The following is a 144,179-nucleotide window of genomic DNA, read 5'->3' on the forward strand; positions in this document are numbered from 1 at the left end:
CAGCGGATGTTGCGCTAAACAACAGCAGCACGTTTAAGCTTGATCAGCTGTTGTTAGAATTTATTTAATATTAATTTCTAGTATCAGCTGATGTTTGCTGGAGCCACAGCTGTAAAGCTGCTGGTCATGATGTCGGTTTGGATATGTGGTGAGAGGGAAACATGAAGATGAAACCAGGAGATGTCCTTACTGAATCATCAGAGCTGTGATGGAGAAACAGGTTTACCTTTTAGGTGACATGAATGAGTTGAAGTTATGAACTGTTTCTGAGAGACAAATAACACCAGGATCCTTTTTTAGGTAGCTGACAGCTGGTAACTGTGCAGGGGCGGGTCTAGCAAAGTGTGGCCAGGGGGGCATGTAGGGCATTAACAGGGAGAGGGGGGCACAAAGAAATACTTTTCTTTCTTATTCTCATTTAAAATGTCTAGCTTTTAAAAAATAATTATCTGAATCTTACAACAAACAATTGATAGATTGATACATATATACCATCAGAACAGTGTACATCACTGTCACAACAGTGTTTATTTTCATTCAAAGGCTTTATGATTTTTCCTATAATGGTGGGCCGGTCTCTAGTAAAAATGCCCGGGCCGATTTTCTGTCCCAGTCCAGCCCTGTATGCAGCTCAGCTGCAGTCTGCTGTTACCTACATCTTCCTATTCAGAAGGCAGAATTTCCGAGTTCTGAGTACAATCAAAGCACCACGACTGCAGTTTTTGTGTTGGATGTAAAAAGCACACATGACGCTGTGACGTAGGCTAGAATCATGGCAGCAGTCCAGGCGTGGGATTTCTCTCGTGGAAATGTGCACATTATCTTTTCCTTTCTATTGGTAGGTGGCACAGTGCACTGTGGCAAGTAAGCAAGCTAGAAGACTGCAAAGTTATGGAAGCAACATATTAACAAGAGAAGTCTGAGTAAAGCCAAAGTTACTTTCCCTAGTAACTAGTTACTTTGAAAGTAACGAGTAACTTGAAGTACCTGAGTTATTTTTGAGAGAAGTAACTAGTAATGTAACTAAGTTACTATTTTAAAGTAACTTACCCAACACTGGCAATATCCCACCTGCCCTCCCATCATATTTCTTTTCAAGATTTTCTTATTTAATCACTAGTGTACATATATTTATATTTATAGATACATATATACACTCAACAAAAATATAAACGCAACACCTTTATTACTGCTCCCATTCCCCATGGGATGGACGTAGAGACCTAAAATTCATTCCAGATACACAATATAACCATCCCTCCCAAACAGTGGTCACAAATCAGTCCAAATGTGTGGTAGTGGGCACATCTGCCATATTGAGATAATCCATCCCACCTCACAGGTGTGCCACATCAGGATGCTGATCTGACATCATGAGTAGTGCACAGGTGTACCTCAGACTGCCCACAACAAAAGGCCACCCTGGAATGTGCAGTTTTTTGCGCTATTGGGGGTCTGGGGACCCAGAACCGGTCAGTATCTGGTGTGACCACCATTTGCCTCATGCAGTGCAACACATCATCGCATGGAGTCTATCAGATTGTCAATTGTGGCCTGTGGAATGTTGGTCCACTCCACTTCAATAGCTGTGCGAGGTTGTTGGATATTCGTGGGAACTGGTACACGCTGTCGTATACGCCGGTCAAGCACATCCCGAACATGCTCAATGGGTGACATGTCCGGTGAGTATGCTGGCCATGCAAGAACTGGGACATTCTCAGCTGCCATCTGCCCTGAACAATGTGAACCATGATTCATCCGTGAAGCGCACACCTCTCCAACGTGCCAGACGCCATCGAATGTGAGCATTTGCCCACACAAGTCTGTTACGGCGACGAGCTGGAGTCAGGTCAAGACCCCGATGAGGACGACGGGCATGCAGTTGAGCGTCCCTGAGACGGTTTCTGACAGTTGGTGCAGAAATTGTTTGGTTGTGCAAACCAATTGTTCCAGCAGCTGTCTGGGTGGCTGGACTCAGACGATCTTGGAGGTGAACCTGCTGGATGTGGAGGTCCTGGGCTGGTGTGGTTACACGAGGTCTGCGGTTGTGAGGCCGGTTGGATGTGCTGCCATATTCTCTGAAACGCCTGTGGAGACGGCTTATGGTTGAGAAATGAACATTCAATGCACGGGCGACAGATCTGGTTGACATTCCTGCTGTCAGCATGCCAATTGCACGCTCCCTCATTGCTTGTGGCATCTGTGGCATTTTGCTGTGAGACAAAACTGTACATTCCAGGGTGGCCTTTTGTTGTGGGCAGTCTGAGGTACACCTGTGCACTACTCATGATGTCAGATCAGCATCCTGATGTGGCACACCTGTGAGGTGGGATGGATTATCTCAATATAGCAGATGTGCCCACTACCACACATTTGGACTGATTTGTGACCACTGTTTGGGAGGGATGGTTATATTGTGTATCTGGAATGAATTTTAGGTCTCTACGTCCATCCCATGGGGAATGGGAGCAGTAACAAAGGTGTTGCGTTTATATTTTTGTTGAGTGTATTTAGTAGGGGTGCAACGATATTCGTATCGATATTGAACCGTTCGATACAGTGCTTTCGGTTCGGTACGCATATGTATCGAACAATACAAAATTTTTAATTTATTTTATCAACTTTCCTTCTGACGATGCTGTCTGTGTTGAGCGCTCAGTGAATCTGCGTTCGACTACTCCGCCTAGGCTCGACAGTGCAGCCTAGGCGGAGTAGTCGAGTCATGCACTAAAGTAAAACAGTATGTTGGATGTGCCATGCAATGCTCAATTACATGGGTGGGAACTAGTGTGTTAGCGCAGTTAGCTCGTTAACGTGTTGGCCGTCTAGCCCCATGCACAGGGCGATCGGCGGTAGCTCGTTAACGGAGATTTGCTGTGTTGTGGCGTTAAGGTCATTTCAACGAGATTAACCTGAAAGCACTAGTGGGAACACAACGAATATGACTGCACATTTACGCCGACATCATCCTAGTGCAAAGACAAAAACAACAAGCATGCTACTAACTTTAGCCGAGTCATTTAGACAGCTGTTAGCACATGATTCTCCTTATGCTGCTGAGAATATAGCCCAGAAGAAGCGGATAGTATAGCTTTTATTTTGGAAAGAGACATTTCTCTGTAATAAACTCTCTTTTCCAAAGATGAGTGATTCCTCAATCAGATACAGGGCTTGCAATATCGCTAGCCCGACGTCCTGGAGCTAGCGATTTTTTCAGTCGGGCTACCAAAATCTATCTCTGCCCTGCCCGTCGGGCTATCGTAGGAAGGAAAAATATATGTCAATGCTTTTGCATTCTTTCAGAAATGTAGCTGGGTAATTATGTCATTGGCATCGGTGAGCCACTGTCAATATGTGACATATTGAAATCGCGTTTGAATTTGCGCTTGTTTTTTTGCTTTCACTTTGCAATGACAGCACTGATCTGTGAGTGATGATAATTTGTGCATCAATTCCTCTGACATCGTCTTATTAATTGGTAGCTTACTATGCAAACATGACAAGTGAAATCTCCCGCAGCAAGCTTAAACATGTGAGAGGTTGATCGCGCAGAGAATCGCTGAGCTTATGTGAGTGCGTGTGTAAAAGCAGCAGGATATATATTTGACTACGATGACCTGGATGACTGAGAACCTTCACAGACAGAGATATATTTTAGTTCTGCTGAGCCAAATAAGACAGGTCAGGGTGAAGAAGTGACAGCCAAAGAAAAGCTTACCACAAAACGGAGAAGTTATGACAAATCAGACTATAAGGCAAAAAGAAAGTGCAGCTTTATGGTTTCATGGACAGAAGAATTTCTGTGGCTGCAATATGACGAGCTAAATAACCAGGGCTGCATATAAGTGGTCCGCAGGTGCGCATTCGCTGTCAAAATAAAAAACACGCACAAGGGTTAGGGTTAAATTTAAAAACTGTACTTTTGAGTTAAAATATATATTTATAATTTTAATAAATGACAAATTAAAAAGGCATGAACATTTTTTTTGTATCGAAAAAATATCGAACCGTGACACCAAAGTATCGAACCGAACCGAACCGTGAATTTTGTGTATCGTTGCACCCCTAATATTTAGTCATCTTTTCTCTTTTACCATGTCTCTGTAATATTTTGCTCCTTACAATGAGCTCACCCGAAACCCTGGCTTATTGTGACCCACACCCATTTTCACACCTTGGCTCATGTGATTAGGTAGAGGATCATCAGGGGGTCCTGTTGTACCTCTTTGTGGGGAAACTCCCACGGGATTTAAATCTGGGACTCTCCGCCATTTGACCCTAGAACTGAAGAAGCTTCTCGGATGAGAGGTGAAACGTCGTCAAGTAACTTAAAGAAGTCCAGACGCTTTTCTTTCCAAGCTCCTTAGAGATAATTGTAGAAAATCAGATTACATTTTTGACAAGGTGCCAAAATATTTTGTGTACAGTGCTTTGTGACCGCCTGTGTGAAATGTGCCTGTTCAACTCTACTCTAGGAGTTAAATGAGGCAATTCGCCTCCGTATTGATTTTGAAGAATTTGACTGAAACATTGTAAATCATTGAAGACATTCACACATTAACAGCAGGAGCTGACTGGGCTGAGGTCCTCATTAAACTGATTGCTGATTACCTGACAGGAAAACCACAATATGTGCGTCAACATTGTGTGTCTGACAAGGTAATCCGCAACACAAGGGCACCACAAGGGACCATACTCTCTCCCTTCCTCTTCACCCTCTACACCACAGACTTCTGCCACTGCACAGAGACCTGCCATCTCCAAAAGGTTTCTAATGACTCTGCGGTGGTTGGATGCATGAGCAGGGGTGATGAGTCAGAGTACCGGGCTGTGGTCGACTCCTTTGTCACGTGGTGCGAGCAGAATCACCTATAGCTCAGTGTGGCGAAGACCAAAGAACTGATTGTGGACTTTAGGAGGACCAGGAAACCTGTGACCCCTGTTTCAATCCAGGGGGTCGATGTGGACATTGTGGAGGACTATAAATACCTTGGAGTACACATAGACAATAAACTGGACTGGGTTAAAAACACTACTGCACTTTACAGGAAGGGCCAGAGTCGACTCTGAGGTCCGTCAACATCTGTCGGACAATGCTCAGGATTTTCTATGAGTCTGTTGTGGCCAGTACTATCCTCTACACTGTTGCATGCTGGGGCAGCAGGCTGAGGGTCACAGATGCCAACAGACTCAATAAACTGATCTGCAAGGCCAGTAATGTTGTGGGGATGGAGGTGGACTCCCTTAGGGTGGTGTCTGAGAGGTGGATGTTGTCCAAGATAAAGACAATGTTGGATAACACCTCCCACCCACTCCATGACGTGCTGGCTAGTCACAGGAGCATACTCAGTTAGAGACTGAGATTACCCATAATGCACCAGTGAATGAATCTCCCTGTACAACTCCTCCATCTAATGCACAGAACACACTGCAATAGTTACACATCCATGCCATCTGCACATCCTCTCAGAGGATGGTTGTTATGGTGCATATATATCTATAATCTCTGTGATATTCATTTTTCAGGATGAAAACCTCCTTGTTGTTTCACCTTAACAAAGGCGTGTCAACTAAGACAGTCCTACAACATTCAGAGTCTACAGGAGCTCAGGGTGGTTCTTGTCTACTATAGGGACCATAGGGACCATGACTACCTCAGGGACCTATCAGATGTCTCCGTTGTCCCACAGGCTAGGACCCAACAGGACTCCTTCTTCAGCTTAATGGTTCCCTTCGCCTCTGGTGTCCACCATCTGCTTTGGGAATTACCACCATGGCAGACACCAGCCACCTTGCAGCCACAACTCCTTGCAGTAGCCTCAGCTATTGAGGTGTGGAACATCCTCTACTCACACTCCCTCAGATTTTTGCCAAAGTTCTGCAGGAAGTGGGAGATGAAGATCTCCCAGACCAGGAACTCAGTGCCAGGGGATTCCCAGTTCCACTGTATCCCTTAAAACACGTTAGGTTTGCCCAGGATCCTCCCCCAGCAGCTGATCCAACCCACCACCAGGTGGTGATAGGTTGACAGCTCAGCTCCTCTCGTCATCCGAGTGTCCTTAACATATGGCTGCAGACCTGATGGCATTATTACAAAAGGTGCAGGGAAGAGTGACTTTTATTCATCAGTGAAACTCCAATGTACTGGCAGCAAGCAGATGGTACACAAGAATACCTAACCCTGCACGCTGCCTCTCACCGAAGACAATATCAGATTGGAGAAGAGTCCAGTACCTAAGGTGTCTCCTGTGGGTGGTCGGCCTACAGGAGTTCGGGACCATGTCTGCTCTTCGGGCCCCCTGGTGACAGGTTGGGGCCATGGTAAGTTTATACCAGGTAAGGTAAACTGAACGCTTGATTGATGAACATTTCTGGTGAAAATAACTAAATATTTTTAAACAATGAAAACTGAATCTGAAACTGAACTAACAATGGCAGCCCAATATTGTAAACAAAGCATGACGCTAGCATCGATTGTCCTGAAGTCAGGTTGTCTTTGCACACAAAACAGCAGACAGCTGAAATCAATAGGTGATGGCTCGGTGTGCATGTTCTGTTCGGCGTGGCATGTTTTCTGTCTCTCTGCTGTTGTTTAAACCCAACAAGAAAAAACTGAACAGAGGGAGTACAGATGGAGCATGGTCATCAGTCTGATGCTGCTTTATGTTTACATACAGGTGTCGACGCTCACACTTCCATTATCATCCTGTTTGACCCTCGTCCTCTTTGTCCTTGTTGTCCTCATCAGTCACAACGCTCTGTTTAGTATTCCCGCCACAATGTTCAGCTCGCACTCCATCACACAATCAGATACAGGCTGGAGGAGATAGGACGGATGATTTATCTTTTCTAATAGGCAAAACAGACAAGTCTCTCTCTCTCACACACACACTGCATCCACAACTGTAGTTTCATGTGCACACGTTGTGGTCATGCCATCCAATGTCAAGAGTAAGGGGAAGTCCCATTAGGATGAGTGTTTTCTTCATCGCCTTCCCGGTATGATAAACACTGGGGTGAGTGAGGGGTGGACCTGACTGACAAACTCCACCTCATTGTTACTCCATTTTAAAAATCTCTGCCATGTTTCAAAGAGCCCAAAAGTAAATAAGCGGCAGACAGAAATGAGGCAGGTCGAATTGTCTTGCGTTTCATGCATGCGCACGACTGGAACGTAAGCGTTTTCGGCCGTTTCAGTGTGGACGCACAACTCTGTGAAAACAGATGAAAACGATAGTGTGGACGCGGAGAGTTTTCAGATGAAAACGCAGTTTTCAAATCTATCCGGGCCAGTGTGGAAGTAGCCTGAAGGAAACCATCACACCCATACAGCAGCAACTAGTCAGTGTGTGTGCTGACCCACCTTAAATCCTTCCTGCTTTCTCTAATGGTACCCTAATTGCAAAAATGAACATTCAGTTCAATTCAAATTTTATTTATGTAGCACCAAATCACAACACCAGTCATCTCAGGGCACGCTATATTTTAAGTTAAAGACGGGAGAATAAAACAGACACAAGACCAACAATCAGATGAATCGAGATGAGCAAGCACTTGGCAACAGTGGGAAGGAAAAACTCTGTTTTAACAGGAGGAAACCTCTGGTAGAACCAGACTGAGGGAGAGGCAGTCATATTTTACTCAACTTGAAAATAGAGACATATAACATAAAGTAAAGTATCAACTGAGCTCAGACATCAAGAAGCTCATTTTAACTCTGACAAACTTGGAAAAAAACACTGAAGCGGGTGCCGTAATCAGCACATTCCAGAGGAAGACTGATCCAACATACTGTGCCAGAGCGTTCTCACTCCCGAGGCGTAACATGTCGACGTTTTGTCACGTCCCGCGGCGTTCCTGAGGAACGCGAAAGGAGACCTTCGGCGTTCTTATGGTACGCGGCGGGTTATTGCTGGAATCCAGTGCAATGACGCTCCCGCGGTAGTAGACGTTCCAGCCCTGTATTTCAGCCCTAAACCTAACCTTATCCCTAGCCCTGACCATAACCTTATTCCTGACCTTAACCAGGACTTTAATGATGTTAAATAGCGTGTTTCTAAGCGATTTGAAGAAAAAGAGCGAACATGTGTAGGTTCAGTCCAGACGGTTCTCATATTTCCTCTTTTTCCGAGGTCGTCATTTAGGAACGTGGTGGGTAGCCGAAAACGTAATATGGTGACGATTTGTCACCTAGCGTAAAATGTTACGCTTTGGGAGTGAGAACGGGTTGACTGTGCATGTTCAATGGTAGTTAGATAGCACTCCAAAACCACAAAAATCAAATCCAACTGGGAGAAGAGACAACAGCCAATGACAAACACTAAGATTGGGGCTTAAATACTGGGAGAAAATAAAACTTAAAACAGGAAGTAACACATCGCAGAAATGCTGAACAAAAGCTCAACATAGAGAAACTTGGAAAAGGAACGCTAGGGAAGGCTGGGAAAGTAACCAAAGCAACCAAACACAGAAAAACAAATTCCATTAATACTCAGACTTGATGTTAATAAAAGGCTCAAAAGTCAAACTGCATAAGTCAAAACCGAAAACTCAGCGCACAGACTAAACAGTATACAAAAGGACAAGACACCAAATCCTTCACCACCCAAAAACCAAGGACAATGGTGGTAGTAATAAGAATAAAATCAAAGGGTTGATGATGAGAAAAGTAGTTTTAAGTAGTGTTTGTGAATATGACATCAGTAGCTGTGAAGGTGCGAAGGCTGTTTGTCCACCCTTTGAATCCCCGGTGCTGAGTAGGGGTGGGTTTTTATCATCGATTTATCGATTAAAATTGATTCTGGCTTGGATAACGTGATATCGATTCATTAAAATCCTGAATCGATTTTTTAATATTAATTTATTTTGCCTGAAACGCCAGAATCTCAGGTTAAACCTCACAAAATTTCAACAACCACCAAACAGCTAAGACAGTAAATAAGAGCAGGAACACGGGTCCTGCACAAAGACGTAAACACAAAGTGCCTTTCTCATCCGACTGCACGGACACGGTCGGGGCTGAAAGCCGACAGCTCGCTGATTCTGATGTTTCGGCGGGTCGAGCTTTGTGTTTACGCCCTTTTTGCGCCAATTCTGAAGCTGCAGGTTTAATTTCTCTCCAAACAATATTGACCGAACCAGCAGCAAAAGAAGATCCAAACTACGCTTCACATAAACATCGTCATGATTTCACTCTGAATTTTGCTGTTTTGCTTCCACCACACTTCATGCACAGCTCCCTCTCTCTCTCTGTACTTCAAGAACAGTTTCCCGTCTAAAAATCTGTTTTCTGCATTATTCGCTTGCTTATTACGCACAAGTCTACTGTTGTTTACAGGCTGTCAGCCGCTGTTTTTTTTCCTTTTACTTACTTCCAAACAGAAAGCCTCATTTCTTCCGTTCAACAGGTTTCTGAACAAATGTAAACTTTTGGAAATTATGCAAAACGCTCAGCCGTGTCTCTAATAAAACCGCTGTAACTTCAGAGGTGATGTTCATATGTTGATTAATGGTTTTCTTTCATTTTTGATGTACTGCAGAATATTTTTATAAAATCCAGGCCAGGAAAATCACCTTCATGTTTTTCTGTGTTTTATCTTCAGCTACTTTGACACAAAGGCCTCTGCTGTGATGCTCACACCTTTGATAAAGTCTTGCGAGTGTCAGCTTCCTTTTTATAGATACAAAAATATGTAAATGTACAGATCTGAATTATAATATTTCTGACTGTCTGAAGCAAAATTTCCCAGATTTAAATCGAATTGAATCGAATCGATTCGGGACCTTGTGGATCGGAATCGAATCGATTCTAGAAATCAGTGACGATACCCAGCCCTAGTGCTGAGGAGAGACGAAAGCTTTAAGCTGTTTAGATGTTCCCTTTAGGCCAGGGTCTAACATAAATAACCATTCAATGAAATACATTAACTTGAGTTCTTAACACGACCGCAGCTGTTTCCAGCTGAGAAATAACTGTGGCTGTGAACCCGGAGAAACTACTAACCTACTAAGTTAACTGAGCAAAGGTGGAGAAATACGACTGATTTGTTCCTGTTGGTGTCACGGACCCGGTTCCGGGGACTCGGGGTTCGTGAACAGTGTGGACCGTAATTGTTATTGTTGTTATTATTATTGTTATTAGTGTATTGGATGTATGTTTGCTGCACTGTGCTCTTGTGTTCCATGCTGGTGTGTGTGTGTGTGTGTGTGTGTGTGTGGGTGTCTGCGGGTGTGACTGAAGGATGAAGGACAGCCACCTGCAGGCCTGATGGGCGTGGCCCTGCCGGCTGCCGGTCACGCCTAGGTTCTCACACACCTGTTTCTGATCGGGCTCGTCGGGGGAGCTACTTTACAGAGCGATGGAGCTTCCTCCGGCGCAGGATCGTTGAGTTAGACTCCATGTCAGTGTTTAAAGTGCTGTTCAGTGTATGCCTGCTGGAGTTGGTGCCATAACGGCTGTGTCTGTTGTTTTTCCTCAGGAGGACAGCGGAACACAGGACTGCAAGACACACGGGGTGTGCGAAGGCACAGGGGCAGAGAGCACGAAATACCAGCACTTAGGAGAAGACACGTCACGGGAGTCGAGGGAGCACTTTTGGAGATTTAATGTGTGGTGTACATTTACCTCACTGTAAATAAACCCACTGCTCATTCCACTAAGTCCAGCGTTTGGGTCCTTTCTCCAACATCCCCCACGGTCTGCCACCCAGACCGTGACAGTTGGTCTCTTTTACATAAAGGTGCATCCTTATTCTTGGATTCAGCATAGCACTGCAGGGGAAGAATAAAGGAGGTTAGAGATGAGGAATAGTGATGTGCCGGATCTTTGAAGTGAACGACGCAAGCCGGCTCCTTATTGGGAGCCATGGTTTGTTTTCTTTCTCTCGCCCTTTTTTCCCGCTTCACTCTGCACGCGAGCCTTGTGCTTGACCTGAGCAGAGGGGGGAGGGGCGGTAGTTACACTCGCAGTAGCACAGGAACAGAGCGGGAGGGACAAACTCCGAAACACGTAGAAACTCCACAACACGTACAAAACACAACAGAAGTGCTCCAGGATGCTAGGGCGCAGTGTTGAGCTTTTGTTACCGAGTGGCTACACAAGCCAGGAAGTACCACTGACCGGATTTGGTGTGTGGCAGTAACAGGTAAATGAACATTTTTTTTAAATTATTTGAATATATATGAGAGCTTTTGTATAAATAAACAAACCATACACATATGCTTTCAATTGTGTAATTTAAGTGATGTAGTAGCTCTGTTTTGAAGTTCAGTTAATGCTAGAAATGTGTTTTGGAGTTTGTACGCGCTTTGTCTCTAGGGGCCACCGCATATATTTATATATAAACATATATAAATAAAACCATGTTTTTTTTTACATTAGTAATTCTTTTTGTGCATAATTTTATATTGTTTGTTACGATCCAATGTTGTCAGTGTTTTGTGTTAGGCGTGACTGTTATGTGAGCATAGGGACCATTAGGGAGTTTTGTTTGTTATTTTTGGCACTGCTCACTGCTGAAGCAAATAAATGGCTGCTTAGCATTTTTAAAAGAGATTGTTGTTTGTGTTCTTGCTTGGGTGGAGTGTGGTGGGCCAATGTTTTGTTGCGTTCAGGACACGCCTAGACCTAGAACGTAACATAAATGGGGGCTCGTCCGTTGATAATACATTAATTAAAGCAACAAAACAACCTGAAGATCCAGTTGGGAGCCGAAAGAGCTGGCTCTCTAAAAAGAGCCGGAAATCCCATCAGTAATGAGGAAGAAGAGGAAGGTGTCGAGTTTAACATATAAAGAAGAAGAAAAGAAGAAAGAAGATGAGTATGAAGTATGAAGACACAGTAGAAACACATCGATGAGGAGAAGTCACACAGAAATGCAAATATTTAAATCTAATTGGAGAAAAACAGCCAAAGTGAGTCAGAAACAAAGGACAGACTGATAAGTGACTACAGCCAGCACTGCCATTTTAGGAGACTTACTCACTCGTCTTCTTTTCCTCTTTCCAATCATGATCTTTATAGCTCAGTCGCTGCCTTTGTCTTTAGATCTGCTGCCACATGATAACAACATGCAACACAGACACTTTAAATCGAACCACAAAAAGAGGATTTGGCATCAGGTCTCAGATCGGTGTGAATCACAGAGAAGCTCCCGCTAAATGTGAGATGATGGCAGGCAGATGAAGAACATGTTCTGACACAACCTTTTACCAACACTTGTGTTAACAAGAAGAGACCTCAAACAGAACCAGGATCAGACAGGGACAAATGTAGCTGCTAAAACTGGTGGATCTAAATCTTCACCACAAAGTCCATTCACATACAAGAAGAAGGGGACTGAGTGGGTCAGCGCTCAGGGCACAGAGACTAAATCAGCCTTAAACACACCATTTATTTCCATGGAAAAAGGCAAAACCAGAATTACAAATACAATTTCAAAATACCCTATACAATAAAAAGAACGTTCTCAATGCACTACAAACCCTGCCGGCAGAAATAAATATACACTATGCAAAAAAATGCTACAATGTTTCCCATACACTAAAATTTCCCCCACAGTCCCGTAATCCCACAGTCCAACCACACTCGGGTAAATCTGAAAAAAAAAGAAAAAAAACCCAGGAGAGGAATTCCTCTTCCGGGATGGAAATCACGCCAAAAAACCAAGGAGGAGGCTCCTGTCGCAGACCTGTCTCCTCCTGACAGCGCGTCACTGCACAGTCCAGCCACACACCTGAACACGGCCTCCCTCATAGCACCGCCAGATGCAGGCAGAGACACACCCCTGCCCTGCTGTGGATTTCACGTGTCACCTCCCACTGTCGCTATTCCTGCCGTCGGGACGCCGTGTTCCGCTGGCCGGTCCGTCGCCGAATGACTTGTGGCACCCCACAGTGCGAGAGCGAAGTGCTCTAATCCGGTTGTTCAGTGATGACGCGACGAATCCTACTTCCAAGCCTAAAGTAGTCTGTGTTTAATGTGCCTTTTGTGTTGTTAACATGTTTAATGTTTTGTATTTTCTTATATTTGATCTCAAAAAGCTCCTAAAACAGTCGGTGATCACTGTTGACCTCCCTCGGCTTTTATTACCGCTAATCATTTATTTAAGCTCAGTTTTTAAAACCTTAGGGTGTAGCCACAGCCCAGCCCATGCAGCAGTATATGAATGACTAACCTCGTATTGTGGATGGATTATCTCAGTTGTTCTCCTGGCTGAAGTTTGGTCCTTTTACAGCATCCTGCCATGCGATTACATTTGTTCCTGACCACCGAGAACACTCACGTTAACTTTTATCGAGTGGAAAAAAAGTTAGCTTGTTTATATTATGCTAACATAGCTGTGTCGCTAGCGGTCACGTAGCACATCATTATATACCAGCTAGCCCAACTTCAGTAACCCTACAAACGTCACTGCTGTTTAGTTTTCTGTCTTCATTTATGCTGGAAGTGATAACAGAGCTGTACGTTTGAATTTGTTTCCAAAACCCCGCAGTCAGGACATGCTATATTGTATTTAGATAGAAGCTAGCGAGCTAACTTCCTGCTAACTTCTAACTCCGTTAAATGTCATAAATTCCGTTTTCATGGGTGCCTGGATGTTAAACTCAATTGTTACACCTGGTAGAGCAGAACGCTGATCATTTTATTAAAGATGAAAGACTTTAGACAGTTTTTCAACTCTCAGTAATGCCACAGTGATCGTTTGATATATGGACCTGCAGCGGAGTTTAGGTCCAGACACGGCTAGTGACGTCAGACTGAACAACCGGATAGGGTGATATGGTACTACAAGGTCATTAAGATAAGATGGGGCCTGATTATTTAAGACCTTGTATATGAGGAGCAGGATTTTGAATTCTGGATTTAACAGGAAGCCAAAACAGGAGAAATCTGCTCTCTTTCTAGTCCCTGTCAGGACTCTTGCTGCAGCATTTTGGATTAACTGAAGGCTTTTCAGGGAGATTTTAGGACTTCCTGATAATAATGAATTTAGAGCAATAATGAGAATCATCAGTAAAAAGGAGCAGAGCTTCTCTGTTATGGTGCCATCCTGTGCTGTAATGCCCTTTTCTCTGCCTCTCTCATTTTCTCCATGAGTCTGTGTGTGTGTTTGTTCATGTGTGAAAGCATGACCCCTCCTTACTTTACAGTGGCCTCCGGGATCCCCGCCTTCCTGCCACACACACCTAGGATAATCACCCCCTGCTAATCATCTGGCAATCAACAGGCTCCTTTAAAATCTGGGGAAGCTCCTTCAGTCTTTGCCTGAGCGTTGAACCTGTTGTGGTAGTTAGTCACCCACATGCTCTAAGTCTGTTTACCTGTTGTCATGCTTGCCTTCTTTTTACTCCTCATCCCTTCTGCAGAGGTTTTTGTGTGAAAGCTGGAGTGGAAAATCAGTATGGTGGACTTTGGCATGTGGTGAACAGAGGACTTGATTACCTGACCAACCTCCTTCCTGCAGCTATGTGCTTGAGAGACGGTGGATTTGTCCCTTCTAAAAGAAATAAACTCAATGAACTTCATTTCTGAGACCCATTTTTGAGTGCCTTTAACTATGAGCTGTCTGGATACATCTTTAGCTGCTGAACCTGGCTGAATCTTTACAAAACTGGACCTACCGAACGCATACCATCCAGTGCGCATCAAAGATGGAGAGCACACTGATCTCCATCAGTGGAAGACAGCATTTAATGCTAAACTGGGACACTTTGAATACCTGTTCATGGGCTTTGGACTCACAAACTTAAAAGGCTTGTCTTTGTATATCTAGATGACATACCTATCTTTTCACGAGTCCCACATCCATCTGGTCCTGCAGCGCCTCCTGGAGAATACTTTTTTTGTAAGCGGAGAAAAGTGTGAGTTACACCCACTCTGTCTCTTTATTGGGCAGATCAGGGCAGTAAATGACTGGCCCACACCAACCAGAAGCAGCGCCGATGCGTCCTCACTCAAGGAACTGTTTGCAGAGGATTCTCTTCTCTTTACATTGAAGATCATTTCACTTTGAGTCATTACACGTTAGGTCTATGCCACGTGTGGCTTCTGGGTAACAGTGTTGATCTGTGGTACAGGTTACTTTATACCACATTTACTACTCACAGCTGAGACTTTTCTGATGTGGAAATCTTAGTATTTTATCTCTTATTTAATCAGATTCCTCCTGAATTGGACCTGTGGGAGCTGATCTGACCTCCACACATGTTGCACTGCAACTTTGTCTAGACACCCATTAAGTACTTCGACTGACTGTCAATCCAAGTCAGGTCTATTTCCGTAACCAACTCTCCTCTCTGTTTCTCTTTTCTATCAAACGTCTTCCTGTCTCACCCACGCTCTCACCACCTTCTCTCTCTCCGGAGGCAGAAACTGGAGGAGATAATGGAGGATCACAAATTAAAGCTGAGACCTAATGAACACACACACATATTAATTTGGTCCGAGTGAGTCACACTCAAAGCACTTAGCTTAGTTCAATCTAATCTGAGTTTAAGTGTGACGGACAGGAGAACGTTCTCCTCTATCCTTCCATGCTACATGTCGTCCATTTAAATAAATTAGATCTGAATCGTTAACATTTCTATCAGACAAGCTCACTGGTTTAAAAGAAATATAAAAATGTGTGTAGACCAAAGATTTCCTTACTTTCATGTTAAAGAATGAACCGAACCAATCGAAGTAGAAAAGTCTCCTTTGGTCATATCCATAATGCATGGTTATTTATTTGACATCTGAGCTGAATAGCAGACAGACTTTAAAGAACCGAGGAGTTCTTCATGGCAAACAGTAGTTTTATTAGGTATCAGTGGACTAGATTAAAGTATTCATCATATATAAATTATTAATGTGTACTTTATGGATTTTGTCAGCACAGGCTGCCTCATCCAAAAATGACCTTTTCATTTTCTCTGTGCTCTAGTTTCATAAAGCTCTGCATTGTCAGAATGAGATAAACTTAACACCTGCCAATGAAAATAATCTCATATCTGCTGACACTCTGTGCTTTCCTGAGGATTTTTGGATACATCAGCTCCTCACTGATAAATGGTCAGTCTGTGGGTCATCTCGAAGACGTGATATCAGTGATCCAGTGTGTCATTCTGTGCTGCACTGTGAGCTGCATTCAGACAGGATTAGTGTGTGTGTGGAGGTCAGATCATTTTATGTCTGCAGTGAAGATGATAATCCTGTCCACATCAGCCCTGGCTGTGTTTTATATCTATAACCCTCAAGATGTTTCCCACACCTGTGCAGACAGGGGTGTGTGTGTGTTAATGCATTACATTAAAATATGTGGAGACTGCTTCAGTCATATCTGACTTTGCTGGATGGGGGAAGGCAGAAAAAGACACTAAAGTATTTGGGATGACTTGTCTTAGGAAAAGGCACTAAAACATACAACATAAAACATCCTTCCACACAATAGGTACGTGCTGTGCCCGTAAAGACTTGTTATAAATATAATGAAATACAGGAATTAGTTGCTGAGCACAACATTTGAGCAAACAACGACAAATATTATCAGGTCCATGAGACAATTTAATTTGGAATTCAACTTTATTTATACAGCGCCAAATCACAACAACAGTAGCCTCAGGGCTCTTTATATTGTAAGGTAGACCCTACAATAATACATACAGAGAAAACCCCAACAATCATATGACCCCCTATGAGCAAGCACTTTGGCGACAGTGGGAAGGAAAAACTCCCTTTTAACAGGAAGAAACCTCCGGTTCAGGGAGGGGCGGGGCCATCTGCTGTGATTGGTTGGGGAGAGAGAAGGAAGACAGGATAAAGACATGCTGTGGAAGAGAGACAGAGATTAATAACAGATATGATTCAGTGCAGAGAGGTCTGTTAACACATAGTGAGTGAAGAAGAAACACCCAGTGCATCATGGGAGTCCCCCGGCAGCCTACGTCTATTGCAGCATAACTAAGGGAGGATTCAGGGTCACCTGGTCCAGCCCTAACTATATGCTTTAGCAAAAAGGAAAGTTTGAAGCCTCATCTTGAAAGTAGAGATAGTGTCTGTCTCCTGAATCCAAACTGGAAGCTGGTTCCACAGAAGAGGGGCCTGAAAACTGAAGGCTCTGCCTCCCATTCTACTTTTAAATACTCTAGGAACAACAAGTAGGCCTGCAGTGTGAGAGCAAAGTGCTCTAATAGGGTGATATGGTACTACAAGGTCATTAAGATAAGATGGGGCCTGATTATTTAAGACCTTGTATGTGAAGTGCAGGATTTTGAATTCTGGATTTAACAGGAAGCCAATGAAGGGAAGCCAAAACAGGAGAAATCTGCTCTCTCTTTCTAGTCCCTGTCAGTGGGGACAAAGAATAACATCCCCGAACCCCCACCCAGAATCATTGATGGGGATCCTGCCATCACTGGTCAACGGATTCTGGAGTCACGCTGTCAGGGCTGGAGGTTTCAGCATTTGGTGGAGTGGGCTAGTTCTGACCCTGAGGAACATTTCTGTGTGCCATCCCATTTCATCTTGGACCACTTACCATTTAGGAGTCAGTTGAGGAGACTGTCTTGAGACTTCCATCACTGTTGTCCCATACCATTAGTCATGGAGAGTGGGGTCAGGTCAGGTAGTAGCCAGGACACAACACCGGCATATCAATTTAGTAATCCAGGCATTTTGCTTCATTACTGACATAGGGCTGGATCAGGTGGACCCTAAGTCCTCCTTTAGTTATGCTGCAATTGGTCTAGGCTGCTGGGAGGATTCTCATGATGTTTGTGCGTTTGTTTTTCAGTTGGTGTTTATACACCACTCTGCATTTAATCATTAGTTATTATTCATCCCTGGCTCTCTTCTATAGTCTTTGTCCTGTCTTCCTCCCCTCACCCCAGCTGGACCATTGGGGTGAGGGGAGGAGCCTGAATCTGCTGGAGCCACCCCATATGGAAAAGATATATATAAATCTTATAAAGTTTTTATCTGTCTTGTATGAAACTTGTATGAAAAGCATACAAGAGTGAAAACACATATAAGATCCCTTGAAAAATTATATAATGAAACTTGTATGTTTTGTATACTTACTAAAAATATATATGAAAGTAATGAGAAAGTGGCCACTTTCATGAGTAAATCATATATGTTTTTACTATTTCATTTCCATATGGGACATGCTCATAGGGGTTGTATGAGCGTTCTTTTTTTTGTCCTGTTCTCTTTCTATTATTATAGGGCCTTTACCTTTCAATATAAGGCACACTAAGGCAAGTTAAAAAGTAGAATGGGAGGCAGAGCCTTCAGTTTTCAGGCCCCTCTTCTGTGGAACCAGCTTCCAGTTTGGATTCAGGAGACAGACACAACTGTTGTTGTCGTTTGGTACTATACATATAACATTGAATTGAGTAGAATTGAAGATTATATGACATGAAAGAGTCCTTTGAACTGTCTTGAACATATTACAGGCTAGATTATTAAAATCTTTATCCAATTAAACAAAACTGAGGTCATCATCTTTGGGTCTTCTACATCTAGGTCAGTTCGCCCCATATTTAAAAACTCATGCAAAAGACCTAGTTTTGTTTTGCTTTGACAAAAAAATTTGTTTTGTTGTCACAAATAGTTGATCTTTTTATGTTATTCATGAGCTCGAGAAAGTCATCCATGCCTTTATTACTTCACATCTGGATAACTGTAACTCCATCTACCTCCATCTCCTTGCAGATGGTGCAGATTGAGCCGACTGCTGTCTGCTGCACATCACTCCAGTGCTGTGCTCTCTGCACTGTCTTCTTGTCCATTTTAGAATTCATTTTAAAATTTTACTGATGGTTTTTCGAGGCTCGTCATAGGCCTGCCTGTAGATTGTGTTACAAATCTTATTCATTCACATTCGGGTCTCTCACATCCACTGGCAAATATCTCTTACATCTTTCAAGGTCACGCCTCAAATAAAAACCTGCTGCGCTGCGAGTCTGGAATCAGTTACCACTTGATGTAAAAAGAGTGCCCTCCTTCTTTGCCCTTACATGTGGGATCAAACCCACCTTTACTCTTTGGGCTTTCAGCCCACCAACCTCTCGTGTTGTTATAGCTATAACTCTGTTTGTCTCCTGATGTGTTTTTGTGTTTATGTATCTGCTTATTGTTGAAGGCCTCTTAATTCTGTGTTGTGTGTCCCCTTCTGATTTTTTTAATGTAATTACATGTTTGTGTATATATACACTGTAGGTATAGCTACTTTGTACAGTGAAAGCTGGGTTTTAAATCTGCTTTAGAATTGCATTTTATTAGTGCAGATTAGTGTGTACACACTTCATTTGACTTTACAGATGATAATGTGAAATCACAATAATTGATTACACAGCGGTGGAGAGTAGACTTTATCACAGTAGATGTCTTTCTGAAAGCGCTGTAACTAAGTTTAAGAATATAATCCACCCACTGTTATCATCTTCAATGTCCTGTACCAACACAGAGCAGAGCAGCTATCTGAACGCTACTCCAACAGAGGTCGATTATCTTGTTAATAATTTCACCTCCTCACTACGTACGACTCTGGATACTGTAGCTCCTGTGAAAACTAAGGTCTCTAATCAGAAGTACCTGACTCCATGGTATAATTCTCAAGCACGTACCCTAAAGCAGATGACTCGTAATCTGGAGAGGAAATGGCGTGTCACAAATTTAGAGGATCATCATTTAGCCTGGAGAAATAGTTTGCTGCTTTATAAGAAAGCCCTCCACAAAGCCAGAACATCTTACTATTCATCACTGATTGAAGTAAATAAGAACAACCCCAGGTTTCTCTTCAGCTCTGTAGCCAGGCTGACAAAAAGTCAGAGCTCTGTTGAGCCAACCATCCCTTTAACGTTAACTAGTAATGACTTCATGAACTTCTTCACAAATAAAATTTTTATCATTAGAGAAAAAATTACCAATAATCATCCCACAGATGTAATATTATCTACAGCTACTCTTAGTACCATTGATGTTAAGTTAGACTCTTTTTCTCCAATTGATCTTTCTGAGTTAACTTCAATAATTACTTCCTCCAAGCCATCAACGTGTCTTTTAGACCCATTCCTACAAAACTGCTCAAAGAAGTCCTGCCATTAATTAATTCTTCGATCTTAAATATGATCAACCTATCTCTAATAATCAGCTATGTACCACAGGCCTTCAAGCTAGCTGTAGTTAAACCTTTACTCAAAAAGCATCTCTAGACCCAGCAGTCTTAGCTAATTATAGGCCGATCTCCAACCTTCCTTTCATATCAAACATCCTTGAAAGAGTAGTTGTCAAACAGCTAACAGATCATCTGCAGAGGTTTATTTGAAGAGTTTCAGTCAGGTTTCAGAGCTCATCACAGCACAGAAACAGCTTTAGTGAAGGTTACAAATGATCTTCTTATGGCCTCTGACAGTGGACTCATCTCTGTGCTTGTCCTGCTAGACCTCAGTGCAGCGTTCGATACTGTCGACCATAATATCCTATTAGAGCGATTAGAACATGCTGTAGGTATTACAGGTACTGCACTCCAGTGTTTTGTATCATATCTATCTAATAGACTCCAGTTTGTGCATGCAAATGGAGAGTCCTCTTCACACACTGAGGTTAATTATGGAGTTCCACAGGGTTCAGTGCTAGGACCAATTCTGTTTACATTATACATGCTTCCCTTAGGCAGCATCATTAGAAGACATAGCATACATTTTCACTGCTATGCAGATGACACCCAGCTCTATCTGTCCATGAAGCCAGATAACACACACCAATGAGTTAAACTGCAGGAATGTCTTAAAGACATAAAGACCTGGATGGCCGCTAACTTTCTGCTTCTTAATTCAGATCAAACTGAGGTTATTGTACTCGGCCCTGAAAAGCTTAGAAATATGGTATCTAACCAGATTCTTACTCTGGATGGCATTACCTTGGCCTCCAGTAACACTGTGAGGAACCTTGGAGTCATTTTTGACCAGGACATGTCCTTCAACGCACATATTAAACAAATATGTAAGACTGCGTTCTTCCATTTGCGCAACATCTCTAAAATTAGAAATATCCTGTCTCAGTGTGACGCTGAAAAACTAGTTCATGCATTTATTACTTCCAGGCTGGACGACTGTAATTCATTATTATCAGGAAGTCCTAAAAACTCCCTGAAAAGCCTTCAGCTAATCCAAAATGCTGCAGCAAGAGTCCTGACAGGGACTAGAAAGAGAGCATATTTCTCCTGTTTTGGCTTCCCTTCATTGGCTTCCTGTTAAATCCAGAATTGAATTCAAAATCCTGCTCCTCACATACAAGCTCTTAAATAATCAGGCCCCATCTTATCTTAATGACCTTGTAGTACCATATCACCCTATTAGAGCACTTCGCTCTCGCTCTGCAGGCCTACTTGTTGTTCCTAGAGTATTTAAAAGTAGAATGGGAGGCAGAGCCTTCAGTTTTCAGGCCCCTCTTCTGTGGAACCAGCTTCCAGTTTGGATTCAGGAGACAGACACTATCTCTACTTTCAAGATTAGGCTTAAAACTTTCCTTTTTGCTAAAGCATATAGTTAGGGCTGGACCAGGTGACCCTGAATCCTCCCTTAGTTATGCTGCAATAGACATAGGCTGCCGGGGGATTCCCATGATGCATTGAGTTTTTCCTTTCCAGTCACCTTTCTCACTCACTATGTATTAACAGACCTCTCTGCATTGAATCATATCTGTTATTAACCTCTGTCTCTCTTCCACAGCATGTCTTTTATCCGGTCTTCCTTCTCTCACCCCAACCGGTCGCAGCAGATGGCCGCCCCTCCCTGAGCCTGGTTCTGCCGGAGGTTTCTTCCTGTTAAAAGGGAGTTTTTCCTTCCCACTGTTGCCAAAGTGCTGCTCATAGGGGGTCATATGATTGTTGGGTTTTTTTCTCTGTATCTATGAAGCGCCTTGAGGCGACTTATGTTGTGATTTGGCGCTATATAAATAAAATTGAATTTAAATTGAATTGAATTAATGTGCATACATAGTACATGTATGCATCCAGTTAACACACGTGGAGTTTTCACTTCAGTAATCATGATGCAAACATCTGCATTATAATTAGGTCAACGTTTGACCACTAGAGGGCGTCATAACTCCAAAACAATGTGATATAGCTCAGTGGTTCTCAAACTTTTCACAGCAACGACACCTCATAAAATAAATGGCTCTTGAAGTACCATCCTAATGACCGACATTAAAGTGCAGTAGTATAGGCCTGTTTAACACCACATACAGTTTACACAAGACACTTTTATTTCTTATATCAATGTTATTTATTGTAAATGTCATAAACAGGATGTGACACGTGATAATAATAACAACTGTACTGCATTAAAACATTGACAGCAGGTGGGATAGCCAATCTTTAAGTGCTGATGTATGAACCCTGGATGACTCCAAACTACTCTGCATTTATTAAGGCTGTTGTGTTTTTAACATGTTTTAGTGTTTTGTTTCTTGTTCTATTTAATCTGAACAAGCCCCTAAAAACAGTCAGTGATCACTGTCGGCCTCTCAGTTTTTATCACCACTGTTAATTTTAAAGCTCAGTGTTTAAACCCTTAGGCTGTAACTCCAGCCCAGCCCATGCAGCAGTAGAATCTTATATTGCAGTTGTTCTCCTGACTTGGTCCGTTTATAGCATCCTGCCATGTGATTGCATTTGTCTCTAACCATCAGGATCCTTCACGTTAACTTTTATGAGTGGAAAAAAGTTAGCGTTCATCCTCCAGCTTCACTGTTTATGTTATGCTAACATAGCTGTGTCACTAGCGATCACGTAGCACATCGTTATATACCAGCTAGCCCAACTTCAGTAACCCTACAAACGTCACTGCTGTTTAGTTTTCTGTCTTCATTTATGTTGGAAGTGACAGCAGAGCTGTATGTTTGAAATTTTGCTGTTGCGGCTAAGCTGCAGGAATGTTGGCTTCACGACCCTCCTTCGTAGTTCGTGTACGTCAAAGCTCCGTTTGCTCTTCGTGGCGTTTCAGCCGACAACACCAAATGTGGGGGCCTTGCTGGATCCACTGTCCACCCACCATGTGATGACCCTCTTCTGGGATCCCCCCAGCCAAGGGAAATACACAGCTCTCAATACACCGCTGCTGCGGCACTACTCCCTCTTTTACATAGAGCGGGCCATGAAACTCCTCTCTCTCTCTCGGGCGTGGGTGATGGTGCCGCTCTCAAGCTCATGGAGAGCACGCTGTCCTTGCTAGGAACGGATGACGGCGGATTCCTCTTCACTCACGTCTTTCTCCGACAGTGGCTTGGTATGACTTGACCTCGCCAACTCCCCGCTGCTGGCTGCAAAGGATTACCCCCCTCTCGCTGAAGAAGCTGATCGCATTCAACTGGCTACCAGGAGCTTCGGCATCCGGGCGATAGTTCCCGACTCACCGACAGCATCTCCTGCGCCCACACCGATTCTCCTGGGAGCCTCCAACTCATCAATTGTGGCTGGCATCGTGGCATGGTGGAAAAGGGCAGTGTCTTTACCATCTGCGTGACAGCGCTGTGGTGCCTTTGCAGTTTTAAGTCCCAGGGAAACAAGCCCACCAGCATTCTGTAGCAGCCGTGGCTGCTGGCCATAAGGAAAGGCTGCTCTTCATAGAGGACTCGCGCTCGAGGAGCTCTTAAGCTAAAAATAAGCTTCCTAAAATAAGCTTTAAATTATTTTAGGAACAAAATCTGTCTGAACCTTTGGAGGAAATATGAAATATTAAGTCCAGTTTCCACCAGGATCACCTACAGTAACATCAGGATGATCACAGCAAATTGGTCATCAGCTGGCAAAGCTAACAAGGGTTTAACCTGCAGTTCACATGAAAGAGGCTGGGCTGGCAGCATCTGACCAAACATTATTGAGGAGTGGCATAGCTGTAATAATAGAAAGATGTGAAGATGTTACACAGACTACAGACTGAAGGCAGGACAGCAGTGTCTGGTTCAGAGTGATTAAAATTGAGCTCTTTATAGCCTTCAGTCGTTCAGACTGTAAAAGAGCTGGTTTATGAAGAAGTTTAGCATATTTGTAAGAAACCTGGTAAAAATGAGGACTGTGAGTGAACAGACTGGTCAATGTCACAGCTCGATCAAAGGGATTTTTAGTTTTTATTCTCTCAGCTGGAGTTTAACACTCTGAAACAATAAAAACTGTAATCAAACTCAAGATCAGACTAAACCTGATCTGAGGCCAGCAGGTGCAACCAGCTGATGTTCTCAGATCAGATATTAATGTTTATAGTTCAATAAAACTAAAGCAAGTGTAACAGTGTATATTAAACACTGATGTCCATCGTCAAACACAAAGACTTTGGAACACTGAGGGATCTTCATGACACTATTTTTCAGAGATCTGATTGGTCAGCAGACTGTGATTGCTTACCTTCTATCTCTAATGTGGAACCACATCTCAGAACTTTGATAGAAAATACAGATTATTGAGCAAAGGAGGCTCTGCCCAGACACAGGAGCTGCAGGAGACAATGTTAGCTCACTGAGACTTCTCCCACTGGGATGTCTGACAGTTTACTGCTGCAGAGTCACAATCAACACAACAGAGTAGTGCTGTGCGTGTGTGTTTGTGTGTGTGTGTGTTTGTGTCCAGGTTTCACTTCCACCTTGGCCTGTGCAGCTTTGTAGATAAAAAAAATAGAAGAGTTGGTTGGACTCTGGTTCTGTGAATGTGGCAGATGAGTTAAAGTTGCAGTATGTGTGTGTGTGTGTGTGTGTGTGTGTGTGTGTGTGTGTGTGTGTGTGTGTGTGTGTTGTTTCTGGATGTTTCTCTGCTTTCACTGTTGAGTCAATCTGACCCAAACAGGATGTTCATGCAGAGACTTGATTTTTCTGCTTTTCCAAACCTTTAATTTGTCCCCATAATTTCCAAAAACAGATATTTGCATATGAATAAACATGTGTCTGGCTGTGCAGGAAACTCTGGTTTATGGTAAAACAAACCATACAAACAATGCATGCCTCGAGCTCTGAAAACCACACACACTGGAAGCGAAACAGAGCTGAAACATGGACATGCCTTCACTTAGTGCAAAGTCAGGGGAGAACCAGTGTAGGCGGAGCTAACATGTTTAGTTTTTATTGGCTGTCAGATATGTCAAGTTCTGTGATGATGACAGGAGACATTTGCACCTGAGCAATAATCAGCCCTGTTCTGAGCTGATGCTCTCAGGTGAGTTACATTCATAAACTGACCCAGGATCAGCTGTTTGAGCTGATGTTTGCTGCAGAAACAAACCTGCATTAAACACTGTGAGCGTGTCAGAAACTCAGTGTGCATTGTCAGTGCCCTCATGTGGTGACAGGGTAAACTGCACAGTGTGCTGGTGGCAGCTCACCTGTGAGTCGGTGTGTGTCAAACAGGCTGAGAACACCTGAGAAAGACTGCCTGCTGAGTCAGTGAGCAGCAGAGCAGCTGCAGGTGGTGGAAACAAATTTGATATCAGAAACACAATGCAGGCTGGGTTCAAAGGTCACCCTAATATCAGTCAGTGAAGGCTGCTGCCAAAACACAGCCAGAGGCAGGAAAGGGTTTCCTGTTTCCTGCAGCTGTGGTTTACAAATGTGTGGTGTGTGCACTCATTCAGTGTTACACAGGTGAGTCAGTAACTCCACCTCATCTGTGCAGCAGTTAAAGGCAATGATCAGTGAATGGAAACCAGGAAGGAAATCAATTCATAAAAACTTCCCATCTTCCAGCTCGCTCTTTGCCCTCTCCTTGGTGGATGGCGCCCCCTGCTGTTCACCGTGTGTGTCTGTTTGCAGAAGCCACAGGAAGCTGTCCAGCTGGTTCTTTGACGGAAAAGTTATTCAAGCCCGCAGCATCTCCATTGAAACAGAAAACTCAGGACTAAACATGACTTTCTGACCCCCCTCCCACTTTAAGCTGTAGGGACATTTGTAACAATATCAGCATCGAAACTGAACAATGATTTAAAGACAAGGTAAAACAACAATAACAACAAAAACAGGTGTGTAGGCAGTGACATCACCGAGGCTATTAGTTATCTCCGTTATCTGATTGAAATAAACTGCTCTCTGATATTAATGCCAAGGATCAGCGCTGGCCAGAGTTTAAACACCGGATCAGATACAAATGTTTCCTGTTTTACTCAAACGTCGTGCTGATACAGCTGCAGGAGTGTGTGTGTATTACTGGACAGGTAGGTGTGGTTTGCTGTCTGGTGTGTAATAACTAACCGCGTGCTTCAATAACGTGAGTAAACAGTTGATAAAGTTTTTTTTCAACTCCAGCTCTCCTGCCTGCATGGACGTTATGTATATGCGCATGCGCCGTGGCGCCCGTGTCCGTCAGGGCGGTGATCTCTCTCCTGTTCTGCGTGTCTCTCTCTCTCTCTCTCTCTCTCTGTGGGAAAAACCCAAGTAGGAGGAGGACTCCTTCCTCTTCTCCGTCTTGTTCTGCTCCGGCGGCGGTGAGCTCTGATTGGAGTAAATGATAAAAAGCTCCCGGTGCGCGGCGGTTAAGGCAGACAGACGCACGCGGATGTGTCTCCGGAAGCGCAGCGGAAGCCGCCCCGCGGACCTCCTTCAAGCCCAGATTGTGAGTATGAGCTGCAGAGGAGGGGGCGGGGAGCGCGCTTTCACTTCAACCCCCGTGCGGGCTCCCGTCCGCGGCCACGCTGCTCCTCCCTCCCCCCCTGCCAACGAGCGGCCAGTGTGCGGGGGTGGGGGGAGAGGAGGACCCGTGTCTCCTTTCCTGCTTCCTCTCTCAGTGACATTGGACCGACAGCTCTGGGGGAGGAGTGAGGAGAGGAAGGCAGCTCTTTAGTCCTCTTTCCTTCACTCCGTGCTTGTTTCCTTCAGCTCTCATGTGTGCCAAAGACCTGCGGAGGCTCAGTGAGGAAGGCCCGGTGCAGACCAGCAGGGACAAACTTTAATGGGTTAGAGCGGACTTCTGTTCTCCTGCTGTGACAGATGTTCTGGTGTTGTTAGCCATGTTTTGGCGTTCTGACAGAGGTTCTGTTTTCATGAAAAGACGTTCTGGTGTTCTAGCGGAGGCTACGATGTTCTGACAGATGTACGGACAGATGTTCTGACAGATATTCTGGTGTTGTTAGCCATGTTTTGGTGTTCTGACAGAGGTTCTGCTTTCATGAAAAGACGTTCTGGTGTTCTAGCGGAGGCCACGATGTTCTGACAGATGTCCGGACAGATGTTCTGACAGATGTTCTGACAGACGTTCTGGTCTTCTAGCAAAGGCTAAGATGTTCTGACAGATGTCCGGACAGATGTTCTGACAGACGTTCTGGTGTTCTACTGTGAACGGTATGATATGGCCAAAACAATCCATAAATCCAAAATACTCCCCAAAAAAGGGCACACACAGCTTGGCCCAGACTGCAAGGTCCTCATGGTGATGTGATCTGCCTGACACATCATGTCTGTTAGAAATATTGGGGTAGCTCTCTGGGGTGGCTGTGGCTCAGGTGGTAGAGCAGATCAGCTACTGACTGGAAGGTTGGTGGTTCGATCCTTGGCTTCCCAGGTCTGCATGCCAAGTATCCTTGGGCAAGAACCTAAAACTAACCCCAAGTTGCTCTCCGATGCATCGGAGTGTGAATGTGTGTGAATGCTTAGAGTACAGAAGGAAGTGCTTGTATGAGTGGGTGAATGAGGTCTGTTGTATAGATTGTATAGAGCGCTTTGAGTACTCCGGAAGAGTAGAAAAGCGCTATATAAGAATCAGTGCATTTACTAGAGCAGGGCGATATGACCAAAAATATTTATCACCATATACATTTGAAAATTTGCGATAACGATATAACTGACGATATAATTGACACTAGACAAAATACTTTACAACTCCTCAACTTTATTAGTGCAAAAATAAAAAATCAATGTATTTTCACTTAAACAAGCAGCTGTTTTTTATCTGCATTAAAGTTATATAAAAATGTAACAGTGCAAATTCCTTGCTGACAGTTTCACCAAAAGGCGTTTCCAGTGGAAACTGGCCGACATATCCTCAGCATAACCATGTATAATATCCACAAAACTGGTTCTGGTGTTCTAGCAAAGGCTAAGATGTTCTGACAGATGTCTGGACAGATATTCTGACAGATGTTCTGACAAACGTTCTGGTGTTCTAGCAAAGGCTACGATGTTCTGACAGATGTACGAACAGATGTTCCGACAGACGTTCTGGTGTTCTAGCAAAGGCTAAGATGTTCTGACAGATGTTCTGACAGATGTTCTGACAGACGTTCTGTTGTTCTAGTGGAGGCTACGATGTTCTGAGAGATGTACGGACAGATGTTGTGACAGATGTTCTGACAGACGTTCTGTTGTTCTAGCGGAGGCTACGATGTTCTGACAGATGTCCGGAGAGATGTTCTGACAGACGTTCTGGTCTTCTAGCAAAGGCTAAGATGTTCTGACAGATGTCCGGACAGATGTTCTGACAGATGTTCTGGTCTTCTAGCAAAGGCTAAGATGTTCTGACAGACGTTCTGGTGTTCTAGCAAAGGCTAAGATGTTCTGACAGATTTCCGGACAGATGTTCTGACAGATGTTCTGACAGACGTTCTGGTGTTCTAGCAAAGGCTAAGATGTTCTGACAGATGTCCGGACAGATGTTCTGACAGACGTTCTGGTGTTCTAGCGGAGGCTACGATGTTCTCACAGATGTCCGGACAGATGTTCTGACAGATGTTCTGGTGTTCTAGCAAAGGCTAAGATGTTCTGACAGACGTTCTGGTGTTCTAGCAAAGGCTAAGATGTTCTGACAGATTTCTGGACAGATATTCTGAAAGATGTTCTGACAGACGTTCTGGTGTTCTAGCGGAGGCTACGATGTTCTGACAGATGTACGGACAGATGTTCTGACAGACGTTCTGACAGACCTTCTGGTGTTCTAGCAGAGGCTAAGATGTTCTGACAGATGTTCTGACAGACGTTCTGGTGTTCTAGCAAAGGCTAAGATGTTCTGACAGAAGTATGGACAAATGTTCTGACAGATGTTCTGACAGACGTTCTGGTGTTCTAGTAAAGGCTAAAATGTTCTGACAGATGTTCTGACAGATGTTCTTACAGGCGTACTGGTGTTCTAGCGGAGGCTACAATGTTCTGACAGATGTACGGACAGATGTTCTGACAGACGTTCTGGTGTTCTAGCAAAGGCTAAGATGTTCTGACAGATGTCCGGACAGATGTTCTGATAGATGTTCTGACAGACGTTCTGGTGTTCTAGCGGAGGCTACGATGTTCTGACAGATGTACGGACAGATGTTCTGACAGATGTTCTGACAGACGTTCTGCTGTTCTAGCGGAGGCTAAGATGTTCTGACAGTTGTTCTGACAGACGTTCTAGTGTTCTAGCAAAGGCTAAGATGTTCTGACAGATGTCCGGACAGATGTTCTGACAGATGTTCTGACAGACGTTCTGGTGCATTAACAAGAGTTCTGTTGTCATGAAAGACATTCTCATTAGGGGTGGGTTTTTATAATCGATTCATCGATTAAAATCGATTCTGGCTTGGATAACGTAAAATCGATTCATTAAAATCCTGAATCGATTTTTTAATATAAATTTATTTTGTCCGAAATGCCAGAATCTCTGGTGACATCTCACAAAATTTCAAGAACCACCAAACAGTAAATGAGAGCAGGTACAGGGATTCTGCACATAGACTTAAACACACAGCGCGACCCGCGGATCAGAATCAGTTAGATGTCGCCTTTCTCACAGTCGGGGCTGAAAGCCGACAGCTCGCTGATCCGGGTCCGCGCTTTGTGTTCACGCCCTTTATGCGCTGATTCTAAAGCTGTTAGTTTGATCTCTCTCCAAACAATATTGACCGAACCAGCAGCAAAAGAAGATCCAAACGCTTCACATAAACATCGTCATGAATTCACTCTTTTACTGTTTTGCTTCCATTGCGATGCGCAGCTCTCTCTCTCTCCCTCTCTCCCTCTCCCTCTCTCCCTCCCTCCCCCCCTCTCTCTCGAACAGTTTCGCTTTCTTCATTATTCGCTTGCTTGTTACGCACAAGTCTACTGTTGTTTACAGCGCTGTCGGCCGCTGTTTTTTTCCCTTTTACATTCTTCCGAAAAGAAAACCTCATTTCTGCTGTTCAATACTGAACAAATTTAAACTTTTTAATATTATTCAAAATGCAAAATGCTTAGCCATGTGTCTAATAAAACCGCTGTAACGTCAGAGGTAATGTTCATTAATTAATGGTTTTCTTTCGTTTTTGATGTACTGCAGAATATTTTTATAAAATCCCAGGCCAGGAAAATCACCTTCATGTTTTTCTGTGTTTTATCTTCAGCTACTTTGACACAAAGGCATCTGCTGTGATGCTCACACCTTGGATAAAGTCTTGCGAGTGTCAGCTTCCTTTTTATAGATACAAAAATATGTAAATGTTCTGATCTGAATTAAACTTCTGACTGTCAAAATTTCCCAGATTTAAATCGAATCGAATCGAATTAAATCGAATCGTGGATCGAATCGATTTGGGACCTTGTGAATCGGAATTGAATCGATTCTAGAAATCAGTGACGATACCCAGCCCTAATTCTCATGTTCTGAAAGATTTTGACCTTGTAAGAGAGGCTCTGAAGATCTGACGTAGGTTCTGGTGTTCTGACAGACGTTCTGGTGTTCTAGCAAAGGCTACGATGTTCTGACAGATGTACGGACAGATGTTCTGACAGATGTTCTGACAGACGTTCTGTTGTTCTAGCGGAGGCTACGATGTTCTGACAGATGTCCGGACAGATGTTCTGACAGACGTTCTCGTACTCTGACAGAGGTGTTGATGCCGCTGATGCTTTAGTGTTCTGACACAGGTTCTGTTATCAGGAAATATGTTCTGGTATTCTGACAGAGGCTCTCATGGATAGATACAGGAGCCTGATAAAGAGTCCAGTCTACAATACACAACAAGACACGACACACTTAAAGGTGCCATCTTATACTATAAGATTTAATATATTTACAACAGTGTTTTTTTTTTGTTTTTGTTTTTTTGTTTTTTGCCTGTCCCGTTTGGCTCTTTTGCATCAGAATTGTTGTCTAAAGGCAAAGAAAGATGCCCAACGGATTTACTTTACCAAATTGACCATCCCAGCCTTGCCGTAATGGTCCAATTGATTCACCTTTTATTGTTTATTTTATTTTCACTTACTGAATACGGGACAGACTTGACTGGGGGAAAGAAGGGGAGAAAGAAAGAGGGAAAGAGAAACAGCTGAGAAGAGGGACGGGGGAGAAGGGCAAAAAACAAAAACCAACAGAATGAGCAGAAAAAAAAAAAAGAAATAAAAAATGCATCTATCAATCACCTGGGTCACCTGCTGAGAAAGAAAAAAGAAAACAAGCAGAAGAGAACAAGAGTAATAGAATAAACAACATCACAATGATCTATGGGAATATGACAGTAAATACTAAATATTAAACATTATTGTGCAGCACATAAGATCAACAGAACACAGTGTGCTTTGAGGTAGGAGCCAAAAAGGGTGTAGTTTGTGGGTGTGATCACCCGTGTGTACACCTGTGAGCATGGACGCACTTGTTTTTTGTTTTTTAAAAGGTTCCTTCATGTAATGATCTGCTAGAGGGTGTGGGGGGGCCACAGCCCCGTCCTCCAGGGCATGAAGCAGGTATGGAGGAGATCAAAACTCCAGACATCCAGAGGCCCCCAGAACACAAGAGACCAAGGAAGACCAACAGAGGGGCAGCCGCGCCACTGTCCCAGAAAGAGCTGAGGAGAGTCCCAGATGAGGACTCACTCAGCAGCCGCGGAGCAGAAGCCAGGGGGGGTTGCAGTGACGCGCCCGTGAGCTCCGCCGGCAGCCAGCCGTGCCTGAGTGACCGAGCCCCAGGCCGAGAGGCCGGGGGCACCCCACCTCCGAAGTGGCCCGAGCGAGCCCCAGGCTCCAGGCCCCGATAAGCGGCCGCCAAGGAGTGAGCCGGTGTGTACCTGGACGCCCATCCCCGGACACAAAGAACCACCAACGCACCGATGTCTGAGGGAGTCCGCCACTGGCAGGGGAAGTGGTGGTAGGGGGAGATAGGCCTCCAAACCTTGGAGGGCCTAAGATGTCCCCAGAGAGGTGGCGCCTGACACCCAGCCTGACATATAGACACAGAAATACAGGCACACACATTTACAAACATCCATTCCCACCCTCATGCTCTCATATGCACTTACTCCACACTCAACCAACGTGGAGACAGACATAAAGAGACGCTGTACACACGATCACACTCCCCAAGCGTACTCTACAAACCGGGTCTAGGTACCCTTGCCCCTGGAGGGGGAACTGCACCCAGACCCAGGTGGTATTACCTTTTTCCCTGCGGTGGGGGGAGGCAGACCGCCCCGACTCCGCAGCAGCAGGGAGGCCCCACACTCCAGACCGCAGTCGGACGGCCAACTCCTCCTCCTAGCCCCCCCGCTCCAGCAGGTCGCAGAGAATGGGGGTGAGAGAAGACTCCAAACCTCCCTCCACCCGCTCATTGTAGTGTTGATGCATGTGTGTTCTAAGGTGCATTTAAAACCCAGGAGGGCATGGAGCTACCTGCCAGAGAGCAGCAGGTAAGCGCATAGTCCCACCTGCTAGCCCTCAATGTCTACGTGTATTTAACCTTGAGAGGTGGACAACGACGCCAGGGGTGGGGTGTACACCCTGATGGTACTTTGGATTCCGTGTATCGTGCCCACCCCCAAGATCCTATATGTATGTGTAATGAGAGTGTGAGTAATGTGAATGTCTAAGTTGTGGGATAAAATTGAGGCAGAGGCAGCCAGAAGGGGACGGGGGGGGGGGGGGGGGGGGGGGGGGGGGGTAGCCTCCTCTGCACCCTGGTGACATACCCCTACTCCAAGGTCCTGCATGTGTTAAAAAAGTCCAAATAAAGTTAGTTAAACATGGTAAAATTAAAACTGACATTTTATAACAGAAGTGCAAACAGCATTCAAAAACTTTTTGTGCACTACCAGTTAGGGCTGCTCAATTAATCGAATTTTAATCACGATTACGATCTGGGCTTTCAACGATCATTTTTTTTTTTTTTTTTTTTTGAGAATTATAGGCGCTTTCAACGATCATTAAAAATGACTGAGCCGATTATTAGCCCCTCCCTCATTTATCTGCGACACCTTAAAGGCTGGTCTGTGAAAATATTGTCGGGCATAAACCGGTCCGTGGCGCAAAAAAGGTTGGAGACCGCTGATTAAGAGGACCCGAGGGAAGCTCGGAAAGCTAAGCAGGAGTTATTTGGAGAGGAGAGAGTGACTGCCGTTGGTTGAAAAGAGAGGTAAAAAAAAAACTTCAGTGGTGTTGCACACTATTTTATATTATTTTTTAAAGTCATTATTCAATACATTGTTATTGTTAACCCTTTAAAGCCGGTCAGAGCAGCACGCTCCGTGTTGTGTAACTATTTTTAAATCCCTGTAGAACCTGAACCGCGTAAGCTAGCACAATAATTTGTTTTGCATATGAAACCAGAGGAGTTGTACTTACATCTTATGCCATCAGCTTGTCCTCCGTCACGATTTCCTTCCACATATAGTTTTGCAAAAATTGCATAAAAAGCGCTTGCAGGAACAAAAACATAATATTCCAGAAACACGCTTTGCCGATCCGATCAGCTGTTCGTAACACTTCCCACAGTGAAACAGACGTCAGCGCGAACTATCGCATGTCCGCCATTTCCTGCCCGAAACCGGAAGTGACGTCATTTTCGTGGAAAATTTAGTTTTTTTTTACTTGTAGGCCTTAAAAGCCTATACTGGTCATGTTTGACTTTTCTGAATAGTTTCTGGGATGCTTAGAACTCGAATTGCACTGCTGGAAATAGTTTATTTTGATGCACCTGCTGTTTTCTTTGCAAATTTGCATCATAGGATTGTTTTTTGTTTTTCCTGCAGTGTATAAAAATTGCTGTATCTCCAAAATAAAACTATGAAGACACTCAAAATAAATTTCCTGTTGTTGTAAACTATTTTTTGCAACTTTTTTGTATTTAAAGTTTTGAGGGATAAGCCTCTTAAATTTCTCCAAGTAGAAATATATGTAAAAAAAACAAAAACGATTTTCAATTTTTTTGTAGTTTATTGCACTTTTTTGCCATTAATGTAGTTACTATGGACTTAATGCATACATATTATTAAAATATGGGCTATAACAGTTGTATAGCAACTTGAAATGCTCCCACAAATGGCACTACAACATGTAAAAAAATAATATAAGCTCTGGCGGACTTGGTTCTATAGTAGGTCTTAAAGGGTTAAATAAATATCGTCAAATAATCGAGATCTCAATTTCAGTGAAAATAATCGTGATTATCATTTTTGCCATAATCGAGCAGCCCTACTACCAGTCGAACGTTTGGACACACCTTCTCATTGAATGGTTCTTCTTTATACAAAAAAGGGTGAAATAACTCAGAACCGTGTTTTAGATTCTTGGTAACATCCAGCCTTTACTTTGATTCCTGCTTTGCTCACTCTTCTCATTCTCTCCATGAGCTTCATGGGGTCGTCTCCTGAAATGGTTTTCCAACAGTCCTGAAGAAGTTCCCAGAGATGCTGAGCACTTGTTGGCCTTTTGCCTTTACTCTGCGCTCCATCCCAATCCATCTCCACTGGGTTTAGGTCAGGTGACTGTGGAGGCCTCACATCACTCTCCTTCTTGGTCAAACAGCCCTCACACAGCCTGGAGGTGTGTTTGGGCTCATTGTGCTGTCCTGGCATGTGTCTGCAGGATGCTGTGGTAGCCATGCTGGTTCAGTTATTATGGTTCTTGCCATAATATGAATTCTAACAGTTGTCAAATAGGGTTGTGTTTGACAACTGTGAACCCTGACAGGCACACCTGTGAGGTGAAACCATGTCAGGTGACGACATCATGTAGCTCACTGAGAGAAGGCCGAGGGTTTGCAATCAGCAAAGCAAAGGATGGCTACTTTCAGAATTTAAAATATAAAACACATTTAGTGTTTTTATCAATCTTTCTTTGCTACATAATTCTATAAAGCTCGATGCATATATTTGACGTTTGTATCTACAATGTGTAAAGTAGTAAAAATACAGAAAAACCATTCAATGAGAAGCTGTGTCCAAACGTTCGACTGGTAGTGTAAATGTAAGAAAAACACCTGTGTGAAGCTGAAGTTTATTTATTTAGCACATTACCAACAGTCCATGCTGCACAAAGTGCAATGTAAAATACCACTAAAATAAGATGCACAACAGTGATGCAGGTAAAACATCGAAGAGAGGAAAAAAAATAAAACAAGTAAATAAAAACAACAACTAAGGCTGTTAAAACCAAAATGTTTAGGTCAACGTGTGTTAAAAGCCAGACCATAAAAATGTGTCTTTAGTGATGATTTAAAATGTTAGTGTTTGTGCAGGTCTAATATTAAGACGAAGACTATTGCAGAGTCTGGTTCCTGCCACAGAGAAGCCTCTGTCACCACCACACTTTAGTCCAGGAGTAGTTAAGGTTAGTTCTGACCTGGACCACACGGTCCAACAACAAGAATGCAGAGTTAAGAGAATATCATTAACAACCCTTCAAAGTGCCGTCTCTGTGTTGTGTACTGATTTAAAACAAGATTGAAACTTTTCATCGATCTCATTAAGACCGAGGTAAGCCTGCAACTGTAAACTGTAAATAGACCAGTTTCTCCAGAACTTTTGAAAGAAAGGGAAGCTTTGAGATTGGTCTGTAATTGGACAGAACAGTTGGGTCCAGATTGTGATTTTTAAGACGAGGCTGAACTATAGCTTGTTTAAAACATGATGGGACACAGCCTGTAGCAAGGCAAGTGTTGATTAATCTATGGATAAAAGCCCAACAGTATTAAAAGTATTTTTAAGCAGATTTGGAGGAAGCCGATCTGATGTGCAGTGTGATGATCTTCGGTGATGAACTACCACAGACAGTTCACTCAAACTGAGACAGCTGAGCACACAGGAGGAACACTGAGGTCTGAGGCAGGGGGCGACCAGACATAAGAAACTTTATCAGTAAAAATGCTGAAAAGTCATCAACTATACATCTGACATCACCACATGGACAAAAAATCAGATTAAAACATTATAAAGTACCTGAGGCTGTTTGTGGACACCAGGTTTGAGACAAGCTGAGTGTTTGCAGTCTGTGCAGCCTCTTGGTAAGCAGAGACACAAACATGAAGCCTATCGTTTTTCCATCTCCTTTCAGCGTGTCTGCAGTCACGTCTAAGGCTGTGCGTATGTTCATTCAGCCATGGCTCTGATAATGGCTCAGCACGCACAGTCCTGAGTGGAGCGATTCAGTCCAAGATTTAAGTGTAGGTTGAATTAAAGATGTCAGAACGTCCTCAGCGCTTTCACAGCTGGAGTTCATTTTTCCACAAACCATAAACGCAATAGAAAACTTAGGCGCTATCAAAGTATTAAGGGCTCGTCCTTTGTGGGCTACAGTGCACGGCTTATCCACAAACAGCCCAAAGTTAAAGTGAACAACTCAGGAAAATGATCAGAGACGTGCACGTAGAGCAGGGCGATATGACCAAAAATATTTATCACGATATATATTTGAAAATTTATTTATGTATATTTATATATTTGAAAATTGATGATAATGAAAATTGTGATAACAATATAACTGATGCAAGACAAAATACTTCACAACTCCACAACTTTATTAGTGCAAAAAACCCCATTAATATATTTTCACTTAAACAAGCAGCTGTTTTTTTATGTGAATTAAAGCTGTATAACAACGTAACAGTGCAAATGCAAATTCCTCGCAGACAGTTTAACCAAAAGGCCTTTCCAATGGAAATGGGCTGACATATGCTGAGCATAACCATGTATAATATCCACACAAGTTAAAAACTGGCGCTTTGCAACATGGAACTGCAGTGTGCCAAATAAACAAGTCAAATAGGTATTTTTCGGACCATAAGGTGAACGGGATTATAAGAAAACCAAACAGTCAAACTTGACTCATTCTTCTCGCTTCCTCCACGTCTGTACCATTGATTCATTAATGTTGAATTCTCTCACAGCTGCTCTAGTCCCATGTTCTACTAGTCCCTACTAGTTCTACTCTAGTCCCAAGTTTGAAATCCACTTCATAAGCAGTCTCTTAACAGGAGCCATTTGTGGTCCTTATACACACACACTACTGTAATATTATGTTGAAGCACAGTACGTATCACTCCGCGAGGCTCCTGCCTACAATAGCCGTAATGCTCCAACAATCCATCAGCTGGTGCGCCTTCGTCGCTTACCAAAGGCGTACTAAAACATTTTTGACAGATTTCTGCATGTACCACATAAAATCGGTTAGAGGTCAGTAAGCACAACCAGAATTCATACATAAGGCGCACTGTTGATTTTTGAGAAAATTAAAGGTGTTTAAGAGCACCTTATAGTACGGCAATAACGACGGCACGCTTGCATGTTCTACCAAAAACTGTGCTTTGTTGTGTATCTGACGGATGAAAGCTAAACCAGTTCCACACTAGAGGTGGGAATCACCATACATCCCACGATACGATATTATCACAATACTTAACTCACGATACGATATTATTGCAATTTTTAAAAATATTTTGTGATATTCAGATTCTGTACATAAAGGTAAACTTTATCAATATTCATTTTATCTAATATCAAAGTCTCGCACTCAGTCTTTCTCTCATTTCAGTTTTATTGTTGACAAACTGAACAGTTTGTATTACAGTCTAGTCCAACTTAACTGAATGCAACCATCTGGTGCAATTACAGCTATTCTGAACTATGAAATTTATTCTTGCTCAGAAAAAGGATCAACATGCTCTGAAGTCAGAGCCAAGATGGCGCCGCGGATGGTCGCCCTGGTGCTTCAGTGCGTTACTTTTGTTTTGTTTTTGTGCATTTCTTCTGTTTCTGGGCACTCCTCTGGATACTCGTACACCAGAGAAGAGCTTCTTAACTACAGGACTACAACGCCTGTGGCTTTATTTCCAATATTTGTCGCATCTGCGGCAGATTTACTGCTGACTCTGACCAGGAAAGCAAGACGCCGAAAGAGAGGGAAGCGAGCCGGCGCACTCGTGCGTTTGAGGAGACGCGGACTGCGAACTGCTCTTCCTGGGATCTTCCTTTCCAATGTACGCTCACTCGGGAATAAGATTGACGAACTGGCCCTGATGAGAAGCATGAACAGAGACTTTGCCTCCTCCTGTGTCTTATGTTTTACGGAGTCGTGGCTCAGTGAGAACATCCCAGACTGCGCGCTCAAGCTGGAGGGCTTCCATCTGCTGCGCGCGGACCGGCAGGCCGCTCTCTCCGGTAAGTCCAAAGGTGGAGGTCTCTGCTTCTACATCAATAGTGGCTGGTGCACAGATGTGACAGTGATTGCTCAGCACTGCTCTTCCTCTCTGGAATATCTTTTTATCCACTGCAAACCGTTTTATTCTCCGCGGGAGTTTGCTTCATTCATCCTGGCCGCTGTTTACATCCCGCCAGACGCAGATGCGCAGGCAGCTCAGTGTGCACTCGCGGAGCAGATTCTCCACACGGAGCGGACATTCCCGGACTCTCTCATCATTGCTCTTGGGGACTTTAACAAAGCCAATCTGAGCCATGAGCTTCCGAAATACAAGCAGTATATTAAATGCCCGACCAGAGAGGAGAGGACATTGGACCACTGTTACAGCACGATCAGCGGGGCCTATCGCGCGGTGCCCCGCGCTTCACTCGGACTTTCTGACCACGTCATGATCCACCTAATCCCCGCGTACAGACAGAGGCTGAAGCTCTCCAAACCTGTCGTGAGGACTAAAAAACTGTGGAGCAACGAGGCTGTGGAGGAGCTTCGCACGTGTTTGGAGACCACAGACTGGGACACATTGAAGGCTGCTTCTAACAGCTTGGACGAGTTTACGGACACTGTCACCTCCTATATCCACTTCTGTGAGGACAGCATTGTGCCATCACGCACCAGGGTGAGTTATAACAATGACAAACCCTGGTTTACTCCTAAACTCAAAAAGCTGTGGCTGGAAAAGAGAAAGGCGTTCAGAAGCGGAGACAGGGACTGCTACAGAGAGGCCAAGTACAGGTTCACTAAAGAAGTGGACATTGCTAAACATCAGCACTCTGAGAAGATGCAGCAGCAGATCTCAGAGAATGACTCGGCCTCTGTGTGGAAAGGTTTTAGGAATATCACAAACTACAAGCCTAAAACCCCCCACTCCACTGATGACTTGCTCTTAGCCAACACCCTTAACGACTTCTACTGCCGTTTTGACGAGCCATCAGGCAGCCTTCACACCTCCAACGGCCCCAACAATAGAGGCACTTTGGACACTCATTCCCCCACCTCTCCCCCCTCCATAGAGCCATCACCACCTTCAAACCGTTCACCTACAACACCCCCCTCCTCACCCCACACAAAAGAGGATTTCACACCACCTCCTCCCACCACAACTCTTCATATTCATGAAGCAGATGTGAGGAAGCAGTTTAAGAACCTGAATGCTCGGAAAGCTCCCGGCCCAGACGGTGTGTCTCCTGCCACCCTCAGACACTGTGCAAACGAGCTGGCCCCAGTGTTTTCTGGCATTTTCAACTCCTCACTGCAGGCATGTCATGTGCCTGCCTGCTTCAAGTCCTCCACCATAATCCCTGTCCCCAAGAAACCTAGGATCACTGGACTAAATGACTACAGACCCGTGGCTCTGACATCTGTGGTCATGAAGTCTTTTGCGCGCCTAGTTCTCTCCCATCTCAGGACCCTCACGGCCCCCCTCCTGGACCCCCTGCAGTTTGCATATAGAGCCAACAGGTCTGTAGACGACGCCATCAACATGGCCCTACACTTCATCCTGCAGCATCTGGACTCCCCAGGAACCTACGCCAGGATCCTGTTTGTGGACTTCAGCTCTGCCTTCAACACCATCCTTCCAGACCATCTCCGAGACAAGCTTTCCCAGATGAATGTGCCTGATCCCATCTGCCGGTGGATCACTGACTTCCTGACGGACAGGAAGCAGCATGTGAGGCTGGGAAAGAATGTCTCGGACTCCCGGACCATCAGCACCAGCTCCCCTCAGGGCTGTGTTCTTTCTCCTCTGCTCTTCTCCCTGTACACCAACTGCTGCACCTCCACCCACCAGTCTGTCAAGCTAATCAAGTTTGCAGATGACACCACCGTTATTGGACTCATCTCGGACGGGGACGAGTCTGCCTACAGGAGGGAGGTTGAACGTCTGGTGTCCTGGTGCAGCCACAACAACCTGGTGCTGAATGCCCAGAAGACAGTGGAGATTATTGTGGACTTCAGGAAGCACACAGCCCCACTCCCCCCCATCATCCTGACTGACACCCCCATCACCTCTGTGGACTCATTCCGCTTCCTGGGTACCACCATCACCCAGGACCTGAAGTGGGAGCCCACCATCACCTCCGTCATCAAGAAAGCCCAGCAGAGGATGTACTTCCTGAGGCAGCTGAAGAAATTCAACCTGCCAACACGGACGATGATGCAATTCTACACTGCAATCATCGAGTCCATCCTCACCTCCTCCATCACCGTGTGGTACGCTGGAGCCACTATCAGGGACAAACAGAGACTGCAGCGTGTTGTGCGCTCTGCTGAGAAGGTGATTGGCTGCAGACTCCCATCTTTGCAGGACCTGTACACCTCCAGGACATTGCGGCGTGCAGCTCGGATCTCAGCTGACCCTTCTCACCCTGGACACAGTCTGTTTGACCTGCTCCCCTCAGGCAGGAGGCTCCGGTCCATTCGCACCAGAACCTCTCGCCATAAGAACAGTTTCTTCCCCTCTGCTGTTGGACACATGAACAATAACCATATGACTGTTCCCACCACTAACACATGACCCTACGCTGTGTTCACTGCATCATTCCATGTTTGGCACTGATCACCACCTGCACTCATGTATATATCTTTCAACGTAGCACTCTTAATTCTTATTCTCATGTATATATCTCATGTATATCTCATGCACATATCTTCCCACGTAGCACTTTTAATTCTTATCCCTACTTTTATTTTTTTCCATGTCTATTTAAGTGCTATTTATGACACTATGTTTGCACTGAAGCACCGCAGCAATTTCCTAATGTTGTAAACCTGCTCAACATTTGGCAATAAACCCCATTCTGATTCTGATTCTGATTCTGATTCTGAAAAACTTTTTTGTAACAAAATATCGATTCCTGCTGTCCCTGTATCGATACATTATTAGCAAACAAAATATCCCGATACTACACAGTATCGATTTTCCCCCCACCCGTATTCCACACCACTGAAGTTTCAGCATTTTTACAAACCAGTTCTGGTTCATCGTTTCATTCAATGATCCACTTTCGCCCTTCTCATTCTCCGTCGCCGCCATGTTCATATGAAAACAAAGGCACTGCGCATGCGCGTTTTACCCATATTCTATCACGATATTTTATTTTCTCATCGTTGCCCAACATTATACTGGTGTTACTGTGAACAGTATGATATGGCCAAAAAAATCCATAAATCCAAAATACTCCCCAAAAAAGGGCACACACAGCTTGGCCCAGATGTGGCTCACATCTGCAAGTTTTACAAAGACTGCAAGGTCCTCATGGTGATGTGATCTGCCTGACACATCATGTCTGTTAGAAATATTGGGGTAGCTCTCTGGGGTGGCTGTGGCTCAGGTGGTAGAGCAGATCAGCTACTGACTGGAAGGTTGGTGGTTCGATCCTTGGCTTCCCAGGTCTGCATGCCAAGTATCCTTGGGCAAGAACCTAAAACTAACCCCAAGTTGCTCTCCGATGCATCGGAGTGTGAATGTGTGTGAATGCTTAGAGTACAGAAGGAAGTGCTTGTATGAGTGGGTGAATGAGGTCTGTTGTATAGATTGTATAGAGCGCTTTGAGTACTCCGGAAGAGTAGAAAAGCGCTATATAAGAATCAGTGCATTTACTAGAGCAGGGCGATATGACCAAAAATATTTATCACCATATACATTTGAAAATTTGCGATAACGATATAACTGACGATATAATTGACACTAGACAAAATACTTTACAACTCCTCAACTTTATTAGTGCAAAAATAAAAAATCAATGTATTTTCACTTAAACAAGCAGCTGTTTTTTATCTGCATTAAAGTTATATAAAAATGTAACAGTGCAAATTCCTTGCTGACAGTTTCACCAAAAGGCGTTTCCAGTGGAAACTGGCCGACATATCCTCAGCATAACCATGTATAATATCCACAAAACTTAAAAAGAGGTTATACACACACAATACGGTAATATTATGTTGAAGCACAGTACGTATCACTCCGCGAGGCTCCGCCTACGACAGCCGTAATGCTCCGACAATCCATCAAGCGGTGCGGCTTCGTAGCTCAGCAAAGTCGTACTGAAACATTTGACAGATTTTCGAGCGCCGTGCACATAAAATCGTTTCGAGGTCAGTAAACACAACCAGAGTTCATACATAAGGCACACGGGATTATAAGGGGCGCTATCGACTTTCAGGAAAATCAAAGGATTGATTTTAAGTGTGCCGTATTTTCCAAACAACACGGTAATAACGACGGCCCGCTAGCATGCGCTACCAAAAATAGTGCTTTGTTGTGTATCTGACGGACGAAAGCTAAACCAGTTCCACACCACTGAAGCTGCAGCATTTTTACAAACCAGTTCTGGTTCATCTGTTTCATTCAACGATCCGCTTTCGCTCTTCTCATTCTGCATCGCCACCATGTGCGTATGTAAACAAAGGCACTGCGCATGCGCGTTTTACCCATATTCTATCGCGATATTTCATTTTCCTATCGTTGCCCAACATTACACCGGTATTACCGTGAACGGTATGATATAGCCCCGCCCTAGCATTTACCATTTACTCTCATAATGACTATGAGGTTTGTTGAATTTCTCAGGTTAACCCTGATCATGTGTTGCTAACCTGGAATTCAAACGTGAGGCCAAGCAGTGTTGCTGCCTTGCTCATGTGAGAGAATTGAACCGTGTTCCTTAAATTTAGAGCTGCATTTGGAACAAACAGACACAAAGTGTTCCTCCGTGCTTCCTTCCTTTCTTGGTGTGTCGATGACTCGTATAGCTTACGTCAGGATAAGCTGCAGTATGGGGATTTATGGGAATGTTGTCATTATGACCATATAGGGTGCTGGGTCTGGTTTCAGGAGGAAGAGACACTGAAAAGCAGAAATAACGTGTTTCTGCATTGAAGGAATCGTATTTCGAGCAGTAGTTTTTACATCCAAGTCCCTCAGAGTGGAACAAACACCTGTCTGTAATCATTACTGATCACCTGCGGGTGCTTCGCCTCGACTCCGTTTCCCTTCTTTCTGAACACCCAGCCCTCCCTTCATGTCACTCTTGGTTTTACATATTAGGCTTAAAAGCATGTTGGAGGTGAGGGTTGTGGGTCATTGCAATAATGTGTCTTAATGTGAAAGTCTTTGGAAGCCTCTGGAAAGAAAGCTGTGCTGGTTTGTTTGAAGTCTCTTGTCAACTTTGAATAAAGCCACCTCTCAGATAGCCGCCGGAGGACGAGGAGCAGGACGGCTTTTTCTGTCTTCCTGTTGCCAGTTGGTACACACTTCCTCTTCCTGCGTCTTTCTTCATTATGTCTGTTGCTTACTTCCTCTTTTTCAGACTGCTCATCTTCTTCCCTTCTGTCTGTTTCTCCTTTTGTCTTGTGTTTCTAGCACTCCGGCCATCTTTGCTTCATCGATGCGTACGTCTGTGGGCTTTTATCAGACGATGCTGCTTCATCAGCCTGTTAAAGGTCATATTCACTCAGAGAACCGCAGCAGTGATTCAAGATACAAGAACTTTATTGTCAGTACAACAGTATACACAGTATGCAGCGTACCGAAATACCCCCCCCCCCCCCCCCCATGGTGCATTTATAAGAATATAAAAGATAAATCTCCAAGAGATATAAATCTAGGCATTACAAAAAATAGTAACTTATAAAATAAAAAGGTACTATTACTAACTATACAATACTAACTGTACAATAAACAAAGGACAGAGGCAATACGAAGTGGATTGTGCAGCAGGTATTGAACACTTCCAAAAAAAAAAAAAAAAAAAAAAAAAAAAGAACACAATAACTGGAAGATGATGATGGAGACAGATTGGACAGTACATGAAGCAGATGTGGGACTGACAGAGAAACTTGTGATAAGCCGACATTACCCAAGATGACGATCAAAGTGACTCTGTGTTACCCAACATGTAAGCGAGGAAACTGCTAAAGAAAAAACAAGTGGCTTTAAAGAGTTCCATCTCCTCTCCGTTCATAAATAGACACACAAACATCGTGTAGTTCTTCACATGATAAAATACACATGGAGTCAGCCTGTGACTCATCGTGGTGCCTCCTTAATGTGAGGTCAGAGGTTTGATCCCTGTTCCTTCGTCCTGGATGCTGTCCTTGGACAAACCCCTGAACACAGAGGTTTCCTGTGTGCTGGTGTGTCAGGGTGTGAATATAGAAACGCTAACAGCAGTGAGGGTCCGTTTACAGCCTTTATCTCCCCTAGCCTTAACCCTAATCTCCCCCATTGTCAGCTTTTCCTATTGAAAGTGATAAAGAGTGGTGGCATGATGGCTGACCACTGATTCTAACTTCTTCCTTCCAGAGTTGGAGAAAAAGCATTTTCAGAACCAGAAATTTCAGTTACTCGTTTTTTTCTGTCCATGTGTTACAGTGGAAACATCCTCAGCTCCACCTCTGATGGTGGGTGAAGTTCTCGTCTTTACGGAGACTTTGCATGAAATCACGGTGCACAAAAACTTAACTGTGTTTGCCTGAATGGTTCATTAACTGGAATCTGATGAACTGGATTAAAATGTGACTGTTTAGTACAGGTGTCATTGCTCCCTCTGCTGCTTTCTTGGTCATATGGTTTTACACTCGCCACACTCACGTCCTCCAAATGTTTACAACTAATTGAATGCATCAGGAGCTCGTTCATCTCTGCTGTTCGATGTTCGAGGTTTAACCCTTTATTGACGATGGGCCCGCTGACAGGCCCATTTTACAAGCGCTCTTTAAACGACGGTAACTCCGTCATCGTTTATGCTAGAGAGAAAATGTGGACGCTTACTGAAAGACGAGAAAACTTTATGGTGCATCTTTAGAAAGCACGAGCAACCGATGGTCCAATCACATGTAAGAATTGATGATGCATGGGTGTGAAGAAGTGGCAACGCCCCAAAAAAGGCCTGCAGATTTAAAAAAACTGAGTGGCTTAGGCTCAAAAACTTCATTGTACATATTTAGTATAGTTCATTTTTAGAGTTGATGTGTTACATTTTGTTTCTGTGGAATATCAGTTTCCACTTAACTATAAATCTGAAAACACAGAGTCTGTTTTTTATTTTCGTCCACTGTAAACTGTTGTTGCGTTGTCACAACAATACAGTGATGTAAAATGACTGACAGATATTTAAAGCTGGGGTTATTCTGAAAAAAGGGGCAAAAGCATGCACTTATAGTGTGATTTCTGCCCCTATTACAGCCAAAATGACCAAATACGTCCAGGCGGCCTAATGATGCTTGGTCAGTAAGAGCAGCAGATTAGAGGTGATGATGTCATCTGGTCCTCACAGCGCCCAGAAAACACGGCAACGTGTCAATCGTTTAAATATAAAGTTCATTAAGAATCTTTCAGTGTCCTTTTCACACTTTTGCACACACACACTCACTGTGGTTTTTTTCTCTCCTTCGTGTGTGTGTGTGTGTGTGTGTGTGTGTGTGTGGACACCTTGTGAATAAATCTGCCTCTTGGTGGATTTGTTGGTGCTGTTTGATGTTGCATTTGTGAACATCTCCATGTGTTTGGACTGTATGTGCTTTTGTGCATTTCGCTGTGTGTGTGTGTGTGTAAAGCAGAGGTCCGAGGCTGAAGAGAGGATGACATGCGTGTGCCCGGCCTGCTAACACCGCTGACGACGCACGCTCTAACCGACCGGCCGCTCTCTCGACATGGCGGATGTTCTGGTAAAGCCCTCTGACTGTGTGTCCTCTCTGTGTCCGTCTGTCCGTGTGCCACACAAACACGTCCTCTTCTAGCAGTAATGAAGTCACATCACCATCAGCAGTGTGAGAGTTGTCCTCGCGCACCACACAATCATTTCTTTATGGACTCTGCAGCAGCAGACCAGGGAAGGTGCTGTCATGTTGTAACATGCACGAGAGCTGAAACTGGATGTAATGTGACGCTCATCTCGGACCAGAAGCACGTAAAGGGTTTTGTCTGTAATGTGTTGAGAAGAACAAGGGCACAGGCCAAGCGAGCAGCTGGGCTGTGACAGCTGGGCTGATGTTGTGATGAGCTGTGGGGATTTAGCCTCAGGGATGTGGTCAGGTTGGTTTTCCTGTGAAAGAGAGAAACTTTGACAAGTCGAGACTGGACTGATTCCAGAGATGAACAAGTTCAAGAATGTAAACACTGCTTTTAGCAGCTTTTTCCTCCTTTTCCTGCCTCGGTGGTGTGAAGAGGTCCGTGCAGTCCTCGTGGCAGGGTTAGTTGTGTGTGTGTGTGGACGCCAGGTCTGATTCATCAAGTTTCAGAGAGAAACCAAGAACCCCTGTGTGTCACAATACCTCTGATTCTGCTTCCTGCCCCCCACCCTTCGTCTCTTCCTCCTTTACGGGAGTGAAGGCGTGCTGATTGATGGAGGCGTCGTGGCTGTTAGCGAGCGGCTGAAAGGAAGGAGAAAGGACTAGTTTGTCGATCGTTCGCCGCTGAATCGTCCCGTCTCTGGTGAGTTGTGTGGCTGAATGCTTTCTGTGTGCTTTAGCGTGCTGCCGTGGGCACTCCTGTCACCTTAAAGACGATGGATGCAGGTACGGCGTGAGTCACGCCATGCTGTCGATACTGTTGATTATCGACCGAACTGAAGGTTCATATCTAAGATTTGAAAAATGATTTCTGATCTGTGGGTGTTCGAGGAAAGGCAAAGGTCTTTAGTGGAAAATGCATCATGGTCAACTGTATTTCTCAGTTCCTGAAAAGCTGAACAGTCTGGGAAATGCTGATTTTCATGTGTTGGCTTGTAAACAACAATGAAAGGGCCCAGCAGACTTTCAAGTTGAATATTTGAAAGCTGCAGAGGCGGCAGACATTCTGTATTTAAATAAGAAGTACAGATAGTAGTTTTGAAAATACTCCAGTAAATGTCGAAGTACTAAATAAACTCTTTGAAGAAGTACAGAGTAAGAAATGAAAGAGTAGCTCCCTGGAGGACGTCTGACAGCTGCGCACACATAACTCAACCTTGTGGTATAAAAATGAGAATATAAACCTACTTGAGATTAATTTTCATTGCAATAAATGCAGTCAGCCTGAATCACTGAAGCAGAACATGAGCAGCTGCCTACATGTTGGCGCCGGGAGCGGGCCAACAATAACCTGAACTATGCTCAATACAAATCTGCCCCAACTGTAAAGAGCAGTAAATTATCTCATTTTGATTATAAAGCATGTTCTGCTAGAATAAAGATGTAAAATTGTGGAGTAAGTCATAAACAGGGAAATGTTTAACACATAACTAAGAAATGCTTAATAGTTGTTTTTCAAATGTAAGCAAAGGCAGTAAGGGCTTGTGTGTGTACACGGCAGCATGAACTCGGTTGGATTTACCTGCACGTGTAAAATGTTGTCCTGTTGCTGCGCTTACAGAAACGCTGTCTCTGACTTGAAAAACTTTACTTTATGCTCCTCCCACTCCCTGCTTCTCAGCTTGATGCTGACATCTCCCCTCGGTGAGGGGTTAGGTCCGAAACAAACCACATTAACCCCTGACTTCAGTTGTGCCTCTTTCATCTCTTTTTATGCGATGTACCCCGGTGATTTATACACGAGTAGGATTGCCTCATGTGTTACAGTTTACGCTCATGTCGGTTAAAAAATAACTACTCAATTAAAGTACAGCTCCTAAAAGTTGTACATAAGTATAGTAATAAGGTATTTATACTTTATTTTTCCCACCTGTGCCGGGCTGTGGAGATTTCCATCTTAAATGTTTCCCTTCAGGTTGGTTTTATATTCTGAGTGGGGGTAATACAGGCAGGTCTTCCCTCAGAGTGTGTTTGCTCCTGAGCCTGAATGTGGTCTTTGGACCGTTAATAACACCTTAATACTATTAGTGGTACCCGTCTGAGGACCCTGAGGAAGAGCACTGAAGCCGCTGCTTTTGTTGGGCTCCCATTTAGTTCTGTATATGATTTTTTAAATCTCTAATATATATATGAGTAATAATCCATGTTAAAATCAGTCACTACAATAGAATTGAATGGCCCTTTATTGTCATTGTACATGTACAACAGTATGGTGGCTACTCCATGCTGACTGAGCAGCAGTAAAAATCATAGAAATAGTAAATAAATCAGGAGTAAACAGGAAAGTAGTGTTAACAGTCCGAATGGCCCGGGGAAGAAGCTGTTAGTGAGTCTGGAGGAATAGTGACCCTCTGTGCAGCCTGTCTGACCCCTGAGTACCAAACACCAGGCAGGAGGAGAGCCTGAAGGCCAGCAGCAGCTCCTGCTCCAGGTTATTCTAAGTGCAGCCGCTGCTGGGCCTTCTTTACCAGGTGGTGGTGTTGTGGGTCCGGGTGAGCTTAGCGGGGTGGCCTCAAACAGAGCAAAAAAGACGTTGAGCTCCTCTGCGAGTTTGAGGCTGCTGTCAGGGGTTGGGGGACTCTGGCCTTTGTAGTTGATGAGGGTTTGCACACCTCTCCGCACCTGATGGGGGTTGCTGTCGGTGAGCAAGCCCCCTGTCTTCCTCCTGTACCTCCTCCCCAGGTTGGCTCTGGCAGTCGTGTATAAAGAACTGTCTCTCAGCCTTCGGCTGAGTTACGAGTTGTGATCAGAGCCTGGACTTCACTCGTCATGGGTTAGGAAAAACCTGGATGGTTTGGTGACTGTCACATTCTCTACAAGGCACTTACTGTAGAAAAGGACAGACTGAGTGAAGGTTTCCAGGTCCTGCAGTTCGAAGACGGATCAGTCTGTCAGATCAAGAGAACAACATCTGGCCTTGTTTTAATGACCCCGGTGCTTAGAGGAGTTTGTTTCCTGAGAGGGGGTGTATGCAGAGATAAGGAGCAGCGAGAGGGGGTCAGATTGTCCCATGTGGGGAGGAGCGTGGCTCTATTCCTGTACACATGGTCCAGTGTCCTGTCCCCGCTGCTAGGACAGTTAACATGCTGGTGGAATTTGCAGGGTAATGATTTCAAAAATGCCTTATTAAAGTCCCAGCAACAGCATGGATGTGCTCTGGGGTCTCTGCTTTCTGTTGATAGAAGTTGGAGGTGGATGAGACTTGAGCTAGCGTTGTAAACAATGGTAACTGTGGCTACCGTTAGCCCGTGAGGTAGATAAAAGCACCTGCACTGAATGGACTGAATGGAATCTCAGTGTGCAGTGACTGTCTGTGATTCCACTGTTGTTGTCCTGAAGCACATGAGCACAGAGCCCACCACCCCTTCCCTTACCAGAGTCTTTGTTGTGGTCCCGGAAACTCCTCTGTGGAATCAGGGATGTTTGGATGCATCCAGCATGCAGCTACAGTGAGTAGACAGCACTCAGGACAAAGCAGTTGTAGTAAATCTCTGATTGTAGCTCCTTTGTTGGCTACAGCCAACAAAGGAGCCACCCCTACCCATGAAGCCAGATAACACACACCAATGAGTTAAACTGCAGGAATGTCTTAAAGACATAAAGACCTGGATGGCCGCTAACTTTCTGCTTCTTCATTCAGATCAAACTGAGGTTATTGTACTCGGCCCTGAAAAGCTTAGAAATATGGTATCTAACCAGATTCTTACTCTGGATGGCATTACCTTGGCCTCCAGTAACACTGTGAGGAACCTTGGAGTCATTTTTGACCAGGACATGTCCTTCAACGCACATATTAAACAAATATGTAAGACTGCGTTCTTCCATTTGTGCATTTGTGTATTTATTACTTGTAAGCTTGACTACTGTCATTCATTATTATCGGAATGTCCTAAATATTGGCTTTTCTTCATTGGCTCTATAAAGCACCTTGAGGTGACTATTGTTGTGATTTGCTGCTAAAAAACTAAAACTGAATTGTAAAGATTAGAGCTGCTGCTCCTACTGAGAGAGTGTGCCGAAGTCTCCTGTGTGTTTCAAGTCCAGCTGGGAGGAGATCCCAGTGTGTCCAGGTAAAAACATGCATACAGACTGTCTTTTACTTCTTTCTGTAGCTGCTGCAGAAAGTGTTTGTTTCTTAAACTCTAAGTGTTTTATAGGATTCTGTCTGTTTGTTTCTTGGCCTGAAGCCCTTTCAGTCAATGCTAACATCCTTGTAGCCTTAAAATGGGCGTGTGGCAGCTTGCTTGGTTACGCTGTGTGTGTGCGCGCTCTGAGTGCACGTGCACGAGCATAAACGTGTGTATATTTCAAAATACTTCTCCTAATAAGGACAGGGGCTGAATCTTGAGTCTGATGCAGTTTGTTGAAGCTGAAAAACCTCAAATGTGTCACCTCAGAACGGTTCGGCTGATTTAGACACCGCTGACTGCGTTCGAGTGTGAGTGCTCGAAAAGGAAACTAAGCCTGTGTGTCCAACATGTCGGTACAGCTCCTTTCCTTTCTGCCCCAGGCTCAAGTCCACCGGTGCTGTCAGCCTGGTGTCATGATGAAACATAGAACTGTTCACACTCTACAGTCACCATGACTCAAACGTTTATTCCCCTTTTCTGCATTTATGTCTTTCATTGTATCACACTCCATGTCTTCATGTCCTTATAGCTCCATGTGTCCTTTGTCCACATGTCTGCTGTTTAAAAAACACAGTTTGAAAACAGAACAACACTAATCTGTTTTTGTCATTAGGACCTCTCCCTAACACACACATGCAGAGTGCTGCTGCTGATCAGATGGTGAAATTATGAAGCGCTAATCTCTCAGATTAATATTTGAAATTTACTTAATTATGTAAACACAGCTCTGTGCGTGTGTGTGTGTTTTTGTGCATGTGTGTGTGTGTGCCTGCGTCTGTGTTTGTGTGCGTGTTTGGAGCTGCTCAGTGCTGTCAGTCTCCTGCATGGTCTAGGAGATGTTGTCCAACAGGGATGACAGCTTAGCCACCATTCTCCTGTCACTCTCCACCTTCACTGGGTCCAGACTACAGCAGGGCAATATGGCCAAAAATATTTATCACAATATATATTTGAAAATTTGCGATAACGATATTACTGACGATATAATTGATGCGAGACAAAATACAATTCCACAACTTTACTAGCGCAAAAACCCATCCATTTATTTTCACTTAATCAAGCAGCTGTTTTTATGTGCATTAAAGCTATATAAAAATTGAACAGTGCAAATGGTAAATGGTAAATGGCCTGTATTTATATAGCGCTTTACTAGTCCCTAAGGACCCCAAAGCGCTTTACATATCCAGTCATCCACCCATTCACACACACATTCACACACTGGTGATGGCAAGCTACATTGTAGCCACAGCCACCCTGGGGCGCACTGACAGAGGCGAGGCTGCCGGACACTGGCGCCACCGGGCCCTCTGACCAAATGCAAATTCCTTGCTGAAGGTTTAACCAAAAGGCATTTCCAGTAGAAATGGGCTGACATATCCTGAGCATAACCATGTATAATATCCACCGAAGTTAAAAAGAGGTGCTTTGTGGAAGGGCCGATGGCGCGTCCACAAAGCAGCTCTTTCGATATGGCAACCTCGCTTCTGTCAGTCTGCCCCAGGGCAGCTGTGGCTACACCTGTAGCTGCCTCCACCAGTGTGTGAATGTGAGAGTGAATGAATAGTGGAATTGTAAAGTGCTTTGGGTGCCTAGAAAAGCGCTATATAAATGCAATCCATTATTATTATTATTATTATTATTATTATTAAACTGCAGTGTGCAAGAAGAAGAGCTGTACGTTTGAATTTTTTCAGAAATCTCTCAGTCAGAACATGCAATATCATGTTTAGGTAACTAGCAAAACTAGCGAGCTAACCACTAACTTCCTGCTAACTTCTAACTCCGTTAAATGTAATAAATCCTGTTTTCATGGATGCCTGGATGTTAAACTTAACTGTTACACCTGGTAAAGCAGCAACGCTGATCATTTTATTACAGATGAAAGAATTTAGACAGTTTTTAACTCTCAGTGATGCCGCAGTGTTCATTTGACTTTGGGACCTGAAGCATACAGAGTTTAGGACCCAGATTGCTTCCAGATTTACGAGCACCTTAGTCCGACAAATACGGCAATAACAACGGCCGCTTGCATGTTCTACAAAAAAATTTGCTTTGGTGTGTATCTGACGGACAAACACCAAACCAGTTCCACATCACTGAAGTTGCACCATTTTTACAAACCAGTTCTGGTTCATCTGTTTCATTAAATGATCCACTTTCCCCTTTCTCATTCTCCGTTGCCACCATGCTTTTTCGGCCATGTGCGTATGAAAACAAAGGCACTGCGCATGCGTGTTTTACTCATATTCTATCGCGATATTTTATTTTGTTATCGTTGCCCAACATTATACTGGTATTACCGGGAACGGTATGATATGGCCCAGCCCTAGTCCAGAGGGCATCCTAGAACAGAGCTGGACCTCCGGATCAGCCTGTTCAGTTCTCTTCCCCAGCACAGATGCTGCTGCCCTAGCAGACCGCACCTTAAAAGATGGCTGAGGCCACCACAGAGTCATAGAAGGTCTTCAGGAGTGGGCCCTTCACTCCAAACGACCTGAGTCTCCGCAGCAGGTACAGCCTGCTCTGCCCTTTCCTGTAGAGGGCGTCTGAGTTATGAGTCCAGTCCAGTTTATTGTTCAGATGAACACCAAGCTACCTGTAGCTGTCCACAGCCTTGATGTCCATACCTTGGATGTTCAGTGGTTGCAGTGGAGGATGTTTGTGCCTGCAGAAGTCTACCACCAGCTCCTTGGTTTTATTAGTGTTGATCTGGAGGCAGTTCAGCTTGCACCAGTCCACAAAGTCTTGGGTCAGTTCTCTGTACTCCCTGTCGTCCTCATCAGTGATGAGGCCGACTATTGCAGAGTCATCAGAGAACTTGTGCAGGAAGCACTGGGTGGAGTTGTGGGAGACGTCTGCAGTGTAGAAGAGGAACGGAGCCAGAACCGTTCCCTGTGGGGCCTGTACTGCAGACGACCCTCTCCGACACACAGCCCTGAGTTCTCACATACTGTGGTCGGTCAGTGAGGTAGCCCAAAATCCAGGTAGTGAGGTGATGCTCCACTCCTGAGTTCTCCAGGTTGTCCTTCAGGACTGTGGGAAGAATGGTGTTAAAGGCACTGGAGAAATCAAAGAACATGATTCTCAGAGTGCTCCCAGCGGTCTCCAGGTGAGAGAGGGAAGGATGCACGAGGTGAATGACGGCATCGTCCGCTCCAATGCCTGGTAGGCAGACTGAAGTGGGTCCAGTATTGGAGAAATCCGATCGTTCAGACCCACAGAAATGATTTAAATCATCATGTCAGTAAACTGTCATGAATGTTACTGCAGCTGTGATTCTCCTCCAGATTATCTCAGAGTAATGCGAATTTCCATTCCATCCATCTCCAGACGCTCATCCAAACGGGAGCCTCCAGCCCCCCCCCCCCCCCCCCCCCCCGCGAGGGGAGAGGCGGGGGCAGGTGGCTTTTCTGTCTAACACAGAGAGACAGATAATCATTCACACTAACACCTCGAGCTGAATCACAGAGTAACCCTAACATGCATGTTGAACCGTGGGAGCCCAAAGTGGCACAGAAAAAACCCACAGTCACTTTTAACTTTTATTTTGGGGGAAGAAAAACTCTAAAGCAGAGATATTCTTCAACTGTGAGAAATAAAAACATGACTCACACACACACAAGTGTGTGTCACATGTTGGGTCTCTTTCACTTCCTCTTGCTCTTCCTCTCTTCTATTCACGCCCTTTATTTTGTAAAACCCTGGTTTCTGTTTCCTCTTTTGTTTTTGTCTCTCCTCCTTTTTGATGTTACTTTGACTCTTTCCTGCTTTTTTCTCTCTTTCTCCCAAACAGTGAGTGTATTTCTCTTCCTCTAATCAGCGTGTCTTTTTCCCGTCTCTCATATTGTGGTTCTGATTTTTGATTTTTACTTGTTCAGTGTTGTTTCAGCTGCCTGCAGCCTTCAGTCACTGAAGGCTGCAGGCACCAACTTTTTATTGTTGGTGTCGGACTCACAGTAATAATGAATGACCAGTCGTGCATCTGTTTCGGTGCATGCAGTGAATACACATTTGTTTACTGCATAATAGATTTATGAAGTAGGAAACATCCTCGATCTTTCCCGATCATCCCACTCAAATATTTCAGATTTAGGACTGGCTGTGCAAAACAGCCAGAACGATTTAACCTGAGCAGAGCTGGGAGGATGCTTCATAAGGCCAAACAACCAGTGTAGTTCACTTCCTGTCAGCTCTGTGAGGATCTTCAGGAACAGTTTTCCAGGCTCCTTGAAGGACATTCAAAGCTCTTCTTTGGATGTTTTGTTCCCTGTCAGGATGATCCCACGCTGCTTCAGTCATGCTGAGGTCTGGCTCTGTTCCCCCGTGTGTTTCTATCCAGCTGTGCCTTCACTGTGGTTGGATCATTGTCATGCTGAAACATGAAGCTGATGTTTCCAGATGCTGCTGCACGGTGGATCACACTCATCAGTTTATCAAAGATCCATCTCTCCATCAGACCTGTTCCTCTGATTTCTGAGTTCTTGTGCAATTTCCATACCTCAGCCTTTCCTTGTGTTTCCCTTCATTATGGCTTCCTGATGCTGCCCTTCCACTCAGACCATTTCTGATGAGGTTTCAGTGGAAAGTAGATGATCATCGCTCAGTGTCCTGTGTCAGGTCTTTGCTGGACTTGTTCTTCTTTCTTCAGTTTTCACCTTCCCTGCTGTTTGGGAGTCACCTTTGGTGCAAAAACACTATTTTATTTCAGACTTTGTCATCGTTGGTATTTTTCACAGATTCGACTAAAGAAACCAGCTGCTGGTAACAAAAAGTCAAAGTCTTTGCTAAGGTGTCTGCTGTGTACATCCTTGAGTTAGAAGACTTTTTATGCTTTAGTGCTTCATACGTCAGAGTTCAGGGGTTAAAAACACTCCCGTGAAAAGGGTCAGGTACAGGGACTGAACAAAAACAAAAAAAGCAGCCGATGTCCAAAGAAGAAGAGCTTCAGAAAGCTGGAGAACTGTTGCTCAAAAGCACTTTTTTTTTTTTTTTTTTTTTTTTGTCTGTCCCGTTTGGCTCTTTTGCATCAGAATTGTTGTCTAAAGGCAAAGAAAGATGCCCAACGGATTTACTTTACCAAATTGACCATCCCAGCCTTGCCGTAATGGTCCATTTGATTCACCTTTTATTGTTTATTTTATTTTCACTTACTGAATACGGGACAGACTTGACTGGGGGAAAGAAGGGGAGAAAGAAAGAGGGAAAGAGAAACAGCTGAGAAGAGGGACGGGGGAGAAGGGCAAAAAACATAAACCAACAGAACGGGCAGAGAAAAAAAAATGCATATATCAATCACCTGGGTCACCTGCTGAGAAAGAAAGAAGAAAACAAGCAGAAGAGAACAAGAGTAATAGAATAAACAACATCACAATGATATATGGGAATATGACAGTAAATACTAAATATTAAACATTATTGTGCAGCACATAAGATCAACAGAACACAGTGTGCTTTGAGGTAGGAGCCAAAAAGGGTGTAGTTTGTGGGTGTGATCACCCGTGTGTACACCTGTGAGCATGGACGCACTTGTTTTTTGTTTTTTAAAAGGTTCCTTCATGTAATGATCTGCTAGAGGGTGTGGGGGGGCCACAGCCCCGTCCTCCAGGGCATGAAGCAGGTATGGAGGAGATCAAAACTCCAGACATCCAGAGGCCCCCAGAACACAAGAGACCAAGGAAGACCAACAGAGGGGCAGCCGCGCCACTGTCCCAGAAAGAGCTGAGGAGAGTCCCAGATGAGGACTCACTCAGCAGCCGCGGAGCAGAAGCCAGGGGGGGTTGCAGTGACGCGCCCGTGAGCTCCGCCGGCAGCCAGCCGTGCCTGAGTGACCGAGCCCCAGGCCGAGAGGCCGGGGGCACCCCACCTCCGAAGTGGCCCGAGCGAGCCCCAGGCTCCAGGCCCCGATAAGCGGCCGCCAAGGAGTGAGCCGGTGTGTACCTGGACGCCCATCCCCAGACGCCCATCCCCAAATGACAACAGTCCCCACAAGGCGCTTTATATTGTAAGGCAGACCCTACAGTAACACATACTGAGAAAAAAACAACAATCATATGACCCCCTATGAGCAAGCACTTTGGTGACAGTGGGAAGGAAAAACTCTGCCTCCCATTCCAATTTTAAATACTCTAGGAACAACAAGTAGGCCTGCAGAGCGAGAGCGAAGTGCTCTAATAGGGTGATATGGTACTACAAGGTCATTAAGATAAGATGGGGCCTGATTATTTAAGACCTTGTATGTGAGGAGCAGGATTTTGAATTCAATTCTGGATTTAACATGAAGCCAATGAAGGGAAGGCAAAACAGGAGAAATATACTCTCTCTTTCTAGTCCCTGTCCGGACCAGTGTTGCCAACTTAGCGACTTTGTCACTATATTTAGCGAGTTTTCAGACCCCTTAGCGACCTTTTTTCTAAAAAAAAGTCGCTAAAAAAAGACGTGAAAGCCCATATTGCTTTTACTCTCAACAAGCAGCGGGTGCTGTAACGCAGTCAGTTCTTCTTTTACTCTTTTACTCTTATGCTGTTTTGTGGATCACAAGGTTTAAAACTACTTATAAACACACACACACAAAGTAACTCCACCAGAGTGCCTATTTCGGGTCACTTTTGCCAGTCCAAGCCCGGGTAAAGGAGCAGGATTGGAAATGTGACATTAAACAAAACAATAATTGCTAAAAGAAATTTAATTTGTAGTTCTAAATAAACTCTAAATGCATTTAGGACGTTTTTTACTCACTTTATGTCTCTTCCACGATGTTATTTGTCTCTCCAACAACATAGGGTACAATTAGATTAGTATGATCAATTATGCAAATTAGGCGATGACATCATTTAGCGACTTCTAGCAACTTTTAGGACAACCAATAGCGATTTTCCTTACTGAGGAGTTGGCAACACTGGTCAGGACTCTTGCTGCAGCATTTTGGATTAGCTGAAGGCTTTTCAGGGAGTTTTTAGGACTTCCTGATAATAATGAATTACAGTCGTCCAGCCTGGAAGTAATAAATGCATGAACTAGTTTTTCAGCGTCACACTGAGACAGGATATTTCTAATTTTAGAGATGTTGCGCAAATGGAAGAACGCAGTCTTACATATTTGTTTAATATGTGCGTTGAAGGACATGTCCTGGTCAAAAATGACTCCAAGGTTCCTCACAGTGTTACTGGAGGCCAAGGTAATGCCATCCAGAGTAAGAATCTGGTTAGATACCATATTTCTAAGATTTTCACGGTCGAGTACAATAACCTCAGTTTGATCTGAATTAAGAAGCAGAAAGTTAGCGGCCATCCAGGTCTTTATGTCTTTAAGACACTCCTGCAGTTTAACTAATTGGTGTGTGTTATCTGGCTTCATGGACAGATAGAGCTGGGTGTCATCTGCATAGCAGTGTAAATGTATGCTATGTCTTCTAATGATGCTGCCTAAGGGAAGCATGTATAATGTAAACAGAATTGGTCCTAGCACTGAACCCTGTGGAACTCCATAATTAACCTCAGTGTGTGAAGAGGACTCTCCATTTACACGCACAAACTGGAGTCTATTAGATAGATATGATACAAACCACTGCAGTGCAGTACCTGTAATACCTACAGCATGTTCTAATCGCTCTAATAGGATATTATGGTCAACAGTATCGAACGCTGCACTGAGGTCTAGCAGGACAAGCACAGAGATGAGTCCACTGTCAGAGGCCATAAGAAGATCATTTGTAACCTTCACTAAAGCTGTTTCTGTGCTGTGATGAGCTCTGAAACCTGACTGAAACTCTTCAAATGAACCATTCCTCTGCAGATGATCTGTTAACAGTTTGACAACTACTCTTTCAAGGATGTTTGATATGAAAGGAAGGTTGGAGATTGGCCTATAATTAGCTAAGACTGCTGGGTCTAGAGATGCTTTTTGAGTAAAGGTTTAACTACAGCCAGCTTGAAGGCCTGTAGTACATAGCTGATTATTAGAGATAGGCTGATCATATTTAAGATCGAAGAATTAATTAATGGCAGGACTTCTTTGAGCAGTTTTGTAGGAATGGGGTCTAAAAGACATGTTGATGGTTTGGAGGAAGTAATTATTGAAGTTAACTCAGAAAGATCAATTGGAGAAAAAGAGTCTAGCTTAACATCAATGGTACTAAGAGTAGCTGTAGATAATATTACATCTGTGGGATGATTATTGGTAATTTTTTCCTCTAATGATTACAATTTTATTTGTGAAGAAGTTCATGAAGTTTCTATGCCATATGTTAAAACAAGATCTAGAGTGTGATTAAAGTGGTGGGTGGGTTCTTTTACATATTTAGCATCTACATGGATGTTAAAATCACCCACAATAATTATTTTATCTGAGCTCAGAACTAAATCAGATAAAAAGTCTGAGAAATCAGACAGAAACTCTGTGTAAGGCCCAGGTGGACAATAGATGATAACAAGTAAGACTGGTTTCTGACTTTCACAGCTGGGGTGGACAATGTTAAGCATCAGGCTTTCAAATGAATTAAAAGTCTGTCTGGGTCTTTGGTTGATTAATAGGCTGGTGTGAAAAATTGCTGCCACACCTCTCCCTCGGCCTGTGCTTCGAGGTTTCTGGTAGTTAGAATGACTCGGGGGTGTTGATTCATTTAAACTAACATAATCATCCTGCTGCAACCAGGTTTCTGTAAGGCAGAGTAAATCGATTTGTTGATCAATTATTAAGTCATGTACTAACAGAGACTTGGAGGAGAGAGACCTAATATTTAATAATCCACATTTCACTGTTTTACTCTTTGGTTCAGATGTGGATACTTTATTGTTCTTTCTTTGTAATTGTTTATGTTTAAGTTGTTTGTTGCTGGTTTTTAGTTTGTTTTTTGTCTGTTTGGGAGCTGACACAGTCTCTATGGAGATGGGTTTTTGGGGGGGGGTAGCAGGAGGAGAGAAGCTGCAGAGAGGCGTGTAAGACTGCAACTCTGCTTCCTGGTCCCAACTCTGGATAGTCATATTTTGGGAGGTTTAATGAATTTGTCCATATTTCTAGAAATGAGAGCTGCTCCATCCAAAGTGGGATGGATGCCGTCTCTCCTAACAAGACCAGGTTTCCTCCAGAAGGTTTGCCAATTATCTATGAAGCCCACATTGTTTCTGGGACACCACTCAGACAGCCAGCAATTTAAGGAGAACATGCGGCTAAACATATCACTCCTGATCTGATTGGGGAGGGGACCAGAGAAAACTACAGAGTCCGACATTGTTTTGGCAAAGTTGCACACCGATTCAATATTGATTTTAGTGACCTCCGATTGGCGTAACCGGGTGTCATTACTGCCAACGTGAATTATGATTTTACTGTATTTACGTTTACCCTTAGCCAGCAGTTTTAAATTTCCCTCAATGTCGTCTGCTCTGCCCCCTGGAAGACAATTGACTATGGTTGCCGGTGTCTCTAGCTTCACATGTCTGAGAACAGAATCACCAATTACCAGAGTTTGACCCCCGGCGTGTGTGTCGCCGAGTGGGGAAAAACGGTTAGACACATGAACGGGTTGGTGGTGTACCTGGGGCTTCTGTTTAGGACTATGCTTCCTCCTCACCGTGACCCAGCCGCCCTCTTTCCCCAGCTGCTTGGGATCTGCCGGGGAACAGCTAGCGGGGCCTACGCTATCTTCGGCTGCACCAGCTACAGGGGCCTGGCTAGCTACGGGTGAATGAAGGGTGCGAAGCTGAGTCTCCAATTCAGTAATCCTGGCCTCCAGAGCTGCAAATATGCTACATTTGTTACAGATTTCATTACTGCTAAAGGAGGCTGAGGAGTAACCAAACATCTGACACAATGAGCAGGAAAGTGAAGGGGGGACAGGTGAAGTAGCCGTGGTGCTAACGAGTCGGCTGCGAGCTAAGCTAAGCTATTGAAACAGTAAAGACACAGTGAGTGAATACTTTGGCTATAAATTAGGGAGTGAGTGCACAGAGAGTGTGCTTCGGATGAAGCATGTGAAGATTATACTATGAAAGAAGAAGGTATCTAAGTTTTTAATTAAATTGCTAAGCAGGTAAGCTACTCAAAAACATCACTGTGTTTGAGCAGTAACAGGAAGTGATACTCTACCGCAGAGAGCGCGAACACCAATTGTTAATATCGGCGCAATATGGTGCAAATGGAAAAGAATGTGTCACTGTTTGTTTACAGGTGCAAGCTCGCTGTCATTACTGTAAACAAAGGTTATTGGGAAGGGAGATTTTAAGCTCAAGTTTCGTCCTGTGACCTGAGCAGGAAGCAGCGTCATTTCTCTGAGTCGTCACATCCTGACTGAGCCCAAGATCATCAGCTGAAGCAGCTTTAAACTCAAACGGTTAACTGTCTCTTCCCAGCTTTTTCAAGTGGTCTCAGTCACTATAGTACCTGTGCAGGTAGGCCAAACCGAGTGCGTTCTAATAGACCAATATGCTTAGGAAGGTATCGAACTGAGACATGTGACAGGAAGTATCTGGTGTTCCAGTTATCCAAATACTAAGGAAAGGAGCTTCAGTACTTCCTTTAGCATAGGGTACTTGCTAATATTACTGTGTTATTGTGCCACATGCGTTTATGCATTCATGGCTTCTGTGGGTGGGGCTAACTTGTACTGACTGAGTGTGAGCTCTGAGTGTCAGGACAAGGCCAAAGACTGAGCATCCAAGTGCAGATCATGCTTTCCTTCTGATAATAAACAGTCCGGGTAGCAACTATCACAAACACAACAGCCATGACTTTTTTCTCTTAGATTTTGTTCAATTTGCAGTAAATTGTGTGTCACAGAGTTTTTAATTCACAGTTGGGCGACTGAGTGAAATATTATCCTCCTGAAAGTGAAACTCTTGGAAATACGTTTGCGAGTGTTTACGAGTGTCTTCATGCGGCTGCAGACGTTGAATGTTCCTTCTTCTGTAAAACTCCAGCCTTTGTAATGAAGGATAGTTTTGTTGTGAAGCACAAATTAATGTAATAATAATAATAATAATAATGGATTGCATTTATAACTTATGTCTAAAAATGTATCATTTCATACATCTGTTAAAACACTCAACTCCAGATACATGACGCGCAGCTGGAAACACTTCCCGCAAGACGAGCTTCCCGAGATTCACAGAATTTACAGAAAATGTTACATTTATGTGATTTATATCGTTATCGGGATGATAGAATTCTTATATCGGGATATGAGATTTTGGTCATATCGCACAGCCCTAACAGTTACCGTTTAAAAAAGGTGGTATTCAAATTACAGTTACTTTGTTTAAATAAAGGGATTACACAGCGGTTTCATATATTAGGCTGTCCCCTCTCTGTTTTTGGTATTTACACGCTGGTGGAAACCCAAGGAAAACACACATTAAGAGGCTCAAATGTCTGTGTCTCAATCTCGCGTCTCATAATGACATGAAGAAATATTTTTAAAAATGTTTAATATGAAGGCAATAGGCAGAGTGTTACATGTAGGGCTGCCACGATTACGTCGACTATCAAAATCGTCGACGACTAATTTAATAGTCGACGCGTCATTTGAAGCTTTGCAAGATCCCAAAAGACGCAGGAATAAGTAGTAGGATTTAAGAGTGTAATAACGGACTGAAACAGAAGATGCCAGCACTGCATGTACAAGGATGCCAGCTGCCGTTAAACCCCGAAGAAGAAGACTGTGTCCCAGAATTCATAGCGCAGCCCAGCTCAGTTGTCAACAATGGCGGCAGCTAGTTAGTTTTAATATTACTCTTATTATTCTTTCTGGGTCACAAAATAAACTTTTAACATATTTTCAGGCGAGAATGTAGCTGTGGAAACCTCAAATATCTGCTCAGTTTATCAAGACACCGCATATTTTCAAAAGCGCTCCGACGTTTTATTTGTTTCTGAGTAAATCGGTTTGGCTGAGATTAAAGTTATAGTTTTTACACAGCTGAATAAACGTCAAGCAGACAACTGATCATCAGAAGTGTGAGATGCTCAAGAATTTACTCCGGTGAGTTTATTAAACTCCACCGAAACAATCTGCAAATTTCATTTAAATTTAATAAACTATCATCTTGTCTTTATTTTTAGTTAGCACATACCTGAAACACTGAAAGCTGTAAGCTAATGATAGTTATATAAGAGCAGCTGCTGCTGGTGCAATAAGCTGTACGTTTTACGTTCAATGGATGCATGATCTGATTAGTCAACTATCAAAATAATCGTTTGTGGCAGCCCTAGTTACAGGCATTGCCCTAAAGCATGCAGCCTGATGGGCAGTGTAGTCCGTGCTGCAGGGAGAATGGACTGCCATACCCGTTATGTGTCTGTGAGCGAGGAGGGAAAAAAAGGAAACGTACGAGCTGTCACGGAGCAGAAACGGGAGCTGGAAGCATGTAAATATAATAATAACCACTGCAGCCAAGAAAATGGTAAAATGGTAAATGGCCTGTATTTATATAGCGCCTTACTAGTCCCTAAGGACCCCAAAGCGCTTTACATATCCAGTCATCCACCCATTCACACACACATTCACACACTGGTGATGGCAAGCTACATTGTAACCACAGCCACCCTGGGGCGCACTGACAGAGGCGAGGCTGCCGGACACTGGCGCCACCGGGCCCTCTGACCACCACCAGTAGGCAACAGGTGAAGTGTCTTGCCCAAGGACACAGAAGAGAGCCTGATGAGCCCAGCTGTAAGTAAGCTGTTAAGACTCAACTGTACGCTGTGTTCGTGTTTTCCTCTGAAACAATAAGCTCCGTTGGAGCAGCCTTTCAACGCCTCTCTCTGTCTCTCGCTAGCAAAGTTGACCCAGACAACAAAGTAAAGCTATTTTTCAGCTAGGAGCCCGACACGAACCTGACGTATTAGCCAGAGGTCCCTTTACTACGGTTCGGAGCCGCGGACCTGTTTTATATACGCGCCAAATAGTTTTCTACACGAGATCGCTGCAAAAAGTGTAGCCTTACCTAATGTCCACCTACTGTTACTCATTTATATTAAGATTTTTACATCTAGTTGGTATTGGTATGGCGAGTAACCTTCAGTAATAAATCACCCAGCAATACATTCATGTAGTTGGAAAAAGCATGATAATATATTAAGTAATCCAAAGTATTCAGAATAGTTACTCTCATTGAGTCGCATAACGGAATACGTTACAAAATACATTTTGGGGCATGTAATCTGTAATGGAATACATTTTAAAAGTAACCTTCCCAACACTGATCACCCTGAGTATGTATCTGTACAGTACACAGGTCCGATTCCGGCCGAGCGAGGGGCGGAGCTCACCATGGGCGGAGGTCGCAGCGAGACCTCTGCACTGACCGGGACGGGAGGGGGGCGGGGCACGGCCACTACCCAAAATTCCCAGCGGCCCAACGCCTGCTGCTTCTGCTGGTGCTGCTGCTGCAGCTGTTCATGGTGAGACACACCTGCCTTACCTGGTCAGTGCTGCCCTTAACCTCATCGTGTGTGGCTGTGCTGTTTGTGCGAGTTTGTGTGTGTGCGCGTTTCCTGTCTGAAGGCTGTTTTATCATGTCAGTCTCACTGTCAGGAATGAAGAGGAGAGGCAGAGGTGGAGGAGGAGGAAGAAGATACCGGACACAAAGATGGAAACCATTCCAAACTGTGAAGCTTGGTGAGTCACTGCAGTCGATCGTTCTCTGCTCGACCTCAAAAACATGAAAAACACAACTTTTTCCGCACTGCAGAAAAATGCCACCAGGGGGCAGTATGACCTCAGCTGAGCTCAGCGAGCCGTGAAACATGTTGATGGGAGTAGTACGCAGTTTGGGAATAAGCTGAGCCTGAGTGTGAGTTTTATTTACCTGCAAAGGAAACGTGTTCAAACACAGATGTGGTCTGACTGTGCCTACATCAGTTTATCCTGCATTAACGGCTCTAGGATCTTTACAGACTCTCAGTGTTTAGCCTCACAACTGCAATTAAGTCAGAAATATCCAAATATTCGTACGTTCAATTTTATATCAGCTAACTGCAGACCAGGAACATACACAAATGAACAGATGAAGATGAACAAAGCTTTCCCCGCTTCTTCCTCAGCACCAAACCATCGTTAGAAGAGATCCGGCTGTGGTCTCAGTCCTTCGACAAGCTGATGAGGAATCCGGCAGGTCGAAATGTTTTCCGGGAGTTCCTGCGGACAGAGTACAGCGAGGAGAACATGTTGTTTTGGCTCGCCTGCGAGGACCTCAAACAGGAGATGAACAAGAGCGCCATTGAGGAGAAAGCTCGTTCCATCTATGAAGACTACATTTCTATTCTGTCACCAAAAGAGGTATGACTGTTTTTCAGCTGGGGTTATACCAGTGCTCACTGTTTAGAGGACCAGTGTGTGAACTATACAACAGGTGCACAGAGCTGTAAGATGTAAGGTGTGTCTAAGCCAGAGCTGTGATCGCTCTGTTACAAAAACACTGGATACAGGTTCTGACACCAGGATTTACTTCCTGTTTACGCATTCTCATTGCTATCCTCGAAGAAACCAACTCCAGACTTTTTTGGAAAAAAATTCTTCATTTAATCCCAAACGCTACAGAAAGAGTGCGTATTTCTCCCACATTAGCTTCTAAAATCCAGGTGTTTACAGGTGCACCTTACAGCCGTACGTCTTGGATTTTCAGCACTGGCACTCTCAGTGTTCGGGTTTTCTTTCTTTAAGGAGGTAAAGAAAATATTTAATTGATTTCAGCAGTTGAAATGACAAGTTACAGCACGCTGGACAGCACCACCAAAGCTGAGGCCATGCTTCTGGAGACTTCTCTCCAACCTCTGGCTGTGGAGGAGCGTCTGCTCCGTGGGTTCTGAGTCAGCTGATCTGTCGGTCGAGCCACACCAGTGGATGTAAGCTGTGGGGAGCAGAAATGTGTCTTCAGTTATCATTTTTGCTTCTGACAGTTCAAAATGAGTCAAACTGTATTTCCATAGAATCTTTCCAGATAGCATCAGAGAGAAAAACAGAAAAGTTCCCAAAAGCAGGTTTAAAAGGTTTTTAGCTGCTTTGAGAAGGAACCCAATGAGATGTCAGACTCAGGGGGAGACAGCGCCACAGTTTGGCCACTGATGGAAAAGCTCCGACTCCTTTAGATCTTGTTTGCTGCACAGCCAGCAGATGGCCTCGGGGACCTGCTGGGGCTGCATGGATGTACCCTGGTGCTCATCCATCCAATTCAATTCAATTCAATTTTATTTATATAGCACCAAATCACAACATAAGTCGCCTCAAGGTGCTTCATAGATACAGAGAAAAATCCAACAATCATATGACCCCCTATGAGCAAGCACTTTGGCAACAGTGGGAAGGAAAAACTCCCTTTTAACAGGAAGAAACCTCCGGCAGAGCCAGGCTCAGGGAGGGGCGGGGCCATCTGCTGCGACCGGTTGGGGTGAGAGAAGGAAGACAGGATAAAAGACATGCTGTGGAAGAGAGACAGAGGTTAATAACAGATATGATTCAATGCAGAGAGGTCTGTTAATACATAGTGAGTGAGAAAGGTGACTGGAAAGGAAAAACTCAATGCATCATGGGAATCCCCCGGCAGCCTACGTCTATTGCAGCATAACTAAGGGAGGATTCAGGGTCACCTGGTCCAGCCCTAACTATATGCTTTAGCAAAAAGGAAAGTTTTAAGCCTAATCTTGAAAGTAGAGATAGTGTCTGTCTCCTGAATCCAAACTGGAAGCTGGTTCCACAGAAGAGGGGCCTGAAAACTGAAGGCTCTGCCTCCCATTCTACTTTTAAATACTCTAGGAACAACAAGTAGGCCTGCAGAGCGAGAGCAAAGTGCTCTAATAGGGTGATATGGTACTACAAGGTCATTAAGATAAGATGGGGCCTGATTATTTAAGACCTTGTATGTGAGGAGCAGGATTTTGAATTCAATTCTGGATTTAACATGAAGCCAATGAAGGGAAGCCAAAACAGGAGAAATATGCTCTCTTTCTAGTCCCTGTCAGGACTCTTGCTGCAGCATTTTGGATTAGCTGAAGGCTTTTCAGGGAGTTTTTAGGACTTCCTGATAATAATGAATTACAGTCGTCCAGCCTGGAAGTAATAAATGCATGAACTAGTTTTTCAGCGTCACTCTGAGACAGGATATTTCTAACTTTAGAGATGTTGCACAAATGGAAGAACGCAGTCTTACATATTTGTTTAATATGTGAGTTGAAGGACATGTCCTGGTCAAAAATGACTCCAAGGTTCCTCACAGTGTTACTGGAGGCCAAGGTAATGCCATCCAGAGTAAGAATCTGCTTAGATACCATATTTCTAAGCTTTTCAGGGCCGAGTACAATAATCTCAGTTTGATCTGAATTAAGAAGCAGAAAGTTAGCGGCCATCCAGGTCTTTATGTCTTTAAGACATTCCTGCAGTTTAACTCATTGGTGTGTGTTATCTGGCTTCATGGACAGATAGAGCTGGGTGTCATCTGCATAGCAATGTAAATGTATGCTATGTCTTCTAATGATGCTGCCTAAGGGAAGCATGTATAATGTAAACAGAAGTAGTACCGTGGTCTATGAAGGGGACGAGGAGTGTAACGGTCCTAATGCTCCTGCGTTGGTCCCAACATAGCCTGTTAGTCTTTAATGCAACGAGCAGACGTGCACACACAGCGATTGTGTTAAAGCTGCAAACGACACAAATCTAAATAGCCAGTCCTCTTCACCAGCCTCAAACATCACTCAGCCAGGGGAAGCTGGTTATACTAGACACCTGCTCAGCCAGGTAAAGGCCCGTGATTGGCCCAAAACACAGATCCCAGAGAATCCCGGGCCCAGAGCGAGACCCGTGTAAAGTTAGCAGATTTTTCAATAACAAAATTCACTTCCTGTATCATGTAGGTGGGAATGCACCCATAAGCATTTTGGTGCAGTCCATTGTTGTACTCGCGGCTGTCAGAAACTTGCGATTCTTTTAATTGAACAAATTGGTAAGCAGTTATGGGAGTTACAGTTCCCGTACCATAATTCCTTTATGTAGCACTTAGAACACATAGCTGGCCCAAGTGCTGTACAGCAGAAGAACAAAAAGTACAATAAATAACTAACAATAGAATAACAGTGTCAGTTACCCACTGAGTCAAAGGCCAGTGTATAAAAATGAGTTTTTAAAAACCACGTCTGAAGTCGACCGCCTACTAGAGGAAGAGCTTCAGGGTCTCCTCTAAGTTTCAGCTGCTCAGCTGACCGGAGTGAACCGTATAAGGCAAATATACCATTTAAGGATTTAAAAACCAGTAAAAGGATTTAAAATAGATCCCAAATTCAAATGGAAGCCAGCGTAAGGAGGTCAGAACTGGAGTAATATGATTTTTAAAACCATTTGAAAACACCTGTCTGGTGCCAGCGACAGGTCCTGGTTTACAGGGTTAAACTCGTCCATTTGGGCCAGTAACTGGTCTCTGTGGGCTCTCCACCATCATCCATAAAAATAATAAACAGAATTGTTGACAAAGGGAATAAACGAAGACAAAGAACCAGTCTGACTTTCTGCAGGCAAAGACGAGGCTCTGACTGTAGTTATACACTCAGAGAACAGATAGCTCCATACAAAGGGACGATACTCGATACCTTTGAAGGGACAGAGGGGGCGACGTGTTTGTTTTTTTATTTCCGTGCACTCTTCTCGATCCTGACTGAGCGCCTCTGGGTGTAGATTATGTAAGTATCTGCATTGTTGATTGGTTGATAAGTGGGCTGGAATAGAGAAGGGAGCGATAGCAGAGTTCACCGGGAACAGGAGTCAATACTCAATTTCTACTTTTTGTATGTAAGATCAACAACAACATGAGCAAGAGTGGCTCTCAGATGGTTGAACCACAGACTCTGTACACTGCCTCCCTCTGGCAGCAGAGCTCTCTGCAGGCAGATGGGTAGTCTGCAGCCTATAGGCAGCAAACACTGCTCAACCATAAATCTGCTTCCCCCCAGAGTTGCCTGATCATTTGCCAGAATTTCTTTAAGACTGAACAAAAGTCTTGCTCAAGGCTTCCCCTAACTCTCACAGCAGAGGTTTGGTTCATTCAACCATGACCAGAGATGCGTTCTGCCCATTGTTACCGCTCTGCAGCCTCCAGAGTCCACAAGTAAACCAAGCTCCATAGGCCTCTTCTTAGGCCTGTCTGCTTCAGGGATCACCACCACAACACCCACCGACCACTCCACAGGCACAACTCTGGATCGTGATCCATTCAGATCCTCGCCTGCAGTTCTGTAGAAAGTCTTCTGCCTGTGACAGACTCTCACAGGTCACTCTCACTATACTTTTGGGTACGCAGCTCCTGAAGACAACATCCAACATTTTTCCCAAAAGGCTGATTCTGTTCATCTGGACGTTTTCAGTGGGAGAAACGTTTCACGATCGTCTAAGTGACTCCTTCAGTCTCAGCTGACTGCAGGTTTCAACCTTATAAAGAGCACATTTGCACAATGACTGAATCCAGCCCACTGAATGAACAATGGGCTGTGAGGTCGGTTCCTTGAGTGATGAAACGTTTCTCCCACCGAAAACGTCCAGATGAACAGAATCAGCCTTTTGGGATTTACTTACCTGGATGACTGAGCATCAAGACATCCAACATTTTTATTGGAGATTATGTATCGGGATTTCAGGAGCAGGACCACGCCTCCAAACGCTCCTTCCGGCTGTCATCTACAGAGGTTCCCCCAGTTCTGCAAGCCGATCATTCTCGTTTACGTGCCTCACCCTCCCTCTCTCTTTCTTCTCCATTCTTCAACTTCTTCACTTCTATTTAGTGCATTGGGATCTGCCAGGCCCGGGAGCCATCGCCAGTCTCCTTCGAGGCCTTCCCCAAACCGCAGCTCAATTCATGCCAAAGCATCACTTTTACCTACTAAAATGCTGTCAAACCTAAAATGAGGACGTGGGCTCAGTTAGTGAAATGTTATTTCCATGTTAAAGACATGTGGAGACGACACAGTAGCCTGAGTTGGGTTTAGCAGCAGCTGTTCAATGCAGTGTGCCTGGTTAAGAGTCTCTCGTGAGCTCCTATCAGTCACGTCTCCAGCTCCAGGTTGGCTGGCTCATTAGTCACACTGTTTCTTTATGTAGTGAAACCTGAACTGCTTTGTTGCATCAAAGTGTGTTTTTCCCTCCAGGTGAGTCTGGATGCTCGGGTTCGAGAGGTGATCAACAGGAAGATGCAGGATCCGACGCCACACACCTTTGAAGACGCCCAGCTGCAGATCTACACGCTGATGCACAGGGACTCCTACCCACGATTCCTTGCCTCCAACATCTACAAGGCGCTGGTTCATGGCGGCTCCCGTACGCCCTCCGAGTCCTACTCCTAAACATCTTCATCCAACCTGCGCTCTGCCTCCATCCAAATCTTTCAAGCAGTCATCACTCCATCCTCAGCTCTTCCCACGTACTCATCTTCATCGTCTCTCCACTTCATGTTTTCTTCCTTTTAGTCACACTCCTGCTCACTTCTTTCTTCTTTTGTAGTCACCTTCTCTTAATATGGAGATAATCATTTTGAAAACAAGAAAAAAAACCCTGGAAACAGATTTACAATGTTTATAAAAATATATATATTTTTCTCGAATTTGAAATCTTAATCAGGCCTTTGACGTCAGTTAGACCTTGTTATGTGCAGGGTTAGTGCAGTGCAGTGATTAAAAACTAGCAGTTAAATATTAAGACAAACTCCTGGCCAACAGTTTCAGCTCAAACAGATGAATTTTAATAGCAGTGAACTTATTGATTTTAGGTGATTTATGAGTTTTACGTCACTGAAATCAGACTAAGCTGATCCCTGATCCATCCCTGCCTTCCTCCTCCTCACGGTTCACCTCTGCTTTGGTTCATGTTTCCCACCTGCTCCTGAGGGCACCAGCGAATGACACTGAAGTTTTACTGGGGTGATTGTTTTTTCAGTGGGAAAAATATTCACATGTGCCATCAGCTCTTTGTGGATTTTTACCAGCCTTGCTCCTTAGCATCTCCTTTCACAGAGCCAGCTGACTCCACCTCGCACTTCAGGAATGATGCGGTTCAAAGAAAAAGATGAATGCTGCGTCGTTCCCTTTCTCTGTTTTTGAACTGGAAACATGACGCTTCCTGAGACGCTTCATCTTTGGTAGTTCGCTGGATCGATGACTTTACTCCTGACCACAGGGGGGCGCCGCTTCCTCCAACTACTGATTAACAAACGACTACGTGAATATTTTATATCACAGAACTGAACGTGGAACATTTCACCTACTTTTGTTTGCCGTGGTCTCTCCTCGTCCTGGTTTTTCCAGAAGAGGATGACCCAATGAGACTGATTACACCCGACACACACACACACAGAGCAATAAAAACACTGGAGTTTAGAAAACACACACAGAATCAGTGCTACTTTACTTACACGGACCGTTCAATAATCAATACTTTCCTTCCATTAATGGTCAGAAAGACACAGATTTGAGTTTCGGAGTAAACGAAGCTGCTGTGACCGCTGTGTCTTTAAAATGAATGGATAATCAGTAATAATGATTATTGTTCATAACTAGTCTGCAACCAAAAACTACTATCACTGAGAGATGAAATGTAAAGAGTGCAAAGCTGCAGGCGGACGTTTGTGTTGTAATAAATGAACATTGTGTCTGCCTCGTGTCGCAGAGACCATAAGAAGAAGGACCTGTTAAAAGTGACACAGGAGGTTTTGTTTGTGCGGGTGGAGAACGCTTCACTGTTTACGACCAAGAATAACGCGCAGGTGAAGTTGGAATTTTATCTTCTTTAAGTCAGACGTACGCTGCCATTACGTGAATGTTTATGGTCGCCACATCTGTTTTCTTACAAATTTATAACAGGCCCTGTAAGTATAGTATCACACACACACACAGACACACACCGGGGCTGCCTACCTGGGCGCTGCTGCTGCTGACCTCTGCGACCTCTCACTTTTGACCTCATCACTGTCTGTGGCTCCTGATTAGCTGCAGGAGGCCACCGGGCTCATCTGTGGTTGGTCCATTCAGGAAGGGGGGCGGGAGGAAATCCCAGGTGCAAAAAAGCAGCCCATGTTGTGAGTCGGACGCTTCCTGCACTGCTTCATGGGAACGCTGGTAGATGGAGGCGGAGGCCACAGGTTCCAAACAGGAGATGCCTCCCTCTTCAGCAGACCAGTCACACGATGCATTTCTCTTCGTATTGTTGATGTTATTTATTTTCTATTTTGTTAAAACTGTGATTTTAATTGTACAAATATAAAGAGAAAACTGAAGATCCAACGAGAGGCTGCTTGTTTTGTGACAGAAATGACCTGAGAGGTCAGACAGTGTTCACACCTGTGTTAACACCAAGGACTGAATCAATAAAATCTCCCAGGCTAAAACGCTGTTATTATGATAACTGACCAGCACCGACACACTCTTTTTTTTGTGTGTCCCGTTTGGATCTTTAGCCATCAGAATTGTTGTCTTAAGGCCAAGAAAGATGCCAAGCGAATTTATTTTACCAAGTGGATCATCATGGCCTTGCCATATTGGTCCATTTGATTGACCTTTATAATTATGAATTTATTTTATTTTCATTTTTTAAAGTCGGGACAGACATGACTGCGGGATAGGACAGGGAGAAAGAATGAAAGAAAGAGAGGGAGAGAAAGAAAAATAGAGGAGAGAAGAGACTGTGAGAAAGGGGGAAGAAAGAAAGAAAAACAAACAAAACACCTGGGTCACCTGTATGGAGAAAAAAAAACAAGAAAGCAAACAACAAAGAGCAACATAAAAAAAACAGCACCATCACAATAAACTAGCTAGCAGTAGATATCAGTAGATACTAAATAATAAACGATATTGTGCAGCACGCAAGATAGACAGCGCACAATGTGCTTTGAGGCAGCAGCCAAGAAAGCTGTAGTCCGCGTCTGTGAACACCTGTGTGTACACCTGTGTGCATCAGCATGCTTGTATTCCGAAGGTTTCTCCATGTAACGATCTGCTAGGGAGTGTGGGGAGCCACAGCCCCGTCCACCAGGGTATGAAGCAGGTATGGAGGAGATCCAGGCCCCAGACATCCAGAGGCCCCAGAGTACGAGGACCCGAGGAGGACCACTAAAGGGGGGGGAACCGTGCCACCCTCCTGGGAAGAGCTGAGTAGAGCCCCAAACGAGAGGTCACCCAGCAGCTACGGAGCAGAGGCCAGAGGGGGTTGCAGTGGCTTGCACACACAGATTTCATTAACCATGTCAGGGTGCTAGCTCGCTGGTTTCCCGTGTTCTGATGGTAGGATTTCTTTCTAACCTTCGGCCTCGATGAAGAGGAAAACCTAACGGTGTTTGCAGGGTTGGTGAAGTCGGTCCAGCTGATGTGATGATGAACTTGAGGGTCTACGCTCGCCACAGATCACCAACACGTATATCTGACTTTGTGGTAAAGTCACAGACTTCGCTTTGATCTGTGACAAATCAGGCTGTGTGACAGGAAGCTTTGATGTTTCCATGGATACAGTCTAAAGTCTCACAGCTTAAAAACAAACAGCACTGAGCGCGTTCAGACACAAAATAATTCAAATCTTTAGATGAACCAGTTTCTGCTGCTGTCAGATTATTTTAATTTATTTATCTAAAAAGGGACAGTGCAGTTTAACATAGTCCAAGTACAAAACATGAAACTGATGTAACGCACATAAGTTTATAGCTATTGCTAATTTTCAACAATTGTCCCTTGTTGGGCTTACAATCAAAATAAATACATTTTACAACAACTACAATTAATAGACAATAAATTAAAAAATAAAAATCTGTTAAAAAATAAATATTTTACTTTTAGATTTTGTCTTTTTCAGAGGTGTTGTATTTTTATTTATCCTCATCTGATAAAGCATCTGAGCAGGGGGTGCTCACAGGGATCATTTGATAAGAAACAAGACTGACGTGACGTGTCAAATACCTTTTTTATGTGAGCCTGAAGCAAAGAGCCCGGCTTAACAGAGAAGGCTGGTAATCACGATACCCGTTATCGCTGACTGGAGTTTCAGATTTTAGTCCAGGAAGTCAGGATATATAGAACTTTAGTTCACGGTTAGCTACAGAGCTAATATAAAATCATCAGCACAGGAAGCAGGAGGGTAAGGGTTAAACTGTTCCCAGTAACGATCACGCTGGGTGAAGGATGGAGACAAACACCATTGTAGGACAGGAAGAAGCTTAAAATGACACAAACGTGTCCGTCCACAGCTCGAGGTCAGTCACTAATCTGCTGCTGCCTGGTTTGAATGACTGTGACAAAATCCTGATCCTCAGTGTCGTGTCCAGAACGAGGGGAATTCTTTGGAGTCCAGGACACAACTTCTCTGCTGCTGGGTTAAGGTCAGACACTTTCTAATAAACAGTTCTTAGAGCACAACAGGAGCCAAGAGTACAACTCAATAAAGTTTCCACGAACACAGAAAATAATGAACCAGCTCCCTGAAATCTATAATCTCAGACGGTTTCCACTGAGCACCAATTATGTTCTCTTGACAAAAATAGACTTGTGAAAAGATTCATTTGTACATATGTTATATCTGTTTTCTCTGTCTCTCTTCATGCTCATGTATGGGAAGAGCTCACCGGTGTTTCCACAACAAACACAACAGAATCCTTCTCAGCTCTGTTTCCCCACCACTCTTCATCCTACCCGTCAACACACTTCCAAACACCAGCAGCATTTAGAAAAACAGCACGAGGCCTCTGCTCTTTGTTTAAGTAGTCTGTCTTTTGCTGGATGCTTCGTGGTACAGTGTTAACGTCCACATTTATTCAGACGAATACTGTTTAACTTCTCAAAAGTAAGAGCATGTTGGTCTGTCCAGGCCAGGTTAGATATGCATCCGACTGCCACCATCACAGATCTGTTTAATCTGCCTATCAGCCAACCAGCCTCGTCCGTTTAGACTTGTCCTTGACATTTTGGGGCATGAAGCTCCTTTCGGTTATAGCCTGAAAAATATTTGTTGAGTCTTGGAGGAAAAACCTTTCCCGAGTCTGTGTGAACATTTGTGTTGAATTTGAGGCGTTGAACACCTTCAGGGGTGATATAACCAGGATTAGCAATCATCAGGGTTCACTGGTACTGTAACCAGTCAAGTAGAGGAAGAAGGTTTGTTGTCACTCGTTGGCTGTTTTGCACAAACTAACAATGGGAATTATAATCCATTAAATAGAGGATTAGAGTAACTCTGCAAATAGTCTGAGGGTAAATTAATCTCATTTTCACTGACCGACAGTGAAGATGAACTGTGAAGGAGTGGAGAGACAATGCTGGTACCTCAACGCTGCACGAGGTCATCGTTCATTCGTCTCGATGAGCTAAAAGTCACACTCAGCTAAACAACCATCAAGATTTTTTTTTTCCTACAGGTGGCATGTAAACCAGCCGAATTCTTCTCAGTTCGTATTAATCAACATTTTTCAGATTGGAAGCCAGTCCAACCTACAGAATGACTGAAAACACAACATCATTTATTATAATCAAACCCAAGTGCCGATGACATCGTACCACCACTGACTCAGTCTAACAAGTCTTTGGGGAAATTACAGTGAAAGAAATCATTATGTGATGAAAGTTTTCCCACAAAGAAAGAAATGGTTTCTGGTTCATTTCAAAGGAGACAAACTATTCTGCATTAACTCGAAGCTTCAACTCTCACCACAGACTTTTCATCGACCTGAGGACAGGAGACTGGTGAGGACGGTGCATAATACCTCATTCTGGATCTTCGTCTTTAGCCGGTCCTTTGTTCTCTTAGTGCTATGTTTAAGGTCTTCCTGGAAAACCCACCCACAACCAATCTTCAGCATTCAGGCTGAGGGGACGAGGTTCTGGTCCAAGATTTTAATGGTACATGGCCCTGTACTTTGAAGACACAGGGCCTGTACACTCAGAAAAACGACTTCAAGCAAGTTTCCACTTCCATGCCCAACGGTGGGGATGCTGTTCTTTGGGTCATACGGCGGGTAGAACTCAGTTCCATTTTGGTTTCATCTGACCACAGCACTTGCTCACCCGGCTTTCCTGAATCATTTAGATGTTCACTGCAAACGTCAGATGGGCCTGCTTGAACATTTCAGTCCAATTTCTGAATACTCAAACTCAATGCCTCACCAAGTTCATGGTGGTCGTCTTTTACTTCATTCCAGCCATGGGCAGGTCTACGGTGGGAACCGGAATTCTAGCTGGGTTGTAAAGGCTCAAATACTCATTTCAGCCAATAACATGACATCAGTTTTGTCTAATGTGTTTCTCTAGATTTTTGGTTGATATTCTGCGTCTCTCCATTCAAATGAAATTCTAAAAGAAAGACTGCCGATTTCTTTGTGAGTAAACTTCAAGGTTCACCAGGGGGCAGGGATGGTTTCCCTTTTTATTGATGATGGTGATTTCTGAAGCCAAAACAATAAAAACAGCGATTCGATGGTCTTCATCCAAGAGCAGATTTAATATGTTCAGCACATCATGGCAAAGAAAGACACACTATGAGCTGTGATTTGAATCTGGCTCAAGCGTCTTCAGAAAGGAAGTCTCAGTCATCAATACAAAACCAATTCAACCAATGGACAACATCAGCTGGCTTTTGTCTCTCCAAATACATTGCAGCATTTAGTTTGATATATAAAAAGAAATTACACCAAAAAAATAAAAAATAAAATAAACTTCAATAACTTCAATTTGCTTCTTGACAGAAGAATAAACGGCCGAGTTTTCTTCAACAGAACTGAAAGACAAATACAAAGAGACACCTCAATCAGACCCAATGCAGAGAAACCTGAAACAGTCAGAAACAGATCCGACTGTCACCTGGCCCTAAACAGACACTATGAATCTCAGCACCTCAGAAATCAGAGGCAGAAGCTCAGTGGAAAAAGATCAAAGTGCACACCTGCAGTGGAAAAACACACCACAGAGCTAACAAACAAATGCAGATCTGGTAACTCAAATCTTTTCGCTTTGAGCAGCTTGAGGCAGCTGCTGTTGTGATTTGGCATTTTATAAATGAAAATGAATTGAACTGAAGCTTTGCTCTTCTCATAAATCACCTGCTTCTCCATTTAGTTGCTTCACTTTGACCTGAGTCAGCAGCTAAATCAGCTAGGTCAGGGTGAGAGGGTATGGTAAGATCAGAAGGTCAGGTAAAGAAGGTTAGCATGCAGATAGAGCTGAGAGGAAGAGGGGGAAGCTGTAATTCAGCCTCTGCTGCCACCATCTGGAGGCAGAAGCTGCAAACCTGAGCTCAAACATTCAAAGCAACAGACAGTGCACAAGACAAGTGAACAAAAGCTCCACAAAAGAGGAAGACTTCAGAGAGGATTCATGGATGTACTGAAGGAAGGAGGGTGGGTGTGACTGCTGTGTAGACCTCTAAGAAGGGTGATGAGAAAGAGGGTAGGTCGATTAGCTATTTATCAAATATTTGCAGAAGAGAAACTTTTATATGGCCCTAAATATTTCCAAGACAGCGCCGTCTGTAACACTGATCAGTGTCAACGCCAGTCCACATGTCCTGTGTATTTCTCAGAGTCAGGGGCCTTACCTTCCATCGGTTGCCGCAGTCGTTACACAAAACAAAAGTGGTCATGGGCTCATCAGCGCTGCGGGTCTGCACCTGAACACGAGAATGAGGTGGTGAAAACTGGTCAGAGAACAGCGACCATCAGCCTGAAGATGTGCTCATACCTGTGTGTACGTGCAGCTCTTTCCATGACACTTGCTGCAGATAAACATGTCCGTCTCAGTTCCTCCGACCTTGGAAAGCTGATGCTGTCTGATCGACTCTTTTGTCAGAGCCTCTCTCATCTGCTTCAGCTCTGCACTCGCCATTTCCTGCGCGTGCACACACACACACACACACACACACACACACACACACACCTTCATTCGACCCACTGACTCCACTCCTTTTTGTAGTTATCCAGTTTACATTCATACAAACCACCGCTGCACAAATGGGGATTCTTACCGTTTCACTCTATAAGCTCAGTGGGCTCTTGACCTCATCTCACTAACGTGAAACTAAAACAAATTACTTCCCATTTAGACTTTCAGAATAAAACAATATTAGGCCTATAAATATTTTGCCAGAGACAACTTTTTTCTAATTTAGGCTCTGTAAATCACCACAATCAATTTAAAATGAAACAACTGAGATGCAGGTGAAGTGCAGACTTTCAGTTTAATTCAATGGTTTGAACAAAAAGATTGCATAAATGTGAGGAACTAAAGCATTTTAATGCAATCAAACACAAAACAGAAAAGTAATCGGACCAATTACATATAATAAAATGTTCATTTCTTATACTTGGTTGAAGACCCTCTGCCTGAAGTCTTGGACATCACCAGATGCTGCTTTTTAACGCTCTGCAGGCCTTTACTGCAGCAACTTTCACTTCCTGTTTGTGGGCCTTTCTGTCTGACTCCAACCAGTGAAACGCTCAGTTGGGCTAAGATCAGCTGACTGACTTGGCCCTTGAAGAATTTTCCAATAAACTCCTGGCTGTGTGTTTCGGGTCATCTGTATTATGAAACACACTGACTCTGACTGCACGTAGACAGTCTGTCTCTGAACACCTCAGGAGTTCGTTCTGCTGCTTCGGTCACATCATCATAAACACTCATGTCTAGGGATGGGTATTGATAAGATTTTCACGATTCCGATTCCATTTTCGATTCTGTTTAACGATTCGATTCTTTATCGATTCTTTTTAAAAAGGAGGACACTAAGGTCGACTAGCTTAGAACTTTGTTTTATATCTTCTCTTTGAACAAGATAGAAATTTAGGAGTAACATGGCCTTACAAACCCAACAGTGAGATCTTAAGAGATCCAGCCTGCGGCTCTTCAATGGGGTGTCACAGGGTCCCCAGGAAAAAAATTGTAAATGTAAAATAATAAAATAAATATTCTTCTGTAGCAATAACAAAGTATAACATAAATTATTCTGTAGCAATTACACAAGAATATCCAGTAATGTCCCTGCCTACAATTACACACATTCACTTACTGAAAATCATCTGCTGTGGCAAACGGGTGCAAGCCTTTGACCACAAACTGAGTCACTGCTCGGTGACATTCGTCTATCCTGCCTGAAAGGAGACGCTGCCGGCAGACTGCAGCGAGAACTGCCAGCATCTGAGCCAGACTCTGTCTCTCATCATGGTCACTAAATGCACAGTAATGGCAGGTTTGTAATAAGGCAGATCGCGCTAACATAATATGCACTGTTAGTTGATTATTTACCTGCCGCATTAACGGGAGAGGATGTGCAAACGTTACCGCTGCTGCTGGGTTGAGATTCACGAGTCCAGAATTAAAAACACGACATTCATTTAAGGTCATCGCGTGTTTGTGAGCAAATGCTTTTGCATATTCGTAGTGTTTCCTCCCTTAAATGAAATATTTACTTTGCAAGTATTGCAAGTTGCCCTGTCGTCATCCGTTCTCGTAAAGTATAACCAAACTTTTGAGCGTTTGAGCCGCCGTGTTTCCTGCCAGGTAAATGACGCTCCACAACGTGGTGACGTCATTCGGGGCGACTGGAATCGATAAGGGAATCGTTTGCAAAAATGGCAAACTATTCCAAGGAATTGAAACAGTGGGAACCGGTTCTCAACAAGAACCGGGTTTCGATACCCATCCCTACTCGTATCCCAGTGCCACTGGCAGCCATGCACGTCCAAACCATCACACTACCTCCACCGTGTGTTACAGATGATGCTGTATGCTTTGGATCACGAGCTGTTCCACGCCTTCTCCATACTTTTCTCTTGATCTTGGCCTCATCTGTCCAAAGAATGTTTTCCCAGAGCTGTGCCGGCGTTTTTAGACGTTTGTAGCCGATCGAGCCTTTCTATTCTCGGGGCTTATGAATGGTTGCACCCTGCAGTGAACCCTCTGTGCTTTCTGTCATACAGTCTGCTCTTTATGCTGCACTTGGGTATCGACACGCCTTCCTCCTGGAGAGTGTTGTTCCCTTGGCTGACGTTGTGAAGAGGTTTCTCTGCACCGTGATTCTGCGAGCATCCACCACCGTTGTCTTCCATGGACGTCCAGGTCTTTTTACCTTGCTGAGTTCACCAGTGCTCGCTTTCTTTCTCAGGATGATTTTGTCACTCCTAATATTGCAGCAATTTCTCAGACGGTTTGTCTTTGTTTGTTTCAGAGCTGCATTGACTGCATGATGTCTGTTCACAGCAAAATCTTCCAAATGCAAGAACCAAACATCAAGTCAAATCTTTATTCTTCACTGATGATGACATGACGAAGGAATTGCCCACACCAGGGGTCAGTAACCTTTAACACCCAAAGAGCCATTTGGAGCCAGTTTCCACGCAAAAGAAAACACTGGGAGCCGCAAATACTTTTTGACATCTAAAATGAAAATAACACTGCATATATTGGTTTTTTTTTTTTTACCTTTATGCTTCAACTAAGGTGTGTTGCTTATGAATCCATGAAGTGGTATGGAGAAAATTACATTATGTAATTAACACATTTTGAACTCTTAAAGAAATATAACAAAAGGAAACACCCAGCTGAACTAAAGTGATCCAGCAAACAAAAACTGTGAGCCGCCACCCTCATATCGCCTTTGGGCTTTTGGAGCCTTGACCTGACTTTGGAAAAAAGCACTATGCTGCTAAAAAAAAATGAAAAATAGATATTTGCAAAATTCTGCCTACATATGTATTTTACCAGGTTAATGGGTGTGGCAGGGCGTGGTCTGCAGTGCCGCTGCAGAGGAGGCGGACGCACCTGAGAGTCACCCGCAATCACGCCTCGCCGCCTTAACCTCTGTGCTATCTGGCTCAAGCGATGGGAGTTCGCCTTGTAATCGGAAGGTTGCCGGTTCGAGCCCCGGCTTGGACAGTCTCGGTCGTTGTGTCCTTGGGCGAGACACTTCAGCCGTTGCCTACTGGTGGTGGTCAGAGGGCCCGGTGGCGCCAGTGTCCGGCAGCCTCGCCTCTGTCAGTGCGCCCCAGGGTGGCTGTGGCTACAATGTAACTGCCATCACCAGTGTGTGAATGTGTGGATGACTGGATGTGTAAAGCGCTTTGGGGTCCTTATCAAATCAAATCACTTTTTATTGTCACATCACATGTGCAGGCACACTGGCACAGCACATGCGAGTGAAATTCTTGTGTGCGAGCCCCACAAGCAACAGAGATGTGCAAACACAACAACACAAACGAGCAAAATACAAGAATGGCCAACCTGAAACTAATAAATATATGTACAATATATAATAGTGTATGCATTTCTGGATGTGTATACTAAATATTTTCCTACGTGTGTGTGTGTGTGTGTGTGTGTGTGTGTGTGTGTACACATTTTTACAAATTAAATAGTAAAAAAATAAAATAAAATAATAATAATAATAATAATAATAATAATAATAAAATATATAAAATATACAGAGTTGAATATGTGCAAAACAAGTGGCATTTATATACAGTGTGGAGTGCATAATGTTAGGGACTAGTAAAGCGCTATATAAATACAGGCCATCTACCATCTATCTGTGCTGCTGTGTTGGTATGTGTTGGGCTGTGAGCTTTAACACCGACTGTATGCGTACAGCAACCGTGTGTGAAAAGTGGTCAATAAAGAGATGCTGAAAAGCGTGTTCATGCAAACATTGTCGGATCTGCCGTGATATGTTTACAATGGGACTTCTGCTCCTGAACCTCTGCACACAGCGTCTGCAAATCGTGGCTTCCATCTTTACGCAGGACTGTAAGCTGTCATCTGTGAGGCATGAGCGGTGTTTGTTTTTAACATAGTTCACGGTGGAGAACAGCTGCTGACATAATGTGGATCCGAAGATCCATAACTGGCCTACCTGGGGTTGAAAGTCTCGATGCACGACGTTTCTGCGGGTACACCGGCTTCCGCGAGTGTGACGCTTATTTTGAGCGATGAAAAATAATAAAATATAATTTTATTTTTATATTTCAAAATCACAATAATCTTCCAATTTAGAACTACAAGTTAAAAAAAGAACTAAATACAAGTAAAACACACTTCAGCTAAATACTTCTAATTTATTTTACCCAAACCACGCGGAGTCGCAGTACAAGGACTAAAGAGCCGCAGGTTGCCGACCCCTGGCCCACACCATCCATCGGCCTTTCAGACGATTGTCCGATTACTTTTGGTCCCTTTAAATAGAGGGTGGCACATGTTAAAGAGCTGAAACTCTTAAATCCTTCATCCAGTTTCAATGTGGATACCCTCGAATGAAAGCTGAGAGTCTGCACATTATGTCCTTTATACAACTAAAAAACAGGTTAAAAAAAAACAAAAAAAACCTTGTGTCAGTGTCCAAATATATATGGATGTAACTGTAGAAGTAATAAAGGGTTATACAGTTACACTGCACTGTATCGTGAAACTCCGCCCCTGACCCCTATTTAAAGAGGAAGACGCACTGACCTCAGCAGTCATACAGGCGATGCGATGTGGCGAGATGTTTCCACACAGTACGTTGCGGCGCAGTTCTGGGTTCTTCTGGTCTTTCAGGTTGGAGATTCGACTTCGTAGACGGGTTTTATATTTCATGTCTGTCGACTTAAACTCCTGGAAGATCTGTGCACATGGCGAGCCGTCAAGGATCAAGAGTGTGTGCGAAATGTGTTGGAACTGGAAAAACGTGCAGAACATTTATTGTAGTGCTGCTGGTGTTCATTAATACTGAAGCTTTTATGTAATCATGAATGAAATCTGCTCCAGTAAAGTGAGATCCTTCCTGTGAGGATGCTCCCGCCGACACTGTTCAGTGGTCAGGTTTCAGCAATAGCAACACGAAAGGATATGTTCTTCGATTTGAGCCGCCAGGTGCTCGCAGTCCACTCTGATGGCCTTGTGGTCATCTAAAACACAAACATTGGTTAGCTTCATGCTTGTAAACAGCACCACAAACACCTGACTATCAACTCTGACAGATTCCAGGTCTTTGTGTAAACAGGAGATTACTGAAACACAGATTCCTCATTTAGACAGTGATACGATCAGATTAATCTGATCAAGGCAGGGTTCAGAGTCTGAAAAGATCCAGACTTCATTATCTTCTCACCGTCCGTCTGTAGCGCCGCTACCAGCAGCTCTCGACTCTTGCTTCTCACGCAGCCCATGGTTACGGGGGCAGGGGGGAAGGAGGTGACCTGAGAGAGGGTGGTGGTAGTTGGGGAAGTGGGGGTGGACGGGGGCCCCTCAGAAGATTTACTGCTGAGGAGGAGGAGAGAGGAAGAGTTCTTATTTGACTGAAACTTTCTCCTGATCGCAAACATGTAAACAAGCTGACGCCGCCGCCAGTGTGCAACAGACCCTTTTTCACTGCTGCCATAATCCTTGGAGGTGGATGAAGACCTCACCGGAGAGCCGTCCTTTTTCTTCTCCTCTGAACCCTCTGTCAGATAAAAACTAACAAATGACTGCAGCCATAATTCTACTTCCTGTTTGTACACTCGGGATTACGGTTTCTAACACTTGATGATGCAACTTAAATCATGCGAACTGACAACAGTCACCTGGAGACACATTATATGTCACGTTTCGGTTTTTCTTTACCCACCCAGCAGTTTCTTCCAGGACTTGATGAGAGTTTTGGCTAAAGTCTGAACTTCTTCGTCTGAACTTTGTTTCCTCACAGCGTTCACCGACATACCCACTCTGGTAGACTACACACACACACACACACACACACACACACACACACACACACACACACACACACACACACACACACACACACACACACACACACACACACACACACACACACACACACACACACACACACACACACACACACACACACGTTTCTGCAGCGCTTTAAATGAAAACATTCACAGCAATGATAAATGGATTTGGTCTAGTGTATTCATAAACCTCGTGGACTTTAATCTCACCGGTGTGTTACTGCACACTGAAAGTCATAAACACCGAGTCCTGTGTTACCTTCAGTTCAGTTAAATCAGACACGCAAGTGAATTTCAGGCTTTTTCGTATCACCATATTGTTTGTGGAGTTGCTCACCTGCAGTGTCTCCAGAGACATGTTGATGTTCTTCAGTTCTCTCAGCAGGTCCAGAGCATTGTCCTGTAAACAGAACCACCATTTTATTGTACCTAGTCGTTTACTAAATAAACGTGTTGTGAAAAACTGTAAGAAGGTTTCTGTCTGAATGTTAAAAAACTATTAAAGTTTTTCAGTAAAGCTTCACATTTGAATCTCGAGTCCTCACTAAGACCAAAAAAAGTGGACCACACCAGTCCAGCTCCGAGGTCTTTACACTGGCTGCCTGTCCGTCAGAGGATAGACTTTAAAGTCCTGATGCTGGCCTATAAAGCTCTGAATGGTTTAGGACCAAAATACATCAGTGACCTCCTGACCCAGTATGAACCTTCCAGATCCCTCAGGTCATCTGGATCTGGTCTTTTATCAGTTCCCAGAGTCAGAACCAGACACGGTGAAGCTGCATTCAGCTTTTATGCTCCTTATATCTGGAACAAACTCCCAGAAAGCCTCAGATCAGCTGAAACACTCAGTTTATTTAAATCCAGGTTGAAGACTCACCTATTCTCAGCTGCATTTGAATAAAGCACCAAATCCACACTTTAAGCTTAAATTTCAAAACTTACATTTAACTACTGATTTTATCTACTGTTCTGATTTTATCAGTTTTGATTTTATATACTGTTTTGTTTGTTTGTTTATTAGTTTGTTTGTTTGCATGTTTTAATCAATTTTAAATCATGCTTTTTATTGTTTGTGTTTCTAATGTCTCTGTAAAGCGCTTTGAATCACCTTGTTGTTGAATTGTGCTATACAAATAAACTCGCCTTGCCTTTGTGCAATACTATTTTTCTTTGGTCAGCACACCTTTACATTCAGGTGGAATAAAAACACAGCTAATATTTCTTTTATCTTTTACCTCTTTGATAACAAACAAAGTTTCACCAAGAACTCAAGGAGCTGCATGACAAGACGACAGACAAACAGAAGAAAGTTCAGTACAGTCAAAGAGCGCAAGTTAAGCAAAAGAGAGTAACAGCAGAAAGCAGGACAAGACTGCTCAAAGAAGTCCTGCCATTAATTAATGCTTCGATCTTAAATATGATCAACCTATCTCTAATAATCAGCTATGTACCACCAGCCTTCAAGCTGGCTGTAGTTAAACCTTTACTCAAAAAGCATCTCTAGACCCAGCAGTCTTAGCTAATTATAGGCCAATCTCCAACCTTCCTTTCATATCAAACATCCTTGAAAGAGTAGTTGTCAAACAGCTAACAGATCATCTGCAGAGGTTTATTTGAAGAGTTTCAGTCAGGTTTCAGAGCTCATCACAGCACAGAAACAGTATCAAGCCTACAGCCTCTCCGTCAGTCCAGCCTCAGAGGTCTGTCTGCATCATGCTGCACACGTTGGTCACATTTGGAGTTCAGGAAACTACAGTTTGAATATTTTGTGCCATGTAATGACATCACTAATCACCTGACTGCAGGTGATGAGCTCTGAGCTGATTCCAGGTGTGTCCGTTTGAAATCTGAACTGTGTCATGATTTCAAAGTGTTACCTTCCTCGCTCACCATCACCTGTCGGCCGCTTTCACTCACCGTGCTCTTCTTCTGCACCATTTTATCCAACTTTCTGGCGATGCGCTCCACTTCCTGATCCTTCACCATGTCTGCGGCTGCCTCTGCGTCACTGCCCTGCAGAGGAAAGCTCCATGGATGGAGCGCAAACTCTTCTCCGTCCTCTTCTCTCCTCTCACGGCCGGTCGTTGTGTGCGAGGCATTGTGGGAGATGGAGTCTTCTTGTCTCTCCAGGTTAACGTTCTTCTTCTTTTTCTTACTTTGGTCGGCAAAAAACAAAACGGCGCATTACCGCCTCCAACTGGTGTGGAGTGTGAACTGGACCGTCGCTCAAAAAAACCCCAAACAAACAAATTCTCCCGAGCGATTTACCCTCTTTTACAAACTGGAATAAGGCCTGATAACTTTCACTTCATGGGTCCTTTTGCAGTAAATCAATAAGATCCAGTTTCATTTACATATCACTGAGGTTTCCTTCATTTCTTGCCTTACCATACTCGTTATCTCTGTCTGACAGAGGCTAATACCCAGGTTCACTACCCCATGCTTTGTGGCTTCCTTTGCAGCTCTGTCTGCCATTTCATCTGCTCTGACTCCACAGTGAGCTGGAATCCATAAACACATGTGTGTATATTCTGTGAAGTGTTGCTGAACCTCTGTTAGGACATCTGCTCTGCTTTCTGAGCGGCTACTCTGTAAACTGACCAATGACGAGCCAGAGTCGTAACAAATTACTGCTTTAAACGGCCTCATGTCTTCTACCCAGTGAACAGCTAACCGTATTGCGAGCATTTCTGTATACTGACAGTCCGTCACTGATCCTTTCCCTATTTTGACTTTAAACTCCGGAACAACCAATGCTACACCGGTTTGACCGGCTGTGTTCTTTGATGCATTTGTATGTATTTGTACATAATTATAATACTTGTCGATATAAGCCTGTCCTGTATGTGCGTTTAAATTAACTACCCTGTCCCTGTTCTTCTTTTCCAATAATGGATACTTCCTGTGGCATCAGGTAGTATCCATGGAGGTATTGCTGATAACGGCACTCTTTGACTGATGTTGAACTGATGCTCTCCTAGTCACAGTCCATCCGAAGCTCTTTGTTTCCTGCAAGGTTTTAGTACCTCTTCTGTTGGGTGATCCTGTCCATGGCCGTCCAGATTTGCCATTAAGTGTTAACTGCTCTCTTCTCATTCCTAGTGGCATCTCACCCATCTCCATCTGTAAAGCTGCTGTTGGGCTTGTTTTAAACACACCTGTGCAGAGTCTCAGTGCCTGATACTGAATATGGTCTAACTTTGAAAGGTTTGTGTCTGCCACTGAATTATATGCTACACATAATCTAACACTGATTTGACTAACCCAGGGTATATGGCCCTCAAAGACTTCCTATCTGCTCCCCAGCCCATCCCAAGTAAACCGCTCATTATATTTATTATCCATTATTCCCTGAATGTGTTCAGCCCGTGTTACCCTTTCATCCAACCACAATCCAAGAAACTTAAATTTACTCTCTCTTTCTAACTCCTGACCGTATAACTTAAGCTTGACTTCCTCTCCAACTCTTTTTCTCGTAAAATCATTGCCTTGGTCTTATAAACCGAAAATTTAAAACCCTGTTTATACGACCACTCTTCAACTTTTCCAGTTGCCCCCTGTAGTTTCTTTACAATAAACATTTTTATTGTAAAGAATAAAAATGTTTTCCCTCTCTTCCCCATCGCTCCATCAAAGTGAAACCCCCATCCCACCCTGTATGTCATTAAACACATGATTTATCATTAAAGGAAATAACAAAGGCCTCACTCTGCTCCCTTGATGTGTACTGTTTTCTACGGGAAACCTCTCCGAGTGAATCTTCCCAATTCTCACTTGTATTTGTCTTCCCCTTAATAAATCCTTTATCATCTGAACATCCACTGATACCCGGTTTCCTGACTTTGAGGCCTTTGAGGCCTTCTCTCCACATCGTGTCGAAGGCTTTTTCCATGTCAGCAAACACCTCAACTACACTCTCTTTGTTTATTTGTGCTTTCCTGACTTCATGTTCCAAACACAATATGGATCCTCTTCTGAAAGCACTTTGATGTTTACAGGGAGTGCAGAATTATTAGGCAAGTTGTATTTTTGAGGAATAATTTTATTATTGAACAACAACCATGTTCTCAATGAACCCCAAAAACTCATTAATATCAAAGCTCAATGTTTTTGGAAGTAGTTTTTAGTTTGCTTTTAGTTTTAGCTATTTTAGGGGGATATCTGTGTGTGCAGGTGAAAAAACAAAACAAAAACAAATCAGCGACCAATATAGCCACCTTTCTTTGCAAGGACACTCAAAAGCCTGCCATCCATGGATTCTGTCAGTGTTTTGATCTGTTCACCATCAACATTGCGTGCAGCAGCAACCACAGCCTCCCAGACACTGTTCAGAGAGGTGTACTGTTTTCCCTCCTTGTAAATCTCACATTTGATGATGGACCACAGGTTCTCAATGGGGTTCAGATCAGGTGAACAAGGAGGCCATGTCATTAGTTTTTCTTCTTTTATACCCTTTCTTGCCAGCCACGCTGTGGAGTACTTGGACGCGTGTGATGGAGCATTGTCCTGCATGAAAATCATGTTTTTCTTGAAGGATGCAGACTTCTTCCTGTACCACTGCTTGAAGAAGGTGTCTTCCAGAAACTGGCAGTAGGACTGGGAGTTGAGCTTGACTCCATCCTCAACCCGAAAAGGCCCCACAAGCTCATCTTTGATGATACCAGCCCAAACCAGTACTCCACCTCCACCTTGCTGGCGTCTGAGTGGGACTGGAGCTCTCTGCCCTTTACCAATCCAGCCACGGGCCCATCCATCTGGCCCATCAAGACTCACTCTCATTTCATCAGTCCATGAAACCTTAGAAAAACCAGTCTTGAGATATTTCTTGGCCCAGTCTTGACGTTTCAGCTTGTGTGTCTTGTTCAGTGGTGGTCGTCTTTCAGCCTTTCTTACCTTGGCCATGTCTCTGAGTATTGCACACCTTGTGCTTTTGGGCACTCCAGTGATGTTGCAGCTCTGAAATATGGCCAAACTGGTGGCAAGTGGCATCTTGGCAGCTGCACGCTTGACTTTTCTCAGTTCATGGGCAGTTATTTTGCGCCTTGGTTTTTCCACACGCTTCTTGTGACCCTGTTGACTATTTTGAATGAAACGCTTGATTGTTCGATGATCACGCTTCAGAAGCTTTGCAATTTTGAGACTGCTGCATCCCTCTGCAAGATATCTCACTATTTTTTACTTTTCTGAGCCTGTCAAGTCCTTCTTTTGACCCATTTTGCCAAAGGAAAGGACGTTGCCTAATAATTATGCACACCTGATATAGGGTGTTGATGTCATTAGACCACACCCCTTCTCATTACAGAGATGCACATCACCTAATATGCTTAATTGGTAGTAGGCTTTCGAGCCTATACAGCTTGGAGTAAGACAACATGCATGAAGAGGATGATGTGGACAAAATACTCATTTGCCTAATAATTCTGCACTCCCTGTAGATATGTATCCCTTATTTTCTATATGGTACGTGAATCTTTCACGTATCATTCGCTCCATTATTATACAGATATTAGATGGTAAGGCTATTTGTATCATCCTTTCCTGGTTTACATATGGGCACAACCCCCAACTAAATCTTTCACAGACGGCGTTGATGAACGTGCAGACTTGATGATGTCATTGAAACACTTTCTACGCTTTTTATTTGTTTCTGCAGGTAAATTCTGTTTTTTTCTCCAGAGCTCACACATGACCTGAAACTCTCGCTGAGCACATTATTAGGAAAACCTGTAGAAACCCACACTCTAAGAATTGAAATACTGCTGTTGTTTACAGGATACATGTTTTTTACGGTGACTTTACGCTACATAATTAGTTTTTTTACTCTCAAAATAAGATAAGCAGGCTTAGTATTAAAGTAATACCGTGAGATGTTAAGGCTACAAAATCTTTGCTATTCAAATTACTGTCTCAGTTCAGAAGGACTGGCCCTTGAACTGCACAGTCTCGCACATGCGCAGTACTAGGGCGATCGTGGCTCTGGGGGTTGGGAATCGCATCTGTAACCGGAAGGTCGCCGGTTCGATCCCTGGCCTCTCTGTCCTGGTCGTTGTGTCCTTGGGCAAGACACTTTACCCTACTTGCCTACTGGTGTTGGCCAGAGGGGCCGATGGCGCCATATGGCAGCCTCGCTTCTGTCAGTCTGCCCCAGGGCAGCTGTGGCTACAACTGTAGCTGCCTCCACCAGTGTGTGAATGAATAGTGGTATTGTAAAGCACTTTGGGTGCCTTGAAAAGCGCTATATAAATCCAATCCATTATTATTATTACTATACAACTGGCGGGGTCTTTCTATCTCTTGAATTCGGGCAAAAGCAATAACTAGCTGACGTTAACAGGGGGCTTCTTTGATTTGGTTTGCTTGCCTGTGCGTCCCTTGATACACTGCTTTAGCTTAAGATCTGCCAACAATCATAATGTCAACACATGTTAGATGCTTCAGCTTTGTCTCATCCGATAGATGCAAAGGGTCAAGAAGGTAAGACTTCTTGACCTCTTAGATGTTACAGTATTTGCTCCACATCTATTGCTCTCTTGCTTGAATGCTGTCTCTCTCTTTCAGTTAAAAGGGAAGATAAATATGGGCCATTCAGTGCCTTTAAAAAGTCTTGTTGAAAAACTGTCTCCCACAGAGTCCATGTGTTGGTTTAGCCTCAATACAGCATTTAAGCTGACTGTAATGACTGTAATGAATAATTGATTGCCTACAATGCAGGTGGGTCTGAGGGTCACATTTCTTTCCAAATACTTGTGTAAAATATATCCTGTAACAAAGGAGAGTGGACCAGTGATGCTTACCCGGCAGAGTAAACTGAAGATTTCCAGGGAAAAACCCCAAATCTAATCTAAAGACAAATATTTGGTTGATCTGTAATGATCATGTTCTGTCCATCTCACCTGTGAACAGAAAATTTTTTTTAAAATAGGATGTGTAACAATGTGTTTAATATTTACTTTTTCTAATCGAATATTTTGTTTAACTTGTGCTTCTGTAACCAGGCTTTAGAGATGTTCCCTTGTTAATGCCAACTGTCTTCATGCTAGACTCTTTTCACATTACTGTAAATCAGCACAGAGAGTCACGTCAGTTGGCTCTACTTTGCATTTTCGATAAGTTGTCGCAAAATATAAATATTTAAGTGTATTTTATAGGAAGGATTTTAATGAGATAACAATGAGAAAGCATAAAGTGACGCAAGTGTTACAGAAGACTATAGCTGTGTTTAAAGTGGCAGAATGAGAGTAAACAACTTAAACCTTCGGAGTTAGCTATAGTTAAGAGAGCAGTGGGCTAGTTTGAACTCATTCAGGTGTAAAACCTATAAAAATAATAAAACTTGATTATCAGATCATCAAGTGAGACATTCACTGATAAGGAACTTTCAGTTTTATGCATCTTTATTTTCTTCACATGGGGTATACTTAGGTACATATGCAGTTTTTGTAACTGTATACTTTTTTTCTCAGTACACATAGCATGCGTTAACTACCGATACATGTTGTGTGCATGTTTTTCTTTTCTGTTAGATGCCTTGTTAGACAATGTTCTAAATCAGAGTTTAATAAAGTCAGGTTTAGATAGAGCTTTATTAATCACTTGGGTATGTTCCTCTGGGAAATTCAGTTTCCAGTAGCAGAACACCGACAGAAATTTGCATAGTAGTAAAAAATTAGAATAAAAATTAAAGGGGGAAAACAGGAATATAAGCTTAAATACAGCATATATAAATAAGCTACGTAGCAGCCAGAATGTGTATTGCACAGTGATTGGTTCTTATTTAGTTTTGTTTTTTCAGTTGTCCCCGCCCTCCTTTGCCCTCCTTTGTCCTCCTGTTCCCCCTCCCCTCCAGCGAGGAGTTAAACAGTGCGATGGCGTGCGGGACAAAGGAGTTTGGTCTGTTGGACCAACAGACTTAAACTTGTCTGTTGACTTGTCGCTTTACTAAAGCAACTTGAGTATATTTGACCTGAAAACTTAAACAGCGCAGCTATGCTGTACAATGAACAAAAGCTTCTAATATTAATACTCATCATTTGTATTTAGTGAGCTAAACTTAATCATTAATCAAGTTAATTGAACCTGTTGTCAGTAGATCCAAGAAGATGATTTTAGCTAATGTAATTGAACTATATTCTCTTTAGTATTTAATTAACACAGCTTAGTTACATTTACTTAAAATATATGATTACAATTAAATGTAATTACTGTTCCCATGTAAACAGCGAGTTTTGTGGGACTGGTTGGTATAACTTGATTAAGTAAATACAACATTTTATTTCTTACCTGAACCTTTGTTCCGAGTTACAGCAGAACAATGGCGGAGCGGGGGGGAGGCTTAAGCCCGGGTTGTTTTTTCAGAAGCACGGGGTCTTTTGGAGTGTAATCTTTTCATAGTTAGATGCCTGGCTGACAACTGTATAAAACAAAACTACACACAATATTCGAAGCACATAATGCACACTGTGGGAATTAACGACTGTGCGTAAATCTCCCCTAATATTGGTATGATCCGAGCTCAGACACTAATCAACTGAGTGAGGGGGCGGGGCAGCTGCTGCCTGCAAGTGCGCTGTTGGAGAAGCGCAGCCAGGCAGACAGAGGAGAGCTTAAGTTTGAGCAGTGTTAAGGTTCTAATAATGAGGAAGGAGAGTACAAACAACCAGGTCCAGAACTTGGTCAAACAATTGATTTTAATGAATACACGCGTGGGAAGACCAGCACCTGTTCGCAGACAGGGCTGATCTCCGACTTAATCAAAGCATACACAGATTTTTATACCATCAGGGTTTGAATTAATGACGCCCCTTCATATGTCACCAGACAGAATATATGGATACGTCAAATCAAAACCACAATGACTTTTAACACAGTTTAAAAAGAACATTGTCTTCTATCTTCATGGCCGGTATTTCCTGTCAACCTTTTGACTTCCAGTTCTCGTCTGGAAACTGTTCCTCTTTTTGCAGAGACAACAAGAAATTGTTCCTCTTTCACAGTTGCGAGCAAACATAACTAACCTCTCACCTATAAATGATTCTCTCTAACTGTGTGTGTTTGTGTGTATATGTCGTCCTCAAATGCTCTTTCATCTCACCCGTTGCACTTCTGACCTTTCACCAGAACAGAGGCTCATCCTCACATGTAATCCTCAAAATAACCTGCACTTAGACTACTTTCGGTTTCAGTTCTGCAAAAGGCACACGCTGCAAACCTGCAATTTCCTGTCAGCCTGTGGCTTTAGTCTTTCTGAAAGACACACACTGTTTAAACATCTGAATGCAATATCAATACTGTAAATTATATTATTAATGCAATGGTCATGATGATTATTAACAATAGCAGTAAAATAATTTCCCTGCTCTCCACAGCAGGTACTAAAGCAAATCATTCGTACTGTACAAATAATGTAAATATGACGGTGTATCACAAAAGATTGATATCAAACTGATCACTTGACCAATATTACGTTACTTGCTCTTAAAGTGAATCAAGAAATGGCGAAATGAAAAGCTGAACAACAACAAAGCTGTTTCTTTAGAGAGTCTCAGCTTACATGTGTTTATTTCATATTTTCAGTTGTTTCCCTCCACGGCTAAACAAACCGGTTTCAGTAATGTACTGATATACAAGAATGGACATAAGGAGCTTCTTTCAAAGAAAAAACTCAGGTAGATGTTATTTTATTTATCATGCTTTGTATGTTGTTCAGTATATTTCTATGCAAAACAACAGGAACTTCAATACACAGCAGTATATTCACAGTTTAAACCAGATATTTACACTTTATGGAGAAAACATAAAAACATTATTTTACTGTTAAACATCAATTTAGAGTACACTTGTTTTGTTTTGGATAAATAAATATTTAAAATCTTTTGAATTAGTTAAATGTCAGAATAAAGACAGATATAGCTTCTATTTTAATCACTTTCATCAAATTTAGGAGTACATATGCACTAAGTTTATTGTTAATTAATAAGAAAACTCCAGACGATTCCATTCTGAGCTGAAGAAGCTTCTGATAGGTTAGTAGAGTCCATGTGAGTAAATTGGTGGCACAGCTGTGGATGCATATAAGGCAAAACACAGGGCCTGTTTCTGTGACATGGGAACATCCAGAGATGTCAACCAAAACACCAGGAACAGGGTTGTGGATCCTCATAAGTGTGGCTCAATTTGAATACAATTTGGTGCCATTTACAATTAAGAATTATTAGGCAAATGAGTATTTTGTCCACATCATCCTCTTCATGCATGTTGTCTTACTCCAAGCTGTATAGGCTCGAAAGCCTACTACCAATTAAGCATATTAGGTGATGTGCATCTCTGTAATGAGAAGGGGTGTGGTCTAATGACATCAACACCCTATATCAGGTGTGCATAATTATTAGGCAACGTCCCTTCCTTTGGCAAAATGGGTCAAAAGAAGGACTTGACAGGCTCAGAAAAGTCAAAAATAGTGAGATATCTTGCAGAGGGATGCAGCAGTCTCAAAATTGCAAAGCTTCTGAAGCGTGATCATCGAACAATCAAGCGTTTCATTCAAAATAGTCAACAGGGTCGCAAGAAGCGTGTGGAAAAACCAAGGCGCAAAATAACTGCCCATGAACTGAGAAAAGTCAAGCGTGCAGCTGCCAAGATGCCACTTGCCACCAGTTTGGCCATATTTCAGAGCTGCAACATCACTGGAGTGCCCAAAAGCACAAGGTGTGCAATACTCAGAGACTTGGCCAAGGTAAGAAAGGCTGAAAGACGACCACCACTGAACAAGACACACAAGCTGAAACGTCAAGACTGGGCCAAGAAATATCTCAAGACTGGTTTTTCTAAGGTTTTATGGACTGATGAAATGAGAGTGAGTCTTGATGGGCCAGATGGATGGGCCCGTGGCTGGATTGGTAAAGGGCAGAGAGCTCCAGTCCCACTCAGACGCCAGCAAGGTGGAGGTGGAGTACTGGTTTGGGCTGGTATCATCAAAGATGAGCTTGTGGGGCCTTTTCGGGTTGAGGATGGAGTCAAGCTCAACTCCCAGTCCTACTGCCAGTTTCTGGAAGACACCTTCTTCAAGCAGTGGTACAGGAAGAAGTCTGCATCCTTCAAGAAAAACATGATTTTCATGCAGGACAATGCTCCATCACACGCGTCCAAGTACTCCACAGCGTGGCTGGCAAGAAAGGGTATAAAAGAAGAAAAACTAATGACATGGCCTCCTTGTTCACCTGATCTGAACCCCATTGAGAACCTGTGGTCCATCATCAAATGTGAGATTTACAAGGAGGGAAAACAGTACACCTCTCTGAACAGTGTCTGGGAGGCTGTGGTTGCTGCTGCACGCAATGTTGATGGTGAACAGATCAAAACACTGACAGAATCCATGGATGGCAGGCTTTTGAGTGTCCTTGCAAAGAAAGGTGGCTATATTGGTCGCTGATTTGTTTTTGTTTTGTTTTTGAATGTCAGAAATGTATATTTGTGAATGTGGAGATGTTATATTGGTTTCACTGGTAAAAATAAATAATTGAAATGGGTATATATTTGTTTTTTGTTAAGTTGCCTAATAATTATGCACAGTAATAGTCACCTGCACACACAGATACTGTATCCCCCTAAAATAGCTAAAACTAAAAACAAACTAAAAACTACTTCCAAAAACATTCAGTTTTGATATTAATGAGTTTTTTGGGTTCATTGAGAACATGGTTGTTGTTCAATAATAAAATTATTCCTCAGAAATACAGCTTGCCTAATAATTCTGCACTTCCTGTAAAGTTAACAAATATGTTTTTATATTTATGTAAAAAAATAAACATTTAGTCTGATTTGATGTTACAATTAAAAAAGTGTTTTTATCTGAAGAGTTTGTAAATATCTGGTTTCAAATGTATATTTGAGGATTGTCATATTGTCAGAGAGAGAGGAAGGAACAGAGAGAGAAAGGGAGGAACAGGGAGAGGAACAGAGAGAGAGAGAGAGGAACAGAGAGAGAGAGAGGGAGGAACAGAGAGAGAGAGGGAGGAACAGAGAGAGAGAGAGGGAGGAACAGAGAGATAGAGGGAGGAACAGAGAGAGAGAGAGAGGAACAGAGAGAGAGGGGGGGAGGAACAGAGAGATGAACAGAGAGAGAGAGAGAGGAATAGAGAGAAAGAGAGAGAGAGAGGAACAGAGAGAGAGAGAGGGAGGAACAGAGAGATAGAGGGAGGAACAGAGAGAGAGAGAGGGAGGAACAGAGAGAGAGAGAGGAACAGAGAGAGAGAGAGGGAGGAACAGAGAGATAGAGGGAGGAACAGAGAGGGAGAGAGAGGAATAGAGAGAAAGAGAGAGAGAGAGGAACAGAGAGAGAGGAAGGGAGGAACAGAGAGAGAGGGGGGGAGGAACAAAGAGAGGAATAGAGAGAGAGAGAGAGGAACAGAGAGAGGAACAGAGAGAGAGAGGGAGGAACAGAGAGAGCAACAGAGAGAGAGGGAGGGAGGAACAGAGAGAGGAACAGAGAGAGAGGAACAGAGAAAGAGGAACAGAGAGAGAGAGGGAGGAACAGAGAGAGGAACAGGGAGAGGAACAGAGAGAGAGAGAGGAACAGAGAGAGAGAGGGGGAGGAACAGAGAGAGAGGGAGGAACAGAGAGAGAGAGAGAGGATCAGAGAGGGGGGGGGAGGAACAGAGAGATGAACACAGAGAGAGAGAGAGAGGAATAGAGAGAGAGAGGGAGGAACAGAGAGAGGAACAGAGAGAGAGAGGGAGGAACAGAGAGAGAGAGAGAGAGGGAGGAACAGAGAGAGAGAGGGAGGAACAGAGAGAGAGAGAGGAACAGAGAGAGAGAGGGGGAGGAACAGAGAGAGGAACAGAGAGAGAGGGAGGGAGGAACAGAGAGAGGAACAGAGAGAGAGAGAGGGAGGAACAGAGAGAGAGAGGGAGGAACAGAGAGAGAGAGAGAGGGAGGAACAGAGAGAGAGAGGGAGGAACAGAGAGAGGAACAGAGAGAGAGAGGGAGGAACAGAGAGAGCAACAGAGAGAGAGGAACAGAGAGAGAGAGGAACAGAGAGAGAGAGGGAGGAACAGAGAGAGGAACAGAGAGAGAGAGGGAGGAACAGAGAGAGAGGAACAGAGAGAGGGGGAGGAACAGAGAGAGAGAGAGGAACAGAGAGAGAGAGAGAGAGGGAGGAACAGAGAGAGAGAGGGAGGAACAGAGAGAGAGAGAGGAACAGAGAGAGAGAGGGGGAGGAACAGAGAGAGGAACAGAGAGAGAGGGAGGGAGGAACAGAGAGAGGAACAGAGAGAGAGAGGGAGGAACAGAGAGAGAGAGGGAGGAAAAGAGAGAGGAACAGAGAGAGAGAGGGGGAGTAACAGAGAGAGAGAGAGGGAGGAACAGAGAGAGAGAGAGGGAGGAACAGAGAGAGGAACAGAGAGAGAGAGGGAGGAACAGAGAGAGAGAGGGAGGAACAGAGAGAGAGAGGGAGGAACAGAGAGAGGAACAGAGAGAGAGAGGGGGAGGAACAGAGAGAGAGAGAGGGAGGAACAGAGAGAGGAACAGAGAGAGAGAGAGGGAGGAACAGAGAGAGAGAGGGAGGAACAGAGAGAGGAACAGAGAGAGAGAGAGAGGAACAGAGAGAGAGAGAGAGGAACAGAGAGAGAGAGGGAGGAACAGAGAGAGAGAGGGAGGAACAGAGAGAGGAAAAGAGAGAGAGAGAGAGGAACAGAGAGAGAGAGGGAGGAACAGAGAGAGAGAGAGGGAGGAACAGAGAGAGAGAGGGAGGAACAGAGAGAGAGAGAGAGGAACAGAGAGAGAGGGAGGAACAGAGAGAGAGAGGGAGGAACAGAGAGAGAGAGAGAGAGGAACAGAGAGAGAGAGAGGAACAGAGAGAGAGAGAGAGGAACAGAGTTCTTACACACACTGGACATTCTGGACATTGTTTCACTTCATTACTTAAATCACGCTGCTGTTATTGTGTATATATTTATTTATATTTCTTCATACATTCTTATATAGTTCTATATTGTGTATTTTGTTGTACAGTTATTTTATTTTCAACTTTAATTTATATATTTTATCTTATTCTCCCAGTTAAATTTACCCTTCATTCTAATTTGTGTTGTACAGTTATTTCATTTTTAACCTTAATTTATATTTTATTCCTTCCTAGTTAAATTTACCCATTTTAATTTTTCATATTTATTTCCTATCTTATTCATAGCCTTTTCCTTTTTTGTTTTCTTTAGGTCACGAGCAGTTGTCCAAGCATTTCACTACATATCGTACTGTGTATGACTGTGTACGTGACAAATAAAATTTGAATTTGAATTTGAATTTGAGAGAGAGGAACAGAGAGAGAGAGAGGGAGGAACAGAGAGAGAGAGAGGAACAGAGAGAGAGAGAGGGAGGAACAGAGAGAGAGAGAGAGGAACAGAGAGAGAGAGAGAGGGAGGAACAGAGAGAGAGAGAGGAACAGAGAGAGAGCGAGGAACAGAGAGAGAGAGAGGGAGGAACAGAGAGAGAGAGAGAGGAACAGAGAGAGAGAGAGGGAGGAACAGAGAGAGAGAGAGAGGAACAGAGTGAGAGAGAGAGGGAGGAACAGAGAGAGAGAGAGGAACAGAGAGAGAGAGAGAGGGAGGAACAGAGAGAAAGAGAGAGGAACAGAGAGAGAGAGAGGGAGGAATAGAGAGAGAGAGAGAGGAACAGAGAGAGAGAGAGGGAGGAACAGAGAGAAAGAGAGAGGAACAGAGAGAGAGAGAGGGAGGAACAGAGAGAAAGAGAGAGGAACAGAGAGAGAGAGAGAGGGAGGAACAGAGAGAAAGAGAGAGGAACAGAGAGAGAGAGAGGGAGGAATAGAGAGAGAGAGGGAGGAACAGAGAGAGGAACAGAGAGAGGAACAGAGAGAGAGAGAGGGAGGAACAGAGAGAGAGAGAGGAACAGAGAGAGAGAGAGGGAGGAACAGAGAGAGAGAGAGAGGAACAGAGAGAGAGAGAGAGGGAGGAACAGAGAGAGAGAGAGAGGGAGGAACAGAGAGAGAGAGAGAGGGAGGAACAGAGAGAAAGAGAGAGGAACAGAGAGAGAGAGAGAGGGAGGAACAGAGAGAAAGAGAGAGGAACAGAGAGAGAGAGGGAGGAATAGAGAGAGAGAGGGAGGAACAGAGAGAGGAACAGAGAGAGGAACAGAGAGAGAGAGAGGGAGGAACAGAGAGAGAGAGAGGAACAGAGAGAGAGAGAGGGAGGAACAGAGAGAGAGAGGGAGGAACAGAGAGAGAGAGAGAGGGAGGAACAGAGAGAGAGAGAGGAACAGAGAGAGAGAGGGAGGAACAGAGAGAGAGGGAGGAATAGAGAGAGAGAGAGAGGAACAGAGAGAGAGAGAGAGGAACAGAGAGAGAGAGAGGGAGGAACAGAGAGAGAGAGAGAGGAACAGAGAGAGAGAGAGGGAGGAACAGAGAGAGAGAGAGAGGAACAGAGAGAGAGAGAGAGGGAGGAACAGAGAGAGAGAGAGGAACAGAGAGAGAGAGAGAGGGAGGAACAGAGAGAAAGAGAGAGGAACAGAGAGAGAGAGAGGGAGGAATAGAGAGAGAGAGAGAGGAACAGAGAGAGGAACAGAGAGAGAGAGAGGGAGGAACAGAGAGAGAGAGAGGAACAGAGAGAGAGAGAGGGAGGAACAGAGAGAGAGAGGGAGGAACAGAGAGAGAGAGAGAGGGAGGAACAGAGAGAGAGAGAGGAACAGAGAGAGAGAGGGAGGAACAGAGAGAGAGGGAGGACTAGAGAGAGAGAGAGAGGAACAGAGAGAGAGAGGAACAGAGAGAGAGAGAGGGAGGAATAGAGAGAGAGAGAGAGGAACAGAGAGAGAGAGAGGAACAGAGAGAGAGAGAGGGAGGAACAGAGAGAGAGAGGGAGGAACAGAGAGAGAGAGAGGAACAGAGAGAGAGAGAGGGAGGAACAGAGAGAGAGAGAGGGTGTTTCTTTTTAGGTTTGTTATTTTTCAAATTCTATATTTATTAAGTTATGCAGCTTGTTTGCACAACAAGGCTAAATAATTATATAAACTTTTCTCAATCTAAATATTGGACTTTGGTAGAATTAAAAAATTATTGTAGTGCAGGTCTATGATGATTTTTAGTGCTACTATCATCTAGTTCTGATTCTGGTTCTGTCTTGGTTACGTCCTAAGTAGTCCTGATTTTAAACTGTTGTAGTCCTGTTTTAATTCCGGATCAGTTCTGGGTCTGGTTGAATTTGGGTTTAGTCCTCGTGTCTTGATACAGCCCGACTTGCTGCTTAATTAAAAAACTAATTTAAGGTGTCCTGCATAAGTGATATATATTTTTCCCTATATGAAGTCATTCTTTTTTGAACAAAACTCAAAACAGAGGCTATTAATCTTTCAGCCACAATCCCACATGCATACTATCCTTTAGGGCCAAGCCCTGGGTGTATCAAATGTCTGCCTCCGCCTCTGCTGCATCAGTTTACAGATGCAGGTGTATTTAAAGGTGTTTGCATTATTTTGGCCACTCATTAAAATACACCAGGACGTTAAAGTTTGTTTTTATATACCTGCCGAGCACAGCTGTCCCTAATAAACTAACTAAACTGACACTTTAACTGAAGTGTTTTCAGGTTTTTCATTTAATGTTCATGTTTATAGTAATGGTGTGTTCTGCACTTCTACAGGTGACCTCACCTTCAGCTTTGACCAGCTCAAAGACAAACAAAGAGGATTGAATGATTGTTTTTTGTTTTGTTTAAATTGTGGGTGTGAAGAGGTTTCTCCAGGGGGCGCTGTCTTCCTAAACATAAAGCCTGTGTGCAGACACTCTATCCCAGGGGTGCCCAATCCCGGTCCTCGAGAGCTACCGTCCTGCAGCTTTTAGATGCATCCTTGTTCCCACACACCCGAATCAAATGAATGGCTTGTTATCAGGCCTTTGCCAAACATGATGGCATGCTGAAGAGGTAATCAAACCATTTGATTCAGCTGTGTTGGAGTAGGGCTGCATCTCAAAGCTGCAGGATAGTAGCTCTCGAGGACTGGGATTGGGCAGCCCTGCTCTATCCCCTTCAGAGGAGCAGCGCTATGTTAGTCAGCTGAAACAACATGTTGTGACTCCTTCAGTCTCAGCTGACTGCAGGTTCCAACCTTATAAACAGCACATTTGCACGATGACTGAAACCAGTGCACTGAAGGAACAGGGAGCTGTGAGCTCACTTTATGATCATTAATATGCAAATTGTCTTGGCTATTGATCAGCAACCACTGATCATTGATTGATGGTCATGAGTCCCATTCACAGAGAGTTGGGGGAATGGCTGCAATCACAGCATTGTAAGATGGTGACAGATGTACCCTTAGACCCCCTCCTCGAATCAGAGATGGTCTTTCCCTTTTCACGTAAATGTGAAAAGGGAAAGACTCCGCGCTTAAACCAGCATTCCTCCCTGTCCAAGATGTGTACATCCTCATGAGACTAACAGGAAACGCTGAAGAAGAGAATCTTGTCCTGATTCTTCCTCACTCCTCCCTGTTGTCTCCAGAGTTTCTCTCTTTGATGCTTCTTTCTTTAATCGCTCTTCTTATTTATTTTTCTCTTGACTTTTCTTTTTTCTTTTCTTTCTTCACTGGTTTTTCTGCCTTTGTTCTTGTCTTCTTCTTCACTGATGTCTCTGAGGTTTTTCTCCAGTGAGTCGTATTCATCTGTTTGGTATTTACCTAGAAAGAGAGAGAGATCAAATGTCAGGCATACACATATTTTACGTATGTAAATATTTAGTTTTGTTGGGTTAGTTCTTAGTTGCACTGCAGTATGTCCTCCGGGCTTGTCACTACTTGTCGTTGGTGCAGCAGCAGCACCAACAGCCAACATGTTGTTAATTTGACACATTTCCTGATTTGCTTTTAGTTTCTTTTTTCTTTTGGTGTCTCAGCTTTTCAGCTGCACCGTTTTGCCACTCTTCCACTCCAAACTTTGTTCTGCACAGTGAAGGTCGGAGAGGGCCCAGTTACATTAGGAAATTTAATATGGCAATCAACATTTTCTCATCCCAACGCGTCACATACCGACGGCATGTGACAATCCATCGGTATGTTACGCGTTCGGAGGAACGAGAGCCGTTTGGAATGAATCTATACATGTAAATGTGTTTTAGGTTCTGATCGTGAATCACTTTGGAAAACACTCTCTGACAGGGTTAGGGCTGGAATGGAGGACTGGAGCGTGTTCTGTTGGATTCAATTGACAATCTAGAGCGTCTCATAAGGACGGGTACCTTTCACCTTACTATGAGACGCCTCGGGACGTGACAAATCGTCGCTATGTTACGCGTTGGGAATGAGAATGCTCGGTTAGCAATACGCTGTCATGAAAATGAACCAACTGGCTGTTCTCGGTGCGTGTGGGGCTGGTGCACAGCGGCCCTTTAATTGACCCATCAGCCCAAAAGTATGTCGGTCCGTTGGTCAAAATGACTGGTGTGCCAGATTACCATCCCAGCCCTGTGTGTTACTCACATGTGATATCCTGAAAAAATCTCTTCTCTTTACTGATGCAGACCTGTTTCCCACCAGCAAGGATGAAGGAGCCAGCTCCACACAATACTTGGCAAGCTTTCTGAAGGAAATGAGAATGGCTCCATCCATCCAGCTGAGAGGACACTTCCTGTCTCAGGTCATTACCAGCAGTGACTCCATAGATTGATTTTAAGTAGAAATGTTACTTCCTGGTGCCGAAGGTCAAATGAAGGAAAGTGTTCACTTCCTGTTTCAGATGACACTGCATAGATCAGGTTGGAGCAGAGAAACAGTTCCTGGCGTCAGAGGTCATTTCGTATACATCAGGAGAAGAGGACACTTTCTGAATTCAGGTTTTCACTTAGACTGGCATATATGTTGAGCTCGTCTACCCATAGCTAACACTACAAGTCACATTTCATTCCATCTTTTCAGATTTCGAACATGAGAATGTGGACTAACGGAGGTGAGGATTGGACCACCAACTTTCTGATCAGCAGATAACCTGTCTGCCTCCCGAGTCCTGGCAGTGGAGGATTAATAGAATAGAATAGAATAGAATAGAATAGAATTCAACTTTATTGTCATTGCACATGCACAGGTACAGGGCAACGAAATGCAGTTTGCATCCATCCAGAAGTGCTTTAGTGATATAGATATATTACAATATATATTAGCAATAATATAGATATGTGAGTATATTACAGAAATGGGTCTATTATGGTATGTTATAATGTACACGGTATGAAGTATGTTGTGAATATTCTATAACTATAAGTATGTACAGGCTGTAGTGAGTACAAGCTATGTACAGGATATGAACAGGATATAAATATGAAAAACTATACAGAATATGAAATAAATAACTTTACAGAATCTGGGATATACAGCTATACAGAAATGGGAACTATGCAAGTTGTAAACAGTTGTAGGATTAAAGATTATCGAATGTACAGAATGATTATTTACACAGAGCTATACAGTAGTGCAGTTAAGATAAATGAGGGTGTAGATAGTTTCTACAGAGGCTATATAAAGTGCTAGTGGTTGTGAGTGGTGGTTCAGTCCATGTTATTATTGTGTTTGAGGGTACAGTTGTCCATTGTGGGTGTGTGTATGTTCAGTCCATGAGTTTAACGTGGGTCAGATGTCAGGAGGCAGAGTTCAGGAGTCTGACAGCTGTGGGGAAGAAGCTGTTCCGGTACCTGGTGGTCTTAGTCCGGAGGCTCCTGTGGCGCCTCCCAGAGGGCAGGAGGGTGAAGAGTCCATGTGATGGGTGACTGGGGTCTTTGATGATTTTCCCAGCCCTTTTCAGACACCGCTTCCTGTAGATGTCTTTTATGGCAGGAAGTGGTGCTCCGGCGATGCGCTGGGCAGCTTTCACGACCCTCTGCAACGCCTTCCGGTCCGAGGCAGAGCAGTTCCCGTACCAGACTGTTATACAGTTGGTCAGGATGCTCTCGATGGTGCAGCGATAGAAGTTCACCAGGATGTCTGAGGACAGGTGGTTCTTCCTCAGAGTCCTCAAGAAGAAGAGGCGCTGGTGAGCCTTCTTGACCAGCTTGGAGCAGTTGGTCGTCCAGGTGAGATCCTCGGAGATGTGGACTCCCAGGAACTTGAAGCTGCTCACACGCTCCACAGCCGTCCCCTTAATGTGGATGGGTGGATGTGGGTCAGCATTCCTCCTGTAGTCCACGATGAGCTCCTTGGTCTTCTCAGTGTTAAGCAGCAGGTTGTTTGTGTCGCACCACTCAGCCAGACGATCCACTTCCTCCCTGTAGGCGGCCTCATCGTTGTCACTGATGAGGCCAATCACCGTGGTGTCATCTGCAAACTTAATGATGGTGTTGGAACCATCAGCAGGTCTGCAGTCGTGGGTGAAGAGGGAGTAGAGGAAAGGGCTCATCACACAGCCTTGTGGTACACCGGTGTTCATTGTGATGGTAGATGAGCAGCGGTTATCCAGCCGGACATGTTGGGGGCGGTTGGTCAGGAAGTCCAGTAACCATTTGCAGATGAGGGAGCTGATACCCAGGTCTGTCAGTTTCCTGATGAGTTGTGAGGGGTGGATTGTATTGAATGCTGAACTGAAGTCTATAAACAGCATTCTGGCGTAGGTGTTGTTGTTGTCCAGGTGTGAGAGGACAGAGTGCACTGCGATGGAGACTGCATCCTCTGTGCTCCTGTTCCGGCGGTATGCGAATTGGTGGGGGTCCAGGGTGGGGGGGAGACAGGATTTGAAGTGTGCTAGGACCAGTCGCTCTAAGCACTTAGTGATGATGGGGGTGAGTGCTACTGGGCGGTAATCATTGAGGCAAGATGGGTTGGAGTTTTTGGGTATCGGGACGATGGAGGTGGATTTGAAGCAGGCCGGTACCACAGCGTGGGCCAAGGACAGATTGAATATGTCTGTGAGCACTCCTGCAAGCTCCCCAGAACACGCTCTGAGAACACGCCCGGGGATGCCATCAGAGCCTGCAGCCTTGTGGACATTGATCCTGCTCAGCACCGCTCCTACATATACATAGGTGGGGGAGAGAGTCATAGGTTGGTGGTCTGGCGTCATGTCTGCTTTGGTTGTGGTTGTGGGGTTCCCTCGCTCAAAACGAGCATAAAAGTTGTTGAGCTCATTGAGGAAGGAGACATCAGAGGATGCGGGGGAGGGTTTGGTGGTCCTGTAGTCTGTGATGGTCTGGAGTCCTTGCCACATGCGTCGGGGGTTGGAGTTGGAGAAGTGTTCTTCTACCTTCTTTTTGTAATGGTGTTTGGCTTTTTTGATGCCCTTCTTTAGATTAGCCCTGGCTGTACTGTAGGCGTGTGCATCTCCTGACCTAAAGGCAGTGTTGCGGGCCTTCAGGAGGAGACAAACATCCCGGTTCATCCAAGGCTTCTGGTTGGGGTACATGGTGATCCGTTTCTGGGTGGTGACACTGTCTGTGGTTTCGGAGATGTAATCCAGTACAGATGAGGCGTACTGGTCCAGGTCTGTGTGGGTGAACATATTCCAGTCTGTGTTTTTAAATCTGTCCTGGAGCACTGCCTCTGTCCCCTCTGGCCACACTTTAATTGTCCTCACAGCAGGTTTCACACGTTGGATGAGTGGTGAATACCGAGGTGTGAGGAACAGGGAGAGATGGTCCGATTGTCCAATGTGGGGGAGGGGTGTGGCTTTGTAGGCTCCAGCCAGGTTGGAATACACATGGTCTAAAGTCTTGTCTCCTCTGGTGTGGCAGGAGACATGTTGGTGGAATCTGGGGAGGACTGTCTTTAAGTTGGTGTGGTTGAAGTCGCCAGCAACAATAAAAGCAGCCTCGGGGTGTTTATTCTGGTGTTTGTTAATGGCTGCAGAAAGTTCTTTCATGGCCAACCTAGCATTAGCGTCGGGGGGTATATACACGGCAGTGAGTATGATCGAAGTGAATTCTCTGGGGAGATAATAAGGTCTGCATTTGACCATTAAAAACTCCGCATTAGGTGAGCAGTGACTCTCAGTAGTAGTGGAGTTAATAGGAAGAACCAACAAGTCCTGACATGTCTTCCTTTAAAGAGAGATGATCAGATTTTGAAAAACTGATCCTCAAATATGAAACGAGCTCATGTGTGTGAGCGCATTATTTTACTTTGCAGAGGTCAAATATGAAGTAAAGTCTCAGGAGTGTCATTTCATCTGCTGATCATGTGGAAGAAAAGCTGCTGCAGACATCAGATGGTCATCCAGTGGAAACCTGTCACTCCCAGGCAGGTTTGGCTTCACATAACTCTAATCTATGCTTTAATCCCTGTCTGCACTGAAGACGGTGGGCTGTCGTTAATGACGGTGAGAGCTTTCTTTTCCTAAATGCTGAATTCAGAATTAACACGAAGTCAAGTTTTAATGTAATTACTCTCAACCTAAAAACCCCAAGTTAAATCCAAAGAAAATTTGTGCTTAGTGACACAGAGAGAGGCAAAAGGATGTCCATGTGTTCTGAAAATTCTCTTCATGCTCTCCCACAAACTGTAGAGCTGAAACTGAAGCAACATTTTGCTAATTTCTGCCAAACAATAAAACCAAAAAAACACATTCAGATTTATCTTCAGTAAGAGGCTGCATTTACTCACAAGAACCATAACAAAAGTGTTTCGAGATCAGAGAGGCTAAGGACAATTACAGGAGGAAGCTGGAGTGGAAACTCCAGCAGAACAGCATGAGAGAGGTGTGGAGGGGCATGAAGACCATCACTGGATTCAGGCCAACCAACAGCAGGGGAGCTGAGGGAGGTGAGAATAGAGCCAACAAGTTGAATCTGTTTTTCAATAGATTCGACACCACAGTGTCTGCTCACACCCCCACAACCTCACCTGTAGTCAGCCTGGAATCCAGAGCCACACCACTGTGCCAGCCTCTCTTCACATGGTGCTGTTGCCTCCTGGGAGATTCCTGACACCCCTCCCCCACCCATCACCTTCACTCAATACCAGGTTGAGATGCAAATGAGGAGACTTCACTCAGGCAAGTCTGCTGGACCAGACGGAGTGAGTCCCCTCGTCCTCAAGACCTGTGCCCCCCAGCTGTGTGGAGTCTTTCATAAACTGTTTATGCTGAGTCTGAGTCTGCAGAGGGTCCCAGTGATGTGGAAGACATCATGCCTCGTCCCTGTACCAAAGACGCCACGTCCCAGTGGCCCCCAGGATTACAGGCCCGTGGCATTGACCTCCCACATCATGAAGACCCTGGAAAGGCTCATCCTGGACCAGCTGCGACCCATAGTAAGACCACATCTGGATCCCCTTCAATTTGCTTATCAGCCTCGTCTTGGAACTGAGGACGCCATCATCTACCTGCTCAATCGTGTCTACACCCATCTGGACCAGCCGGCGAGCACTGTGAGGGTCATGTTTTTTGACTTTTCCAGTGCTTTCAACACCATCAGGCCGACCCTCCTGGGTGATAAGTTAGCAGCGATGCAGGTGGATGCTTCTCTGGTGTCCTGGATTGTTGATTACCTGACAGGAAGACCACAATATGTACGTCTCCCACAGTGTGTGTCTGACAAGGTAATCAGCAACACAGGGGCACCACATGGGACTGTCCTCTCCCCCTTCCTCTTCACCCTCTACACCACAGACTTCAGCCACTGCACAGAGACCTCCATCTTCAGAAGTTTTCTGATGACTCTGCGGTGGTTGGATGCATCAGCAGGGATGATGAGACAGAGTACCGGGCTGTGGTCGACTCCTTTGTCACGTGGTGTGAGCAGAATCATCTGCAGCTCAGCGTGGCAAAGACCAAGGAATTGATAGTGGACTTCAGGAAGACCAGGAAACACTTGACCCCTGTTTCAATCCAGGGGGTCAGTGTTGACATTGTGGAGGACTATAAATACCTTGGAGTACACATTGACAATAAACTGGACTGGGCTAAAAACACCACAGCACTTTACAAGAAGGGCCAGAGTCGTCTCTATTTTTCGAGGCGACTGAGGTCCTTCAACATCTGCCAGAAAATGCTGAGGATTTTCTATGAGTCTGTTGTGGCCAGTGCGATCCTCTATGCTGTTGCATGCTGGGGGAGCAGGCTGGTCAATAAACCGATTCGTAAGGCCAGTAATGTTGTGGGGATGGAGCTGGACTCCCTCAAGGTGGTGTCGGAGAGGCAGATGTTGTCCAAGATAAAGACAATGTTGGATAACACCTCACACCCACTCCATGACATGTTGGTCAGTCACAGGAGCACGTTCAGTGAGAGACTGAGATTACCCAAAAGCACCACTGAACGACACAGGAAATCATTCCTGCCTGTGGCTCCCTGTACAACACATCCACTTAACACACTGTTTACTGCAACAGCTACACCCTTCTTGCACATGTTCTTTTTCAGCTATTTATTAATAAGTGACTTATATGTATATATATGCCTGTATATATTGTGCTATTCTTAGTTAGTGTATTGTCTATCTTTGTTAATGTTTGTTTACAATGGAGCACTGTAACAAAAAAAATTTCCCTTAGGGATCAATAAAGTATTCTGATTCTGATTCATTCAGTGTTTGAGCAGCTCTTCTATTGAAATGACTGCAGAAAGACAATAATGTCATTATAGCAGGGAAGTCCAGCTGCGATAGGTTTGAAACATCAAAGAAACAGAAACAGGAAGCAGACGCTGACCTGAGGCGTGAAGCCTGGTGCAGTGAAACACTGCAGATAAAGATTATTAATCTGAAGCTTTAATGTGGCTTTGTTTTCAGATTTTTTAGCTTGTCGACTTTAAACTGTGTGTGTGTGTGTGTGTGTGTGGGGGGGGGGGGGGTCTGTGTTTGTGTCTGTGTGTGCGTGGGTCTGTGTGTGTGTGTATGTTTGTATGTACGCAGCCACATTAAAGACAGGACTTCACCTGCTCAGTGATTCAGGGTTAGTTTTAGTGTTCGTCTCAGTCAATGCTGAGATTCGTAAATATGACTCAGAGTCAGACAGGTGTTATTTTCAGGTGTGATCAATTCCATATTTATCCATCAAGAAATCTGTGTAGAAGAAGGAGCTTCTTGCCCTCTTATTAGACACACTGATGCACGGAGATCTCAGCTGATGTTAGTTAGCTGCGGGAAACAGTACCTACTGCCTGGTCAGCCTGAAAGACAGATGGACAGGCAGAGTCACAGACAGGTTGGTGGACAGACAGGCAGGCTGATGAAAAGACTGAATGATGGACAGGCAGACCGATACACAGACAGACTAACACAGGGACGGACATCCCAATCGGACCAGGAGTGACTGTTTGTTGTTCTTATCTAACATCCACCTGGGCCTCACTGAGTTTTTATCTGACTTAGTGCTCAGCTGAAATAAAATAATGATTGTGTTTGAGTTTAACATCCGTGTAGGTACTAAAAATGACAGCCTCAACACTGGATTTAATCTATCATTAGATCGAGTTGGTTTCTTTTTCATTGTGAACACGTGTACGGTGTGCTTCCTTATTTCCACAACTTCTCCAACATGGGAGATTACCTTGAACCTGCTTATTTGTAATTTCTAGTGTAATGAAAGATGTGTCCACCCAAATTCTGCTGAGAATCTTGAGTTGGTTGTTGTGTTCTGGTTTTCACTGCCTGCTATGGAAAATGCAGGGCATCGGATCACAATATCCAACAACGGATAGTGAGAGCAGCTGAGAAGATCATTGGAGCCTTTCTTCCCTCCATCACAGACACTTATAGCACCTGCTCCATTTGCAAAGCCACCAGCATTGTGCACGACCCCACACACCCTTCACACACACTCTTCACCCTGCTGCCTTCTGGAAAGAGGTACTGGAGCATCTGGGCCCTCACTGCCAGACTGAGGAACAATTTCTTCCCCCAGGCTGTCAGACTCCTGAACACTCAGCGACTGGACTGACACACACGCACAACTTCATACACGTCACTACCAACCACTCGTCTGCAGTATCTCACAATCGCACACACACACACACACACACACACACACACACACACACACACACACACACACACACACCAAGTTACTTTTGCACAGTACTCAGCATTTTGCACATTTCCATTGCACTGTCTCGTGTCTGTATCGTTGTGGCAGGGGTGGTGTGGTCTCTGGCCTGCTGCAGTGGAGAGGCGGTACAGTGAGCTCACAGAGCGGCGCCGAGGTGTGAGCGCTCAATGTAATGATCTTCTTCGTCTCTGTGAGTATACAGTGATGGTGGAGACGGAGGAGTGGGTGTGGAATAGAGCAGCTGTCCCTGAGTGACTGGTGCCGAGAACCGTCAAAACAGTTGCTAAAACAAATAAAAGTGACGTACATGTGCATGAAATCCTGTGTGTGTGTTGGGACCTTATCACAGTTGTCCTGTCCTGTCTTGTTTACTTTTGCAATTTTTTGCACATTTTTATGTTTGTCTGTCAGATGTAGCACCAGGGTCTCAGAGGAATGCTGTCTCACTCCACTCTGTACTGTACCACTGTACATGTACAATTTTAATAACTGTACCGTACTCTGTTTTTGGTAACTATTGTCCTTGATGTAAATATGTAAAAAAAATTGTGTATGTTTCTGTTCTGTGTCCTGTGTGCTGTTTGTTTGTATATGTGTTTTTCTTGCTGCTGTTACAACCATATTTCCCCTTGTGGGACAATTAAAGGATTATTCTATTCTATTCTATGGTTCGAATGACAATAAAAGCCACTTGACTTGGCTAGTTATTTATCAATGTTTTCTTTGCTACATAATTCCATAAATCTTCTTTCATATATGTCTCCAGTTTGTATCTATAATGTAGAAAGTAGTGAAAATAAAGAAAAAACATGACAAAGTGTGTCCAAACGTTCAGCTGGTAGTGTACTATAGTATGAGTTCCTGAGCCCAGATTTCCTCCTATGACAGATGTGTTTCCTGTATATTAAACTTCCTCTCTTTAAGTATCAGATTACTTCTCTTATTTGATTATTCATCCCATTGACATTCACTGACACCAGAGTTACATTCCTCACCTTTTTATTCAATTTTCAATTCAATTCAATTCAACTTTATTCATATAGCGCCAAATCACAACAACAGTCGCCTCAAGGCACTTTATACTGTATAATATAATACATACAGAGAAAAACCCAACAATCATATGACCCCCTTTGAGCAAGCACTTTGGCGACAGTGTGAAGGAAAAAGTTTTGTTCTGTTTTGGCTTATCACAATCATAGCAATCCACAATAACTCTAAGAACTTGGAAGAAGATGACAAGAAACTGAAAATATATATTTGTGACCTACAGTGTCCCTGTGGTTTGAGAGGTATGACCCTTTCCAAATAGGGGCGAGGGGTGAGATCCGGTCACCCGGCCATATACTTTCCAATCCATTATGACTTTGAAGAAACTATGGTAATGAACATCCAGTCTCTGATTTTCACTGTGCACTTCAGTTTCCATTGGGTTCAGCTGTTTGCCACCTCAATTATAAGTTCTTGGTGTTCCTTCGCTGTGGAGGTCCCTGCTTTGCTGCAGCGTCTCCAGCCAAATTCTACTCCTCCTTAGCTCCTCGGCTGCCGCCACGATCGTATGTCCTGGCGCCCCCCAAACTCTGCTTCAGGTCCCAAAGTCAAACGAACACTGTGGCATCACTTAGAGTTACAAACTGTCTAAATTCTTTCATGGTGTAACAATTGCACCTTGCAACAATTACAAGGAAAAGCACCTTCTGAGTAACAAAGTTTCACAGAGGAAGCATTGCTTTAGAAAATTAAATAAAGTCAATTTGAAAAATTCTGACAGGGCTTTCCCACTGATTCTTTCAGCTCCTCACACTCGTCTCCAGGCTTGAGCCAAAGCTGTGCCAGCCCCTGGATGATGACATATTCCTGTCTCCTGGCTGGGATGTTGGTGGATAAACACGGACTCGCACACACAGACACACTTACAGACACAGACACACATACACGGACACAGACACACTCACAGACACACACAGACACAGACACACATACACGGACACAGACACACTCACAGACACACGGACACAAAGACACACACACACACACACAGACCCACACACGTACACAGGCACAGACCCACAGACCCACACACACACACACACACACACACACACACACACACACACACACACACACACACACGTCCTCCTGCTGCTCTCAGTTTCTCCCGACTGTGGCAACAGCACAATTCCCAGAAACTACCCTTCATGCCAAAGACAAGCCATAGATTCCTGTCAGCAGTGTGTCTATGTGAATACACCACATTTCAAACATGTGTTGGCTTGTGTTTACATTTTATATGAACTGAGTGCAGCAAGACAATATTGCGATGAATATGACACACACATGCTGAGGGTATGCGTGCGCGTGTATCCTGTTCATATGTGGCTATAACTCATGCAGGTGCAATAAACAGTGTTGATCAAAATGAACTTCTTTCAGCTTAAGGCAGTTTGGAGACTTTAAGAGAATCGTGCTTCTTTCCCCCGGACTTCTTTTTTTTCTTCTTTTTTTTTTTTTGTTTCTTCTAAGTGAGAGGCTAACCATTTTACAGCAGAACCTTAAATACCAACTCATCTCTTCAAATGTTTTAATAGGATTGTGTGATCAACGGTGTCAAATGCTGCACTCCATACTTTTTCCAGAGTCAGCAGCTAAAAGCACATCATTGAGCACCTTCAGTAGAGCAGACTGTGAGCTGTGGAAAGCTCTGAAACCAAACTGACATTTATCCAGAATCCAGAAAAAAGAGGACAATTGGTGGAAGACGACTTTCTCCAGAACCTTAGACAAAAATGGCAGCTCAGAGATGGCGTAGGTTTTTTTTTTTTGCCTGTCCCGTTTGGCTCTTTTGCATCAGAATTGTTGTCTAAAGGCAAAGAAAGATGCCCAACGGATTTACTTTACCAAATTGACCATCCCAGCCTTGCCGTAATGGTCCATTTGATTCACCTTTTATTGTTTATTTTATTTTCACTTGCTGAATACGGGACAGACTTGACTGGGGGAAAGAAGGGGAGAAAGAAAGAGGGAAAGAGAAACAGCTGACTTCTGTAATCCTGGGAATAAACACGCCTTCCAGCTGAGTTCAACCACTAGAGCTGATCACACACACTCGGTATGATACTTGAGATCCGATCAGATGGGCTGCAATGTGTTTCAGAAATGACCCCGAAAATCTTGTAGGTGTATTTTTGACTCAAGCTGTGCAGGACGTCAGAGAGTGACCTACGCAGTACTCTGCACACATCTGCATGTTGTAGCTGCATACTGTCACCAGGGGGCAGTGTTTGTAATAAAGTGGACTTTGATTGTGCTGTTGTTTAGCTTTAGTTCCACCCATGCTAATGGCAGTCAGAATATATAGTGCTCAAAAGAATTGAAGGAACATTTTTAAAATTTTTGAATGATTGATCTGGTTTGTTCAGTAGCAAATGGGGATTTCTTAATCAGTTTCAGATACGTTGGTATTAAGGAAATTAAGAACAGGTGCAACAGAGAGGCAACAATTAGACAATCCCCAAAACTGTAATTGTTTTACAGGTGGAGGCCACTGATTTTTTTTCCTTCTCATATTTTCTGTTTTTTTCACTAGTTTTCCGTTTGACTAGGGTCAGTGTCACTGCTTGTAACATGAGGCCATAGCTGGGCTTTACAGAGGTCACACAGGTAGTCCAAATCCTCCTGAAGGATACATCAATATGTGGAACTGCCAGAAGGTTGCTGGACAGGGCCGTAAAAAGCTGTGCTGTGGATCAGCACAGTCCCCTTCAGATGCTGCTTTCTATTTGTGCAGCACATTCCAAGTAAACAAGCGACATTTGTAACAAAAATATGGGCTGTATGCGATGCCAGGTCCATCTATGTACAGGTGTATGCTGCTAAACCTGCTGGTGCACAGTCAGAAAGACAAAATCAGGACATGCGAGTTGTCCTTAACCTTAACTACCTGTGGCAGCTTCTTTCCATCACATGCTGTTGTCCTGCAGATGCTAAAAAGAAAGCTGTACATGGTGGGAACAGTAAGAAGATGAGCATCTCCCTGCACTGGTGTCAAAAACAGACAGGACTTGGTTCTCATGAAAGTTTGCCTTCTCTGGTGTCCACAGAAAAGAGTAGAATTTCAGGTGAGGAGTTGGAATAAAGCTGACTAAAACACTGAAACACGGGGTTAGGTGATGATTTACAATTTAGGCTTTATAAACAGCCAAACCAGACGTGGTTGGTTTTGACCCTGGGAGGACAAACGGTCTGATTATTTCCTGCTGTTGAGAAAATTATTGCAGTTTAGAAACAGCAACCTAACTCAGCTTTGACATATACGCAAACAACTGCCTCTAATCATTAACTATAATCAGAATAATCAGCTGCAGCACTATCGGAAAGACCACTCGATGATAATGCTCCAGAATATCACAAACATTTCTTTAGTTAAGCACTATCAAAGTAATGTGTGCAATTTACATTTCTTTGATGTTATTATTTACCATCAAACCCTCACCTGGATCAAAAGTTGTGTATGTAGTAAAAATACCACACACAGACATGAAACTTTAACGTGTGAAACAAACAACAACAAACCAAAGATGATCCAGTGTCGTGCATGTCAGATCTGAACAACTGGTTTCGTTCTTAAGAAAGAATTCTTCTCACATGTTGTTTTACACACAGCAGTTAGTGAGCTTGTAGAGTTTCACAGTTAAACTAACATTTTAACCCAACACACACTGTCTGTATATGGATACATGCCACACACACACACACACACACACACACACACAGATCCCCTCCCTCTGTCTTTAACATTTTCTGAATAGTTGCTACGACCACAAAATACTTTCCCAACTTCTGTGGCTGACTAAACTGGAGTCGCTGAGTTTGTTCAGCACTCCTACTCTTTCTCATCATTTCTTCTTCTTCTCCATCTTTCCTGCTGTGTACACATTTCTTGTTCTTCAGCTATCCTCAGCTGACGTGTTTCTTTTCCCTTTAATTACTCCTAAAAATCATTTTCTTCATGTCAACTTTTGTTCCTTTCAGGAATATGCCTATACTTCCAGATATCAAATTTCCATTCAGTTAGTGTAAAGTATTGGATGGTAAACTTAAGGATTTAGTTGAATAATTCTTCTGATCGTTATAAAAATCAGTCAAAAATACTGTCAGATTTGTATTGGACGCAGTTAAGGGTGGAGGCCCTGGTGGTCCAATCCCCAGCTGTTCAAACTAATTCTTGGTACATCACCTCTCTGCAGGGGAACAAGCCTGAGCTACTTCATGACGTTCAGACATACTGGCTAGAAATAGTTAGACTGGCCTGAAACCATGGCTAGAGCTCTGGAACCAGTCCAAGGGAGGTGACCTCGGTGAGAGGTGGAAGGCAGAGATGGGTATAGCTGTGCTGTGGATGAGCACAGTCCCCTTCCTAATCCTGCTGAAGTAGGTCAAGATGGCGCCTGTGTTTGGCTGTGCCGCTGCCTTCGTCCATGTGTTTGTTTATTTTATATGCTATGCAAGTGTTTTTATTACAGCTTTTTCTGGTGTCACCTCCCTTCGGATTTATGATCGTCATGCGTTGCTAGCGATCAAATCTGCAATGGATAGCTTTCAGAGTCAACGAAACGAGGCTGTTTTCCTACTGCCGTTAGAGCGCTACACAGCACCTGGTTTACCTCCACTCTTGCCGGTTAGCTCATTTTTGCTTCAGAGGCCTCGTCAGAGAAAGCGGGGGAAGCGAGCTGGCCTTCACGTCCTACTTCGTCGTCTTCGGAAAGAGATGGACCTTCGGGGGCTCTATTCCTGGGTTGCTACCCGTGAGATTCGCCTGAGACTTGTCGGAACTGGATTAATCCCCACAACCCACTGTTTTTTTTTGTTTTTGTTTTTTTGCCTGTCCCGTTTGGCTCTTTTGCCATCAGAATTGTTGTCTAAAGGCAAAGAAAGATGCCCAACGGATTTACTTTACCAAATTGACCATCCCAGCCTTGCCGTAATGGTCCATTTGATTCACCTTTTATTGTTTATTTTATTTTCAATTGCTGAATACGGGACAGACTTGACTGGGGGAAAGAAGGGGAGAAAGAAAGAGGGAAAGAGAAACAGCTGAGAAGAGGGACGGGGGAGAAGGGCAAAAGACAAAAACCAACAGAATGAGCAGAAAAAAAGAAAAGAAAAACAAATGCATATATCAATCACCTGGATCACCTGCTGAGAAAGAAAAAATAAAACAAGCAGAAGAGAGCAAGAGTAATAGAATAAACAACATCACAATGATATATGGGAATATGACAGTAAATACTAAATATTAAACATTATTGTGCAGCACATAAGATCAACAGAACACAGTGTGCTTTGAGGTAGGAGCCAAAAAGGGTGTAGTTTGTGGGTGTGATCACCCGTGTGTACACCTGTGAGCATGGACGCGTTTGGTTTTTTTTAAAAGGTTCCTTCATGTAATGATCTGCTAGAGGGTGTGGGGGGGGGGGGGGGGGGGGGCACAGCCCCGTCCTCCAGGGCATGAAGCAGGTATGGAGGAGATCAAAACTCCAGACATCCAGAGGCCCCCAGAACACAAGAGACCAAGGAAGACCAACAGAGGGGCAGCTGCGCCACTGTCCCAGAAAGAGCTGAGGAGAGTCCCAGATGAGGGCTCACTCAGCAGCCGCGGAGCAGAAGCCAGGGGGAGTTGCAGTGACGCGCCCGTGAGCTCCGCCAGCAGCCAGCTGCGCCTGAGTGACCGAGCCCCAGGCCGAGAGGCCGGGGGCACCCCACCTCCGAAGTGGCCCGAGCGAGCCCCAGGCTCCAGGCCCCGATAAGCGGCCGCCAAGGAGTGAGCCGGTGTGTACCTGGACGCCCATCCCCGGACACAAAGAACCACCAACGCACCGATGTCTGAGGGAGTCCGCCACTGGCAGGGGAAGTGGTGGTGGGGGGAGATAGGCCTCCAAACCTTGGAGGGCCTGAGATGTCCCCAGAGAGGTGGCGCCTGACACCCAACCTGACATATAGACACAGACATACAGGCACACACATATACAAACATCCATTCCCACCCTCATGCTCTCATATACACTTACTCCACACTCAACCAACGTGGAGACAGACATAAAGAGACGCTGTACACACGATCACACTCCCCAAGCGTACTCTACAAACCGGGTCTAGGTACCCTTGCCCCTGGAGGGGGGAACTGCACCCAGATCCAGGTGGTGTTACCCTTTTCCCTGCGGTGGGGGGAGGCAGACCGCCCCGACTCCGCAGCAGCAGGGAGGCCCCACACTCCAGACTGCAGTCGGACAGCCAACTCCTCCTCCTAGCCCCCCCGCTCCAGCAGGCCGCAGAGAATGGGGGTGAGAGAAGACTCCAAACCTCCCTCCACCCGCTCATTGTAGTGTTGATGCATGTGTGTTCTAAGGTGCATTTAAAACCCAGGAGGGCATGGAGCTACCTGCCAGAGAGCAGCAGGTAAGCGCATAGCCCCTCCTGCTAGCCCTCAATGTCTACGTGTATTTAACATTGAGAGGTGGACAATGACGCCAGGGGTGAGGTGTACACCCTGATGGTAATTTGGACTCCGTGTATCGTGCCCACCCCCAAGATCCTATATGTATGTGTAATGAGAGTGTGAGTAATGTGAATGTCTAAGTTGTGGGATAAAATTGAGGCAGAGGCAGCCAGAAGGGGACAGGGGGGGAGGGGGGGTAGCCTCCTCTGCACCCTGGTGACATACCCCTACTCCAAGGTCCTGCATGTGTGGGTGGTTGTGGTGGAGTGGGAAGAGGGAGGCAGCTGGAGATGGGGAGGGAAGGAAGGGTGGGGCAAGTGACCCCTCCCTGGGGCCAGCTCCCCCGCTGACCCCAGTAGGCACCCCCATACTCCGCGACCCGCCAGGGAAAGGGGGCCCAGCCCATCCACAACCCACTATGTTTACCACCCACGATGTCATCTGAAAGCATGTAAAGCCACGCCTCATCGCGGCAGGAACCCTGTTTTTCTGCGCGGCTTACCGCATAGCGCGGACTCTGTCCTTGGAAACTCTACCCCTGTCCCGGTGAGTCGCAGCCTTAAATGGATGTTAATTAATGCTCGATCAATCGCCAATAAGTCTAAGTAATATTTTAAATGACTTGTTCTGCTCTGAGAAGCTTGACTTCATGTTTATCTCTGAGACGTGGCAACGGGAGAATGAAGTCTCACATCTTTTAGAGCTTTGTCCTACTGACTGTTCATTTGTCTGTGGACCTCGGATATCTGGACGAGGAGGTGGGACAGCTGTAATTTTTAAAAAGACATTTTAATGCCAGATGATTTCTTCAAGCTGCTACAACTCTTTTGAGATGCTTATAATAAAAATTGGAAGAGAACAGCCCATATACCCCCCTCTGCTAACCCCACAGCTGCATGTGACACTATCCACTCTGCCATAGCTCGGCTACAGACTCAGCACCCGAGTGCCTTTATTGTGATCTCGGGTGACTTCAACCATGTATCACTGGACAATACACTACCAACATTCAAACAATATGTGGACTGTCCCACCAGGGGAGAGAAAACTTTAGACTTACTGTATGCTAACGTCAAGGATGCATACAGCTCCTCCTCCCTCCCCCCACTTGGTAGGTGAAGAGAAAATCTCCGTCCCGGTTTCCCTCCAAGGCGTGAGCACCGATAAGCAGAATTTTGTCCTTTCCTTATAAGATTCCTAATTATTCAAAGTAACGCTCAAGTATGCCGTTCAGCTGGGTTAGTTACAGCGCCGGGAGTAGCTTGGGAGAACAAGGAAACACAGACTGCTTCAGGTTGCCTTCCCAAACCAACTCAAAGGTTTATTTAGTACAAAACAGCTTATATAGAGGAAAAAAAGGTTCGTGTGTCAGCAGGTTCTCAGTTCAAACCGGTACAGACCAAATAAGGAAACGTCTTCCTGCCTTCTGAGCAAAGAAGTATCCTTCGTGTAGTTTATCAGTTCAGCTACAATTTATGATCATCCCAGCAAAATACACTCCTAGACATAGAATACAGAGTTCTTTCATTAGTGAATTCTGAAACAAACCACCTGGCTTTTTAACAAGCTCTTTTCTAAAAGATAAGGAAGGGAGGATGGGAGTAAGGAAGTGGTCTCGTCTCTGTGGTATTTTCGACCTTGGGGTACCAGCCTGTGATTCTTACACATTAATTCTTGGGTCAGAGAGAAAGAGAAAAACAACTAGTAAATGGGCCTTATTGAGTAACTCTTTTCTGTATAATATCACTACAAAACAATATCCTGTAAATGCTACCATGGTATCAAAATATCACAACAGTAGGTCAGATCATAACCTGATTCACCTCACCCCCCGCTATGTGCCAATTGTGAGGAGGGAACCTGTGACCACCAGGACTGTCAGGAGGTGGTCAGAGGAGGCCTTAGCAGAACTACAGGGCTGTTTCGAGGTGACCGACTGGGAAACACTCTGTGAGCCTCACGCCGAGGACATCAATGGGCTTACTGAGTGTATCACAGACTACATAACTTTCTGCACCGACTCCATTGTTCCAGCTCAGACTGTTCATTGTTACCCAAATAACAAGCCGTGGGTGACTAAGGACATCAAAGCCCTCCTCAACAACAAGAAGAGGGCTTTCAGAGGGGGCAACAAAGAGGAGGTGAGGAAGATCCAGGTGTTACTAAAGGACAAGATCAGAGAGGCTAAGGACAATTACAGGAGGAAGCTGGAGTGGAAACTCCAGCAGAACAGCATGAGAGAGGTGTGGAGGGGCATGAAGACCATCACTGGATTCAGGCCAACCAACAGCAGGGGAGCTGAGGGAGGTGAGAATAGAGCCAATGAGTTGAATCTGTTTTTCAATAGATTCGACACCACAGTGTCTGCTCACACCCCCACAACCTCACCTGTAGTCAGCCTGGAATCCAGAGCCACACCACTGTGCCAGCCTCTCTCTTCACATGTTGCCTCCTGTGAGATTCCTGACACCCCTCCCCCACCCATCACCTTCACTCAATACCAGGTTGAGATGCAAATGAGGAGACTTCACTCAGGCAAGTCTGCTGGACCAGACGGAGTGAGTCCCCTTGTCCTCAAGACCTGTGCACCCCAGCTGTGTGGAGTCTTTCATAAACTGTTTATGCTGAGTCTGAGTCTGCAGAGGGTCCCGGTGATGTGGAAGACATCATGCCTCGTCCCTGTACCAAAGACGCCACGTCCCAGTGGCCCCCAGGATTACAGGCCCGTGGCACTGACCTCCCACATCATGAAGACCCTGGAAAGGCTCATCCTGGACCAGCTGCGACCCATAGTAAGACCACACCTGGATCCCCTTCAGTTCGCTTATCAGCCTCGTCTCGGAACTGAGGACGCCATCATCTACCTGCTCAATCGTGTCTACACCCATCTGGACCAGCCGGCGAGCACTGTGAGGGTCATGTTTTTTGACTTTTCCAGTGCTTTCAACACCATCAGGCCGACCCTCCTGGGTGATAAGTTAGCAGCGATGCAGGTGGATGCTTCTCTGGTGTCCTGGATTGTTGATTACCTGACAGGAAGACCACAATATGTACGTCTCCCACAGTGTGTGTCTGACAAGGTGATTAGCAACACAGGGGCACCACATGGGACTGTCCTCTCCCCCTTCCTCTTCACCCTCTACACCACAGACTTCAGCCACTGCACAGAGACCTCCATCTTCAGAAGTTTTCTGATGACTCTGCGGTGGTTGGATGCATCAGCAGGGATGATGAGACAGAGTACCGGGCTGTGGTCGACTCCTTTGTCACGTGGTGTGAGCAGAATCATCTGCAGCTCAACGTGGCAAAGACCAAGGAACTGATCGTGGACTTCAGGAAGACCAGGAAACACTTGACCCCTGTTTCAATCCAGGGGGTCAGTGTTGACATTGTGGAGGACTATAAATACCTTGGAGTACACATTGACAATAAACTGGACTGGGCTAAAAACACCACAGCACTTTACAGGAAGGGCCAGAGTCGTCTCTATTTTTTGAGGCGACTGAGGTCCTTCAACATCTGCCAGAAAATGCTGAGGATTTTCTATGAGTCTGTTGTGGCCAGTGCGATCCTCTATGCTGTTGCATGCTGGGGGAGCAGGCTGAGGGTTGCAGATGCCAACAGACTTAATAAACTAATCCGTAAGGCCAGCAATGTTGTGGGGATGGAGCTGGACTCCCTCAAGGTGGTGTCGGAGAGGCGGATGCTGTCCAAGATAAAGACAATGTTGGATAACACCTCCCACCCACTCCATGACATGCTGGTCAGTCACAGGAGCACGTTCAGTGAGAGACTGAGATTACCGAAAAGCACCACTGAACGACACAGGAAATCATTCCTGCCTGTGGCCATCTCCCTGTACAACGCATCCACTTAACACACTGTTTGCTGCTACAACTACACATGTTTCTTTTCCAACTATTTATTTATGAGTGACTTATGTATGTATGTATGTATATATATGTATATATTGTACTATTCTTAGTTAGCGTATTGTCTGTCTTGTCTTAATGTTGGTTTAAAATGGAGCACTGTAACAAAAAATAATTTCCCCCAGGGATCAATAAAGTATTCTGATTCTGATTCTGATATACGGCATTTAAATTTATCGTCCACCTGGGTCTGTTGCAGCTTTTCTGTCAGACCTACAGGAATTTTTAACTTCCACTATTAAAATGGGCATGGTTATCATTGTTGGAGATTTCAACATTCATGTGCATGACTCAACGAACAGTACCACTAAGGAGTTCCTGAGCATTATGGACTCTTTCAACTTTGTTCAGCATGTAGCAGAGGCTACTCATACGGCTGGGCACACTCTGGACTTGGTCTTCACCTATGGTGTTTCCCTTGAATTTAAATGAAGTTGTTTTTAGCGACCATAAGTCAGTCTCTTTTACTGTATCTGTTAATTCAGAATCAAGGTTCTATTAGGCGCAGGCGCTTTATTGACGACTCTATAATTTCTGAGTTTTCCTCTCTTTTTAATTTTAAAAGTTCCTCTAACGAGGTTGAGCTTCTAACTAATTATTTTAATGAACGCTGTCTTTGTCATGGTCTGACCAGCCCTGCTGGGCGACCTGATCATTTATGTTTGAGTTTATTTTGATGGAGCCGCAATTCCCCGGAGGCAGGTCCGCCGACCCAGAAGTAGCTCCATTTGGAGCTTCGGCACACCGCCAATTAATCAACATTCGCCAGCTGCCATGAATTATCCACCATCAGACCCTGATGTATTTAACGCGGTGACCAGGCTTCAGTCAGCGCTGGATCATTAGACTAAACTCGTTAGTAGTGTCTTGATCGTGTGCTCTTTCCAACTCGCTTTCGGATTGCTATTTACTCCTTTTTTTGTCTTTCGCACCAGGAGGTGGAGAGGAGAACACGGGAGCTGGGTGAATGGACCACGGGGGCCACGGCCAAGGGATTTCACTGGACTGTAATTGTTTCACTCTGTAAATAAATTCACTGTCTCATTGCAAGGAGATCTGCGCTCGATTCCGCTTCTTCCACACACCACGACAGTCTTGCCATTCTAAATCAGGTTGCTCCTTTCAAAACCAGTTATTGCTCTGTTAGTTCCCGCACACCATGGTTAAATAATCAGACTCGTGGTCTTCAACACTCCTATCGAAAAGCAGAGCGTCTGTGGAAGTCCCCTGGTCTGATTGTCCATCATGAGCACTTTAAAGAACTACTTTACCTATATAATGAGTCAGTCAAAGAGGCCAGATCCTCTTACTTCAATAATCTTGTAAATCGTCATAAAAATAATTCAAGAATTTTATTTGATACCATCAAGAGTATTGTTTCTCCTCCAACCCAGCACGCTCGGTTACTTTCTGATGAAGATTGTAATACTTTCCTCAATTACTTTGTAAATAAGGTGATGGACTTGAGATCCAAAATTTCCTCAAGTGCCTCCCCTTATGAAGATACCCCTTGCTGTCTTGGATCATTTACCTCATTTTCTCCAATCACACTTAATGACTTAATTATAGTTTTAGGTAAAATGAAATCCTCATCATGCTCTGTAGATATATTACCTTCCTCTGTCCTGTCCGGGTCTATCACCAGCATTGGTCCCACACTACTATCCATCATTAATAGTTCACCGAGGCAAGGCTGTGTCCCGTCCTATTTTAAACATGCTGAGGTAACCCCTCTGTTAAAAAAAACAGAATCTTGATCCTAGCTCCACTAGTAATTATCGACCTATTTCAAAATTGCCATTTTTAAGTAAATTACTTGAAAGAATTGTTGAAAATCAGTTCAGGTCTCTGTTATGTAAATTACACATTCTTGACCCTTTTCCGTCTGGCTTTCAAAAGCAGCACTCTACAGAGACCGCTCTCTTAAGGGTCTATAATGATCTACTAATGGCATCTGATGCAGGGAACTGTTCTGTGATCATTTTTCTTGATCTTAGCGCAGCCTTTGACACCATCAACCACAAAATCCTACTTAACAGGCTCAAGGTTTTGGCTGGTATATCTGGCTCTGCCCTAGACTGGTTTTCTTCCTACTTATCAGATAGGACCTTTTCTGTTAGGACTGACAGGTTCACCTCTGACATTGCTGCCCTGACCTGTGGTGTCCCACAGGGTTCAGTTTTTGGTCCATTATTATTTTCTTTTTATATGCTTCCTTTAGCTGGTATCATTTAATCTTTTAGCGACCTGTCTTATCATTTTTATGCTGATGACATTCAGCTCCATATGTCCTTTAAGCCTCATCAGCTGGATAGGCTGTCCACCCTAGTCCAGTGCTTAACCGAGGTTTCTGATTGGCTTTCAAGCAACTACCTCGTTCTAAATACTAACAAGATCGAGACCATGATCATAGCTCCTCCTGAGCTACATTCTAAAATCAGTCAGGTTCTTGCCTCTTTCTGTCCATCTGTCAAGTCAAATATTCGAAATCTTGGAGTAATATTTGACTCTTCTCTGGGCCTTGACTCTCATGTAAAATCTTTGTCTCGTTCCTGTTTCTATCATTTAAGAAACATATCTAAACTGGTTTCCTCAGCTGAACTGGAAAAACTCATTCATGCATTTGTGTCATCACGCTTAGATTACTGTAATTCCCTGTTTACTAGCTTGGATAAATCATCGCACTCTCGCCTCCAGACAATACAAAACGCAGCAGCCAGACTACTAACTCGTTCTACCAAGCGTGTTCACATTACTCCCATCTTATATTCTTTACATTGGCTCACAATAGAGTTTAGAATTCACTTTAAAATTCTTGTTTTAACATACAGAGCACTAAATGGCTCCAGATTATTTATTCAAGCTTCTTATAAAATACACTGCTGCTCGTCATCTCCACTCACAGACTCAGTGTCTGTTGGTTGTTCCCCGTACATGACTGAAGACAAAAGGGGGCGGAGCCTTTCAGTCTGTTGCACCAAGGCTGTGGAACAGTCTACCACTACAATTACGTTTGCTTGACTCTGTGGATTCTTTTAAAAAGCAGTTAAAAACTTTTCTGTTCAAACAAGCCTTTTGTTGATCTATATATTTTATATTTTTTACATTATTTACATTTTATCTTTTACATTGTGTATAATGTCTATTGATTGTATTGTTTATTTTAATATTTGTGTACAGCGCTTTGTGACTGTTTGTTTGTGAAAAGCGCTTAATAAATAAAGTTTACTTACTTTTTACTTACTTACTATATCCCACAGGTTCACTTCCATTGTAGATGAGAAGGTTACTGCCCTGTGCTTTGGGTTGTTGTAAAGGTCCTGCCTGTTGTTTGCATTTATAGTACATCTGGAAAATATTCACAAGGCATCCCCTGTTACACATTTTGTCAGCCTTATTCCAAATTGATTACATTTACTTTTCACTTTACAAGTCTAAGCACAATATCCATTAAAGACAAAGTGAAACATGTCTGAACAAATTTATTAAAACTAAAGCCCCAAAATATAACATGTACATAATTATTCCGAGACTTTGCTGAATATGTTTTTGAAGCACCTGTGGCAGCCTCAAGTCGTTGTGAGTGTGATGCTACAAGCTTAGCACAGCTATCTTTGGGCACTTCTCTCCTTCTTCTTTGCAGAACCTCTCAAGCTCCATCAGGTTGGATGGAGTCACCAGGTGGGGACTCTATTGTCCCACCCTACTGTGCTACTGGCATACTTACACACTCACACGAGCAACGATAGAATCCAAGTGGTGTTCTCTTATTGCACCTGCCAAACACAGAAGTCCAATAACATGTGTTTGGTCCAATAATTTGTTTTGAACAAACCACATTTGTCGAAGCAGAGTCTGTGGACAAGGGTGGTGATTCACCCACAGGGTCAGAACATTGTGCCATCAGAAACTGAATCTGAATAAGTTAAATTCGAATTTGAATTGCTTGAATTGAATCTGAATTGCAACTTGAATAAATGCTTTTAAAAACTGAATATGAATTAGCCTAATTTGAAATTCAATTTATTGGTTTGAAAATGATCATCACTAAACTGAAATTGAATTTTATATTTTGAAAATGAATTCATTTGCTTTGAAACTGTATTTCAATGACAACTTGAATTCTAGTAGAATTCCTCTCAGAGCTCTGTATGCTTGCCTACAGTAGGGAAACATGCAAAACGGTGTCCAAACCTCTGTATTTTAGCTTTATTTATGTCTTACACAGCATCCCAACTCTTTAGCTAACTTAATAACTTTAGCTAAAGTGAATAGTTAGTCTAATTCATTAGTGCAGCATTACTGGATCACCTCTTTTTGAAGTGATATTATATTAAAGCTTTATGAAGTGTGTCTGTACAGGACATTTTCATATGTTCTGTTTGTCTCAATGCATTCTCAACCATACAGGTAAAGAAACCCCAAAAGGTTGATTCTATTCATCTGTGCTGTTTATAAGGTTTCCAATCTTATAAACAGTACATTTGCATAATGACAGAAACTAGCACCCCTGAATGAACAATGGGCTGGGAGGTCTAAGGTCATTAATATGCAAATTGTCATGACCAGTGATCAGTGTCCATGAGTACCATTGACAGAGAGTTGGGGAATGGCTGCAATCACAGAATTGTAAGATCTCATTTCAGAGATCGTCTTTCCCTTCTTGACTTCACGCTCAAACCAGCGTTCCTCCCTGTCCAGGATGTGTACATCCTCATCATCGAAAGTGTGAATAGACTGCAGAGTCCTGGCCCGAAGAAGTCACTTGGATGAGTAACGAAAATGTCCAGATGAACGGAACCAAGTGTATGTGATGTGATCCTGTGTATCACTGGCTGCCCTTCATGTCCACAGTTTGCTTCAGTCTCCACTGTTGTTCTTAAAAGAGATTTCATATATAAGAAAACTGTTTCTGTCTTCAAAACTTAAAACTTTTTTTGTGTGTAATTTTTTACTGCCACACTGTAACTGCTAATACACTCAGACGTACATGTCAAGTTCAGTTTTACGAGTTAGATGTTCTGAGTTAACACCAGAAAATCAGATAGCAGTGTCAAAACCATGCCAGCAATAGCACCTATAATTATACATGCCCTTAGCCTGTTGGCCTTTTCTGCCACGCTTTAATCACAGATCGTCTGTGCCGATTTAAATTAGGTTGTTTTTTTGCCTCAGAAATTACTAGAATGAACATCATCATTATCCCATTTCACCTCTAAATCACTTTCTCTCCCCCTGACCGCACTCAAAACAGCTGCAGCCTCTGGAAAGTGGTAAAACAGTACTTAGGTTTTAAATTAGTGGCTTTACTGAAGGAATGAGTTAGTGTTATTCTAACAAACGGCCAGGCCAGAACTTTCAGAGGGTCGACGATGTGGAGATGATCTTTTATTTTACAGTAAGTATATGAGAAACAAATGTTGTTCTGTGCATTGACTTAACATTAAATTGTAAAGTGCGAGCACCAGCTAGTGTTTCAGTTTCACTTGTTAAAGACATAAAGAAAGACAATGTTTTTGCAGAATGATTTTAAATGCTGGAGCTGTTTCATCCCTGTTAACAATTTTATTTAATTTCTTCCAGCTGAGCAGATCCGTGGGTTCAGCTTTGCAACAAGATGAAAATCAAACAAACTCAGTCTCCACATTAATGTCTGAGTGTTTTTAATTCTGTAACCCTGGCAAGAATTAAAATGTAGAACAAGATCCATCCATCCATTCGCTTATCCTTTTCAGGGTCGCGGGGGGCGCTGGAGCCTATCCCAGCTGTCATAGGGCGAAAGGCGGGGTACACCCTGGACAGGTCGCCAGTCTGTCGCAGGGCCAACACACAGGGACAGACAACCATTCACACTCACTCGCACATTCACACCTAGTGGCAATTTGGATTATCCAATTAACCTATCCCCACAAGCTGCATGTCTTTGGACGGTGGGAGGAAGCCGGAGTACCCGGAGAGAACCCACGCAAACACGGGGAGAACATGCAAACTCCACACAGAAAGACCCCGGCCTGATGGTGGAATTGAACTCAGGACCTTCTTGCTGTGCGGCAACAGTGCTAACCACCATGCCACCGTGCTGCCACTGTGCTGTAGAACAAGATATGTTTTGTAAAAGATTCTGTAAATTATTATTTTTTTAAATCATCTTTTCCCACTTCTTGTCTAAATCACTTACTCTGTGAAAAAAGCCACAGCGGAAAATGCTGGACTTTGACTTTTAATTGGAGGTTTGCATGTTTTCACAGCGCTCAGTGCCGTTCAGATCTGTCCATAAATGTGGACCTTGTATTTGGGTGAAGACAGCAACAATGTGTTTGTTGAATAATGACGACAGAAAAGCAACAGGAAAAATACCCCAAATAAATCAAATGTGTAGCGTTATCCCCTGTAAAGAGGAGCTGAAAGTAGCTTCTTTCTGTTTGTTTCCTAAAGCAAAGCTTGAACATTTGTTTTCATGAAACCATGTTTGAGAGATGCAAGGCTCAATCAGAACTTTTCTAACACATCTCCAACACTCTGTCACTGGTTTGTGGTCACCCCTTTTCTAATGATGTTTTCATCAAGCTTGGGCTCCATTGACCATAACAAGGTTAAGTCTTTATACCTGCCCATAGCTGTCTAATCCAATATGTCAACTCTGAAAACAAAGCTGCTGGTTGTGCCCTATGCCTTTTCTTGCACCCAAAATGGTTGTAACATTTATTTATGTGGAAAGACAGGAAGACTCTATCAGGACAAATGCATGTTTGGCTGCATGAAGCTGTTTCGAGCCAGGCCATCCGTGATGCTATTTGAATGAAACAAAGAAGAAACTCACTGAGCTGTTGTTAATCCGATTCACTGGAGCCAAGTGAGAACAGTAAAGTTTTACGGTGAACTGAGTTTGCATCATTTTAGATCTAGTCATATTTTTACACAGAGGTAATCCTAGAGTGAAAATGACATTGTCTACCAAATCTCCAACCATTATGATAGATTATGAGTTTCTACTAGAAGAGTTTGTTATGATATCATTCTGTCTCATTGATCTGGCTTGCAGATCAGAAAAAAACACATCCTGTGACAGTGTTGGTGGCAGATCATTATGTGACCTGTAAATTTGACCTGATCTGATGATTGCATTATTACTTAATAGGACCTGGGTCTTCGGACCCAGGGTTCTTGAGTAGTTTATGGACTTGTGTTTATGTGCTGCTCTGTCTTAGTCTGGCGGTCCCAGCTGGGTGTGTTTGTCTGGTGCTGCTGTCCCTCGTTTCCATGTTTGTGTGTATAGGTGTGTGTGAGTGTTCGAAGGACCAGTTTACAGGCACCTTTAGGCCTGGTGGGTGGTCACACCTGAAGCGGATGATGACACACACCTGCTGCTGATCAGCCTCGTCTGGAGGGAGTTACTTTAGAGAGTGGCTGAGCTCCCATAAAAGTGGGATCGTTGTGCATCTTCCTGTTAGTTTCCCCGCAAGCCAGTAAGTGTGAGCCTGCCACAGCTGTGGAGTTTACTGATGGCTGCGTCTGTGTTTTCTCACGAGGATTGCGGGAACAAGAGTGCAGTGAGCTTGAGGAGCAGAGTCACGGAGCACTGGCACTGGAGCGGGAAGTTGTTGTTGGATTATTAGTTACTGCACTGTAAATAAACGCACTGTCTACATCAAAGAGTCCTGCGTTTTGGGTTCTATTTCCCCATACCCCACGGTCTGCCATCGCTGTCCATGGCATTAGTGGATTAATTTATGAGAAGAACCTTCCACATCCATCTGCCTTTTTTGTGACTGTAGCATCATGAGTAAAGAGTAAATGTGGCCTTTTGTTCTTTCGAAACAGCCCCTTCCCAGAGATCCAGTTAGCAAGACACACAGTGCTTAGCTCATTTTAAGTTAGCGGTTAAAAGTGATGGAGATGGTCTTGTTACAGTTCTTAGCATACAACAGGCATCCCATGGAGCAGGGTGCTACTTATTTTATCATCACAGATGCTCACTGTGCTTTAATTAATGATCATGGTAAACCACAAATGACTAGAAGCAACATTATAATTGTCACTTCACAAGTAAATCATTTCTCTTCTCCCTGAAAACAACTGCAACCCAAAGCAGTGGCTCACTAAGTGGACTGCGGTACAGTGGATAGTACTTAACTTGTAGATGAGTGGCTTTGCTGTAGGACTGAAGATGTTTTTCACTGCTTCATGAGACATATCCTGCAGATTCCTTAAAGCTGCTGTGGCTTCACAGTTGCAAGTGTAACGCTCTGTGAATGGAGAAACAAGTGCAAATATCCAATTATTGCATGAAGAGTGGGTCTTGAACTCTAAAGAGTGTGAGGTGTGCTAAAAGCTCAGTGCAGTGAACAGTGTTGTTTTTTACAGTTTTTCGTGGTTGAAAGAGTGAAGCTTCTGCTGCTTGCTAACCCTCACCGGAGCTATGGATAGAAACTAAAATATGTGAGTGCAGATACAATTAGCTGAAATTTGTGTCCTTCAATGGAGTTCATCTTTAGGGACAGTTTGAGAAGCAAACACAGAAGAAGGAGCACATTTGAGAATGTTTTTAAGGTACAGAGATGAACAAAAGACTAGGCCACAGGTATAGCCAATCACAACACCTGTGTGTCCCGTCAAATCTACACATTCAACTCTTTATTATTATCACTGTCTCAAAAAGTTTTGTGTTCTTTATACAGTCATCTTACTGCCAGAAAACCACAACTCGTAATATACCTGTTACTGTAATATGCAGCCAAGAGAAGTGCTCTGTTATAATTGCATCAAACTCAGTTTAGATAGGAAAATGTGTCAGGCTCTGATTCTGCTTCAGTGTCATTCAACCATTGATAGGACAGATTCAACAGAAAACTGTATACGTATGTAGAATAAATAGTAAAATCATTTAAAAAAAGCAAAGTACTGAATAAAATAAAAATAATGAACCTTAACAACTAAATATATAATAGTCCACAATGTGTGGCAGTGAATAGCAGCAGCTTAGTGCTCCGTGCACAAACACACACACAAACACACACACACACACACACACACACACACACACACACACACACAGTGAGACATGTTACGGAGGCGTAAGCTGTTTGATACTGAGAGTTAGCATGAACAGATCGGGCATTAAAATGTTAAGGCTGAGCTCCTATCAGCTGGAGAAATTAGGGAATTGGAGGTTTGAACTCAAATCAATAAACGTGGAAACCAAGGGAAAGATCTGGCCTGATTGTTTCTTTTATATTTACATAGTTTGCTATCAAGATCAAAGTTGGTCTCGCTTAGCCATCCATTCCTTATCATTCTCAGGCCATCCCAATCCTTATCACCCCCTCCTCCCCATTACACTCGGCCTGTGTTTGAGTGTGTCACAGGCTGATAGCATTGACTTCAGGAATCACTCCATCTCATTCAGCAGTTCCCACAGGCTCACCACAAAAGAAAAAAAAAACATACACACTTTACACTGACCACAAAAGAAAAAAATAGACTTCACTCACACCACGAAAAGAAAAAAGCCAACTCTTTATCTTCCCTAGCTGAGCCAAACAATCCAAAGTTTGACTTGTTTCACCACCACCTCCCTTTAGTTTGTTTCTCGGGTACAGTGTAGTCCTGGTCTGCCTCCTTCTTTTGTTCAGAAACACATCTTTGATGGGCATATTTGATTGCTGCCGGAAGTGAACACAAGGCAGAAAAATGTGGGGAGTTTACAGAGAGCTGTTGTTAGCACAGTATAATAGAGAAAAATGGGAGAAAAACGATAAGTGGAAATGTACAGACTAAACAGGCCTAGAGTGTGTTGGTGAAACAAAGCTGGAATACGTGAAACATTGCACAGTCTCACTGCTTCTGTTTGCACAAGTACGTGTGAAAGCTATCACAGAGGATTTTCTACCAGCGCATTAAAAAGATTTAAAGGACTAAAAAGTTTGAAAGTGTGTGTCAAACATTCAAGATTTATTTCCAAGTTTGTTTGTGCTGATATAGTGAAAAAATCAAGGTTTAAAAAAAGTGTTACCAGTGTTTTTTTAATCTACTAAAAACTCCAAGAGCCAAATTCATTGTTAGCCTGCGACGACTGTTCACACACTGAAAGCATTTTGCTTTCAGTGTGTGAACAGTTGTAGGTAAATTAATTTTGGCTTAGGGTTAATGTTCTCTGCTTTTGCAGGGCCCACCATATGTGCTACAGAGGCATCAACCTGACAACAAAGTAGCTCAGTTTTAATTTGTTTGTTTAAAACTATTCTAAACTGAAGCAAACAACAAAGAAAAATCAAACCTAAGTTTAAAATGAAAGAAAGCCTACATGAGGTGTGACCTATAGGTGACATGAGAAAAGATTGGCCTTTAAAGTTATGCAATCGCTTTACCCTAAATAATTACCTAGATATCAATTTAGCCTAATACCACCATCAGCTAACTAGTGCTTTGCATCAGTTAAAGCTTCAGCTGCCCTTATCCCATGCAGTTGTACCATTTTTAAAATTAGCTTTGTGTTCAGACTCAACATCAAGCAGAGATAGTTGTGCCTTTTGCTTTACATGGAGTAGACTGTACTGCTTATTTGGAAAATAAAATTTATATAAATGGCCAAATTGACTGGTCATTACTTTGGATGAATGGAGGATATGATCTTTAATTTGTAAAGAATTACCACAGGAATGCTTTACTTTGAAAATGTAAAAACAGGCTGATAGGTCAGTCTGAATAAATGAATGTGAGGGAAGCCAAAAACATGCAGCTCACAACAATGCAGAGTGGGGTTTCAAAGAATTCCAGTACTGACTCAAAGAATTCTGACTCGTAATTTTAAAGGTTCTTCTTTCTTAAAATAGTTCAGACTTGCTGGGTGTGCAGTGTCAGCAGGCTGTGAAATATGACTCATAGTCAGATTGTTTACTGCAAGCTTGACAGCCTTCATATTTTACTAGATAGCCCACTTTTTAATAAAGACCAAGTGCCCTGTAATGTAAATGCAGTCTTTCATTTACACCACAGACACTATGGTATGTAGGTATTTTATTATCTTACAGTCAGTGGTTCATGTTTATAAGTTTAGACTGCTTCTTTCTGTTTGTGACAAACAGTGGTAAAAAAAATGAAAATGAAATGAATGGGTCCTCCATTATTTTTATCTGATTATGTTGAATCATGCATCAGTATTTTATCTTTAGTCTTTGCAGTCATCTATTTTGGCTTGTAACATTGTATTGTAACATTGCATCTCTTTAATGTACTCTGAGATGTTAAGAAAAATGGTATCTGCAAGCTGTTTATTAACAATAAATTAGTTTTATTAGTTGAGTGTTTAGATGTTATTGTGTTTTTGACAATTGAGAGAGATTTTGTAATTATTCTAATTATAACAGGAGGCTAATGTAAACCAGTCTTTGTAAAAAGGTAACAGCGTGCATATGAATCATGTGTATTTCGGGTCTCAGAACATCAGACACTCTCACTTGGGTGTCACCCTATAAACCTAGGATATATCACTGATGATGTGTCATAGCGCGTCCATCGGATCTTTCAACTTTTTAGTCTGGCTCTACCATTTACTCCCAATGAACAGTCTACATGACAACCAAGAACAGTTTGGTGACCACTGGAAAGACAAATGACAGCAGGGAAAAAAATGGTTGGCAGCCAAACTGCATCTTTCGTGAGAAAAACAAAACAAAAAGCAAGCTACATAGGCTTCTGCAGGCTTCTGCTTGATGCAGAAGCCTGCAGAAGCCTAAGATGCAGCACACATGATTTGACTCTGGTCAGACGCAGGAGGTGTCCGGCCTGGTTTGATCCCCACAGACCCCAGCAATTCCAAGAATCAAAGTACTCTGAGTCATATGTCTATGGGTTCATTCCTGTGCCACTCATGACATGGACCCAGCAGACTCACTCCGAGCCACTGTAAGATCGCAGGGAGTTTTATTGGGAACTCATGAGCAAGCATTACAATATTTGGATAAACAGTGCCAGGCAATTAGAGGCTCATAGAAAGAAATGTTCTCGGTAGTAAAAGACATTCACGCTGTGCTCACCCCTGCCACTTCCCGTGTTCTGACGACCGGGACAGTGCCGGCTGATGCTGCTGAAGTGGTCGTTTCGTACCCAGCACTGGCACCGTCAGCGGCCATTTTTCTGGATGCCGTTTTGCACACACAAGAGCTGTATCACGGGGAGTTAGGTGGCTGCAGTGGGTTTCTGATGCAGTGCTCCCTGGTGTTCTCTCGTTCCTCTCCACTCTTTCCCCAAAGACGTTGTTGTAGTGAGCTTATGGGGGGGGGGGGGAAGTGCTGGCATGGGACAAGACATTTTTTACTTTCTGACCCATTGAGTTTTGTCCCTATGATGTTTTCCTGGTGGAGCTGGAGAAAACCTTCACTCACCCAGTTTCTAAGGGCAGCACCGAGAAATGTTTTTTGAACCTCCAGCAGGGCAACAGAAGTGTCGCTGAGTTCGTGATCGAGTTTTCTACTGTGGCTGCTGAGACAGGCTGGCCTGAGTAGGCATTGCAAGGAGTATTTTTGCAAGCATTGAACGACAAAATGAAGGATCAGCTCACCTCCTGGGATGAGCCTCCCTCATTTGAGGAGTTAGTGTCACTAGCCTTGTGTTAGGTTTTGTATTGTTGATTGTCATTTATGCTTAGAAATATTTAACCATATATGCTTAGAGGTGTATAATCAATTGTGTAGTGATAGGATGTGTGATCTTTAGCAGGCTGCAAAGGCTTGATGTGCATTCCACTCTGGAATGCACACCTACATCCTGGGAGCATGGGAAGAGGTCGTACCTTGTTTTATTGTTTTATGGTAGGACAAACGTGGCTATATCTGTTTTAGTCTAAGTGCCTTTTGTTTAGATGAACTGTTGGACTTCCAGACCAGCAGGTTTAGGGAAGTCAGAAAGGCATCCGGCACCCTCGGTCAGGCCTCCTCGTCCTCTAGACCCCGTGTCCTTCTCCCTGTGAGGCTCAACTACCTTCCGACCTCTCATGCTCTCCAAGCATTTGTGGACTCCAGTTGTGAGTGTAACACCTGCTTAGTATAGTAGGGTTAAACTTATAGACTAGATTCGAGAGGAGTAAAATAAATTTGAGAGAATTGAGTGTTGAACAGCCGGCAGATTTATTACAATGTTACAGTGGTGCAATAATCCAATGTAAACAGCATAGAAAATTAACAGAAGATCAACAGAGAAGAGCGCTCTTTTGAAAATAACAACAAAATAAAATAAAATAAGTAGTCTCTTTAGACCTGACTCCTGATGAGCAGGATATTGGGAGTTCAATAGTTTCCCAGAGAAACAATCCGTATGAAGTAAGCAGTTTTTGCTCTTGCTTATCTGAAATCCTGCGATTCGAAGTAATTCAGACTGTAGCTCTACTCCTGCATCCAGAACAGCTGGCCACACTGCTTTTGGATTCGCCAAGAGTTTTCACAGGGTCTGGCTCGCCATCCATATCCAGAACCACTTCAGATCCAGGATCACAAAAAACCAGTCTGCACATACAGTACAGAGCAATAAACAAAATAGTTCTTAACAGTTTTTCTAAATAAAATGAGATCTCATAAAGTTTTCAAAATCAAGTACACTGTCGTTTTAACATTGTTCTGTCTCTATGAATTCCATTTGTATTGCTTTACAGCATTACAATCAATTGTATTTAAATACCCCTTTTTAAGGCATATGTAATCACATCATGAAATGTTTGTAACGTAACTAGTTTTAAATAACTTATTTACATGTATTAACCTATAACTGAAATGACAAAGTGCAGGAAAGGCACTGGACAACATTTATGGCTAAAAGAAAAGTGCATCCTGCATTAGTTTTGCACATTTGTGAAGATGCCCAATCAAATAGACAATAAAATAAAATACGACATTCCATTTCACACACGATTCAAGTACTCCGACTGGTTTTAGCTTTTTTTAGACAATACGGAATTCGCACTGTTGCAGTGTTTACCACATGTAAAATTAGCATAAGTTTTCCTGCTAACTTATCATCTCTAGTAACTCACCGGAATTCCCAAGAAACAAATACACGCTCTGCCTGGTTTTGGTCGAGAGTAAAACACATAAAGGCCTCTGAAAAGTACATAACTTTAAGTTAGAGACTGTTGAAAATACTTTATAACACTTATTTTATACCAAAAGACTCACTGTGTAGCTTGTTATTTGCTCTCGGTGTCTTGCTCCGTTTTGCCTAGCTTAATGCAGCAACGTGCTTTTGTTGCATTCACTGAACTACAGAAAATCAAAGTGTGTTCAAGGGGTGTCGGAAATAATATTACCAGGTAAAAACAAGAAAATACTAGTAACCATGTCTATAGGGGTTACACCCTCCCCCTTTGAATAAACATGAGTCCCTTCATGTACTTAAAATGTATCTAAACATCATAGATTTGAGTGTTTTCATAGCTACTAAACGACTCAAGAGCTTGGTTAAAGTTATCCAGAAATCGTTGTGCAAAGGATATAAGGGGTTGACCCAACTGGGGGTAATGAAACCGTCCTGGGGGTCGCTTTAATCTCTCAGATTTTCTCACTTGAGGTGTTTCAGGAGTTATTTCAGGTGTTTGTTCAGCATGTTGGTCAGTGATATTTTCACTATGCTCTGTGTTTTCTATCTCAACATCTGGTTCTCCTGGAACTTGGACATTATGATTCTCTCCCATGATGTTAGAGTGAGATTCCTCATTCAGCAATTCAGGTTCAGTTTGATTTCCCTGTCCATGGTCATTCTCGTCCGAGATTGTCTCTATTGGTTGAAGCAAAGAGTTGTCACTTTTGAGCGTACATGGATCATTTTGAATTTCGGAGCTTGTTGTCTCATTTTGCACATGGGAATGGTTTTGAGTTTGGTCACAAATTCTGATAAATGTCTTGGTTTGGATTGAGGGATGACTTGAAATGCATTCATACTCCTCCTCAGACTCTGACATTTCTGTATCTTTAGGTTCAGAAGGGCTCTGCCGAGTCTTAGGTCGACGTGGAGGTTTGGGCTTTGTCTCAACCTCATCCTCAATGTCTGAGAGATCACCACATGCAAGTAAAAGGTCTCGATGAAGAGTCCTGCTCGGACCACCACCCTTCTCTGGTTGGACCACATACACAGGAACATTTTCCAGTTTCTTAACAACACGGTACACCATGTGTTCCCATTTATCGGCAAGTTTGTGTTTACTGCGCAAGCGAACGTTCTTGACTAAGACTCTGTCCCCAGCTTGAAGTGTGGACTCTCTGACTTTTTTATCAAACCTGTTCTTGTTTCGCTCAGCAACTCTCTTGGAGTTTTCGAGTGCAATCTGGTAACTTTCCTCAAGCCTAGCTTTCAGATTGCGCACATACTGGGAATGGGATGTTGGTGAGTCCCCTGTAACTGGCAACCCAAAGGCAAGGTCGACTGGTAGCTTGGGTTTTCGACCAAACATTAGCTCGTAAGGGCTAAACCCGGTAACCTCACTCTTTGAACAGTTGTAGGCGTGGGTAAGAGGCTTGACAAAATCACGCCAATGAATCTTTTGCTCATCCTTCAGAGTGCCCAGCATACCAAGCAGGGTGCGATTGAATCGCTCAACGGGGTTACCTCTCGGGTGATAAGGACTGGTCCTTACTTTTTTAATGCCTGTGGTTGAGCACAATTCCCTAATAACATGTGACTCAAAATCCCTCCCCTGGTCACTATGGAGGCGTTCGGGGAACCCATAGTGAACTAAAAAGTTTTCCCAAAGATTTTTGGCCACAGTGGTTGCCTTTTGGTCTCGGGTGGGCAAGGCCACTGCATATTTCGTGAAATGATCTGTGATGACCAACACGTCTTTGGTACTCTTACTGTCGGGTTCAATAGAAAGAAAGTCCATACACACCAATTCCATTGGGCGTGTGGTTTTGATGTTAACCAGTGGTGCTGCTTTTTCAGGCAAGGACTTCCTTCTAACACAACGACCACAGTTCTTTATTTTAGTCTCAATATCAGCACCCATCTTAGGCCAATAAAATCTTGCCCTCACTAGATCATGAGTCCTCTCCCACCCCATATGACCCATATCATCATGGAGCAGCTTGAGAACAGTAGACCTAAGAGAGACAGGGAGTACAAGCTGGTAAGTTGTAACTGAGTCACACTGTCGTTTCCTATACAGAAGGCCATTTCTCATTTCAAAACGTTTCCATTCTCTGAGCATCAGTTTTATGTCAAATGTTTCAGACCTGTTTTCGCATGGAACATCAGCACCAGATTCTAGTAACTGAATGACGTGGTTTATGCTTGGGTCAGATCTTTGGTGTTCTTTAAGCTCATGCTCAGAAAACAAGGGAGCAGCTACTTGACCAGATGTTTCAGCATCACTGTATGCATCAGGAATGGCATCAGCACTCATAGCCAAGGACTCAACCAGAATGACACAAGGTGAGTTCTCACTGTTCTCATTGAGAAGATGCTTATTACATATAGCTGCTACAGTGTCAGGGCATACACTGTTAGAGCTTGGAAGGGATCCGAGAAGGCGTGAGGTGAGTTGTTGAATCCTGTTTTCCTCTTCCAATGTCACACTATCTGCAGCCAGAGTTTGATGAGGCCTCCGTGATAGGCCGTCGGCATCCTGGTTAGCCTTCCCAGCTCTGTATTTGATTTGGAAGTTGAAGGTAGACAACGCTGCTAACCAGCGATAACTCGCTGCGTCAAGTTTTGCCGTGGTCAGAATATATGTAAGCGGGTTGTTATCCGTTACAACGATGAACTCGTTACTGTAAAGGTAATCATGGAATTTTTCGACAATGGACCATTTCAGAGCTAGAAATTCTAGCTTATGAGCTGGATATCTGGTCTCGCTTGGTGTCAATCCCCTACTAGCATAGGCAATGACGCGCATTTTACCATCCTGCTCCTGATAAAGAGCGGCACCCAGGCCCGTGGTACTAGCGTCAGTGTGCAGAGCATATTGGAGCTTTGGATCTGCAAACCCCAATACAGGGGATGATGTTAACTTCTCCTTAATGCATTCAAAGGCTGACTGACAAACAGGTGTCCATCTGTCTGCAAAGGGTTCTCGAGGATTGAGATATTTAGAAGTGCCTGTTTGTTTCTGGCCTTTTCTGAGAGGTGGATAGCCACATGTGAGATCGTTTAAGGGCCGGACTATCTTTGAATAGTCCTTAACAAATCGACGATAATAGCCTGTGAACCCTAAAAATGACTTCAGCTGTTTCAAGTTTTGTGGCACTGGCCAGGTCTTGATAGCAGCAACCTTTTCAGGATCAGTCTGCACACCATTTTTGGAGACAATATGGCCCAAATATTTAACTGATGTCTGGAAAAAGCGACATTTTTTCGGGGACAACTTTAAGCCATATTCACGAAGACGGTCCAAAACATGCTTTAGCCTCTGTTCATGTTGCTCGAGGGAGTCTGAGAAAACAATCAAATCGTCTAGGAAGACGAGTACCTCCTTGAGATTAATGTCTCCCATACACCTCTCCATTAACCTCTGAAAGGTGCTGGGAGCATTTGTGATGCCTTGGGGCATTCGATTGAACTCATAAAACCCCAGTGGGCATACGAAGGCTGTTTTGGCTTTATCCTCCTCCTCCATCTCTATCTGGTAATAGCCTGACTTCAAGTCCATGACAGAAAACCAGTTTGAACCAGATAGGGCGGAGAAGGTCTCTTCGAGGTTTGGCAACGCGTAAGCATCTTTTACCGTTTGCACATTAAGCTTGCGGTAATCCACACAGAGGCGTACCTCACCATTCTTTTTCTTGACTACAACGATGGGGAATGAGAAGGGAGATTCTGACTGTCTTATTACCCCAGCATCGAGAAGCATTTTAAGGTGTTTCCTGACTGCTTCGTAGTCATTTGGATGAATGGGCCGCGATCTCTGTTTTATAGGCGTTTCGTCTTTAAGCTTGATCTTATGCTTAACTTTAGTGGCATGGCCAAAGTCGAGATCGTGGCATGCAAAAACGTCACGGTAGGCACTAAGACTCTGCGTGACCCGACTTTCCCATTCCTTGGGCAGAGGTGAATCGCCAAAATCAAAGGTCAACTGGTCACTGGGTAATGAACATGAGTCTGCAGACAGGCTGCAACAGCCTGCAGAGTTTGCACTCGACGTGGTTTGAGTTTCAAGGACTTGGTCTGCAATGTGTAGTTCAGCAAGAACGCAGTTGCCAGGAAGGATGATGTCATGATCGGTTTCGTTTCTGATCCAAATAGGATGCTTGTAAGGACTTTGACGTGGCACTGTGATAAGGCAGCAATCGACAAAGATTCCTCCCGGAAGGGCTGAGGAAGTTGGCTGCTCTACAACTGCCCATCTGTCAGTGGTTGGTGAATTTAGGTGGGCGTAACTCTCTAGGCAAACCCTTTCATGAGCTGGTATTACGTAAGGTGTGTTGCCCTTCAGTGTCATTAGTCCAAGCTTTCCTGTGCTTTTTGTTTCATGTCTATGTTCAAGGATTTTTAAAATCTGACTATAGCCATAGACAGCTGATGAAATAGGAGTATCCCTACAGTGTTCCTCATATAAAACATCAAGGGCATTTGTACCAATTAAAACTGGTAAGTCTGTGCTGGAACGTAAATCAGGGACAATGAGAGCTAATGTAGAAATTTGGGGCTCAGACTCAACAAACTCCTTTGGAAAGCCAATTGGAACTTCTACATACCCTAGATAAGGTACAACTTGTCCATTTGCACCCTCAACATCTAAGTCACTGATTGGCTGGATGGGAAGATCAGACAAATGTCTCTGGTAAAATGAGTGTGAAATAGTCGTTACTTGCGACCCAGAGTCTAACAAAGAATTGCAACTCACTCCAGCTATGTTGACATTAGCTGTGCACTTCTTGCCAATTAAGCCCTTTGGAAAGCTGGAATGACGCATACTTGTTCGTACACAACACTTTTTTGTTGGGCGGTTTTGAGTGGGACTTTTGTTGCTTCTAGTTCCAGTTTGTCCCTCAACTGAAACAGGAACTAGTTTAAATCAGAGTCACATTGGTCTTCCCAAGCTTTTTGTTTTACCCTTAGCTCTTTCCGCTTGGCTTCAACAGTACTGGGATTCGGCTCATTGTCACAAGAGGGAGCTATATGGCCATCCTCGCCACAGTTAAAGCAGAACCATGGGCGAGGCTTTTTGTTTTTGCCAAAGCCTTCATTTTTCAACGGAGAGTTCTGTGTTTGTGCCTCCTTTAGCTGCTGTTTCTTTACAGCTTTTGGGAACTTTGCCTGAGGTTTCTTTGCAACCATGGTTTCCATTGAAGCTTTTAAGGAACTTAACTGTTCTTGCAGTTGAGCAATTTGTTTTTGCAGTTTCTTGGCAGATGCTTGAGCGGAGCTGTCAGTAGCAGCAGCAGCTTGAAACTCAGTGGTTGGGTAAACATTTAAAGGATTGGACTGCACCTTTACTTTTGAAATTCCCAAGTGCTGCTTCATGCGAGTTGACTTGGCTGCCTGCTTATCTTCCTCTGTTCGCAAGAGTAAAAGCAGCTCAGAAAAGGAGGGTGGACTGGATTTCTTTTGCTCTAGATGGAGGCTAGCGATTAGGTTATCATCCCAGCATCCCCTACAGAACTGCTTCAAAAGCTGCTGATCGAAATCACTAACTGGGACTCCTCCCCCTTTTACAACTTTGTCAAGGGTAGTCTGCAGCCTGTGCACATAGGCTGAAGGTTTTTCGCCAGCATTTTGGTTTGTACTCAAGAATTTTGCGAACAGCTCATCAACGTCATCTACAGTTCCATATGCAGAATCAAGCAAGCTCAAAAAGTCTTTGAGGCTGGACAAGGGACCCAATTGTTTAACAATGTTTGCAGCTGGCGGTAAGAGGCTGTCAATGATCTTCCGTACTACTTGTCTTTCAGGAACAGAAGAATCTGCAAGATAAAACTCAACATGACTTCGCCAAGTGTCATAGTCAACCTCCGTATTAGGGCATGGAGTTTTTCCAGAAAAGGACCTGAATTTTACAGAGCTTGGATAGGATTGGGACATATCAGTACTTTTGACAATGTGCTCCACAATGACCCTCTGGACTTCAGGTGTGGTCAAGTGTTCAGGGTTCAAAATAGGAGCTGGTCTGTCAGTAAGGGAAGGATTGATGGTGTCAGTGGTCAGAGTGGGTGGGATAGTTTCACTGCTTGGTCGTCTCAAAACAGAACCAGGTATTAAAGGGACTGGGTCATCTACTGAAATGACCTTAGAGGGGGCTGTACTCTCCCTTTCTCCAGCAGAGGCCTGAAGTTTGTTAAGTTCACTAAGTAGCATTTTCTCATAATCTACCCCACTCACCTTAGCAATACCCTTTAAATTAGAAAGGTAAGACTCTGTAGTACTAGCCGTTAGCTTAGCACTGTAAATTGGGGATAAGAGTTGGATGCTGTGAACTACATTTGGGTCAGATGTTGTTCTGTGACAGGGTAGTTCACCCTGAATCGACTCAATGGCTGTGCCATACTCAAACTCAACTATAACTGTATCTTTAAAGTCAGGGTCAGAACTAGCAATTTTCACTGTTCGTGCAATAGAACCATAGTGTTGCAAAAACTTAACAACTTCTTCATCAGTCTCTGTACCAGAAAACCCACTGATTAGTACAGCATTTGGTACCTTGATACGTTCACGTTCAATGACATCCATGTTACTTCAGTGGAAAAATGTGCAAAAATTGTCATAAAACTGCCAACTGTGTGCCAATGATTGGATTAAAGGCATTAAATAGCCTAACTCCTCCTGGCTGGCTCGCCACTTTTATGTAACACCTGCTTAGTATAGTAGGGTTAAACTTATAGACTAGATTCGAGAGGAGTAAAATAAATTTGAGAGAATTGAGTGTTGAACAGCCGGCAGATTTATTACAATGTTACAGTGGTGCAATAATCCAATGTAAACAGCATAGAAAATTAACAGAAGATCAACAGAGAAGAGCGCTCTTTTGAAAATAACAACAAAATAAAATAAAATAAGTAGTCTCTTTAGACCTGACTCCTGATGAGCAGGATATTGGGAGTTCAATAGTTTCCCAGAGAAACAATCCGTATGAAGTAAGCAGTTTTTGCTCTTGCTTATCTGAAATCCTGCGATTCGAAGTAATTCAGACTGTAGCTCTACTCCTGCATCCAGAACAGCTGGCCACACTGCTTTTGGATTCGCCAAGAGTTTTCACAGGGTCTGGCTCGCCATCCATATCCAGAACCACTTCAGATCCAGGATCACAAAAAACCAGTCTGCACATACAGTACAGAGCAATAAACAAAATAGTTCTTAACAGTTTTTCTAAATAAAATGAGATCTCATAAAGTTTTCAAAATCAAGTACACTGTCGTTTTAACATTGTTCTGTCTCTATGAATTCCATTTGTATTGCTTTACAGCATTACAATCAATTGTATTTAAATACCCCTTTTTAAGGCATATGTAATCACATCATGAAATGTTTGTAACGTAACTAGTTTTAAATAACTTATTTACATGTATTAACCTATAACTGAAATGACAAAGTGCAGGAAAGGCACTGGACAACATTTATGGCTAAAAGAAAAGTGCATCCTGCATTAGTTTTGCACATTTGTGAAGATGCCCAATCAAATAGACAATAAAATAAAATACGACATTCCATTTCACACACGATTCAAGTACTCCGACTGGTTTTAGCTTTTTTTAGACAATACGGAATTCGCACTGTTGCAGTGTTTACCACATGTAAAATTAGCATAAGTTTTCCTGCTAACTTATCATCTCTAGTAACTCACCGGAATTCCCAAGAAACAAATACACGCTCTGCCTGGTTTTGGTCGAGAGTAAAACACATAAAGGCCTCTGAAAAGTACATAACTTTAAGTTAGAGACTGTTGAAAATACTTTATAACACTTATTTTATACCAAAAGACTCACTGTGTAGCTTGTTATTTGCTCTCGGTGTCTTGCTCCGTTTTGCCTAGCTTAATGCAGCAACGTGCTTTTGTTGCATTCACTGAACTACAGAAAATCAAAGTGTGTTCAAGGGGTGTCGGAAATAATATTACCAGGTAAAAACAAGAAAATACTAGTAACCATGTCTATAGGGGTTACATGAGCAAAATTTAATAGACATGGATCTAGCCCGACAGCTCGGTTTTCCTTTGGTGCCTCTCAAGCCTCCCATTCTTGCCTCTGCTCTCAATAACAAGGTTTTGGCCTATATCACTCACAAAACCGAACCCATGCAGCTAATCACAGGTTAAGAGTCTTTGTGTCATCCTCGATAGCACTCTGTCCTTCACAGCACATATAAGTAATATCACTCGGTCTTCCTACTTTCATCTTCGTAATATTAACCGTCTTCGTCCCTCACTCACTCCACACAGTACCGCCATACTTGTAACCGCGCTCCTCCATATTTTTCTGATCTTCTCCATACGTACTCACCCCTTTGTACACTCCGCTCTTCTCCAGCTTCCCTTCTGTCTGTTCCACCTGCTCGCCTGACTACCATGGGACTTAGAGCCTTTAGTTGTTCTGCCCCGAGACTTTGAATGCACTTTGACCAGATATCCAGACCACACATTGTCTTACCACTTTTAAATCACGTCTCAAAAGTCATCTATTCAGAATTGCACACCCTTGATTCTGTCTTAGTCCATTTTTACCTTGCTTAGCTTTTATACTTTCATGCTTGTTTTTTTTTTCCTCATTTGCCTTATGTTAAATTTTATTTTTGCTATATTTTACTATATTGTATTGTTGGTCCTGTCTTGTACTATTGTAAGGTGACCTTGAGGCGCTTATAAATAAAATATATTATTATTATTATTATTATTATTACCGGTTTCATTGGGAGTCTTTCTTGGGACATGAGGAAATTATCTGGCGGCATCTCCTATGGAACAGGATGGGAAAGAATACGTGGCGGCCAGTGTCACGGTTCACCAGGGCAAACCGTGGGGATGAGAGGAAGGAGGACCCAAAATGCAGGACTCTATGATGAAGGCAGTGCGTTTATTTACAGTGATGTAGCAATCCAAACAACAATAAATCCCCAGTGCGATCCCGACTCCCGTTCCGTGTCTTCTCCCTACTCCTGTGCTCTGTGCTCTGTCTCCGCTTCTTGTGTACAGCCCGTTTGCTGCTTCCTTGTTTCCACAAATCCTCCTGGGAAATACAAAGGCAGCTATGAGTATCTTTACATAATGGCAGACTGGCACTTACTTCACACATTTACTGAAAACTGACTGGAAGTCACTCAGTGATCCAGCGTCGCGGAGCTCTCAGCCACACTGCTTTGCAGCTCCCCAGACGATGCTTGATCAGCTGCAGGTGTGTGATCATTTCCTTAGTTGTGGCCAGCCAAAGACCTACAAGAAGTCCTACCAATCATATTAGCCCAAATGAGGAAGCACTTTGGTGACAGTAGGAAGGCAAAACTCCCCTTTAACAGGAGGAAATCTCAAGTACAACAAGGTTAAGGGAGGAGCGACTATCTGGGACAACCAGTTGTTGGTGAGGGGAGAGACAGGATAAAGACATGCTATGGAAGAGAGCCAGAGATAAATAACAGGTATGATTCAATGCAGAGAGGTCTATTAACACATAGTGAGTGAAGAAGAAACACCCAGTGCATCATGGGAATCCCCCAGCAGCCTACACCTATTGCAACATAACTAAGGGAGGAGTCAGGGTCACCTGGTCCAGCCCTAACTATATGCTTTAGCAAAAAGGAAAGTTTGAAGCCTAATCTTGAAAGTAGAGATAGTGTCTGTCTCCTGAATCCAAACTTGTCATGGTCTGTGTGCAAGCAGGCAGGATGATGGACCCAAATGCAGGA

At 43.8% G+C, this 144,179-nt stretch overlaps 3 protein-coding genes and 4 long non-coding RNA genes across 15 annotated transcripts; 2 read left to right on the top strand and 5 right to left on the bottom strand.

The window, feature by feature from the left end:
* Nucleotides 1-25,461: 25,461 nt before the first annotated feature.
* On the top strand, nucleotides 25,462-71,528 carry rgs19 (regulator of G protein signaling 19). Of its 7 annotated transcripts, none has more exons than XM_082520059.1 (6): nucleotides 25,462-26,579; nucleotides 45,929-46,039; nucleotides 63,515-63,710; nucleotides 63,809-63,904; nucleotides 64,330-64,564; nucleotides 69,409-71,528. In XM_082520059.1, exons 2-6 carry the CDS (start codon nucleotides 45,958-45,960, stop codon nucleotides 69,601-69,603), a joined length of 804 nt encoding a protein of 267 aa, XP_082376185.1. In that variant the 5' UTR covers nucleotides 25,462-26,579; nucleotides 45,929-45,957; the 3' UTR covers nucleotides 69,604-71,528. The 7 variants fall into 7 exon arrangements, with proteins under 7 accessions (XP_082376185.1, XP_082376186.1, XP_082376184.1 ...); XM_082520060.1 differs by having other exon boundaries at nucleotides 45,932-46,039; XM_082520062.1 differs by having other exon boundaries at nucleotides 25,760-26,579; nucleotides 63,515-63,687.
* On the bottom strand, nucleotides 64,847-85,110 carry tcea2 (transcription elongation factor A (SII), 2). Of its 3 annotated transcripts, none has more exons than XM_082520045.1 (10): nucleotides 84,900-85,110; nucleotides 83,320-83,382; nucleotides 82,856-82,961; nucleotides 82,609-82,690; nucleotides 82,358-82,509; nucleotides 82,097-82,154; nucleotides 81,718-81,871; nucleotides 76,963-77,109; nucleotides 76,820-76,891; nucleotides 64,847-65,135 (listed from the first exon to the last, which is right to left on the bottom strand). In XM_082520045.1, exons 1-10 carry the CDS (start codon nucleotides 84,966-84,968, stop codon nucleotides 64,995-64,997), a joined length of 1,044 nt encoding a protein of 347 aa, XP_082376171.1. In that variant the 5' UTR covers nucleotides 84,969-85,110; the 3' UTR covers nucleotides 64,847-64,994. The 3 variants fall into 3 exon arrangements, with proteins under 3 accessions (XP_082376171.1, XP_082376172.1, XP_082376173.1); XM_082520046.1 differs by having other exon boundaries at nucleotides 64,848-65,135; nucleotides 82,358-82,506; nucleotides 84,900-85,109; XM_082520047.1 differs by lacking the exon at nucleotides 64,847-65,135 and adding an exon at nucleotides 75,704-76,003 and having other exon boundaries at nucleotides 84,900-85,105.
* On the bottom strand, nucleotides 80,472-81,685 carry LOC309697878. The gene is made up of 3 exons (XR_014273947.1): nucleotides 81,336-81,685; nucleotides 81,125-81,187; nucleotides 80,472-81,030 (listed from the first exon to the last, which is right to left on the bottom strand). It is a non-coding gene; the product is annotated as an uncharacterized lncRNA (long non-coding RNA).
* A 29,211-nt stretch (nucleotides 85,111-114,321) lies between the features above and the next one.
* Nucleotides 114,322-120,472, top strand: LOC309697692 (uncharacterized protein; the record flags this gene model as incomplete). The annotated part of the gene is made up of 4 exons (XM_082519806.1): nucleotides 114,322-114,374; nucleotides 114,643-114,748; nucleotides 117,295-117,554; nucleotides 118,241-120,472. 4 exons carry the CDS (start codon nucleotides 114,322-114,324, stop codon nucleotides 119,760-119,762), a joined length of 1,941 nt encoding a protein of 646 aa, XP_082375932.1. The 3' UTR covers nucleotides 119,763-120,472.
* A 12,999-nt stretch (nucleotides 120,473-133,471) lies between these two features.
* LOC309697986 lies at nucleotides 133,472-135,524 on the bottom strand. Its single transcript, XR_014273968.1, has 3 exons — nucleotides 134,537-135,524; nucleotides 134,395-134,461; nucleotides 133,472-133,870 (listed from the first exon to the last, which is right to left on the bottom strand). It is a non-coding gene; the product is annotated as an uncharacterized lncRNA (long non-coding RNA).
* Nucleotides 135,525-141,205: 5,681 nt separating this feature from the next.
* On the bottom strand, nucleotides 141,206-142,437 carry LOC309697987. Its single transcript, XR_014273969.1, has 3 exons — nucleotides 142,271-142,437; nucleotides 142,129-142,195; nucleotides 141,206-141,604 (listed from the first exon to the last, which is right to left on the bottom strand). It is a non-coding gene; the product is annotated as an uncharacterized lncRNA (long non-coding RNA).
* Nucleotides 142,438-143,334: 897 nt separating this feature from the next.
* LOC309696364 lies at nucleotides 143,335-143,663 on the bottom strand. Its single transcript, XR_014273444.1, has 2 exons — nucleotides 143,588-143,663; nucleotides 143,335-143,506 (listed from the first exon to the last, which is right to left on the bottom strand). It is a non-coding gene; the product is annotated as an uncharacterized lncRNA (long non-coding RNA).
* Nucleotides 143,664-144,179: the final 516 nt, after the last annotated feature.

Source organism: Aulonocara stuartgranti (assembly GCF_965226115.1).
Source record: "Aulonocara stuartgranti genome assembly, chromosome: 20".
NCBI lineage: Eukaryota > Metazoa > Chordata > Actinopteri > Cichliformes > Cichlidae > Aulonocara > Aulonocara stuartgranti.

Coding starts and splice junctions, on each gene's coding strand:
- rgs19 (XM_082520058.1), top strand. CDS start 26,472: ATGATAAAAAGCTCCCGGTGCGCGGCGGTTAAGGCAGACAGACGCACG. Junction 26,580..63,514: donor ACCTCCTTCAAGCCCAGATT/GTGAGTATGAGC, acceptor GTATCTGTACAG/TACACAGGTCCGATTCCGGC. Junction 63,688..63,808: donor TGCTGCTGCAGCTGTTCATG/GTGAGACACACC, acceptor TTATCATGTCAG/TCTCACTGTCAGGAATGAAG.
- tcea2 (XM_082520045.1), bottom strand. CDS start 84,968: ATGGTGAAGGATCAGGAAGTGGAGCGCATCGCCAGAAAGTTGGATAAA. Junction 82,962..83,319: donor TGTCTCTGGAGACACTGCAG/GTGAGCAACTCC, acceptor GTGTGTGTGTAG/TCTACCAGAGTGGGTATGTC. Junction 76,892..76,962: donor AGAGCTGCACGTACACACAG/GTATGAGCACAT, acceptor TCTCGTGTTCAG/GTGCAGACCCGCAGCGCTGA.